Source organism: Nematostella vectensis, chromosome 13 (genome assembly GCF_932526225.1).
Source record: "Nematostella vectensis chromosome 13, jaNemVect1.1, whole genome shotgun sequence".
Lineage (NCBI taxonomy): Eukaryota > Metazoa > Cnidaria > Anthozoa > Actiniaria > Edwardsiidae > Nematostella > Nematostella vectensis.
This window is the reverse complement of record NC_064046.1, coordinates 6,627,654-6,740,218: the sequence shown is the minus strand read 5'-3', so window position 1 is coordinate 6,740,218 and position 112,565 is coordinate 6,627,654. Positions and strand designations below refer to the sequence as shown.

At 41.8% G+C, this 112,565-nt stretch overlaps 6 protein-coding genes and 1 long non-coding RNA gene across 9 annotated transcripts; 5 read left to right on the top strand and 2 right to left on the bottom strand.

The window, feature by feature from the left end:
- Positions 1–3,028: 3,028 nt before the first annotated feature.
- Positions 3,029–60,835, bottom strand: LOC5501758 (pachytene checkpoint protein 2 homolog). 2 transcript variants are annotated; one of them, XM_001622969.3, is made up of 17 exons: positions 60,590–60,825; positions 59,595–59,760; positions 52,429–52,549; positions 51,973–52,028; positions 51,791–51,831; positions 51,134–51,183; positions 42,116–42,188; positions 40,016–40,079; positions 31,188–31,274; positions 30,494–30,600; positions 30,195–30,263; positions 29,877–29,961; positions 17,416–17,456; positions 17,323–17,340; positions 16,976–17,029; positions 16,794–16,863; positions 3,029–3,868 (listed from the first exon to the last, which is right to left on the bottom strand). In XM_001622969.3, exons 1-17 carry the CDS (start codon positions 60,673–60,675, stop codon positions 3,770–3,772), a joined length of 1,287 nt encoding a protein of 428 aa, XP_001623019.2. In that variant the 5' UTR covers positions 60,676–60,825; the 3' UTR covers positions 3,029–3,769. The 2 variants fall into 2 exon arrangements, with proteins under 2 accessions (XP_001623019.2, XP_048576546.1); XM_048720589.1 differs by lacking the exons at positions 3,029–3,868; positions 16,794–16,863; positions 16,976–17,029; ... (6 more) ...; positions 40,016–40,079; positions 42,116–42,188 and adding exons at positions 44,095–46,323; positions 46,539–46,609 and having other exon boundaries at positions 60,590–60,835.
- On the bottom strand, positions 34,704–37,910 carry LOC125558965. The gene is made up of 2 exons (XM_048720588.1): positions 37,582–37,910; positions 34,704–37,206 (listed from the first exon to the last, which is right to left on the bottom strand). The coding sequence occupies exons 1-2, from the start codon at positions 37,645–37,647 to the stop codon at positions 34,798–34,800; spliced, it is 2,475 nt and encodes an 824-aa protein (XP_048576545.1). The 5' UTR covers positions 37,648–37,910; the 3' UTR covers positions 34,704–34,797.
- A 46-nt stretch (positions 60,836–60,881) lies between the features above and the next one.
- Positions 60,882–67,735, top strand: LOC5501757 (centrosomal protein of 76 kDa). Its single transcript, XM_032370064.2, has 11 exons — positions 60,882–61,261; positions 61,365–61,556; positions 61,883–62,157; positions 62,236–62,414; positions 62,547–62,715; positions 62,869–63,032; positions 63,389–63,512; positions 64,155–64,259; positions 64,459–64,566; positions 64,795–65,012; positions 65,287–67,735. The coding sequence occupies exons 1-11, from the start codon at positions 60,982–60,984 to the stop codon at positions 65,423–65,425; spliced, it is 1,953 nt and encodes a 650-aa protein (XP_032225955.2). The 5' UTR covers positions 60,882–60,981; the 3' UTR covers positions 65,426–67,735.
- Positions 67,736–78,820: 11,085 nt separating this feature from the next.
- LOC125559159 lies at positions 78,821–81,598 on the top strand. The gene is made up of 2 exons (XR_007306390.1): positions 78,821–78,885; positions 80,525–81,598. It is a non-coding gene; the product is annotated as an uncharacterized LOC125559159 (long non-coding RNA).
- A 3,143-nt stretch (positions 81,599–84,741) lies between these two features.
- LOC116608974 (endoglucanase A-like) lies at positions 84,742–89,494 on the top strand. The gene is made up of 3 exons (XM_048721116.1): positions 84,742–84,870; positions 85,499–85,735; positions 89,227–89,494. The coding sequence occupies exons 2-3, from the start codon at positions 85,503–85,505 to the stop codon at positions 89,396–89,398; spliced, it is 405 nt and encodes a 134-aa protein (XP_048577073.1). The 5' UTR covers positions 84,742–84,870; positions 85,499–85,502; the 3' UTR covers positions 89,399–89,494.
- A 6,021-nt stretch (positions 89,495–95,515) lies between these two features.
- On the top strand, positions 95,516–97,901 carry LOC116608968. Its single transcript, XM_032370063.2, has 3 exons — positions 95,516–95,653; positions 97,192–97,438; positions 97,617–97,901. Exons 1-3 carry the CDS (start codon positions 95,590–95,592, stop codon positions 97,792–97,794), a joined length of 489 nt encoding a protein of 162 aa, XP_032225954.2. The 5' UTR covers positions 95,516–95,589; the 3' UTR covers positions 97,795–97,901.
- A 1,060-nt stretch (positions 97,902–98,961) lies between these two features.
- Positions 98,962–107,134, top strand: LOC5501755. Of its 2 annotated transcripts, XM_048721079.1 has the most exons (8): positions 98,962–99,240; positions 101,603–101,671; positions 101,720–101,839; positions 102,397–102,476; positions 104,041–104,251; positions 104,409–104,618; positions 105,397–105,448; positions 105,756–107,134. In XM_048721079.1, the coding sequence occupies exons 1-8, from the start codon at positions 99,183–99,185 to the stop codon at positions 105,763–105,765; spliced, it is 810 nt and encodes a 269-aa protein (XP_048577036.1). In that variant the 5' UTR covers positions 98,962–99,182; the 3' UTR covers positions 105,766–107,134. The 2 variants fall into 2 exon arrangements, with proteins under 2 accessions (XP_048577036.1, XP_048577035.1); XM_048721078.1 differs by having other exon boundaries at positions 98,966–99,240; positions 101,603–101,839.
- Positions 107,135–112,565: the final 5,431 nt, after the last annotated feature.

Genomic DNA, 112,565 nt, shown 5'->3' with positions numbered 1-112,565 from the left:
CAAATAGGGCACTGGACGGTTTTATCCCTGTGGTAGGGTTCTTGGGTGGTGTCGTGCCACTGGCATCGAGGGCATCCGGTAATGCGGTATTCCTTGGCTTTGTCCCCTTGACATCTAGCGCAAGATATTTCCTTCTCCGTCATGTCTTCTTCGCCTTCTTTGTCACTTTATATCCGAATCTGTCTCCTTTGATTCACTTTGACTGACACCGCCCTCTTCCCTAGCGCTCTCTTCCTCGTCGTGGGCACCATCTTCACCACTTTCCGTCTGATTTTCCTCTAATGTCACGATAAAAGTCGTTTGTCAATTCCTAGCTCTGCTAGTCCCTGAAAAATAATTTCAGGCCTCTTGGTAGAGGGATATATTCGCTGTTGGTCAGGTTGCCATTATGATAAGAAACAGCTCTCGAGAGGAGTCTCAGTACGTCATAGACCCGGGGCTCTCTTCTTTATCATGGTCGCTTTCATCTCCACTAGACGAGTCGGACTCTAGGGTTCGTTTCATGTTGAACAACTTTTGATAATAAACGGTCTTTTCGCCAGCTACCTTTATTTATACCATCAGGAAAGCACGGGACCCACGGGAACAAGCAGTTCTTCTATAAACCCTCCGCCTTTTTGCGCCAAGACTTGTTTCTTCTCTTTGAAAGATAATGAGGGGTTAACCAGGTGATTCAGAGCCTTGCCGTGTCTTCTGATGTTATTCATCTCTTTATTATCCGAAGGGATGTAACCTTTCCCAACATTATGGGCTACTAGGACAAGAACATGTACTTGCCCGGGAGTAGCCGTGTCAAGTAAATACTGCCGCGGCCTGGTGCGGCGCACACGTACACAAAGCTTGTCGAAAGCCAAGATTGTTTTTCACGACTCGAGACATGGTCGTCGAATGGGAATGCGGAGGAAAAGCGAGGAGGAATGTATGAGGAGGAGGAGGGATGAGGAGGAGTGAGGGGAGGGAGGAAGGAGTGAGTGAGAAGGAGTGGGGAGGAGGAGGGACGAGGAGAAGTGAGGAGGACTCCTCCTCCTCACGAGGAGGAATGGGAGGAGAAGGGAGAACGATAATAAATGAGGAGAAGAAGGGAGGAGGATGATAAATGAGGAGAAGGATTAATGAGGTAGACAAGGGAGGAGGAGGATAAATGAGGAGAAGGATTAATGAGGTAGACAAGGGAGGAGGAGGATAAATGAGGAGAAGGATTAATGAGATAGACAAGGGAGGAGGAGGATAAATGAGGAGGAATGAGGAGGGGGAGGAATGAAAAGGAGGGAGGAGGAGAAGTGGGGATGAAGAGAAGTGAGATGTGAATGAGGAGGAGATATAATAAGGCCAAATCTGCGAGCCTCATTCATTTGATCGTAACTTTAGCATCCTAAAGATGTCGCACAAATGTTCTTGGTGCGGCAAGGAGTAGAGGGGCCTATTGAAAAAGCTTAACCAGCGTCGGTAAAGACTTCGATCGGCAAAAATTCCACTTCCCACAATTTAGGGGAGGGTTGAGATAAATACTTTAAGATAAATCATGCACACCGTGTTATGCGGATAAATTATTAAACCAATGCGTCAATAAAGCTTCCTTGGTATACACCAAACAAACTTTATTGACGAATTGGTTTACATATATACATACGACGGTATGTAAGAACCCCTAAGGACACTGTATGGTCTCGTTGGCAATTCCAAAAAAAGCCTTGTGTCTGTAACGCTCCCAAAAGCATCTATATAGTCTTTCCAAGATGAGTGTAGTGTTGAGCCCAATTCGCGTAAAACTTCAAGCGCCTTCTCCCACACATTGTTAGAGTCGACAAGCTCCTTCCCACTTCGTAATACTCGGACCACATAGTTTCACTCTCCATCACCACAAAGTCGTGCTGTTTTTGACTTGGATGACCTTTCTTACACCCGTTGCCGTTCTTTAAGCATAAATGCACGCAATGACTACAGCAATAGTTTGCGAAGACAAGTTCTGACTAATAATATCTCGTGCCTTAGATCTCTGAACCTTTTCAAATTCATCAACAAGTTTCACTCTTTTAGCTCCAAGCATCGGAGGGAAAGACGACAACTAGAACTACAATAACAAACTGTAGATTATAACAAGCGAAACTCGTACTTATAACGAATGCAGTCATAGAGCGTGACATAATCAAATTACTCCACCGCCATCCAAACGACCACCAAAAGACCGAGCATATACTACTGGCGCATCTTTTTCATCTACGAAAGTTACCTTTCTCGACTTAAAGCCACTAATTCGCACATTGTGGTCTCGATCCTATCTTCACGCAAAATTGAAAGATAACACTTCACAAAGAGACCGGTATCGCAACGCTTTTCTTTCTTTCACGTTGATAAGTAACGATATTCACGTTCGATATAAAAAAATATGCAAGGATTGTCAAGGTTTTTGATTTTCTGTTTGTCTCTGTCTTTCCTATGGGAAAGGAATCGATTTGAAAAAGACGAAAGATATAGCATAGCACGTCTAGCCATAATAGAAAGGCCAAAATCATGCGCACGCTCGTGATCCCACATGGAAGTCTTTTCTGACAAATCTAGCTTATATATGTTATACGGTCACTTTACATGTTGGACATCGTGGTCATAAAAGCGGCCCTTATATATTTATGTTTAAACTACAGTTTAGATCCATGTGGGATCTAAAGCTTCGACCGGCTAGTTTGATGCCAATCGTACGGATCACACATATGCGACCTTTGCTAGTAGACTCCATCGGGTTGCCATCTGTACTCGTAAGGATAGTTGGGCAATCCGACGGAGTCTCACTAGCAAAGGTCGCACGCGTGATCCCCACAATGATCCCACATGGATCTAAACTGTGGTGTGAACCACTTCTTACGAGTCGCCCTGCAGTTCATTGCCTATGAAGTTTAACCTAATAAGGACGAAGCTTCTGTCCATTGTTGCCGAACTGCACGGGTAATAGACTGTGCTAGCGTCCCGTCTTGGCCTGACTGGTGCCAATGTGTGTATGCTATGCACCTAGACTAAAAAAATGGATCAGATATATTACAAATTGGGTCAAGTTTATTACAAAATGGGCCGAGTTTATTACAAAGTGAGTCGGGTGTTATTACAAATCGTGTCAAGTTTTTTTTTACAAAATGGGTCACGGTTATTTCAAATTGTGTCGAGTTCAATACAATATGAGCCGTTTTTATTAAAAAAAAAAGAGCAGATTACAAATTGGGTCAAGTTTAATACAAAATTTAGGATGCCCAAATATGGGCACCAAAAGTGTAGGGTATTTGTTTTCTACAAGGCAATCCAATGTTTATCATATATCGAACCTTACAAAAAGGAATAAGCATTTTTTTAATTGCCTCATCATCTTAGTGCAAGTTATTATTCCCCTCGCCTTGCTTTTCATTTGGGAGCCAGTGCCGGCTGGTAAAAAAGTCGAATTCATTGCGTATATATATATACAACATTGCATTTTCTTTTCCGTGACGTCAACAGGGGACCGCGGAATTTCTTGTGACTCGTTGCTAATCTCCTCTCTTCTTTCTCCCTCGTTATCCAGGTTATTTGTCACCACTCCACTTAGGTTCTCTAGGTTACCCGTTCCTAATACCCCTAATGGCCAGGTTAATAGTCCCTAGTCTCCCTCCTTGTATGCGTCAATCGTTTCCAGCCCCCCTCGTTCTTCGGGTTAATTGTCCCTAGTCTCCCCTCCTTCTCCATGTTAATCGTTCCTAGTCTTCCACGTTCTCAAGGCCTCTCTCCCTATCGTCCAGGCTACACGTTCCTAGGAGCCGTCGTTTCCCAGGTTCTCACGCTCGTTGAACTGCTTTTCCACCGTTCGGTTAAGCGCTTCAAGAAACTGCTCCAAACTGGAGGCGCCGCTCTGTGGACATAAAGCAAGAGTGGGGTTAAAGATTGTCTTTCAGCCGCCGTATATTTTGTTTTGTCATCCTAGGAAAAGTGATAGGAAGCATGGAAAAGAGCCGCTTCTGTCAGCTGATTGGGGGAGCTGCCGCGATATTTTCGACTGAATTTAGCAAATGAAGTAAAAAAATTTTATTCAATATTTCTTCAAGTAATTTGTCTCCGATATTTGATCATTGATGGCAATCAAGGGGATATGGGAATATGAACAGTCTTGCTAAAGCGATCCCATAATCCTTTCTTAAATGATGCACATTGTATATCATTTTGAACAAATTTAAGATTACTGTGATAACAGCGTCACCACGTTATTGGATACTGTCAAGAAAGGGAAATATGGAAAAAATTATGTTTTAATGGTTTGACGCTATTTATCTTTAACCATATTTTAAAATGTGTTTACTTTCCTAAATTCTTAAAATAATGTAGCAAGCTAATCCGGCAATGAGCGGCCGGCGATAATACTAATGATAAAGAGCATACAAAGAAAAGAACGAGTGAATAAATAATAAATGAATAAATAAAAAGATAAACCAATGAACAAACACATTTATGTTATTTACCAGCTTGGAGGTCCGTATCGTGAAATACCGTGACCGAGGCCGAAGTTTAGATACGTCGTTCTAAACTCGAATTGATCTTTCGCTTCAAATCCTCCACAGACGATAAGATTCACTAAAGAAGTTCTCTTGAATGTGGGTACGTTAAGCTGGTTATGCAGGTAAATTCCTAGAGTGATTTGTCGTTTTTCTTCGTATGAAGAGACGATTTGATGTTTTGTCTATTCCAAATAAACTTCAAAATCATTATGACGGGAAATTGTTAAAACACAGATATTCTAGATAAAATGACAAATAAAATGGCGTTTTAGTTTGAAGGTCTATAACCTGGGAGTAAAAATCCAGTTTTCGATGGTCATTTTACAAATCAACTCACTACTTGAAGCTTTTGGAGGTGAGAGAGCCAATCAGAGCGCGCGATTAGATGGATACCTGACCCCGAAATAAATAAATGTGTTTTATGTTGGGCATTCGGAATTCGCGCCTTGCTCGTTCCCTAGAGGTTCACTCATGCCTATATATTTAGCTAATTACATATGTCTTTCACTTGACCACGTGAATTAGGATACTTTGTAGCGTTTTTCTAAATAAAATAAACAAAAACGCATCCCCAATTTGTGTTGAATATTGAACTCAGCGAATAAAATATTTCTAACTTTAATCCGAAATGTCTCCTGCCTTCCGAGATAGCGCAATCCTTTTTTTAGTCGCCTCTTGTAATAATAATAATAACAACAACAACAACAACAACAACAACAACAACAACAACAACAACAACAACAACAACAACAACAACAACAACAACAACAACAACAACAACAACAACAACAACAACAACAACAACAACAACAACAACAACAATAATAATAATAATAATAATTTATTAATTTATATTGCGCTTTTTTCATATAATGATCAAAAGCGCAATATTTCTCTTGTCAAAAAACCCTAGCGATCGTTGTTTTCAACTCTCGAAACATTTGAACAGTACTGTGTAACCATAGTTTTAAAAGCCCGAGCCCTTTCCGAACCTAGCTTCGTATTTAGGTTCTATATAAAATAGAGAGTTAAAAAACCCGCTCGATTCATTGTTAGAAAACCTGCCTAGTTACGGCCAATGTTGTGATGTTGGTATGAGACATTGATTGACAGCTCACTTTCTCTTTAAACTTATACCTCTCCGCTGACATACGCCCGGGCATGCGACAATTGCTGGGATCGGGGCTAATTTTGTCTAGGCGGGAAAAAGTAATGTTTTCCCGCTCAATAGCGAAAGATGTTAAATAACTGCCACACGAATTTGAATTTGTACCCGGAACAATAGAAAATTCTGCAAGTTCGATCAGATGTAACCAACAACCAAATGAAATGAGTCTATGTACTCAACAACCAAATGAAATGAGTCGGTGTACTCAACAACCAAATAAAATGATTCTAGTACTCAACAACCAAATGAAATGAGTCGATGTACTTAAACATCAAATGAAATGAGTCGATGTACTCAACAACCAAATGAAATGAGTCGATGTACTCAACAGCCAAATGAAATGAGTCGATGTACTCAACCACCACATGAAATGAGTCGATGTACTCAACAACCAAATGAAATGAGTCGATGTACTCAACCACCACATGAAATGAGTCGATGTACTCAACCACCACATGAAATGAGTCGATGTACTCAACAACCAAATGAAATGAGTCGATGTACTCAACAACCAAATAAAATGAGTCGAGGTACTCAACAACCAAATGAAATGAGTCGATGTACTTAACCACCACATGAAATGAGTCGATGTACTCAACAACCAAATGAAATGAGTCGATGTACTCAACAGCCAAATGAAATGAGTCGATGTACTCAACCACCACATGAAATGAGTCGATGTACTCAACCACCACATGAAATGAGTCGATGTACTCAACAACCAAATAAAATGAGTCGATGTACTCAACAACCACATGAAATGAGTCGATGTACTCAACCACCACATGAAATGAGTCGATGTACTCAACAACCAAATAAAATGAGTCGATGTACTCAACAACCAAATGAAATGGGTCGATGTACTCAACAACCAAATAAAATGAGTCGATGTACTCAACAACCAAATGAAATGAGTCGATGTACTTAACCACCACATGAAATGAGTCGATGTACTCAACAACCAAATGAAATGAGTCGATGTACTCAACCACCACATGAAATGAGTCGATGTACTCAATACCCCCCTTTGGGCACCTAGCTTAAAGGGATTAATTGCTCAAGCCAGCATATTGTATTTCAGTTATCTCTAGTCTTGATTGCTAGCACACGTTCACAGCTTCACTCTATAATTCTTTGTTCTTTTCAACGTTTATATATCAAGCTCATATTTTACTCCGTAGGGAAACATTGAAATCTTCGCTACAATGTCAAGATTTCTAGCTCTTTTGCTCGTGCTTTTAGCCGGGTTCGCCAACGCAGCGTTTGACCAAGGGGAAGAGAACCGGACTCTCGCCTTTCTCGAGAAATATAACCAAGTTGCTCCTAACGAAGCTTACAAATCAAGCGAGGCATCGTGGAACTACGCTACGAATCTCACTGTGGAGAACCTCAATAAGCGGACACAGGCTAGTCTGACGTACTCAGCGTTTTTAGAAGAGGCCCGGAAAGAAGCGAAGAAATTCGACTTAACCAAACTTTCAAATGATACCCGGCGGCAAATTAAGATGGTCACTGAGACAGCGAGTTCTTCCGACAAGGACGTCCAGAAAACATTGAACGACGTGGAGGGAAAAATGGACCAGATTTATGGCTCGGGGAAAGTGATCGATACCGACGGCAGCAAGCTTTCTCTTGACCCTCACTTGTACAAGATTCTTAGCAACTCTCGAGACTACGAGCGACTCAAGTTTGTATGGAAAGGCTGTAGAGATTATCAACGCGAGAAGTGCATTCATACCAAGGATCATTATGGTTACGTCCGAGGCGAACGTAAATGGATAAAACATATTTGTGCGGCTTGTTGGGTACAATTGAGAAAACAGGAATCGCATAGAGAGGATTCATCTGATTGTCCGCTTTCAGGGGAATCAAAAAACTGATAAACTTCGCCCTTGGTCAAGACATTGGGGGCGTTCCTTCCGTTACTGTTGCTTCATTTCCGGATACGTCGTTTTGTGCTTTGAATGCTGATGCTTGCTCCCAGCCGCTAAAGGCTGCAGTTCCTGACTGTCGTGGCTTTTCCACGGGCGCTGATTATATTCATGATGTGTGTTTTCCTCAGCCGGTGGAGGCTGGTGTTCTAGACTGTCGTGGTTTTTCCACGGCCTTTCCTCGTGACTCTCAGCAGGCGAATGATTTTTATTTGTACGCACGTGAGTTAGTTGCTGAATATATTCATGATGTGTGTTTTCCTCAGCCGGTGTTCTAGACTGTCGTGGTTTTTCCACGGCCTTTCCTCGTGACTCTCAGCAGGCGAATGATTTTTATTTGTACGCACGTGAGTTAGTTTTTCGTTCTGGTAGCCCGAGCTTTGTGGTTTCTCGCCTGCCCGTTCCAAGTTCCCAAAAGATCAATACTTGGAGGACTTTGTTGTATGATTATGACGACCAAATGATTTGTGATTTCCTGGAGTTTGGTTGGCCGGTGGGTTTCACTGGCGATACTGTTCCTATTTTTGATGCTCGCACTCACCGGGGTGCGCTCAATTTTGCGATTCAAGTTTCAGAGCATTTACAACGTGAAGTCTCGCTTGGTCGTGTCGCTGGGCCGTTTACGGATCCTCCCTTCGGGGGTGGAATTGTTACTTCACCGTTGAACACGGTTTCCAAGCGAGATTCTGAAGAACGTAGGGTAATTGTGGACTTGAGCTGGCCTAAGGGCGGTTCAGTAAATGAGGGTATTCCGTGTGATAGTTTTCTGGGAGATCCGTTCGTGACTTGTTATCCCACTATAGATGACATTGTGGAAGCGATCGTGCAGTTTGGCCCGGGTTGTTTTCTCTATAAGAGGGATCTGCGGCAGGCGTATAGGCAGTTTCCTGTGGATCCCGGCGATTACCGTTTACTTGGGTATTTTTGGAATGGATATTATTACTTTGACACTGTTTTAACTATGGGGTTACGCTCTGCTGCTCAGGCATGTCAGCGCGCCACCTCAGCGGTAGCTTGGATTCATCGACAGCAAGGAAAAGTTTTATTTAATTATTTGGATGATTTCATTGGGGTTTCTGAGGCTAGCTCTGCGACTTCCGATTTTGAGCAGTTGGGGACTCTTCTCTCCTCTCTGGGACTGATCGAATCTGTTTCCAAAGCTGGTCCGCCTTCATCGCTCATGCTGTGTTTGGGAGTGATGGTAGACACGAATTCATTTACGTTGTCAGTTAGTCCTGAGCGGCTAGCGGAGTTAGAGCTTCTCTTACATGATTGGAGGAACCGCAAAACTGCTCGCAAACGGGAGTTACAATCCCTAGTTGGCAAACTTGCGTTTGTTTCAAAGTGTGTTCGTCAGAGTCGGGTGTTTATCTCGCGCTTATTAAGTCTGCTACGAACAGTTCAATACAATCATCTTCACGTTAATTTAACCGCGGAATTTCGCAAGGATATTATTTGGTGGTGTCATTTCCTGCGGGAATACAACAATGGGTAAAACATATTTGTGCGGCTTGTTGGGTACAATCGAGAAAACAGGAATCGCATAGAGAGGATTCATCTGATTGTCCGCTTTCAGGGGAATCAAAAAACTGATAAACTTCGCCCTTGGTCAAGACATTGGGGGCGTTCCTTCCGTTACTGTTGCTTCATTTCCGGATATGTCGTTTTGTGCTTTGAATGCTGATGCTTGCTCCCAGCCGCTAAAGGCTGCAGTTCCTGACTGTCGTGGCTTTTCCACGGGCGCTGATTATATTCATGATGTGTGTTTTTCCTCAGCCGGTTGAGGCTGGTGTTCTAGACTGTCGTGGTTTTTCCACGGCCTTTCCTCGTGACTCTCAGCAGGCGAATGATGTTTATTTGTACGCACGTGAGTTAGTTGCTGATTATATTCATGATGTGTGTTTTCCTCAGCCGGTGGAGGCTGGTGTTCTAGACTGTCGTGGTTTTTCCACGGCCTTTCCTCGTGACTCTCAGCAGGCGAATGATTTTTATTTGTACGCACGTGAGTTAGTTTTTCGTTCTGGTCGCCCGAGCTTTGTGGTTTCTCGCCTGCCCGTTCCCAGTTCCCAAAGGATCAATACTTGGAGGACTTTGTTGTATGATTATGACGACCAAATGATTTGTGATTTCCTGGAGTTTGGTTGGCCGGTGGGTTTCACTGGCGATACTGTTCCTATTTTTGATGCTCGCACTCACCGGGGTGTCCTGACTGTCGTGGCTTTTCCACGGGCGCTGATTATATTCATGATGTGTGTTTTTCCTCAGCCGGTGGAGGCTGGTGTTCTAGACTGTCGTGGTTTTTCCACGGCCTTTCCTCGTGACTCTCAGCAGGCGAATGATTTTTATTTGTACGCACATGAGTTAGTTTTTCGTTCTGTTCGCCCGAACTTTGTGGTTTCTCGCCTGCCCGTTCCAAGTTCCCTTAAAGATATAGCGCAGGGACATATAGTAATTTAAAGACTCAGTTTAAGGCCTTTTTCTATTTTGCTTATATTTTGACTTGACTCCATTACCAGCAGACATAGATACGGTCTGTCTTTATGTACAGTTTTTAAGTCGTTCGATTGCACCACCTTCGATTCGTAATTATTTAAGTGGGGTCAAGTTATTACATCTTTTCGCCGGTTATGACTATGCATTTACTAAGGATTTTAGTTTATCCCTAGCCCTGCGGGGAGTTTCCCGTAGGATACCACATGTACCTCAGAGGGCTCCACCGATAACTCCTAGCCTTTTATTGCTAGTTGCGCGAACAGTAGATTTTCAACATGATGCTAACTCTTCTACATTGTATTGTGCATTTCTCCTTGCATTTTTCTTATGGCGCGTATAGCTAATATCGTACCGCTTTCTATTAAGGCATTTAATCCTACCCGCGATCTCACACGGGGTGATGTTTGGAATTGATACAGTTGTATGGTGATTGGGCTAGTGACTCTTACAAATTGTATTTAGAATTTAGTAATCAATCAAAATTGGCGCTTGCGTCCCAGCTACGTGCTTCCATTCAGGCCAGTAGTTAGGCCTTCTGCACTGTTTTGTTGTTTGGCCGGTGGTTTGGTGGCAGAGAGGTTTATTATTATTATTTTAGTTTTTCATTTATCAGTTTGTAGTGATTTTATAATAAACTTCTCTTATGCCAAACACAAAACAGTGTCAGTGGTTTATGTTGGGTTGAGGAATTCCACAACATGAAATGAGTCGATGTACTCAACAATCAAATGAAATGGGTCGATGTACTCAACCACCACATGAAATGAGTCGATGTACTCACACACTGGATAGGGAGAATCAAAAACTCAAAAGCACATCAATGCTACTACATTAGTCCAAAGCTCATCAATGCTACATTAGTCCAAAGCTCATCAATGCTACATTAGATAGCTTGTGATACAAACACTACTTTGTTATTTACAGTTCTAAAATGAACATGTTCTTTAGCAGGTTTTTTTTTTTTGCAATGTCATTGCACACCCATAATGTGAATAAAGGTGGGCAATTAAACTTCTGAGAGGAGGCATGTTTTGTTATACTGGTCATGCTTTACCATGGACTATTTTGGTCAGAAAGCTGGCAAACATTGGTTTAGCTACTATTGATGTAGGAGCAGTGGGGCCTGTTTTTTTTAAAGCATTTGCTGATCAGGGTTTAAAAACCCACATCCAGGACTTTATATTGAAAGTTTAAGCAGTCATGTCTGGCAGAATTATATTGAACAAATGTCAAAACCTACAACGTAGTGTGACAACATTATCACCCAAGCCATCGTTAACTCGTTTGACTGTGTTATTCATATCACAGACTCTACTGAAGGTTCAAAGGCAACTATAGTAACACCCGTCACAGAGTCGCCAAATGTAATTAGACGAACTTCCTTTCTAGGCTATATCAATGGAATACATTTTGTTACTACTGAGCAAAACAACACAAATGTCACAAATGTATTAATGTGAGAATGCTTAGGAGAGAATCTAGAAAATCTAGAGAATCTAGAAAAAACACAGATCATGTGAAAATGCTCAGGCTACAGCAGAGAGGTTAGCAAAGGAAAGCGAAGCTAAAAGAAAGTATTGTTCAAAGACAATGACACAACAACAAAAACTAGCACAACAGGAGATATTAACATGAATAATACAACCCATAACAAACTTCCAACTCAAGAAAGATATTTGTCAGAATTTGATTCATTATTAAATGGCATGAGCAGCTCTGGACAAAGTCAAATATGCATAACATTCATCAGTCTCTACAATACAGTATCAATCAAGTACAGTTTCCAAGGAGGCATGGCCAATAAAAGGTGCGTAAGGTTACGGAACAGTTTCGCGACATGGTCACGGAAAAAAATGATTACGCGCGAACAATTTATCCAAACTATACAAACGAGGTATCAAATTAATCATTACAAAATGAAGAATACCTATGTTTGTTATTTATTGCCTTAAAGAAAACTTTTTTTAATAAATGGCAGTAAAACCTAAAACGATATAGGTGTCTTTGGAAGAATTTAGGTGCCATACACCGTGAGTGAAAACTGCCGCCAAATGTCTTATTTCAATCAGCACATGCTTGTTAACAATAGTGTGTCTTCGATTTTTGATATCTAGTTTCATTTAAAAGTAATTATATTTCAAAATTACAGTATGCAAATTTCAGCCATATCCGGCCATCAGATTCCGATAACTTTCGATGGATTTAGAATTTTAATGGCTGTACACACACTTTTGTTAGCGAGGTATTGTTCTATCGACCTGCCAAATTTTATGCAATTCCGAGCAATCTATATGGTAGATAAATTCAAAAGTTTAGCGTGTTTTGGTCGAGTTTTTGTTTGGCCGTAATGCGCTTCGAAAGATTCCTTGATGCTTAATCCCTTTTCCGGATTATAACACTTCACACCTAATCGGGACACGCACGTTAGCCAATAGGGTTCGGCCACTGCTGTGTTGCGTTTCCGAAGAAAACAAACGCTTATAGATAGATAGATGATAGATAGATAGATAGTTTATTGTACCACTTGCAGATTAATCTGAAATACGGGTGTCTGCGCACACGGAATATAAATACTAACTTACATAAAATACAAATAATTACATGACTTGGAGTAATTCCACAAATTTAACAGTGACAAAGTCACAAAGGGCGGGTACGATCTTTCTATCTGCTCTTAAATTATATTGGTGTAGTGGCTTTGTGGTTCTCGACGAGGCAATCTGGTGTAATGGATTGCCCCTACGTAAGCTTCTCATGAACTCTTTGCAGAGTCCGGCTCTCCTCTCCTTTAGAGATCTAATGCCGGCCTTCATCAGGCAATCGGAGTATGGTACCCCGGGAAAGATGATCTTAAGTGCTCGTTGTTGAATCCTCTCAATAGCATTAGAGAGAAATTCAGTGAGGTTAGAATATACTGGGGCACCATACTCTAAGATTGAGCGAATAAGGGTGCAGTATACCGCGACAATGTCTCTTACATGCACACCTGATCTTTTCAGTATTCTAATCGCGTACATTCTTTTATTCGCTTTCTTAATGACGTAATCGATGTGGCTGGTCCACTTTAAATCGTCGGATATATTAATACCGAGTAAAAAACGATTTGACGCATTCCACCGCCATGGACCCGATAACCACAGGCTGCCACACACAACTACGATACTTTAGAAAGTCTACATCCATGGTCTTACACTTAAATGGATTAAGTTTCATATTATTAATAACTGCATATTGATTGATGTCGTCTATGAAATTAAGTAGGGATGGAGAATTCCTTGGTAAGACTTCGAGCACCGTCAAATCATCTACGTATTTATCAAGTGTTACACGCGCTTTCGACAAAAGCAACAAACTAGGAAATCGTAGACATTGGCAAAGAAAAACGCCAAACACGCGGGAAGAAGGGAGAAGCAAAGGATCTCAATCCGGAGGAAACGAAAACTGAAACCTCCTAAATTAAATGGCTGCTATTGGGTCAGTGTAGATCTTCACAGGACAAAATCAGCCCGTTTGAATAGTGCGTTATCGTCTTATTTGTGTTTTGTGTAGATTCAATGGAGAGAAATTCTTATAGTATCTACGTAATCTACGTGCGAGCGTTGAAAACGGACAAAAACGAGGAAAACCTACGCGTATGATAAGATATTACCAGAACTGCCACTGGGCTTATACATCGGCTTTTCTACCTTCCCAAGGATTTTTTTTTGCGAGGCATGTCTTTTCTTTGTTATATATACTAAAAATACTAAAAATGATCGAAAATTGTAGAACAGAGTAATCGAAGTGTGAGGGCGAGCGCCGATGAAACAAATCACAACACTCGTGGCGCGTTGCTCGGTAACGGGCAAATTCGAGTCTAATGATAACAGGATTAAAAGATTATAACGCAAAATGTGTCATGCTTATAATTCTCCTAAAAACGTTTTTCGCTTATATTTTCTAAAATAAAATCGCTACCGTAAATATTATTCCAGAATATGGTAGTATTTAATGTAGGGACTCAGTTAATGTAAAAATCGTATTTTCGGTATTTCTGTCCACACGAAACTGTTCCGTAACCTTAAGACATTCGTACATCTGTGCACGATGTACAAGAGATAAGGAAACTCCGAAAAAAATTTCTTTTGAAAACTCAATGATTCCTACTCCAATTCCAGATGAATTACAGGGCTTGACTGAAATTGGGGAAATGCTTATTGCAGTGCATGGGAAGTGTATATAAAGCCAGGTGGTCAAAGAGGATACTCTGGTCACTGTATTACCTAAAAAAGTCACTGTATTACCTCAAAACATTAAAGAACTTGCAACTTAGTGAAGGTCAAAGGGAAGAACAAAAAATTCAAGGATGTAAACATACAAAAGCAGAAATGTAAAAATGCTTTGTTGTAGTTAATGCAAAACAACCATCATTATAAAAATGTTACTATTAATAATAATGCATTAATTTGTTTGCTAGAAAATGGTATTCCAAGTGATATCTTGACAGTTGAATCTGACAATGAACTCTCAATGCAAGACATAACTCCAGATGTAGGGCCCCCATCTGACAACCCAGAACAGGATGTTGTGTACAATAAATCAACAGAAACCAGTAGCTTTTTACCTGTTGGCCAAAAACACCAGCATGAAATTGATGCAATAAAATATCAAATCTCTGCAAATGAGCCTTTAAACTGGCCATCTCACAATGAAGCACTCAATGAGTATATTACACCATTTCTTGCTACAAAAAGACGTTTCTCGTGGAGAGCCTGTCTGCCGAAAAGAGGAGTGTTCTCCTTTTGATCATAGTGTAGAATATGATCGAATTCAGATCCCGAGAAGTTGGAATTAATGATGAAAGTGTGGCGCCCGGACGATAGCTCTTCCGAATTCTCTATGAGTTAAGGCAATGGAAAGTGGTCGACTTCGTAAGTGAAATATATAATGTTTTTAGCAAAACCCCCGGACAGTGTATTCTTAGTATATTAATGGCATTTCTGTTTGCCCTGTGTTTTATTTGGGAAGATTTTCGGCTGTTATTTCAGTAAGGTAAATAGGCTGGTAAAATCATCTCTTGTACTTTCGACATTAGCGTAAGATACCACACGAGCAAAATTTACCAGTACACGAATTTTCGGTGCCTCTAATTGATGAATCTAGGAGAAACATGCAAAGAGGAGACGTGCCAATAGATAAGCAACTAGATGGGATAATGCACCGCAAAATTGCTTAGAATTGAGAGGTCATGGAGTCAATTTTTTGATACGAGTTGCTGTCTGTGTGGCACAAGCTACGTTATAATGCAAGGTGAGGTTGTTTTTTATATATTACAATCATACCATTTGAATAGGGGTATTCGAAGAGAATAACTGGTACTTGCCTCGCCATACTTTCAAGAACACAAATTTAGTTGAATTAGGTAGGAATAGTGTATTTATTATCTGACTAATCAATGAATGAAGTCACTCAGTTTTTAACTTATGACCATAAGTTTAATACAGCACCGGTGAAACTTAACCTTGAGTTTATTATCTGACTATATAAATACCTAAAATGCCAAATGCGTTCCTAAAAATTCGGCAGATTGCATGTTTCAAACACGTAATTTCATAAATTTTCTGTTGGGCATGCCCCTATACCCCCTCCCCCCCTTGATTGGTCCGTGACCATTTGGAATCAGTCAACTTTAGGCCTGGATCCATCCCTGCTTCTTTGAAGCAAGGTCAAATTTGTTGTGCTTATTCATTACTTGTTGTTTATGCCAATCGTGATAAGTATGACATAACACCTGAACTTATCAACATGAACTTCTTACAGTTTGCAACTAAATACAAAGTTGTTAAGAAATTAACAAAGCAGCCTGAGAATGTTATACCAAGGATTTTCCCCATTCTAAGGGTGATAATTTCCCTTTATACTGTAAATATATATTGCTAAGGTATAAGCCCTGGAAAGGAACTCAGAATGATGCATGGGGTGATAAAGAGCCCACAGCTGAAAATATTGTTCAGAAATGGCAAGAATTTCTTGAAACTCAATAAGCGGTACAAAATGTTCCAGATCGGTTTGATAAACTCCAGTTAGTTATTCAAAGCAAACAAGATCCTTAATGGTAGGTCTTTCATTCACCGAATACAAACAAACATTTTCCTACGGGAAAGCCATTTTCCTACGGGAAAGCAGAGGCATTTCTTATCTGTTGAGACTTTCATTTATGGCTTGTTATGTATAAATGGTTTATTCACGCCTGGTTCTTCAACTTACCATCACGGGAATTGTTATTTGACCCCAATTTCTGACTCAACCAAGCTGTATTTCCCGCGCAATCTTAATACTATGGTTTTTAGTTAATGCAACTAGTTAATTTCCGGACAGTAACAAAAATGACAAGGACGAAACAGCTATCCATGGTTGCCAAACTGCACGGGTAATCTGCTGATAAGACTGAGCATTTCTGTGTATAGCAAGTGTTCCTTCATTGGCCCGACTGGTGCTGATTTCTGCATAGCGTTTCTCATTACAGGATTAGCTTGTTTGGTAAGGTGGCACAAAGTCTGCTTAAGACTTATATAGTGTTGTTTACAGACAAAGTGTTGAATAGGCACCTGTAATATCACGCCGTTAAAAAAAGTTAAGAGCTTTTCTGATTGATCAGTAAAAAGCCATACGCTCTGATTGGTCAATTAGTTCCATCACCATTGATCGACTTACCTCGACGTAAAGCGCATGCGCAAGGAATGGTAGCTTTCTGAGGGTGCGGCCGCTCAGACCATGACTTTTACTGAGATCATAAAACAGATGAAATAAAGTTTTTAATGAGAACTAGCAAAAGGGAAAGATAGACGGAAAAACGGTCGGGGAGAGACAGATAAACATATAGACCCAATGCATACCTGGCGATCTCCCTTAACTGCAGGCTCACATTTGTTGCATCATTCCGCACAAACCTGGAACACATTCCAAACAAAACCATTATACTTGTTTGTTTTTTACTACGAGTACCTATCAAGCGGCTACCCTCTGGACCGTGCTAACTGATGTATACAGCACTACCTCTATTGAGCGGCCACTTCTAAGTATACATTACCAAATGGTAAAGAGAACGACGAATATCCCCACATTTATTTATCGTGTTCGATTTGTTTTTAGTCTCACACGAATCGGACCCTGAGACTATAAAGGTGCTATCAAAGAAGTAGCCAAGGGTGAAGAAAATAAGATGTTCTGTGTGTGCGCTTACCGTAAAACTTCCAGGCCTCTGAAAGACAGAAAGCTCAAGTTAGATGCTGTAGCGCATTCATTGAGACAGAGAAAAGGGGAATTTACAGTTTACCTTAAGTCAATTATCTGCTGCGTCGGGGTTATGATCCCAGTCTGTTGAACAAGAATCAACCATCATCAGTATCATCATCATCTGCAGTATCATCAGCATCTGCAATATCGTCATCTCTAATAACGTCATAATCATCATCATTATCATCATATCCAATATCATCATTATCATCATCATCATCTGCAATATCGTCATCATCATCATCATCTGCAATATCGTCATCATCATCATCATCTGCAATATCGTCATCATCATAATCATCATCTGCAATATCGTCATCATCATCATCATCATCTGCAATATCGTCGTCATCATCATCATCATCATCATCATCATCATCATCATCATCATCATCATCATCATCATCATCATCATCATCATCATCATCATCTGCAATATCGTCATCATCATCATCATCATCACATCATCATCATGATGTTCGATTTATCAACAAGCCATAACTCCCCCCTGGAAACCGGGGGGATCTCAAATTTTGACAAAAGTTAGCTCTGGCCTTACAAAACCATGGTACCAAGTTTCATTGATTTTGAACACTCTCATATGAGAATATTGATGATGTTGACCCTATGGGAAGTGTATACCTTAACTAGACTTGACTTTTTTGTAAAAAAGCAAACTTTCGAAAAAAGAACCCTTGATTTATGGTTGAAGATGTAAAGCTATAGCAACCTAGTTTGGAGGGTGGTTATAACGTGCAAAGATCTCTGTGTGTTGTGAAGCACAATTGTTGAGGTGCGCATGCGCAGGAGATAGCATTTCGCTATTCAAGTCGATTTATCAACACACAAAAAATGTTATTTTTTTACAAGAAAAACTTGTTCTTTATGGACGATTTTATCCTTAAGAATAAAGAATGAACCACACTACCAGATACCGTTCAAATTAGATCAGTATCGTCTTTAGTTTTTTAGATGATTTTCGTGGATCACATCAAATTTAACCAATAAACTTAGTTACGTTACAAGGTGTGTATCAGTGCTAGGTCTTTAAGTTAAGTTACAAGGTGTGTATCAGTGCTAGGTCTTTAAGTTAAGTTACAAGGTGTGTATCAGTGCTAGGTCTTTAAGTTAAGTTACAAGGTGTGTATCAGTGCTAGGTCTTTAAGTTAAGTTACAAGGTGTGTATCAGTGCTAGGTCTTTAAGTTAAGTTACAAGGTGTGTATCAGTGCTAGGTCTTTAAGTTAAGTTACAAGGTGTGTATCAGTGCTAGGTCTTTAAAGGTAACTCCCCGACCTGACACCTAACCTCAATTTAAAACATTTTGGGTTTTTAACAACTAAAACATTATTAGCTGAAAATTGTGACTTTGTAACTATTCAATATCCGTTTTACAACACCATCAATACGTGACCGAATTCTTTGACAACTATAACTGTGAAGTAAAAAGATATGTGACTAGGGACGGCCTGTTAAGAGTATGAAGGTCTTGGGACAGGACGGTACATAACACATCCATACATGCATACACACTTTTTTACAATTCATTCGCTTGAATGTTAAAAAATAATTCAGCATCTAGATATATAATCTGTAAGGATAATAAGTTTCTAAAAAATGGGAACACCTTGACTAGTCATAATACGGGAAAGTTATTCGTTACCAACCATGACCTGCACTCTAACAGTGATTAATCTGCTCTCGAGTAAGGCGTGTAATTTCAAAATGTAGGCTCTACTACAACTAAGTTTCAGATACGCTTTGATAACCAAAATAGTAAAATAGTTAACCACAAGAAAAGATCAGTGGCCGAGGCCAATGACCTGGTGTACAGTAAACTTCAACTCGAATGGACACAGGTGTCATTGGGGAACTAGCGGACTTGACGCACAACCCCTGTGTACGCGCCTGATTAATCAATCTATATTTGTCCCGTGTGGCTGAAACAGAGTTTTGTTGCGGCTTTTAGAATGTATCCGTGCTAGGGGCTCAAAGAATCGTAGAAAAAATATCGGGAAAGATCTTTCTTTCAGATAAATGTTATTATGGTGTACTGAGGCGTTGGATTAATTGCGCCTTCTATGTATTTGGGTGTGTAGTCTGAGAATAATATTTTGACCAACATTGCAGCTCTTTATGTGCCTGATATGCCCGCGATAACAATCACGGATAATTTTTATCGTCAACGAATTGCTGGAAGATCTTTATTTAAACTTTTAATATCCTGCTATAACCTATAACACAACCGACCTTCCCTGCTTTTTAAAATGCAACGAGGTGTTGACGTTGACTGGTGTAGCGCTGGGTAATTCTTGGTTTGCATGTGACGTCACATCATTAGCATAACCACCCGGCGGCCATGTTGGAGGTCTAAACACATTTCGCGGCGCTAGTGCAAACGCTCGAAAGTTTGATAAAAAACTAATCAAAAACAAACAAAAGGGCCGTTTTGTTATACTGTTGTTATAGCTGTACAAAAATATTACCCATATGTATATCCACTTGATGAAAAAGGATTTTAGAATGATTAAATAATCGAGAAAAATGTCAGGAATGAGTAGTTAGTCGAGGGGAACCAAACTAACAACCAGACACCAAAACAGATTGGTTTTCTGCGATCATTTCATCAACTGTAAGTTATTTCATCTCTTTTTTAAAGTTTAAATTTTTCTGTGGCTTTTTCCGTATTTTCCTTTGTTCAGCAAACATGTTTTTTGGACGGAAAAAGTAATTTTTGTAACTAAGCTTATATTTCACAAAATCTTAGATGCCTTTTCTTTCTCTTTTAGGATGCTGTTATACCTCCAATATTATAGGCGAGGAGAAAAATGCGAATATGTCCTATGATACTATGGCCTTTAGTAAACAACAAATTTGTTTTAGAAAAACACAAATTGTTCATGAGTTGTACCCTTGACACATTGCAATAACTCAGACTTCTAAAAGCTTCTTTCAAGGTTTATTTCACCCATTGCTTACTCTTGATCTGATTGTATGAAGGTATCATTAGTATCTAAGAGGTGGCAAAAATAAGCTATGTAATGCAAGGCAAATGTTTAATCTAAGAGCTTGAATCAATTAGTAATTTATTTTAAAATTGTTGAGTTCCATAGCAATTAATATCCAGGAAAATAATCCCCAATTGATGGTATTTTGTTTGCTTTTTGTGGTAGACGACTTTCAGTTGCCATGATCACTATACCAATCCTGGTTAACACTAGTTAGTTTGTGATATAAAAAAAGCACAACAAACTGTTCTGTATTTTTTTTTTATAAGTTCCGTAATCCTAAGGCACTCTTGGAATGTGCATTGGTGGATCCAAGGGATGGGGGACATGCCCCACACCCCTTTCATAACATCCTGATGTGTGGGATGCTTACAACACTGTTCCTTTGTTCTATTTGTTTTTATCTGAGAAGATGGCTGGTGTAGAACAAATATTTTTTGCCTGCTATTGCTCTACTAAATACCATTTGTACCTCTTGAGGTCATTTTCACAAACTATTTGTTAATGAATAACATCACAATATTTAGAAAAACAAAAAAAAGGAATGCACTTAATTTTCTGAAGAAACTGATTTTTATCACATCTACATTTGTTTTGCACTTTATGATCTGGTTTGCACAAACTATTTGCAATTTAAAGTAGAAAAACAAATGCACTGGGTAGGAAAATGTGATGTAGCTCTCTCTCAGCTCCAATTAATGATTCCTATGTGGTTATGATACATGCCCATAGACTCTCAGAGAAATGCTTATTAAGTACTGCAGTTCCCTCACTTTACTAATAAAAGCCAACAGGGGTATTTGACACAGAAGATAAATTGCAGTCCCACGCCCCCCCCCCCCCCAAAAAAAAAAGAATAAAATAAATAACAAATCAGCTGTGTGCTTGTGCGGACATCAACTTCAAAATCCCTATATTTAAGAAAAGCATAGAAAATTTGTTTATTGACAAGAAAATGATAAATAGAGTCGCCGTTTGTGATTTGCGATAATGTAGCTAGTTCAATAAATACTGTAACCACACTATACCAAGTTAACTAATCATTGTGCTGGTTATGATTTTAAACTTCGAAATATAAGATTAACATCAATGATTACAAATTTGTTTACAATTTCCATTTCCCATTCATGATAGATCAATGTTAAGGGATTTTTATTTTGATAAGAATTAACAGGTTTAAATTTAGCCATTATAATTATCAGAACCAAAGTATGGCAGGTAAATACACTATTTAACCTACAACACACTCTTTGATTTTATACATAAAAATGTGTAATCTATACAACTAAAGCAGGGCTGTTCTTATTTATGAAGTGTTTTAACTGAACTGTTATTAGAGATGTTCTTAGTTTTGCTTTTACAAATTGCTATGATGATTCTTGAAATAATGTAGACAAAGTAGACAATGTAGACAAAGTGTACTGTAAGCTTATATAAAAACATAAGTAAATGATACCAATAAAGTATTAATAAGAGTTACACAGATGAATAATCACAATGAAATTATACATCTAAATATCAAAGTAAGCTAGAAGTGCATTACATCCATATTTATCAGAGGTAAGTAAATTACTTCAACTGCCAAAAACTATCCTGTTTACCCATTTATCCAGAAACTTGAAAACAAAGTAAATGAAAACTTAACCAGCCATATGCATCTACTAAAGCCAAAAGAACAATATCTCAAGTAAGCCTTTAACTTCTGCGTGTCTCGGCGATAAAGAAGTCATCTAAACCTACATGCTTTTTCAAAGATGTTTACAAACGATCCCGATCGCCCAACAGGAATGTCCGGTAGCACGTAGTTCACAGGAAAACAAAGGAAACGTATCTTGCAAATCAGAAACTTTGGTACATATGGGTGAGGAACAAAAAGTGCTTCTTTCCTTTATGGCTCTCTCATCACTTGGACCCATTTTCTCCTGATAATAGACGGAAAAAGATACACATCGCTGCGGTTGGTGGTGGTGCGGCCGCCATATTATTTTTTTGTTAGACCTCCATCCACAGGAAACCCGGTCAAATTAGCTAATTTGCATACGATAAGGTCACATGTTTGCAAAAAGAGCGTTAAAAATATATATACGGACAGAAGCGTTTTGAGGCTCTTGCCTCTTTATCGTTGTCTAGTGCCAAACGTATCTGTCATATCTACCTTTCTAACCCTCTTTACATTTCCCCGGTATATCGTTATAGTTACTGACAAGCCTCTGGACCCAGGGTTTCTTTAAAATCAAACTACGGGCTCACGAAGACAACAAAACCTTTGACTCGTGACAATAGAGTAAGTTGTTGTCTACACAGCTAGAGATGGGATTTTTAAACTTATTTAAAAATACTATATATAAAGTTAGCTATCGAAGACGAATTTTGATAGTGCTTTTACTGACAGAGCAGTTAAATTATATTTTATAGTGATCAAGAATGATTCAAATAAACAGTCTTTTGTTTTGCGTGTTTTATTGGCTTGTATGCTTTGTGTAACCAAAAATTGTTAATCGAATGTTTAGCCTTGGTCTTAAGTCTTGTGGTCAGCATATAAATGCTTATTGTATCAGTTTCTTATTTCAGAAAGATTTATTATCGTTACCACATGAAGGTTTTACTACTTTTCTTCTCTAACAATTAAGTCGAATTATCAACAATTCAGTTATCAACAGTCGAAGTCTAATATAACACTATAGTTGATGTAAATATGTTTTGGGCCCGACTCGAGCTCATTTTAGCCCGAGCGCACTATTATTATAACTATTATTATAACTTTGGCGAGCATTAAGCGCTAAAACAAAAACAAAAATAAGATCGGAAAACGCGGATGACTCGCGTGATATTTATTCATTCGTTGTTATAACATAATTAATAAATACAGCTTCAATTAACTTTACAAACGTTGCTAAATGTACACGTGTTTAAGGTTCTTTTTGTAAACGAAACAACTGTTTCAAAATATAGAAAGTTTAATGGGATGTCACTTGTAGGAATTAAAATTTATTGTGCAATTGGAAAAATGACAATCTGGCATGACAGCCTGTGCAGAAGTTATTTGTTTCGGTCGAGGATGAAAAACTTACATCCACTTCCCCGCCTGCCCTAGATAAACTGACTTGTTTGCAATCATTACTGTTTTCCATCTCAATGGTTTCACTAGAAGCAAAAGGCACTCGGTGAGAGCGTCCTTCTTGTCTTTTGTTTTGACTTGAGCATAGAAACGGCGCAAAATGCCTCCAAGATCCGAGGAGCTGATACTGTGAAAATTACATTCAACACTTCGCTTCGTGCACCACTCGGTGAACTTTTTCATCGCCCAGGATGTTTGTTTTTTAGTATTTTTGGGAACAGAATCTTCTTCCATTTTTAAGCTCCTCATCGAGCTGAGAAGATTGTGAGTCGTGTTCAGCCATGTTTCCCTGTTTGTTTTTTGGTAGTTGTCAAAACACAACCAAACACGGCAAACGATGCGACGAGCGGTTTGAATGAATTGCGGGAATTCCTGTTTCCTTCTGATTGGCTCACTGCAATTTCCTCGCCCTCTCATTGGCTTAGAACAGCGGGCTTTAATATATTAGAGCCCGCCAAAACCTTCATTAGAGCACGTATAATACGCCACAATGCTCGCCAAAGTTATAATAATTATCAACCATCAAAGTCGAATTATCAACTGTCAAGGTCGAATTATCAACGGTCAAGTCGAATTATCAACAGTTAAGTCAATTTATCAACATCGAAGTCTAATTATCAACATCGAGGTCAAATTATCAACATAAGCAAGTTATATCAACATTAGCAGTCATCATCATCATCATCATCTGCAGTATCATCATAATAATCACCATCATCATCTGCATTATCATCATCCAGCCAATAAAATAATGATTTTTTTTCTCTGAACGGAGATGAAGACGTCTTGATTCTTCAAATCAATCTTTAATCAACAGTGGCGCCTTTTACACAAAAGCAGTTGAAGCAGGTCGAAAACACAGGTGAGGATCTCATGTATCGAGCTGCTTATATACATGTCACGGAATGTTGTAGAAGTAAACATTGTATCACCCGGATTTGTAACAATCAACATGATATGTTACAACAACCGGATTTGTAACAACAATCAACCAGATATGTAACAACAACCGGATTTGTAAAAAAAACCAACCGGATATGTAACAAAAATCACCCGGATTTGTAACAACCTAAGAATTTCTTTAAATCGTTTGAATACAAGCACCATTGATAACAAAGGTCAAACATTTCAAGTCTTCGTTGGTTCTTAGGTAAGTCGGGGGGGACTCTCGTGACGACGTCATCAAAATACCGTTTGGTGCATATCTTTTAGCAGATACATTGTTAGAAGGTCAAACTTGGTTGTCCTTTCCATGGAGACAAGGGGGGTGTACTGGCGAAGTTATGTGTCGTGACGTAATCGATGACGTCATCAAAACAAAAATACCTATATCATCTCAGTAAAACAATCCTAAGAGACCAAACTTGGTGGACGTGTCCGTGGTGGTAAGGGGTGTGTACTGGCAAAGTCGTGGGAAACCAAACTTGGTTGATGTGTCCAAGGTGGCAAGGGGGAACAGGGTGACTTATTGCAGGAGCATACGCTTGGACTGGCCACTTGTAACACGTGCTCAAAATAACACGCCATTGTTGTTCGTAATTCACTATTGTCCGGGAATCACTGAAGCACTTCTGTATACATTACAAATCTTGCTCTCAAAATGATATTTTTTCCTAAATAGCTTTATTTCTCAATGAATTTTACACCGATTGCAACCAAATTTACGGGGAAATGTCAAGAGCTGCAAATTTAATACGTGAGAATGTTTTTAACATAAATACTAGATATATTTTTAGGCACTGCCTAAAGCGGAGCCCCACATATCACTTATTGTTCGTATCTATAAAGTACAACTATTGTCAGTTAGATATGCAAAAGCTGTTATACAGTTTGTGAACCTGCCACAAGTGTGATGGATTAATAGTTTATTTCAAAATTATTTCATTGCGAGAAAAGGCCAAATTGCACAAATAATATCGAGTAAATTTAACACAAAATAGTTAAGAACGCCCCTACTGGTCATTTTCTTATAATTTTTTGGAATTGGGGGGAGGGCACATGCCCCAGTACCCCAAAACCGCTACGGCCTTGTGATAATATACATGCACAAATTTCTCGATTCTGATTGGCTGAGAGCAGTGCAGTTTAGATGTAATTCAGTGCAAAAACATTTAACCAAGTGCAATTACATCGACATTATTTTTGTATGTAGGTCTATAAGCGGCAAAGAGATTTATCAGCGAGGGAAAGGCTATAATAAATCCGGCGGTTCGATGAAAGAACGCTTTGTCGAAGAAAAAAATCAATAAATTTAGCTGATATAAACCTTACTTGTGTGAAATAAGATACAAAAAGCTTTATTTAAGGTGTCTAAAACTTTACCAAAAGTATAAGGAGAAAATTTCAACCGTGAAAAGTCTTTGACAATCAATTTCAATTTCAATCAATAAAAAAATCGAGCGCGTTGATTGAAGAAAATTGCAATAAAATCAATTTTAAATAATTTCATGTCATCAATTTATTTATCTCACACGATAACAGGATTGCCTCTGATATTTACGTAGTATGTCAAAATCAAATAAGAAATAGGGAACAAAACAGGCAAATTCAGTTGTACGAATTGTTTTGACAATCTCTACAGCGAACAGAACGAACAAGTTTTCTGCTGATGATAAAGCATTTGTATTTACCTGAAAAACACTTCTCCATGCCAGATTCAGGCGAGTCCATATTTATTAACCTATGCTACTTTATCGACAAGTCCTTCTAAAAGTTATAGCCAAATTCGTTGTTGCGCGACCTGCCAGCATCCAAAATTCTTTTATTCGTTGAGTCAATCAAACCAGACAAACCGCACCCAAAGCTTTTGTCTGACTACGCGCTATTCCCAAACTATAGACATGGATTTTGGATTCGCCGAGGTCGCACAACAACGAATTTGGCTGTAAGTCATCGTCTTTCGGTTTCCCATTCAGCATTGAAAACAACAATTTATAGTTCTGTACCAGATGCCAGGGTTTCTTGAATACTTTCGCATTTTAAGTTCGCCCTCCTTTTCGCAAATCGCTCCGTTTTCTATGTTCGTATTTGTGTTTTATAAGATTATAAGCTTAAGCTTTGGCTTTTTATCGCATGTTTGTTTCGCAAATGATGACGGACGAAGGAATTGATTTTTTCCCAAGTACGCGCGCGTTCCCAATTTCGCGCCATTCAATTTTCGACCACAGGTAACCCATCGTGACCACAGGAATTTATCGTATAGCTATACCACTTTTCTATGACTATGGGGCTTCGCAGGGGCGCCGCTATGACAGTTTAAATCAAATTGCTTAAATTTGTAATATGGCCATTTCAAAGAACATTATATATTTTCTCTAAAATCTGCTAGATATCCAATTTTGTTATATATGCTTTTTAAAAATGTATACAGTATACATATCAGTGTCTATGATACAAGGGAAGAACCTGTTGTTCACGCTCTCTGTATTGCGCAAACCAAATAAACTTCCTGTGATTTTATTTATTGCAAACACATCAAAATTCATTTCAATACTTTCGAAATCAATTCCTACAAATTCCGATCTCTGGTTAATTCACTATCCAAATACTTAAACTTACGGAACAGTTTTGTGTGGGCAGAAATACCGAAAATACGATTTTTACATTAACTGAGTACATTAAATACTACCATATTCTGGAATAATATTTACGGTAGCGATTTTATTTTAGAAAATATAAGCGAAAAACGTTTTTAGGAGAATTATAAGCATGACACATTTTGCGTTATAATCTTTTAATCATTAGACCCGAATTTGCCCGTTACCGAGCAACGCTCCACGAGTGTTGTGATTTGTTTCATCGGCGCTCGCGCTCACACTTCGGTTACTCTGTTCTACAATTTTCGATCATTTTAGTATTTTTAGTACATATAACAAAGAAAAAACATGCCTCGCAAAAAAAATCCTTGGGATGGTAGAAAAGCCGATGTATAATCCCAGTGGCAGTTCTGGTAATATCTTATCATACGCGTAGGTTTTCCTCGTTTTTGTCCGTTTTCAACGCTCGCACGTAGATAATTACGTAGATACTATAAGAATTTCTCTCCATTGAATCTACACAAAACACAAATAAGACGATAACGCACTATTCAAACGGGCTGATTTTGTCCTGTGAAGATCTACACTGACCCAATAGCAGCCATTTAATTTAGGAGGTTTCAGTTTTCGTTTCCTCCGGATTGAGATCCTTTGCTTCTCCCTTCTTCCCGCGTGTTCGGCGTTTTTCTTTGCCAATGTCTACGATTTCCTAGTTTGTTGCTTTTGTCAAAAGCGCATTTAACACTTGATAAGCGTTTGTTTTCTTCGGAAACGCAACACAGCAGTGGTCGAACCCTATTGGCTAACGTGCGTGTCCCGATTAGGTGTGAAGTGTTATAATCCGGAAAAGGGATTAAGCATCAAGGAATCTTTAGAAGCGCATTACGGCAAAACAAAAACTCGACCAAAACACGCTAAACTTTTGAATTTATCTACCATATAGATTGCTCGGAATTGCATAAAATTTGGCAGGTCGGTAGAACAATACCTCGCTAACAAAAGTTTGTGTACAGCCATTAAAATTCTAAATCCATCGAAAGTTATCGGAATCTGATGGCCGGATATGGCTGAAATTTGCATACGGTAACTTTGAAATATAATTACTTATAAATGAAACTAGATATCAAAAATCGAAGACACTATTGTTAACAAGCATGTGCTGATTGAAATAACACATTTGGCTGCAGTTTTCACTCACGGGGTATGGTAGCTAAATTCTTCCAAAGACACCTATATCGTTTTAGGTTTTACTGTCATTTATTAAAAAAGTTTTCTTTAAAGCAATAAATAACAAACAAAGGTAGATTCTTCATTTTGTAATGATTAATTTGATACCTCGTTTGTATAGTTTGGATAAATTGTTCGCGCGTAATCATTTTTTTCCCGGGACCATGTCGCGAAACTGTTCCGTAACCTTAAAGAAGATTTGTTTTTCAGTCACGAATGTTATTACCCAAATGTCATAATGTACAATACAGTATGCGTAATACTGAGCCCTGAAACTCTAAGTGGTATTAAAATTGTGCTTATTTCGTCGTATTCCCAAATTTTCAAAAAAATTAATCATGCTACCCATCTAAGCTAATGTTTATGGAACACACCTAGAGTTGGGATAGTGTGATACAAAGCCTGCATATTTTAGTAATTCGTTTTCAATAATTGTCATTTTTTGCAATTTCACAAATTTGTGACTAATTCACCGAAGTCTAGCTCCGCGAATCTAAGTTTGATTTCAACAGTTTAAGGAGATCCGATACAGTTTTCCAAATTCCCAACCATCCTGTCAATCACAACTCGCATCTTCAGCTACAGGGATCGGATAATAAAACTATTTGGCCATGCCATGTAGCTGGGGATGAACTTGATGAATATGTAACATTTGTTTAAATTGTTGTTTCTATGGCGACGGAACGGTGAACCCGTTGAATTCACTATTCGCGAAGTGCTGTTCGCTACCGGGATATTTTTAACAAGTAAGCTATAGGATATTATTCTTCAAATAAATCTTTAATCAGCAGTGGTGCCTTTTTCACAAGAGCAGTTGGACCAGGTCAAAAACACAAGTGAGGATCTCAGCGGTCGAGCTGCTTATATAGACATGTCACAGAATGTTCTAGAAGTAAACATTACATCATTGTTCCTAAAATAGATCGATTACGACTGAGGTAATTTACAAATATAGTATATGAATAATACATGATTTTATTCTGGGGATATCTAGACTATACTAAATCATGCTGAGTCATCACGAGTCACTGTTATTAGTCCGTATCGTATAGTTCTGGAAAGTTCGCAAAGAATGATTTTCCAACATAATACACCACGAACTCCTACCACCGCCATCGCAGCATAGAACTTAACCCATGGAGAAACTCAAAATACTGGGTCATTAAGAACACGTCAGAGTTCTATGAAATTGTATACACATATGCACTCGAGAACCCATGTGTCGTAGTCCGCGGTGGTTTATGGGTATAATCCAGCGTATAAACGGCTGGATCCTTGTATCTGAAATCTATGTGAACGTCCATAAAAACACGAAGAATGCTACAGCTTGGATTTGTATTTTATTTACGCTTCTTTGCTTATTTACTTGATACCCATGAAGCACTGCGGGTTACGATACACATTCTCCGAGTGCAACCTTATTTGAAATAGGTGTATAATAGTTGCGTTGACCTATACAACCGTAGAGGTTTACACCACAACATTTTCAATTTGACCCATTACTTCGTCCACAATGGCATCAGATCATTAAAGCATGAATTGAATATAGTATAGATGGATTTACCCTCAGTCGTTCATTGATGCATGAATGCTAGATAGTCTATATAGACTTACCCGCATCAATTCATTGATGCATGAATGGTAGATAGTGTAGATGGCGTTTACCGACGGGGGACCAATGTATTGCTTGATGTCTGCTCTGGGATTGGAATAAGAGGGTGTGAGCACACAATAAACTCATGGTCAGAAAAACAACGACAGTTAAATTCTAATAACTCAAACCTCAGGTATACTTTAACTAAAATTGATTTTCTATATAGATTTGCATCATAAACTTATAAAGTGAGCTAGGATGATTTCCTGAAGAAAGGGGGTTCGCCTCCGCCCTCACCACTAGCTACACCCCTGTTTTAAGGAAGTAGTTTATCATACCTGTCAACGAAGGCTAGATCGATCGCGCCCGTCACATTAGATGTAGTCAGAATGATCACGTTTGGGTGTCTGTTGGATAAAAAACATTTCACAATCATTTCTATAATTATAGTGCAAATATTACCCGAGAACATCTATATACCATCACTTTTCTCAACAAAACCATGAACATCGATGTATGGAACGTTTTTTTCTCCTACAAATAATACGCCAAATATGAAGACAGTCCAATGTAAAACAAGACATTTCAAGTTTCCGCAACTTGGATGATCATCGTTTATTTACGAGTCGACTCGCACCTCTTGATTTGGTCGATCTGGGTGAGAAGGGCATTGACTACTCGTATGGCGTCTGATGGCTCCTGGCCCTGCATGGCGGCTTTACGTGCTGCTGTAAGACTCTCGACCTGAGGCACACATGAGAACGGTTACACAGGTAGATAGTATGATTAAACCAAAGGAACAAAATGTTTCATTTTAGGTTTTTTTTCGACCTTATATTTGAATATAATTATATTAACTAGTTTGATCTTTTTCCCGGTCTTGTACCCCCTGGGTATTTCCGCACCCGAACCCCGGTAAGAAGGGGTTACAAGCTTCACTCATTTACTAGCGAACTTGGAGTGAACAAGTGAAGCTTGGAACCTATACTCAGGTTACGGTCTTGACGCTTGAAGCTTTGCTTTTTTTAGAAAATGACAGTACTTTGTCTACTTTCCTTAGAGGGAAAATTCCTGACATACTCAATAAAACGTTCGGCAATTGAACGTCAATCGTTCGATTGAGGCGCGGTTGGTTCGGCAATCAAACAGATAATCACCCATGCGCAGCTAAAGGTCTTCAACTCCCAAAGTTTCTCATATCATAAAAAACAAACAAATTATTTCTTTTTGTCTTTTTATAATCCCATATAAAGTGCTACAGTATACAGAAGTGCTACAGTATACAGATGAGAGAATAATTCCAGAAACAAGTGACAACATCCAGTTCTCACCTCATCAATAAGTACGCAGACAAGCGCTTCTTTGTCATCGATCAGCTCTTGGATTTTTTGAAACATCTTCATTACCAGCTTACCACTCTATAGAAATCACATCCATTATCAAATTATCAAATAGATAAAATGATTTGTAAGTAAAGTATAATCAAATAAAGTGTGAAAGCGTAGAAATTTTGAGGTTTAAAAGCGAGCTACGGCCGCGCGCGGAGTCCCATAGGTATAGAAATATGGTATAGCTATGCGACTTGGTTTTTGTGGTCATCGCGCGGGTACCCTGTGGTGTCAATCCATCCATCCAGTCAATCATGCAACTCCCAGGCCCCACTCGGTCTCACGCTTTTACATGTTTTTTTTACCGTCTCACTCACAAAGTTCGTATGTTCACAGAAAAAAAGGCAGCTAGAAAATAATATTCAATGAAAAAATATACGAATTCAAATGGGCTGATTGTGGTCGAGGGAACCGTTTTGTCAGAAGAAACTGAGAAGCCTGCGTACGAACCGAAAGTAAAATCTACCCTCACGTGTTCCGGGAGTGAATGCCTCCCGTCGAGTTCTTCTTCAATTGTAGCAGCTGAGGACTATAAAGATGCTCTACATTACTATTCTCCTCAAGATGTCACGAAGCAAAATCAAAACAGAAAGGTCATGTTATTTCATTATTATTTAACAAGATAATACCTCATCGGCAACATGAAAACACAAGTTTGTTCCGCACGATAATTTGAATTCAATGTAAGAGATCGTATAAATTAAATCAGCAGTTTCCGTTATATTTTCTTATATTTGTCAAGTTTTTAGCTTCAAAATTAATGTGAAAGTTGTCACCAAAACAAAACGTTTTTTGGCCGTAGCTTCACATTGTAAACACAACTTTTGATTTTGCCGCTTGTCATTGATTTATCACCCACTTCCACCGTGATTTTGATTGGCTAAGAAAGATAATCTTTTTGATTGGCTAAGAAAGATAATCTTTTACGCTGATTGGTTGCAAGCAGTTTATTGGCTTCTATGTCTGTGTGAATCGTGAAAAACTTCTCAAAAGTCTTCCTTTTTTAAAAAAAAAGCCTTATATTGCTAAGGTAAGGAGGAGTTTAGCGGCTAAAAATGCTCAGTTGTATTGGATAAATGATGTACTGTTTGGCATAATCCATTGAGAACTATATCCAGCTATTTACATTTTCTTTCTCCCTAGTTTTCATCTCATTTTCAAGATACTAAAAAGTGTTTCTATCACTTCTCTATAAAAAATCCTAATTGAGATTTACTGTCTGTTTTCCTTTGGTACCTATTAACTAGTTTTTGTTTTGTTGTCTCTTTTATACCAAGCTGTTATCATATAAAAAGTGCTTGCCACAATATAGTGCTTGCCACAAAAAGTACATGACACAATATAGCTGGTATAGCTATGAAATGCAAGGATATCTTTATAGCTGGTGTAGATATGAAATGACAAGGATCTTTTTCTTCTCGGGTGAATAAAGCAAGGAATTAACCCAGATTCATTATGTAGGCTGGCTGAAAGCATATGTAAATAAATGTTTTTCATATTCTTTTATTGTTTAGTATAATTATATTCAATCAACCCGCATTCCTTTCCTATAGCCAACATAATATGCTCTTGCGGTGTTGATGGTTCCCTAAAATGTGAATGAATGAAAGCCTTAACTGTCAACAAAATTATTGACAGACAGACAGACAGATTAGTTTATGGGTATCGTCTAAAGACTTTTACATTAGTGTAAATCCAATAAATTTAACATTATAAGCCATTCAAATTCTCAAAAATACATGTAGAAAATAGAGAAGATACAACCTTATTTTATTATATTTTCCCAAATTTTGCAGAAATCCCTGCTATATTAGCTCTAGGATTTATTATTAGAAAAAAACATTCATATTGTGTAGTTCCAGATAATATCCATACCTCCCTATTGAGGGGGCGGAGGTATGACCCCCACCCCTCTGGAATTCCCAACCCCCTGGAAAAAAGTTAATACAGTAACTGTTAAGAAAAAAGGCCATTTTACCCCCCTCCCCTCTGGAAATTCCTGGGCGTTTTAACCCAGGCCTGTACCCATGGGGGTGCAGGGGGTGCGAACGTAACCCCCACAACGGCCACTTTTGCTTCTCAATTGACGTACTATTTGTAAACAAAACTAAAAATCATAAGCTAGATCACTCTGGTATGTAGCAGATACTGCAAAGGCATTTTAAAAAAAACTTTTTTGTTCTTTCGGAGTTGGTTAGATTTTCAAGATTTTCACCGGGAAAACTCGCTCCCTCCCACTTAATTATTTAATTATTTATTAATAATTAAAAGGTTTTTTTTTGTAAATTGTTCTATGGATTTGTTCAATGGCTTGGCCCTATTCATGGCCGATTAGCTTTTACTTATTCATGAGCATGGTTCAAGAGAGTTACTTATATGTAGTAATGACAGGGGAGAGGGGTTGGAATATGGTATTTCAAAATATATGGATGTTTGATGATTCTATGATAAGATAAGATATTGCCGTTTTCAATGACGTCATCGTTGACGTCATGCTGAGTTGACATATCGTTGCACCCCCTTGACACCTACATGGCATCTGCCAAGATAGACCGCTTTATGATTTTCCATAATGAGATATGAATATTGCCGTTTTTAGTGACGTCATCGATGACGTCATGCCCAGGTGACATATCTTTGCACCCCCCTTGACACCTACATGACTTCGGCCAAGTTAGACCGCCTTGTCATGCTCAGTTGACATATCCTTGCACCCCCCTTGACACCTAAATGACATCTGCCAAGTTAGACTGCCTTATGACATTTAGTGACGTCATTGATGACGTAATGATGCTCAGTTGACATATCGTTGCACCACCCTTGATAACTACATGACTACCAAGTTAGACTGCCTTATGATGATGTTTCTATAACGAGATATGAGTATTGCCGTTTTCGTGACGTCATCGATAACTTTATGCTCAGTTGACATATCGTTGCACCCCCCTTGACACCAACATGACATCTGCCAAGTTTGGTTGTCTAATGTTGTTTCTATGAGTCGAAATTATAAGTTATAATATTTATGTTAATAGATTTATGGTTAACGTGGTTTATAACATTTATGGGCGACGTGTTCTTACATTTATGGTTGACTGTTTATTACATTTATCGGCGATGTGTTATTACATTTATGGTTGTTATAACATTTATGGGTGACTGTTATTACATTTATGGGTTATACAAACCGCACGTTTCCTTATCATTACAAAACCAAAACTCGGTCTCGGTGTTAAAAAGCGAAAAAACAAAAAAAGCCGTCGCGTGAAGAAAACTGGCAAGAAAAACTGATGAATTACACATCAAGAAATTCACCCGACGGCATATTATAGTTAATTATATAAATAAGATATGGTGTTCTGATTTCAGGGTTCCCACTAATCTGAAAAAGTAAAATTCCCTGACTTTTCCCTGACTTTTCCCTGACCATAACCCATTTTTCAATGACCATGCAGTATGTCTTATGAATACTTTTAATGAATAATCTATAATTTCAATAACAGCAACAAAGCAATAGTGTCTCAAGATTGTGAGATTTTGACTTAACGTCTTTTCAAAAGGATTTCAGCTTCTTCTGTAGAAGATCAATATTTTGTTCTTCCTTCTCTATTTCCTTCCTCTTTTCTTTTGATTTTACCCGCAAGGCGTTCGACTTTGCAAGAATGCTAAAGTCTCCCTTCATTTCTGCATTAGTAGCAAGGTCATCGGCTTCTTTCAGAAGAGCAGTAGCTGTAGTTTCAAGCTTTTGTTTTTTCTTTTTTGCTTGCTTGATGTCTTCTTCGACTTTTCTTTTCAAGCTTTCTTTATGGGTTTTTGCCTCAATTGATTTCTTCTCTGCTAAAGATTGTCTGTATCTGTTACTAGCATATTTACAAGATGTAAGCAGCTCAGTTGTGATAGAATCTTCAATTGGACATTCCAGACTTTTGACACCACTGTGAGCTCTGCGAAATCCAACAAGCGTGTCTTGGTGCATATTGTTGCTCACGATATCCTTGTTATCAGAGAATCCTCTTTCAACACAGGATTGACCATGGGACAAGATAAGCAGCATCTTTACTGTTTGCCAAAGGTCTGCATACTGTGGTTTCTGGTGAAAGTACTCTGCTAGGAAGACATCAAGTGCTTTGTCTGATGACTGGTAGGACTTGAAGTCCTCCTTACTGTATCTCTCCACATCAGCAAGGAATGCCTTGTACTGCTGTAGAGCAATATCACAACAATGGGTAGATTTCATTTTATGCGATATCAGTTGCTGAAGGACATTGGAGAATCTGGTTGTTGCTGCTTCAGGGTTTGATGCCATGTAAATAGGATTTAAAGACACCAGATTCCTAGCCATCTTGTACTTTAGAGGAGATCTGTCCATTACCTTGCTAGATAATTGTTTCAGAAATTCAAGGCAATTATTCTGGAATTCCAGGATTTGTAGAGGTGTGGCTTGCTTAGTACTTTCCATCTTATGCACTGACATCTTCGCAGCAAAACCTACATCTACCTTCCTTGGTGGTAGAAGATTGTCAGACTTGCTAACATCAATGTTAGCAAGCTTAGCACATGTTGTTGCCTCTTGAAGCACAGACTTCTTAACAAACTTGGAAAGGATTGCTTCAAGTATGGTTTGTACATCTTGTGTAAGAAAGGGGACCATGGGCTGATCGGTTTGGAATTTCTTCAAAAAAGGCCCAAGAATGCGTGCGATACTAATAAAGAACTCAAGTTTGGCAACAATGAGTGGATCTTGTACAAATGCCTGTAGATTTTTGAAAGATTGGCTTGTAGGAATTTTGCTCTTTGGTAGCTTTGACACCTCGTCAACATATTTCTTGATATTTGGCCAGATAGCCACTGCTCGTTCTGCCACTGGCAAATCTTCCAGCCACCTTGTTCCACAAAATCGTAGTGGCCACATGGAACTTCCAGAAATGGCTTCATAATCTTCTCTTTTTGCTGGTGAGTCTGAAAAAGTGTACCAGAGAGACCTCAGAAGTTTATCAAGACGCCAGCCTGTGGCTGTAGCTCCATATTTAAAAGCCCCATGTACCACATGTAACCCACAGGCACCAATATTAATGAGCTTTGGAAGATCTGGATCAGTTTGTTCTCTATCTTCTAACAGGTCTTCAAGAAATTTCCAGTTAACATTAGGACCATCCATCGATACCTGCACAAGGTTTGCAGGATTCAGCTTTTGTAGACCTAGCTTGAAACTTTGAAGTAAATCTGCAGCTCTTGTGTGACCAAGAAACTGGGAATCAATGTATCTTGATACAACTTTATTCTTCTGAACATCCCAAAAGCGCACAATCAAATCCATCTGTTCTTTCTGGATCACTTTATTCAGCGATTCATCAAATGAGATAACATACATTGTTCCTTGCTCTTGAAGTCTTTTCATTAATTCATCATGAAAAAATGGGGCAATGCCAAAACAAATCAAGTATGAACACTTTGTTGCTCCACATTGGAACTGTTTGGCAATTACACTGTCTGGAAACATATTGGAAAATAGCTTGTCAGTGCCTGCACTACTATTACAGGAATAGTGAGACATGAGGACTTTTATAGCCCACAGCACCTCTGCTTTTAGAGTTTCATCTTTGGTAACATACTTTTTAATTGTGCCTTTAGATGAATCAGATGAACTGGCAACTTGAGAAAGATCGACGGGAGGAGGTGGTACAGTCATTGTCCTTTCTGCTGCTGAAGAATTTTGTTCGGATTCTTGCTTTTGCACAGTGACAAAAGAGTTCAAAGAAACTTGTTGTGTCGATGGAGCAACTCTCCTAAGATGTTTTTTGCCTTTAGCATGACTTATCAGTGCTTGTTTTCCCATATTTCCAAGCTCAAATGTAACAGAGCACATTTTACACCTTGCTTTAGTTGATTCCTGAGCTTGTGCAACCCAAGGAAATAGTGGGTCTTGAAGCCATAGATTATTAAATACAGTTCGCTTACTCATCTACAAACCAATACAAAAGTTATAAAAAATAAGTGTTACGACTGTAAATAATTTTGTATAAAGTCATGCTGCAATTAAATGCAATGAGAATGGACAAAAAAAATGTATATCTAACTAAGTTCAGGCGTGGTTTCCTCTTTTTCAAAATGCAAATCAGGATAAACAAAAATAATTTTTAAAGCTTAAGACTAAGACTGAACAGTTACGAAAAAATTCGCTGCATACAAAAATATATTGAATTAAATGTCGTTAGTTTACCGATTTTGTCATTAAATGATCAATAAATTGTTACATTATGCATCCCCCCACTCTATCACTGCTAAGGTTATGAAATAATGCCCTTAAAATAGCTAAAATACTTAATTCCAGCCCTACCTCCACGTGCTTTCCAATACTGCAACAAGATGGCCGACATAATTCAGACCCAGTCCTCCACTTCATTTTCCTCCACAGGAAAACCACATAGGATAATTCGTTTATACTGATGTATTGCGATTTTTGAAACTTTTAATTAACAGTGAGGTTGCTTGATTATCGCCAACACAATTCATAATAATGATTTTTGAAAAATAAGAATTATTCCCTGACTTTTCCCTGACTTTTTGAGAATTATCAAATTTCCCTGACTTAAATCATAATTCCCTGACAATTCCCTGACCTTGAAAAAAAATCGAATTTCACTGACTTTTCCCTGACTGTGGGAACCCTGGATTTAGTTGAGATGCAACAGTTTAGCAAAAGGAATAAAGGGTTCCGTTATCTACTCATGGTTTTAGACGTATTTAGTAAATATTATTGGATCATACCTCTAAAAGATAAAAAAGGTGGGACTGTAGCTGAAGCATTCAAAACAATATTCAAGGAAGGAAGAAAACCAGAGTATCTATGGGTCGATAAGGTAAAGAATTCTATAACAAACACTGAAAGACCTGTTGGAGAAAAATGGCATAAAAATGTATTCAACTGAAAACGAAGAAAAGAGTAGTGTTTTTGAACGATGGAATAGAACAGTTAAAACTAAAATGTGGAGACAGTTTACTGTTCAAGGTAGCACACAATATTTACAAATGCTACCTAAGATTCTAAAGCAGTACAACAACACCAAACACTCGAGCATTAAGACGACGCCTGAAGAAGCTTGCAAAAAGAAGAATGAAGGTTTAGTATATTTCAATTTATACGGTTAGAATCAAAAAGCCCAAACTGTCGCGATCTCGTACCAGTATTGTATTGTATTGTATTGTATTCAATTTATACGGTGATATAGAAACATCAAAACACAAATCTCAATTTAAAATAGGTGATAAGGTTAGTTGAGTAAATATAAACGATATGTTTTCGAAAAGGGTTATACACCGAATTGGAAGTCTTTACAGTGTATTTTTAATATACACAAACTACTTAAAATCAACTTACTTACCGAAAGCATATGAGCAATAAGACGACAGACTATAAACCAGAGGAAAAGCCAACCAACGACCTAGAGACCATATACAAGGAGACCGAGTCTGAATTGTCAGATTTTTCAGACAGTGATAAAAGCGACTCCGACTACAAACCAAGCGAATGAGAGCACGACTCACTTGAGTACGACTCCCAATAGTCCAAACGCACCGAAAGTAATTCCGTTCCTAGAGTACGGCTTGACAACGTACAAGGATCCTAAAGGCTTGTCTCATTCTGACCTACTGTAAGAAGGCCACTCTACAACCACGATGATCCCGACTCCGAACTCCACGGACTAGACGGCATCAACAGCGGTATCAACCGAGACTACGACACATCAGGCGTAAGAAGCACAAAGAACGCACTACTCACATCAATTGAGTACAGTGACGGGAGCAAAAAGACAGTCGAGAACATAACAACTCAATCATCGAAAACATATATAATTCGCAAGAAATGAGTTCCATCATATAGTTTCCATAAAATAAAAAATATATAGTTTCCAAGAAATGAATTCTGCGCGGTGATCATTATTTAGTGCCAACGTATGGTGCCATGGAGCGGTGACCAAGACTTTCACACCCTACGAGGCGAAATAGCCTCGCATCCTGAGGTGTCGTCGACGCCGTGACTCTGTTTTTGGAGTGAGGCTTCGCCTCTTAGGGTGCGAAAGTCTGGCTACCAACACATTGAAAAAACATATAGTTTCCATAAAATGAAAAACATAAATTTTCCAAGAAATGAATTCCATCATATAGTTTCCATAAAATTAAAAAACATATAGTCTCCATAAAATGAATTCCATCATATAGTTTCCATAACATTAAAAACATACAGTCTACATAAAATGAATTCCATCATATAGTTTCCATAACATTAAAAACATACAGTCTCCATAAAATGAATTCCATCAAACGACAGTAGTATAGCAGTTGGCTTGGTTCGAGCTCGCTTTCGTGAAAGTGAGCTGGAACCGCCAACTACTATACTACTAAACGTTGTTACAAATCCGGGTGATTTTTGTTACAAATCCGGTTGACCAGTTGATTTTTGTTACAAATCCGGCTGTTGTTACATATCTGGTTGATTGTTGTTACAAATCCGGTTGTTGTTACATATCCCGTTGATTGTTACATATCCAGGTGATACCATTACCTACACCAAAAAGGAGAAAAAGGCTCCTTCTTCCTTTCCACTCCTCCCCCTTACTTTAGGAGTCTTATATGAGGTTACTTTATTTTGAGGGCTCTGAAGTATATTGTTAGACTTTATTGGCTAATACTATGAGGCCTTCTAAAGATTTTTTATTTTTGAAAATTATATGGGAACACTTCCTTACAGCAAGATTTCAGGTAAAACTTACCTCAGAAAACCATTTTGAGAATAGGCTATGGCTGTTTATCTCGATCAACTGACCATAACTATATCTGAAAGCAAACATATAGTCTCCATAAAATGAATTCCATCATATAGTTTCCATAACATTAAAAACATACAGTCTCCATAAAATGAATTCCATCATATAGTTTCCATAAAATTAAAAAACATATAGTCTCCATAAAATGAATTCCATCATATAGTTTCCATAACATTAAAAACATACAGTCTCCATAAAATGAATTCCATCACACGACAGTAATATAGCAGTTGGCTTGGTTCGAGCTCACTTTCGTGAAAGTGAGCTGGAACCGCCAACTACTATACTACTAAACGTTGTTAAAAACATAGTCTCCATAAAATGAATTCCATCACACGACAGTAGTATAGCAGTTGGCCATCTATACCATCTATACCATCCCATATTAAGGATACTAAACATTTTCTTAATATAGTGAGAGATATGGGAACTTTACCTCAGGGGGCTATCTTAGTCACAGCAGATGTGGTTTGGCTTTACCCCCACATACCCCATGATGTGGGGTTGGAGGCTCTTAAAGCCGCTTTGGACAAACGTGGTAAGTTAACAGGTAATTATATTCCTACTAAGGACCTTGTGGACTTAGCTCGCATTGTCCTGGAGAGTAGTAACTTAGTATTTAATAAGAAGCATTATTTACAGGTATTAGGTACGGCTATAGGTACTAGAATGGCACCATCATATGCTAATCTTTTTATGGCTAAAGTGGAAAAGGAAATCATAGACTCTTCTCCAGTTAAGCCTTATTCATGGCGTAGGTATATCGATGACATTTTCATGATCTGGACTGAAGGTGAGGACGCTCTGAGAGAGTTTATGGCTCACATGAACTCTATACATAGAACTATAAAATTTACTTTTGAGTGGTCTACTAGTCAGGTAAATTTTTTGGATGTTTCACTTACTCTTAGGGATGGGTTTATCTCTACAGATCTGTATAGTAAGCCTACTGATAAGCATCAAAAAATTTTTCATACGTCCTGTCATCCGTCTGCTTGTAAGAAAGGCATTCCTTTTGGGCAGGCACTACGTATTCGTAGGATATGTTCGGAAGACTCTTCTTTCGAAAAGAGGGTATTAGAGTTACAAGGTTATTTAGTTGATAGGGGTTATGACAGCAGGTTTGTGGGGAGGGAAGTTGACCGAGTTAGACGTATTCCTAGGGACGACACATTAAAAGACAGGCGTAAAGGTAAGAATGATCGTGTACCTTTTGTAGTCACTTTTCATCCAGCTTTACCTAATTTACCTGGTATTCTTCGTAATTTACAGCCAGTTCTAGAATCTTCTAGTAAATGTAGGGGTGCTATTGGTAAGGTACCTATGGTGGCTTATAGGAAACCTAGGAGTTTAAAGGATATGTTGGTGCACTCCTCTCTTAAAGAGGATAGTACTCAGGTTAGAGGTTGTGGTAAGTGTGGCGGTAAAAGGTGTAGGGTGTGTAACTTTCTTAAGACAGGGCGGGAGTTTCGCAGTGCAGTTACTAATAAGAAATATGTCATTAATTTTGACTTGGACTGTAACTCAGATTTTGTTGTTTAACTAATTACTTGCTCTTTGTGTAGCAAGCAATACGTAGGGTCTACTAAAAATAGTTTTAAGAAGCGTTTTAATAATCATAAAATTAGGTTAAATAACCACCCTAGTTTACCGGTTAGTGAAAGAGTTAAGGATGACCTTATCTATCAAAATTTTCATTGCGACAATCATTTAGGTCTTAATAATGTTATGGTACAACTTATAGAGAAGTGTAACTCTAGAGGCTCAGCTTAGGGAAAGGGAAGACCAGTGGGCTTATCGGCTTAAGTCTATCTACCCGCGGGGTCTTAATAATGATGACTTTTATGTAGTAGGAACCCACGTAGAGATGTGTAAATTCTTTTTATCCATAGCGCTCGCTATTCTAGAAAATGCGCATTTTTGTCAGTTTGACATGATTGATTAACATTCTTTAAGGGAGTCTGTGATAGTGAGAGTAGACTAGGTTCCAGTTTGACTGATTATAACAGCACAAAATACTTGTACATAATAATTGGTATACTGTACCTGTCAGACAGACGCACACAAAGCTTCTGTGCGAGAGCCTTGCACAAAGACGTTTTGCCAGTTCCTGGAGGACCTGTCAATCAAATGTTCAAACAGTTTATAAGCGTTACCATACTGTATATAGGGGTAATTCCATGGTATTTGGAATGTCACAGAGGGGACAATTTAGAAGAAAAAAATCAATTATATATATTTTTGTGGGTATCAACAAAATGGGTAAAGCATGTGTACAGATAAGTCAGCCTCTAAGTATTGTACGATAGATAGTAGCAGATTTTTCTCTCATTAGATATTAGATTAGAACATTTTTTTCAAGCGTCATAGAGGGGACCAGAAAAATCACAAAAACCCTGAGACTAATTTTTCAACCCCATTCCCTGTGAATGCAGCAAAGGAATAAAGAATATGACAGCACCAGATCAACCAATCAACTGTAAAACTGTATAGAGATATTAGGTTTTGCCAACTTGTGTATTTGTGGGGGAATCATTTTTGAATAGGTGTTGATGTCACAGAGGGGACGTCAAAGAGGGGACAATTTGTCTGCTACAGAAACCATTAAAAAACAGCCAATTTTTAGCAAATTTTCATTTTTAATCACGACAAGGAAGCTAATCTTTAAGACCACAGGCGGCCCAAGTTCATTTTAAGTACAATCTATCTACTGTTTTGATGGGGATATGCAGTAGTTTTACAGTGTTTATATGGGTTCGTATAAGCGTCATCGATAAACTTGCTAAATTGTGAAAACAGCGTAAAATAAAAGTATTAGTCTTAACTGAACTTGTGCTGTTGTTATTTCTCGATTTGGAAGCCTAGAAGTTGGAACGAAGTGACTCCCTCTTACCTCTGGTATTTCTAATATACTTTGGCGTGAATCATCGCCATCCTTCGTCACAATTTTCAATTGGTCAAAGTATGTTTTACATTGTTTTATCCAATGCCTCACTGTATAGTATAAGTAATCACTGACCTAAAAAATCACTATACTGTTCGTACTCCTAAAAGTCTCACTCCCTAAAAATACAATAACTGACATTCCAAAAGGGTCTTTACAAAGCAACTGCGCCTTTCTGTTTGATCGCCCTAAATCACGGAAGTGTAATTTCTATCATTTCTGGCAGCTACAGGTGCTACATAACAGGCGAAGCCTTTCGATGTAGGGCTTTTTCAGCCGTCGTTTTTTTATGTCGGATATGTCGACCTCCAATTGTTCACATATATTCCGAAGCATTGCAAGTTTGAAAGCTTGGACTTAGAGGCCATTTCACAAATGTTGTATACGTTGCAGACAATTGGGTGCTTCAGTGCAAACTCTTGCTCCACTAGGCTGGTCAGTCGGTCCATCAATTCCTCCTTGCTGACGGCGTTCTCGACTTCATTACCAGCTACATCGTACTTTTCCAACTCTTTGTCAATTTCGCATTCTTGGGTGTCGGCTCGCAGGGTCTTTTTTGATGATAGACGTGAGAAATAACCTGCAATTTGGGTCAGATACTCTTCACCATTGAACAATTTATTTCCATTGAGATCCCTGGCAGAGAACATCGCTTTGGCTACCACTGAGGGATCAAGTTTAATTTCTGTCTTATCTCCAAGGACGAACTGATCGGTCAGATGTGCGGTTTGCTTTGACGTTAAACTTGCTCGTTAAGATGCTGTCTTCAAAGCCCAACCCATAGACACCTGTGGATGTCTTTCACCGGTAATCGGCACGTCACACAAGGCATCTTCTCGAAAAGCAGGGACACTCTCCGCTGCTGAGCCCAGTTTCTCGGAATAGATAATGGCGGCCTTATCAATGAGTGTTTACTTTTCTGGCCGGCGCTGATGGCGATCGCAATCTAGATGGCGCTATAATGAAGAGTGCCACATAAACACGCGGACACAGCCTTCTTCTGGGCAGGTGAAGAGTGCGTCATTGGTTCGCCCTTCATGCTCTTCACCATTAGCATTAATCCGAGATGTTCCTTTTTTTCTTGCTGTTGGTTGGTCCCGAGCGACAGCCCTAAAAACCTGGCGGTGGTGTTCTGCATCAGCTGGAAGCTTAGGCAATTCTTGTGACAGAACCAAGTTTCTCATAGGAAAGACTTTCCCTCGACCAATACCAAAAGCCCTTCCTGTGCGAATTCCACCTTCCTCATACTTGACATTGGAAATTTGCCGCACACCGTCTATTTTCACAGCAGGCACCTTTTCATAGGACGGCGGCCCCGAAACACACAGCGAGGTACCAGTACCCCTCCAGATGATAGCATTGCCTCGTTCATTTGCTCGGCGTTTTCTATATCATGTCCCGAATTATGGTGAATGTGCATATGTGATTTTATAGTCGCAGCTTTCCTGTCACAAAAGCCCTTTCCCCCTTGAGGGTCCGAGAAATCAAGGCGTCTTACAGACACTCCATGAGCATCACCCAGTACTTTGGCATATGCAATCGTGCCACCGCAGTGATAGCAGCCTGCAATATCCTGGCGATAGAAAACAGACTGTAGCTCAGGCATCACCTCCTTCAGCTGCGATAGAATATCCGACATAATGGCTAAGACTGCGTAGCTGTCTTGAGTACATGACCTGAAGACGTGAGCTAATGTCAGAAGCTCCAGAGAACCGTCTTCTCTTCTTCTTGTTGCAACTGTTATGTGCCATGGAATGCCCTTTTTCGCAAACCAGTCAATTTGGCTTTCCCTGTACTTTCTAGGTAAATACTTCATGGCCCAGTCTTGTTCCAGCAGCACTGATCTTTCATCGAGATTTTCCAAAACTTGGAGACGTGCTTCATACTGATTTATCGATCTCAGCATGTGGGCTTTCCATGCTAAGATGTTTGCCTTGGCTTGGTTCACTTTGAAAACGATTTCATCTGCGTCGTCTCCTAGAGATACAATCCCAACGCTGTTTTCAATTTCAAAGATAACATCGCGCAGTTGGTCACATCGCTCCCAGATTCCATGATGATAGTGGTCGCACACAGACTTGAAGTCAGGGTCACAAGGATCACTAAGGGCGAACTTTCTGCAATGGTCAGCAACCACAGACTCCTGGGATACATGAACCTTGAAGAATAATGTTGAACAGAAATCAACTTCTTGTACCAATCAGTCAGTCAGTCAGTCAATCAATTAATATACAATCAATCAATAAAAAAATATACAATCAATCAAGCAAGCAAGCATTCAAACAAACAGACAAACAAACAATTATAGTCGGTTTTAAGATAGCGTTTAGCTGTCTTCAGCCTCTCCTGTTGGTGCTTTGCCCAATGAAGGCCCATTCCACTGTCATCTAATGTAGTCTCTCAGCCACGTTGTGGAGATCATCAAACGCCTCCGAGCCACTCAAGCTGATGTAGTCCAAGCCTTGAAGAGACTTTCGTGTTGATGCGGAACAAACGTTGAGAACTTGGAGCAGGACGCTGCGACTCAGAGCGGGAAACCCAGATTCTTTGCAGTAGGCATGGTACTGCTGAACTATTCTTTCGGGGATGATCATCCGGATGACATTAGGAACCTTGATCTGTTCATTTGTTGACAACTTTATGCATTTTTCAACAAAGGGTAAATCCTGGATGATATGTCGGCTCAAAATATATCCTACAAAATGTTCTACTTTGTCGGTTGATATGACGGTTCGCCTTCTGGGATAGAGAGATTGGACTGGTTGACCCCTTCCATAGATATAGAGTGCCGTCTTGCTTCCGCGAAGCATCGCTGGGAAAGGTCAGGTATCCAGCTTCTAAGCTGCTTGAGGCTCAGCTTGTCAGCCATTATGGAGAGTACTTGACGCCGTACCTCCCATCCACTAGCAGCGTTGTAGCACTTGGCTAGGTTACCCATGAGGGTGTCATCTATAGTATCAGTGTCTCTGGGGTTGCCATACCGTTTTTCCATTGATGGTGACACAAAGTTCCACAGCGAACCTGGATCGTTCGGAACGAGCTGTTCAATGATAGCAGCCATCCCCTCTTTGGCCTTTATTTCGTAGTATCTCTTCGTTCTATCGCTTGCGGCTTCCCATGGCGTAGCGCATTGCAAACAAGTTGGGCTTAGATCACGTGAGTGTAAGAATTCATTCATCTTATCCAGAGGCTTCTGTGGGGTTTCACAAGTCTTGTAAAGGCTTACATCTGGTGTCTCTGGGTTGCCTAGTCCACTCTGAGACAGTGCAGGTGTACTGAAGGCTAAAGGCTGATGCAGTCTCTGTGTTATCTAGAAAATGAGAACAGTGCATTACCACTTTAGTTAGTTTCCTTTACATACAACAAAATACAGTTCTATTTATTGTGTGATTCCATACTTCCACTCTGAAGGAATTTTCCAGGAATACCCCCTTTAAACAAAATAGCCGAAAACAACTTTTTTGTTATGCTAACCCCCAAATTTTCCGTTTACCTTTTTTTAAATACACATACGAGATAACCTACCGGTCGCTCGACTTCCTCGTCGCTCGCAATTTCTTTAAGTATCAGGTCACCTCTACAACTTCTGCATATAGCTAAAAGACAAACATAAATAGCGTAAAAAATTGATATTTCAAATGAATAAATTGGATCCCCTCAACCATAATTTTCCAGTGGTTACATTGGCTGGGCGTCTCCAGGGGGGACCCCTCAACCATAATTTCCCAGTACTTACATTGGCTGGCCTCTTCGGGTGGGGAGGGGGGGGGGTGCTATCCTACGGGAAGACAACTCTTTCTTCCCTTGCTCGATAATTTTTCAGGACCAGATTTGTTACTCTATTACTTTTTTGATGTCGCTGTCTGTTTTAGCTATGCTTTGCTTCTTCAAATTGATTTTTCTAGCTATTTTAGCTTGCTCCAACTTTTGAGTGAGTTTTGGTGTTATCGACTCGTGAGATACCAAAATGTTAGTCCCTGAAGAGTACAAGTGAAAAACTGATACATATATAAACACTCACTCACCAGAACCCACTGGAACAAATCTTCCAGTCACGCGTACGATTTCCTTCGAAATGCTTTTGCTCACATCGCGATCTCCAGAGGGCAATTTCCCGCGCGTCATATTATGTGCAGCGAGAGGAGCTGGTACACGGCATTTATGTGAGCCTCGACGCCACCCAATTCCGAGAGTTGACCGGTGGCACGGGCATACATCCATCTCCTGAATATTTTTTGGAGTCGCAAAAATTACAGCCAAGATAAGCTCCACCTCGGTTTCTAATTCGCCAAAGGCGTAAGCGCGCAAATGCTCGTCAACACTGCGGGAACATGATGTCAGGGGTTGCGTTGCGATCTCTCGGATCAGCCCCAAAGCGACCACCAACAAGCTTTTGGAATGTGCATCTGAGCTCCATTTTGTTCACAAGCTCTCGGAATATAATATTATTTCTGAAACTGTTACCGGTCTGGGTGGTCTGGGACGAGCCTTTGCAACCTCTTTTTTGGGGCAGTGTCGGGTAGAAAGGGGTTGGGATGCATTTATAAGACATCGTCATCTTAATTATAATTTGATTATGTTTTATTCATGTTCACTTACTTATGAGTAATTTTTGACATGACTCATCAAAAGATACTTTGCTGTTATGTTTCTATATCACGTGCGTGACTCGAATAGTTGTGTATTTCAGAGCGTTGTGTGACTCCGACACGAGCAGCTGCGAGGGGGTGTCATTAAAACTGGCCTCCTTTATCGCGTTTTGTCTCTAATCGAATTCTATGGATTTGATTGAAGAAAATTCAGCTCCCAACTGAAATAATTTGACAAAAAAAAAAACAAACGAATATGGCACAAATGTAATGAAGATTCTGGCGACGCAAATAAATCAACTGATCAAGCGACATGTCAAACGCCGAAACGAGCCGTCCGTTAAGGACGGATATTCTCTCTTTAAGTCGTTTCAGATGTAATCTAGGTATAAGGTATATCGAGTAAATGAATAACTATATTTATTTGAGTTGTTGTCATTCCATCTGTAGCGTAACTAGCAATGAGTTGATTTGAGTTGGTGCTATTTTTAGTCGCAAATACCAAAATTGAAAGCGTCTCGGGAAACAAGTAACAAAACTATTGCCCATAAAATATCATGCCCAGAATCAAGTACATTATTTCTTTTTTACATATGAGAATCTTGGAACGAATTGATTTTATACCACATGGAATAATATATTGTTGAAAAATTGTACCAAAACGCTCCTTGAAAATTACTATCATTTTTATTGTCTCCGAGCAAGCTTAAAAAGCTAGTTCAGCCGGAATTTTTACAACCCTGATATAAATTAACAATCAGAAATTGCATTTCTGGTATTGATTTGTAGAAATCCGCAGTTGCGCTTTCGTTAGAGGCGCCTTTGCCAGACCAAAATAGCCAATTTTCATGCCTCTGCAGACCTCATACAAACTTTTCTTAATTTCATCCGTTTACATTACTTTTTCAAAAAACAAACTATATCACAATTACTAACTCACATTAGGGTATTAATCGGCAGGGGTCTCGTTTAGATTTTTTTTCTTTCATGTACCAGTGTTTACAACCCGGCCGCAAATATTCGCTCTTAATAGTTACACAAAAAGGATGGTGCAAAAAGAGCAATTCAATAGTAAAAACTAGGTACAAAATAATTTTAATAAGTTAGCCTCTAAGTGAAGGTTGAACTCAAAGCTTTTTCTTCAAGCCTGCATTACTGCAGAAAAACCCAAATGCACAGCTTCAATGTGTGCAACAAAATGAGTGACATACATACTTACTGGAACATCTTCTTTGCCTTATGTTTGTTTTGCCTTTTTACAAAAAGGTGTAATTCCTCGGGATCACTGTGCACTGGGATTGTGAATGGGCAGTTACCCTTCAGGTGAACAGGAGCATAAAGGATGCAGCTAGTGTGTACAACAGCAAGCATCTATTCTTGGCCAGTGAAAGAATGCGGCGCCAATGCTACAAAGTCTTACTAATTTCTCTCACCAGCCTTCGATAGTAGAAGTGACAGATGTAGTCAACTGCCACACAGTCTCCCACTTTGAGCCTTACAGTAGAAACTGAGCTTACCCTCTTTAGGTGGAGATCATGGATGACGCACATCCACTAGGCTAGCATCTAGCACAAGAGGGCATGAAAGAGAAAGTGACCTGGCAGACATACAAGTATGTCATACTCCACATATGACATACTCCACAGTCATATGTAGTTGTTTGTTGGGGTATCTCATCTTTGCTGATGACATAGAAATGCCATGTGGTTGCGCAAAGAGTAGTATTAGAAACTGATTGTAAGGCTAGCCACATTTTAGAAAGAGCTTTTTTATGGGTAGGCTTAGCATAGACCCCAGCCAGGCTCTCAAGAACAATGATTGCCTGCATCTTGGGAAGAACACACAAGAGAAACCAGTAGGATGCATTTACGGCACTCAATACTACAGACTGTCTTCAAAACAGCATTTTCACAAGTGATTGGACTTTTCCCTGTGAGCTTAGCCAAGCCTTGGAGGAGAAGGTCTATGTTCTCATGGTATTTGCATATACAGACTTCCTGATCAATTAAGGATAAAGGGATTACTTCTTTAGTCCTAAGCTCTGCGAACTTTGATTTTCTTACTTCAACTTTACCCCTTTCCTTTGAGAACTTGTGCGTTTCACCGAAAGAGATTTCTTTTTGGAGGTGTTCTCTTTTGCCATCTGGAAGCTTGAAAGAGACAAAATCTTTCTTCCCTGGTATCATCCGGCTAATATCATCTCTTCAATAGAACTCCTCAATCTGTCACCTCTTTATCGGTAAGGGCATCACTGCGCATCTTACAGCTGGTATTAAGTTTTGGTTGTTTAAATTTTATTCCACATACATCTACCACAGCATTTCTTTTGCCTGGCAATAACTCTTGGACCATCTTGGAAATGATTGAAACTTTTCGTTTAGGACATTTTTGGCAAATGCTTTTTTGCCCAGATCACTGCCTTTTTAATTCACTGAAACTTTGATTCTCAATTTCTTTGTTCTGATAGGATCTTTCCTTTTCTCTCTGCAGCCTTTTCTTTTCTCTTTCCTTGGCTATTAGGATCTTTATATTAGTAAGTAAAATAAATGAAGAGATAACAAATATGTCAATGTTTGATAACTGAGCAAGAAAAAAACAAAATTTTAAAATATTTATCACATCAAGTGTCCCCTCCATGACAAAAATGTCCTCTCCGTGACATAAACTTTTGAAATAATATCTTAATAGAAAAAGACATTTGCAAACAAATTTTACAATTTCTGAATTTGTTATGTTGTCCTACACCTCAGTAGTTTTTACAAAACTGAGCAGTTACAATAGTTTTTCTGTAAATTATCAAAACATTTAACATTGATTTGTCACGGAGGGGACAAACCAATTTTGGACAAAATGCTGCTACAGTACCTTTCACTATGCATTATTACATTATTACATTGACTCTAAAAAAACACTTTATGTCCTTACAGTCAATATCAGATTTGCTTTTAGAGGCTGGACTATTTTGGCTGAAAACTGTCCCCTCCGTGACACAAAAAATGCTTACATGGTACATTTATGATAATTTAGGATATGTGATTATGCATAAAGTACCAAAAAGTGCAAAATAGAGACATTTAGTCTTTATTCAACTCAGTAAGCTAGATTAAATTATTCTTTAAGCCATTTCACTTCTTAGCATTTTATGTCCCAAATACTGTGGAATTACCCATAGAGTGATATTACCATATCTGGGGTTGCCAAACCTATTTATCAAAATGCTCTTTATTTGAATGACAATACAAACAAATAACAGCCCACCAGTATTCACCCTGGTGAGAGAAAGATTCATGGAAATGACGTAACAAACTACAAACTGGCGAGAAGGAAAATTGCAAGGGCTTCAAAAGTGTAGGTTAGAGAGTGCAGTTAGTGGGAATCCAACATTTGCATGCATTTTTATTTGGAACAGTACATGGAAAGAGTAGTGTTCATTCAAGGTTTCAGCCCTTTGGGTAGGGCGGTCGAATACCTTTGTGAATAAAACAAAATATTTTTTATTAATTTTCAGGGCTGTAAATACTGTATACCTACCATGTAGCAGTATGACTCTATTCCATGTTATGATATTTGCATTAACACCTCTGTGAAAATTTAAAAGAAGCCAGAGAGATTTTAATTGTCTGAATAAAGGTGTACAATCCTACTCATTGCTCAGCACTGACTACATACATATCAAATTCTATGGATACAACTCATGTGTGTTCCTGTTTCATTTTGAATATTGAAATATATAACTCTCAGGAAATAGATTAGAGATAAATCATAGATTATTTTATGTATTACCAATAGAAAAGAGCCTTTTCTTGTGTACTGTAGGGTGGATTTAATTTCACATGTAGATTTAGTTTGCTAGCAATGAAATTTAGACCAGCAGTAAAAGATTCATTCAGATCCTGTGTCTAAACACAATGCAGTATCATGGCCACCAACAACATAGACTTCTACAAAAGTTAGCCAACAGCATGCAAGAGTCACAGTGTATAAATGCTTAAACTTTAAACTGTTAAGTACATCATGTTCCGATGTGCTGGCGAAGTTCATGTCCTTTAGATTGTGTTTCTAAAATCCTCATCGGTTTTAATTGGGTTACTGCACAAATCTGACAATCTAGAATAACCACCTGGACACGATTACTGCAGTAGCAGTATCACACTGGCTTGCACTGTAAAAAATGAATGAGGAACCTACCTGTCTGAAAACAGCAGTGTTGTGGTTGCATAGTTTATAAGCTGTTGAAAAAAAATACACATCTTCAATGCATGCCCATTGTGGGAAAAAGCAAAATAGGTTAGTCTAGCTGATAACATGTGAAGCTATAAATTGAGTAAAAAATACTTATATATTGTATGATGATTATTAGATTAACATACCTGGGCTTTGACATCTGTGTCAAACACCAAGCTATCCCATATTCCTTCAAATTCAGCTAAGAGGTAAAACAACATCTGTTACTTTGACATAATCAGATCTTGTTGTAAGTTTGCATCAGTAAATAAGACAAACAGATGAAAACAGACAGACAGGAAAGCAGACTGTTAGACAGTCTGACAGCTGGACAGACAGTCAGACAGACAAGAAAACACAAACTATGGATGGACAGGGAGACATTAAGACAGACAGGTAAATGGACAGCCAGTCAGACAGATGGTCAGTCAGACAGATAGGAAACAGACAGACGGTCAGTCAGATGGACAGAAGACAGACATACAGACAGACAGCTAAACAGACAGTAAGACAACAGCCAGGCAGACAAGTAAACAGACAGTAAGGCAGACAGAAAAAAAGACAGACCGAACAGGGAGACGACAGACAGGAAGACAGATTACCTGCTGGTAAAAGCCAGTGATTGGCTGCTGTGATTTCATCCTCTAACTCTTCACTAGCTGGACCATCATCGTGTAGTTGGAAGACATGGATTGCCAGTTTACAGGACTGGAGATCTATTGCCTGGTAACGAATTAAAGATACGCATGTGTTATAATGTGGTACACCATAGGAGGTTTTTATCTTGGCTCAAAGTATGACTGGTGATTTCAAGTATTTTTCTTAGCTTTGCTATAAAGTACAATAAATGTACCAAAATAAGTAAACAATGCACTATACAAACAATAATGGAGCAGTTCTTCTTTACAGACGTTACATTTGGAACACATTTTTCAATTTTCATCATGTCATATCTTCATTGCATTTAAGTGTTTAAATTATACTTGTGCTTTTTTTGTAAAGGCTTAATCAACCTTATAGATGCCTATGTTAAGAAAATAAGTAAAGCTATATTTTCTTATTTTTAAATTGTAGTTTTGTTAGCGTTACAGACTTTACATCAGAAAAACTGCTTTTTTCAAAAACTTTTTTTTAATTGAAAACTCTGTGAATCTAATAACATGTTGATGTTATCTTTGTAATAAATCTTATGTTAGATGTTAGATGCTTTCTATGTAAGGGTGACTTTCAAGAATGCACCCATAGTTTTTGAACTATTAAGGTTCATATATAAACGTTCTGTTACAGACGTTACATGTTTTGTTACAGATGTTACACGTGTGAAAATGTAAATCTGTAATTAACTATTTTGACAATATTATTGCATTTTATATATTGTTTAGCGACTTTCTCTTTTAGCTACTGGTGAATTTTTCTGTTTTTATCTATAGATGCAGCTAAATATAATTGTTTTTAAAAAAACCTCAGGGAGCCCAATAAGGCAATTTCCATGCAGTTGATAAAACCAAACTATTTGCATATGTTATAGTAAATTTTAGTTCAAAAATAAGTATCAATCCTCTCTTATTTATCAAATAAAAATTCAAAGAATTTTTTCTTTTTCTGATTTTATTATAAATTTTCAGCCTAAACATCAAGAATTGTTTTCTAATAACATATTTTTTTTGCATAGTTATCTCTTGACGAAGTTAATCACTTGTTTTGGCTTTTGCATCTCACAACCAGTTTCATAAGAAGTGGCCAAATCACTTAACAATTTCTTTTATTTTCTTTTATGGAAGTAATAATGCATAAATGTATCAAATAATACATAGTAATTTTGTGAACTGGTTTCACAGCATAAATTTTGCAATATGTCCTTGACAGATAATTTGGAGAGATTGGAGTGATGTATCAAACAATAAATATTAAATATTAAGTGTTTTTCTTGCTCAACAAAAGGCATTAAGTCTGTAATGCAACAAGATGTAACGTCTGTAACGCACCAGTCTGATTCTGGTTCCTTATCAGCAGTTCCTTTTTCGTCTGTTTCCTTATTCGCTCAGTTCCTTATTAAAATCCGTGGGGTACTTACATAACTTTTAATTCAAGTTGAAACAGTATTTAGGCATTACACTTTACCCAGAACAAGCATTTTCGTCGGATAGTTCTGGTTGCATTCACGTGCTGTGCTGCTGAGCTGTGAACATGAGACTATCTGCTACAAAAGGTCAAATTACGCAATGCAATCGCTTTCACAAATGAGTCTAGGAAAAGAGAGGAAATCTACCTCACATCTAATTAATGTATTTGTACATTGGGTATCCATTCAAAAGGCATTAGTATGTTTAGAAGAGAAATATTCAGCTTTACTTGACTACGTGTGTCGTATGAATTTGACCTTGCTAACAAAACCACAATTTGACAGATACTGCTTGTTGTCAATTCACATCTTAGCTACTTAGATAAGGCGAATAAGGAAATGGTATTTCATAACGCCTGACTTCTTTTTTACTAATTATTCGTATAAGGAATAGACTAAAAAAAGGTTGTTAGTGTTTTTTCAACATCTCCTGAAAAAGGTATTTCATAATGCCTGATTTCGTTTTAACGACTTATCCTAATAAGGAATAGACTAAAAAAAAGGGTTCTTTAGTATTTTCTAAACATTTCTCGAATAAGAAAATGGTATTTCACAACAACGCCTGATTTCATTTTTTCCACTTATCCCGAATGGGTCATTCCATATGAACTCAACCAGAGGTCCCCAGGTCACTGACTCAGATTTTGCTCAAATTTATTTTGGTAATACCTCTATATGTATAAGGAACACATGCAAAATTTTAGGGTCCAACTCTAAAGGGTGTCCGAGATATGGCCTTCCCAAAATTGAGGGCAACGCCCCCATTTTACCCTCGTGAGGGGCAAATGTCAGTTTATACGAATTTCAGAGCTCAATATCTTCAAAACTAACTACAGGACAGGGCTGAAAATTACTACTCTGACTAATTCTGGTCCAGGCTTTCAGAATATGCCATCAGAATTCAACTCCTCTCTTTTTCTAGTTTTTGGCCTATTAATTATGGTTCTTTGCATAGGCGGAAATTAAAAATCCAACTTTCAGGGGTCCCCCATAAGACAAAAGTGTTGAAAAAAGTTATAACTGTGCTAGATTCCTTCAATTGGGGTGCATGTCTATCTGTACTATGAGTATGGACTATCTAGAAGGCATAATATAGGAGTTAGGGAACCCAGAAAAGGCTTCCGCCTGAAAAATAACACTTTTTTACCAATTTTCAGATGGAGGGTTCACCATGTGGGCAAATACCCATGGTAATGAAATTTGTTCTACATGACTGCACATATCTGGGCTCTATTTGTTCAAAATTTCAACTTGTTTTCTCATCTCCTTCATTGTTTAGTCATGTTGGCAAATATAGGCGTTTTTTTAAGAAAACGCACTATTCCGATCATTCAGAGATTAAAGTTGTCAGAGCAGATCAATTCAACACTCTTTTTAGTTGGAAATCTTCCTGATATCATCTGATGTTGCAATGTTTCCTTTGGAATACAGGATTTGGCAAAATTGGGCATTGCATCATGCCCCCTGGGTATTGCATCATCTTCCACTGGTATTGCATTGTGGGTATTGCATCATCTATCACCGGTATTGCATTGCTGGCATTGCTTCATCTCTGGTTAAGACAAAAACAGCTAATCACTTCTCATTAATTGAAAGCTTCTGCATGGCTTCTGAAAGGTGTAAAATTGGGGTTTCTTTGAATGAAGAATGTGACAAGCATGTTTACTGCAGAAAGTCTGGTCGAATTTCAGTTGGTGATCTGGAAGAAGTGGATAGGCAGCTTTTGAACTGGCGGAGTGGCATTTCACTCTCTGAAGATGACCAGATGTGTTTCCATCATGAAAAGTTGTATTTGTCACGATATGAGGCAGAGGTTTTGCACAGACCCATTTTCTCTTCATAAGAAACATATTACAAGTAAGTAAGGTTGCCTAGTTTCATTTTTCTGCCGAGAACAGCCATTTATTTGGTCATGTTTTGTTGGTTTCTCTCATGCAATGTAGTTCACAGTCCTTTTATAGAATCCCTACGAACTGTTGACAAAGAAATGGCTACAAAGTTCAAGTTGAAACCAGGAGAGAAACTTTGCTCAAATTGTTATGACCGATGTTGTGAACAGCACGATGACAGCCAAACCAGTTCAAGTGACAGCGACTTCCATTCCCCAGAATTTGATCGAAAATCGTTGAACCAGAGAGTTGGTCGCGGAAAAAGATTGTCGATACCTTTGGTGTAACTGATCATATGGTATGGAGATCACGGCAACTTAGACGAGAAAAGGGTATTCTTGCTGATCCTGACCCGAAGAAGGGTGGAAGAGCACTCCCTTCTGATGTTTTAGAACATATTGTCAAATTCTATGAGTCAGAGGAATATCCACGCATATGCCCTGGAAAAAAGGAATTTGTTTCTGTTAATGAGAATAACGTGAAGGTCCATAGGCAGAAACAGCTATTGCTTGTAAATCTGCATGAACTGTATGTGGAGTACAAGAAAAAGTACCCTGCAGATAAAGTAGGATTTTCGAAGTTTTGTGATTTGCATCCAAAATGCTGTGTTCCTGTTACTGCCTCGGGAATGCACTCTGTTTGTGTCTGTGAGCAACACCAAAATGCGAAACTTATTGCAGCGGCTATTCCAGGCAGTCATGACTACAAAGACTTGCTTGGGAAAATAGTATGTTCCGTGAGCAGCCGTCAATGTATGTTGCACCTATGTGAATCATGCCCTGGGAAGGTAGCAATACTTGTCTGACATATTTTCAACAAATGACTTTGACTCTAATGATACAGTAACATACAAACAATGGGCACATGTGGACAGAACATCCATGTTATGTCTTACCTCCACTGTAACTGACTTTATTCAAACTACATGCAGTTCATTTGATTCTCTCAGATCGCACCATTTCATAGATTTGAAAGAAGAGGAAGCCATAGTAATGTTAGATTTCGCTGAGAACTACAGCTTCGTAATACAGGACGAAGTACAAGGGTTTCATTGGAACAATGCCAAGGCAACCCTTCATCCCTTCATGATCTACTCCAAACTGGCAGGGGACCTTCAGTGTTCTTCCATGTGTGTAATATCAGACTGTCTGAAACATGAAACCACAACTGTGCATGCCTTCATCTCGACCATAGTGTCTTACATTAAAGCTGAACTGCCATTTATCCAACAACTCCTATACTTTAGTGATGGTGCAGCGAGCCAATACAAAAACTTTAAGAACTTTTCAAACCTCTGCCACCATGAAGAAGATTATGGGCTCAAGGCAGTGTGGCATTTTTTTGCCACTTCACATGGCAAAAGTCCATGTGATGGAATTGGTGGCACCATTAAACGTTTGGTGGCAAGAGCCAGTCTTCAGGCAGCAACAGATACTAACTGCTTCACAAATGTATGACTGGTTAAGTAGGAATATACCAGGAGTGAAGTTTTTTTTGTATCAGCTGCTGATGTGGTAGATAATGAAAGGAGCTTCGACTTGCCAGCACGATATGACAAAGTAGTGAAAGTAACTGGCACAAGGTCCCACCACTGCTTTATTCCGATTTCCCGAACAGAACTGCAAATGAAACGGATATCGGCCGATGACCATTTCACTGTTGTAGGTAGAGACCAGCTGGTGTCAGAGCTGGATACTACAGAGTTGCAGCCAGGGAAATATGTTGCATCCATGTATGATAAGGAGTGGTACATTGGTTGTATAGTGGAGCGTTCAGACGACAATGATGATGTATTCGTAAACTTTATGCAGCACTCTAAAACAGGACTTTTGTCTTGGCCTGCTTCTGTTCGCAAGAATGCTTGCTGGGTACCAGTCCAGAACATAGTATGCTTGGTCTCTGCACCTGAGCTCCAAGGACCGAGTGCATGGTTTTATAGGCTTGCTGCTGAAGATGCTGCCATTATTCAGAAGAAGCTGCCATTATTTGCATGAACTCTTTGATTTGAATAAGCCCTCTGTACTAGTACATGTAATTCACTGTTTGACATTCTCTATGCATATTCAATTGATGATAGACTGTATCATCTACATGTACATATATGGCTTCTCTAATAGGCCAATATGGTGCGTTTTCGTAAAAAACACCTATATTTGCCAACATGACAAAACAATGAAGGAGATGAGAAAACAAGTTGAAATTTTGAACAAATAGAGCCCAGATATGTGCAGTCATATAGAACAAATTTCATTACCATGGGTATTTGCCCACATGGCGAACATGCCATCAGAAATTTGGTAAAAAAATGTTGTTTTTCAGGCGGAAGCCTTTTCCGGGTTTCCTAACTCCTATATTATGCCTTCTAGATAGTCCATACTCATAGTACAGATAGACATGCACCCCAATTGAAGGAATCTAGCACAGTTATAACTTTTATCAACACTTTGGTCTCATGGGGGACCCCTGAAAGTTGGATTTTTGATTTCCGCCTATGCAAAGAACCATAATTGATAGGCCAAAAACTAGAAAAAGAGAGGAGATGGAGCAATTCTGATGGCATATTCTGAAAGCCTGGACCAGAATTAGTCAGAGTAGTAATTTTCAGCCCTGTCCCTGTAGTTAGTTTTGAAGATATTGAGCTCTTAAATTCGTATAAACTGACGTTTGCCCCTCACGAGGGTAAAATGGCGGCGTAGCCCTCAATTTTGGGAAGGCCATATCTCAGAGAGCCTTTAGAGTTGGACCCTAAAATTTTGCATGTGTTCCTTATACATAATATATAACCAAAATATATTTGAGCAAAATCGGAGTCGGTGACGTGTAAAGATTTTTTCACTTTGGTTGAGTTCATATGGAATGACCCGAATAAGGAATGGACTATAAAGAGGGTTGTTAAAGTGTTTTTTTTTTTCAACATCTTTACTACGACATTCGGATTAGAAATAGACTATAAAGAGGGTTGTTAGTGTTTGCACAACATTTCTCGAAAAAGAAAATGGGATTTTAAAGCATCCGATCTTGTTATTACCATTTATCCGAATAAGGAATAGACTAAAAAAGAGGGTTCTTTAGTATTTTCTAAACATTTCTTGAATAAGGAAATGGTATTTCATAACGCCCGATTTCTTTTTAAATATTTATCTGAATAAGGAATCTACTCTAAAGAGGATAGTTAGTATTTTCTCACAATATGTTTGGAAAAGTTTATTCACGCTTTACTTGACTACGTACGCGTGTCGTATGAATTTGACCTTGCTAACAAAACCACAATTTGACAGATAGTGCTACTTAGAAAAGGCTCTGACAAAACAAATAGATTAGTGCAGAGACACGAATAGGGAACTGTTTCTTATTCAAGTTAGTTTTCATGAATAAGAAAATGGAATCTCCCAACGTCCGATTTCGTTTTACGACTAAAAAGAAGATTGACAGTGTTTTTTCAACATCTCTTGAAAAAGTAAATCATGAATAGAATCATGGTTTATGATTGTAATGTTGAGTGTTATAAAAAGAATTCCCTATAGTGGTTGTGAGGCTTTTTTTCCCAAGTCAATAAACCTTTGGCAGTCTAGTTGTTTGGTGCCCCCCCTCCCCTCTAAATGTGCATCAGGAAAAAAATGTTGATTTCATAAACTCTAGGCATAAAAAAGTACAAATGTGAAAAAAAATATTCAGAAATGTTAGTTTTGAAATTTCCATTTTTTTGGTTTCTCATGTGGAATTGCTAAATAGATTTGACTTGTTCCACACACGATACCTTTCTCTCTACCAGCACAAGATCTGTGTCGCAGATGGAAATAGATTTGATATGTTCGTTCAGGAACTCATTCTCAAAGTGGTTGAAGGTTGTATCACCATAAGCAGTGCCGATACATATCAGGAATTGCTTGACATAATCCTTCAAGGTGTTGGGCAAGGCAGTGCTGTGATGACAAAACCATTATGTTAACCATTCATCATTATCATAACATGAACAGCAATGCCGGGGGAAGGGGGGGCACTGTGAGGATAATGGGAGGCAGTGTCCCTTTTCCTCAGTCAATATTTCTGGCCTGTTCAATCAATAAGCAATCGATATGGAAAAACCAATTGATCTGACTAACAAAATCAATTGAATCCTTTAATTAATTGGTATTGATTGGATTGATAGATAATAATTGATACTCCCACCATTCTTTTCTAATAGGGGACTTGCGCTATGAGATCCCATGACCTTTTAAGTGGCAAATTCAAGCCAAAATAAACACAGAAATAAATGTGCCTGTCATGCCAGAGAACAATGAAAAAATAAATTTTTCAAATGAAAACAAACCCTTTTTGAAAAAAAGACTAGTTTGTCACCTAAAAAGTCATTGTGTTTTTTAGCGCAAGTCCCCTATTATTCATATTGTTAAACATCGATCTCTTCTTACTCAATCTTAATCAAAAGGAGCAACTACAAAATGAAGGGCCCAATGGGACTCGATTTCTACAAAACGATCCAATAAATACAATAATAAATCAAATACATAAGTTACGTTTGAATTGGGCCCTCAGAACTGTAGTCTTACTCACTTACTAAAATTGATTTTATCGATATAAATCGTTTTTAACGTGGATTATAGGGTTCTATCGATTGAAAAGACCTGGCTATATTTGTCTTTTGCCGTCGTGTATGCTTTCAATTGTTTGTATCGTGAAAGTCTTGACTTGATAATCTATTGCGGCTAATTAAGTATTGTATTGTAGCAGGGTTTTTCCTAGTATCGGTACCTGCAAGGTTGCTGGCAGACTTCGACGTGAAAAGTTGGTACATCAGACGGCGGAAGAGCCTCGCAAAGCTTACTGACCTCATCCATGACACCAATACAAAATTCAGTTAACTAATACACCTGGTACATCGTTAGAATAACAATATAATAGCCGCTCTCGCAAAAAAAAAAAAATCACATTTTCTAGATGTGATTTCAAATTTTTTGCGCCAAATATGAGTGAGCCCGTAAGAAATCAGCGGTACAGCGTATAAGTCATGAGCAGTAAAGCTTGTCCTAGTCTTCCCGGTAATGATTGGCTGAGAAATACCGGGTACAACTAATTTTCCGCCATTTTTGAAAATGTTTGTTTTGGAAAGAGTGCGGTAGCTAGCGACGATTTATTTTATAAATATGTCTTTGCCGCCGGAAAAGATACAAGAGCTTAAACAGATTATACATAACCACATGTCTCATGCAAGCGTTCATTCTCGTATCAAAGGCTGCGTCGAGGAGTCGTTTGTTGGGGACGATCGGGAAATAGATGAAGCAAGCTTGCTAAATGCATTGAAGGAGAAGGGGATCGTTGATGAAGTCATGCGATCGCTGAGATTTGAGGGTCTAGAAAGGGAAAAAAGGAAAGCTAAACTGGGGGGTGAAAAGAGGGAAGTAGAGAAGGAAGAAGCAATTAGAGGTACATTGATCGACATGCTACTGTAATAATGGAATTTCTTACTCCCCACCCCCTCCCCCCTCCTCACAACATTAAAAAGGGAAGCCACATTTTGTCATTGCAGTTGGGGTGGACCCCACCAGAAGGTACCTTTATATGCAGGTGCTTGGAGGCAAGGCCTTCTTAGAGCACCTACAGGATCCGGAACCTCTCCCTGGCAGGGTCACCTCTACTTTCACGCTTCATGTTCACTTTAGAGGACAAAGATTCAGGTCATGCCCTGTACCATGTGCATGTGAACCGGACCTTACTGAAGGTAAGTGTGAACCGGATCTTACTGAAGGTTAGTGGGGCCAGATCTTCCTGAAAGTGTCAATAGTGTGAACTGGATTTTAGACTGGAGCCTGACCTATAAGGTTATATTATGTGGAATTCTCTCTGGGGCCAAGGGCAAGAATATTCTTTTCTTGCATGACTTTCTTGCTTCAAAAGACAAACATTTCTAATGTTGGGCGATCATTCTCTGAGTAGGGCAATCCTACTCAACTATGATAGGGGTAACAGTACTTTGGGGCCATCATTCTGCAATTTGTTGTGGTGATGACTGTACAAGTTGTAATTCCTTCCTTATGTGCTAATTAGGCTTCCTCCTGGAGCTTCAACATGACAAGAGCAAGATGGCAGATGCCGCCACACTCCTGTCACATTCTGACACCATTCACATTGTCCTTATCAAGACAGACACTGCCGGCGACACCACTCTCCTCGGCTCACATTACCTAGAATGGCGTAACATACTTTTCAACCCAACTGGTCGGATGACCTGTTCTGTGGAGATAAATGGTGTTGGAGCAGAAGCTAAAGTTCCAGTGGGGATACTTGATGTAAAGTTTGAAATGATTCCAAGGTTTAGCAAGGTATAGCAGTGCAGAAAACCAGAAAGAATGCTTGTAACCCACCCTTACAGTAAATATTTGATGTTGCTGTTTGCTTAGATCCTTACAGAAGAAGTGATTAAAGCCCAGATCAACTTGGAACACAACAGGGTTGCAGAGCGTGAGAGGCTTTTTCTGGTGTATGCTAAGCAGTGGTGGCGTGAATTTCTACAGATCCGCCCCTCCCATTCTAAAAGACTTGTCAAGATATTTGCACAAGATGAATGTGCTACTAACAGGCATGTGATGTTGTGTTTTGATAAATAATTCACAAAGATATGATTTTAAACAATTTGATTTCTTCTTGTCATAATCAAATATGCCTACACTTGCCTACATTATTCAACTTGTAATTAAGTGTATATCCACAGGCCTGTATGCTCCTTTGTCCACCCTCTGCGCACGGGAAGACTCCTTGACACCCCTCGACAGGCTGCTAGGTTTGTCAGTCTGCTGGGTTATGAGCGTACACCCAGTGTGGGTGGCGGGAAAGCAGAGATGTGGAGCAGCCTCCACGCCCTTCTGTGCAAAAGAAAAGGGGTAAAATTAACTGTATGCAATATTTTTTTTATTAAATGGCCACCCTTCAAGTTGAGACTGGTTATAGCTTGTTTTAACACTTGGTTATAGATGTTCGAGGCTCTGGGACAAGAGGGTAACGTGACTGTAATTCACTGGTTCTCACCTTTTTAGGATTGTGAGGACCACGCCACCCTTCTGTGTAGTTTGCTGCTTGGGTTTGGCCTCAATGCATATGTGTGTGGGGGGACCAAGAGCAAGGGTGTTGCACACACGTGGGTGGTCACCATCAGTCCTGAAGGAGAGGCCACCTTTTGGGAAAGCCTCACTGCTCACAGGTAAAAGAAATTGAGTAATGAAAACAATGAAAGTTCAGTGTTTTAAGCTATTAAAAGGCATGCCTTATTATTTTAGCTGAATATTGAAATTCCTTGTACTGGCTGCAATTTATCTTTGACGTCTATATTTTTGTTACTTACATTGTGATGTTTTCTGTGTGTTTTATACAGACAGATACATACGAAAGTGACTTGTATGTTTTAAACAACAAAATAGCAAGTACAACTTCCTCCCCAGGATCTTCTTGTGTAATTTCAAATATGGCACTGGGTCTACAGTATAGCTGACCACCATTGAAAATTATTTAGGCTTGCGCAGATAATGTCAGGCTTATCCAATATCTGTTGATTATTAGATATGTTCACCGCCCTATTAACCCTGATGACCCTCCACTGGATAAACAGCAAGCACGCCCTGTGCACCCATATCACACTGTGGGATGTGTGTTCAACCATCAGGAGTTCTATGCAAACAGCCAGGTAAGATGGACCACATTTTATATTTTTGAGTGAGAGCGCATCTCCTCAAGCTGCATTACACTTACCTAGAAAGGTAGAGCGCAATAGAAACACTGGCGAAGCAATTCCTGCCAGTGACCATACTAGAGTTGTGTTTACCCTGAACAACAATAGTTATGATGATTGTAGGGCTAGCATGGACTCGAATACAATTGAACCATGGTTTTAAACATCTAAATTTATTTTCCATATAATTCACCGGAGTGTGAGAGTTAACGTTCAAAATATGTTACTGTATGAGAAATCTGAATTAGTTACATAAAAGACTCTAAGTAATATCATTTCAAACATTCTTACCCAGTGGTGTGTTGTAGTTTCTCGTGAGTTGTCTGACTAGTACTATAATAAATTTGCATTATGACGTAATACTTGATGTTTTAATTACACAAATGTCACTCAACGTTACAATGATAATGGTCCCTGTTGTGGCACATCTATATAGTTGCTCTTTGTCCTCTGAGTTCTGATAAAGATAGCTAGACTGTATTACTGGGAACAATTGTTTTGTTCAACCTCAACATTTTTTTCACATTTCCTCAGACCATGCAAGGCCCTTAAAACAGCCCTTTATGCTTACATGTATTTATTGCCATTTCCTCTCAGCCGACGGATGTTGTGGAGGTTTGTCAATTTGAGCTCCACAATGAAGCGCTGTGGAAAGCAATGAGCGAAGATGCCCTGAAATCCATATGTGGCACTAAAATACTGGTAGGAAAACAACATTCCTGACATTGATAATGAGGATGTAAATATATGGGGGGGCCTGGTTGGTAAAATTGGCCCTGTGCCTTAACCAATGGGCTCTTGGTCTTAGCTTTCCTTTTATTTGTATATGTAATTACAAACGCTTACACATTTTTTCAGAGGATGTATCATACAAAATACCTGATGCTTTTTGTTCGCACAGCCTCCGATGCCCCCTCTTCCACCTCTGTTTCCACCAACCATAGACTCAGCGCTCATAAGTAATGATATGGAGCACGAGCTGAGGAGCTTGGTCGGCGATCACAGAAAGGTATTACCCTCACTACCTGTCTGTACCCTTTTCCCCTTACTCCCCTTACCCCCCACCCCACCAAACTTTAGTAATGACATTGGGCACAAGCTAAGAATCTTAGTCGCTGATCCCAGATAGGATAGCTCTCACTTTCACAAGAAAAAAACCTTCCTAACTCTTGAACTTTGCTTACTGGAGACCTAAAGAGCAAGTCAAGCTCACGTTTTACTTTACCTCTGCCTAAAGGACCTAGGACTGAGCACATCTTGGGATGATGAGTTGTGCCACATCCTCTCCCCTGCCCTCGCCTCTTACGAGCTCGAGCATTCCACTGGTGTGTCTGTAGGCAATGAGGAGTTCCAGCATGCTATCAGGCGTGCTATCCCTGACGGCCACACCTTCAAGGGTTTCCCAATACAGTTTGTACACCGTAATGCGCGAAGAGCCTTTGCAACCTGCCTCAGGTAAATCCTTAGAATAACCCAGGTAAACACTTAGATACCCCAGGTAAGCCCACAGGGTACCCAAGGCAAATCCTTAGAATACCCCCGGTTAACCCTCAAAATATCCAGGTAAAATCTTGGAATTCCCCAGTTTAACTCTCAGAATACCCCAGGTAAACCGTTGAGTACCTTTGTGTGCCCACTTTTTGAAACTCTCGTCCTGATGCCTATTATGTATAAAGCACAGAGCTCTATATCCTTGATAATTAGATATGTTTTGTAATAATTGTTACAGATCACCCATATGCGAAGAAATCATCAGCTGTCGAGGCGATAACGTGAGACTTGCGGTGCGCGTGCGCGTGTTCACATACCCCGAGAACGCATGCGCAACATGGATCATGTTCGCCGTCAAGTACAAGTCTGTGTTATAACGCATGCACAGAGTAGAGAACCAAAGTCTGTGTTTCAGAAATGCGATCGGCGGTGATAAATCCAGTGTTATTACGCATTTGCATTCAATATAATGTAGTCCATCACCTAAGAGCCCAAAATTGGGTCCGAGTACTCGTTTTACGAGAACAAGCTTGCTTAGGCTCAATTAAAAGCTTGTTTATTCAGGTTTTCAAAAACATCTTGGCGGCCATGTGGAATGGTAGCTTTCGTGTAGAAAATCGAGTTTAAAGTGACCTTGGTCAATGTCGCACCCGCCGCCATTTGCAGAATGCTTTTCTACACAGCAAAAAAAGCGTTCTGTCTGATACATTTCAGCCGTTTTCAATCAACAACACTGTAATAGCAATTTGTTGCCACTTTTCTGCAAGGATGAGTTTCAATAGTTATATTCAGACAGTGTTTTATCACATACTAAAATTTCAGCAAACTTGAAATTTCGCGCACGTTGCAAAATCATTATGGCGAGAAATTGTCATAACACAGGGAGTTTGAAGACGATTTTCTTTAAAGACAACTAATCTAAAAGAAATAACATAAAAGAAAGGATGTTTTTATGTGAAGGTCGGTAAAATCGGCGTAAAAAGCAATTTTCCATGGTCATTTTACAAATTGACAAATCTTATAAATCGATTATTTCGAGTTTGGAGTTGGGCACTCGTGGCTTGTAAATCCAGAAAGGGTTGCTTCTTTCACTTCTGCAGCATAAGTTTTTCTTCTCGTACAAATATTTAAAAAAGCCATATAAATAACTTATTAACCTCGCGCTCGGTTAATAAGTAGTATTTATTCTTTAGCCGCGGGGTTACCGTGAGAAGGGATATTTTAGACAAGACGGTGAGAATGGGCGTGTCGCAATCGCAATACAAGAACTTTCTGCGAGAATAGTGTTAAACAAGTAAATTGTGTATTTGTTTACCTCGTAAACATTAAGTAAACAAATCAGTAACTTTTTGAGCTCGAGTGAGACTCAACTTAGTTTGTTAAGCTTTCGTCATATTTTATTGAAGTATCGCAAAACACCATTTGTCCATATGATACCTATGACTGCGCATCCCCCATCCTCGGGAACCCAGGGCTTCGCGGTTCTGCCACCTCGCTTTCGCGCCTCGTTACGCTGACCGCGACGCCCTGGGTTCTCGAGGATGCGCACCTGTCCTCAGCCAATCCTGGGTACGCGCCTGTAAGCGATAACCTTGTGAACGAATTTAAACTGAGCTCATGAGAAAGATAGATGTAATCGAATTATAAATCCCTCTGGACTTCATGTTAGTTGTGAGGGTGTCCATCTCTCACCGGTGCTGGAACTACGAGTTACCGGGGGGAACTTTCTCGTCGCTGAAAGAAGACAGATCTTACAGGACGATGAACCCGGCCTGTGCAATCAACAAACACTAGCTAAACGCCCATGCAGGCGCGCCTTGTCGGAAGAGGTGGTAACAAGACACATACCACAATACCATACGGTGGAAGAAGAGTAGGGTCAGTGCAATACATAGATCTCACCTCCTACGCGAATAGGGTAAATGGAATCAAAATACAGGTGAGAACAGGTGTCTGTACGTTACCATAGAGATCCAGATTGCTGGAAAATACCAGGTGTATATCCAAGATTTGCAGGGGGAGGGTGCGCAGTCTTAGGTATCATATGGAATATTACAGTATTTGCGCGAAAATTAATTATAAAGAAATTACAATTTTTTTGGCAGCCAAGATGGGCAGAGCGTTCGCGCGCACCCTGCACAAGGGAGAGGCTTGTAGGGATACGAGTCAAAGGCTTGTAAGTAACGAGGGAGAGGCTTTTAGGGATATGAGGGAGAGGCTTCTAGGGATACGAGGTAGATGCTTGTAGGAATGTGAGGGAGAGGCTTGTAGGAATACCTAGAAGAGGCTTGTAGGGATACGAGGGGGAGGCTTGTAGGAATACGAGGGAATGGCTTATACGGATACGAGGGAGAGGCTTGTAAGGATACGAGGGAGATGCTTGTAGGGATACGAGGGAGATGCTTGTAGGGATACGAGGGAGAGGCTTGTAGGGATACGAGGGAGAGGCTTGTAGGGATACGATGGAATGGCTTGTAGGGATACGAGGAAGACGCTTGTAGAGATACGAGGTAGAGGCAGGAGAGCATCGCGACGAATTTTCTATGCTCGCACATAACAAACTTCGCTTGTGGTCCGTACACCAGAATGTGGGGACGGTACCGGGTTTACTTGGTCGCTGTTACAAACGCTACTTTACACAAGTAATTTTAAGATGATCACAAGAAGATTACATGATGTTTACGAGATGAATGCAAGATCACTTGGGGTATCGTACCGTTTCCCTTTTGTATGCTCTCTAATGACGGAAAGCCTAAACAAGAGACCTTCACGGGGGGGAATTGGGGATTTCATAGACACCGAAACGCGTTTCGCGTAGATTAATGATTAGCAATTATCAATCTACGTCGGGACCACTTTGCGTAGATAAATAATTAGCAATTATCAATCTACGTCGGGACCACTTCGCGTAGATAAATAATTAGCAATGGCTAGCAATCATTAATCTACGGCGGGACTGGGGCCTTTCGTAGAAACGAGTGGGAACCTTACAATTATATATCCTGTCTGCTCATAGCAGGTTCATGTTGTTGAGGAAGTGCGGGCATCAATTGTATATGTGCATATATATATATATATATATATATATATATATATATATATATATATATATGCACATGTGCATAGCATTCGAAGGATGAAGCGCGGAAAAGATTACTGCGGGTGGCTAAAGGTCGTCCATGCAAACACGTGCAGCCAGAGGTGCATGGACACCTACTGCCTACTGCAAGGTGCACCTCCAAAGGCTCCGTAAGGGCAGCCCCCTCCCCGTGCCGTGCAGGATCTGCGGCATAGGGACGCAGTCGGAGACGCGGTTGTGTCGCCCCTGCGGAGCGAATCGTGTAGGGCAGAGGATGCGCGGCACCGAGAGGCGCGCTCGGGAACGGTTCGCACTCGTCCTGTCTGATATCGCAGCCCGCGATACGGGCAATTAGAGACTGGGTGGCACAAGGCATACCCAAACACTCGCCCCGCCGGCTGCGATGCGGGCAGTTAGAGACTGGGTGGCACAGGGCATACCCAAACACTCGTCCTGTCTGGCACCGCAGCCCGCGATACGGGCAATTAGAGACTGGGTGGCACAAGGCATACCCAAACATGGACGCCTACATAGAGGAGGTTCTCAATAGCATGCCTGACAAAGAGGCGCCTGCCGTACTAGCAGGGCTGGTCCAGAACATCCTGGACGAGGACATTCCCGACGATGTCAAACACAAGCTGCTTAAGCCGCTCGTACCGGCGAAAGCGTGGACAGAGAAAGTCTGGCGCGAGTTCGACCCTTTGCTGGAGCAAAAGGGCCCAGAGGGCTTAGACCCCGAGAAGTACTATTCTTTCTTCGTCGGCGGCGCCCATCTTCGGTTCCCAAGCGTGGATGCCACTCTTCGGGGCCAAGACATAAGCGCCGGTGTTTACCAGGAGATACGAGACCTTGGTGGAGCAGGTGTCATTGCTCTATAGCCGGTTATGCGGGGGCCTTATATTAATGACGATGGGTCGGTGTGGTGGGTCTCGCACGAGAGTCTCTGCGGGAAAACGCAGTGTTGCCACCGGTGCTTGAGATGGTAGACCCCGATTGGCGTTACAGACTCTTTACGGTCGTTGGTAAGGCCCCCGCAGAGCCATTGGTGCCAATTACAGAGGAGGAAGGGCGCTCGGAGCACAAGATTGGTGGGTCATTAGTCAAAAGAGGGGGCCAAATCGCAGTCGGCGCCCTGGAAGGCATCGATGCGGGTATTTGGGAGAAAGGACGAGAGTACCTCGTCTACGTGAGATACGAGCTTCGCCCTTTACTCATTATAGCTCATTATAGCGCGAATCATCGATACGCTATAGACGACAGGCAAAAGGGTCGCACAAAGTACACGGGATCGCACAACGTTCTGACGGTAGACCACGTACTCGGCATGATTGCTGACGCGGGAAAGAAGTGCACGGTCTGTGGCACTCAGCTTCTGCTTCAAGGGTACACCAAGAGCCATCCCCAATGCTTCAGTACGACCGGCTGGACGACAGTCAGGGTCACTACAAGTGGAATGTCAGACTCACGTGCCTTAGCTGCAATAAAAGGCACAAGCGCTGATCACGCTAGCGTCACGCTACGCAACTGCGAACGCGTGAAGCCGTGCTTAGAGTACGCCGTGTAATACAACACTGGCTGTCCGGGCTCCATGACCCTCTTTAGTATTGGGTATGCCTTGCTTGTCCACCACGGGTCCGTCGCTCGCCGTCGGCCCTTGTCCTGAAGGTCTGAGTCTTGTCCTGAGCCCTTGGGAAGTTTGGCATGCAGAGCGGTCACTCCCTGGAAGCCACCTCTGGCGTAGTATATAGGACGAAGGAACGCATCGAGTCCTTCGTCGGACATGCGCTTCGCCGCCATTACGTGTCGGCAATAATGTATCGCGATACATTGCAACAGGTGTATCAGTCTCCAACAGGCGTTTGCCGTCTGCTCGGGTAGTGCCGAGGCGGTCTTTCTGAGGTCGGTAGGCCCTCGGAGAACGGCATTAGCGAACCTCTTAGCGCACTCCCTGTCTGCGCGCCACAGCTCGAGGCTTCGGTTAGCAATGTCACCAAAGCTACGACACCTTCGGTGTCACCCACCCATCGACCGCACTTTCGGTATCACTCGCTGGTCTGCAATCATCTTATACGTATACGCGCAGTATGGAAAAAAGGCCGCCTAGACGCAGCGCTGGAACGGCAGCTGCATCACAGCAAGCGGCTAGCTGTGTAGCCGATGGCAAGAGCGCCGGCGCCAATGTACGCCAACTCGGCGTTTTTCTGCGTTTTGCTGGGGGTGTAGTAGTCGGACAGCTCAGGAGCCCGCATCGACTCCAGGGATTGTTTTGGCCGGGTCTGGTTGTAGAGTTTGAGCGCGTAGTCAGTGTCGGTGAAGTTTTGCTTTGCGAGGGCCCCTCTCTCGCGACTTTGAGCTTGCCAATCGAGGATTTTCTGTCGCAGCTGTTGGTAGCGTCCATAGTCTTGTTGGTATTTCTCTAGGGCCTTGTCGTGCCTCTCCTTCTCAGCTAAGGCGGGGCTCTCATCGTTCGACAGGAACTTTGCGAGGTAGTTGCCACCAACGAATGCAGTCGCGTTTAGGACGGCGCCACCAACCAAAATCGCGATGGAGGCCATCGAGTAGTGTGTGATGCTGTAGTAGTGTGTGATGAAGCGACAGCACCTGCAACGGCGGCAGTCATTTTTGCGTAGTTCATGGCGTTCGCGGAGGGGTCTTTGGTGAAGTCTTCGCGCAAGACCTTGCGCCCAACCCAGCCGATACCGGCGACGAGGCCGGTTATGCTGCGACGTCGGTGATGGTCTTTGTAATCTTGCTTTGCTGCGCCGTCAACATTGCGATGCATGGACGTGCGGATATGGGTGGGGCCCTTGTGTTTAAATGTCTGCTTACTCCATGGCTAACAGTCGAGATTTGCACTGTCCGGGAGCACGAAGCGCTGTCGCCGGAACGGCAAGCGGTCGATCCTTGGTCTGCTGTGCGGCCGCCAGCGGCGGCCTTGCGGGTGGAGTCACGTCGTCGGCCACTACAAGTGGATCGGTAGCTCGCTGGTTAACAGCTGGTGTACGAGTAAACGCGGCAGCTAGCTCCCGCCTACGTGTGTAGAGGCCGATCAATGACACTAGAAGACCAGCGACCCCGATAACCGAGCTAGCCGACCAAGAAGCGCGCAAGCCCTCGCGTCCCTGCGGCTCGCTACCGACCGGCGACCCAACGTGTTGCACGACACGAAGTGTCTCTTTTTTCGCTCTGTTAAGTCGGTTCCACTCTGCCAAGCCCCTTCCAGCTTTGACTCGCCCAGGGTGTTTAGGTCGGGTCGCGGGTGGTTCGGGGCTCGTGATTCTCTCCGCCAACGCCGAAGGCGTACGTGCAGGTTAATGAGCAGCTTGTTTGTCAGGTTCCGCGAGATGCTGGGCACTAGTACTTCCTTGAGGTTCCTCCATTTGTGATGCAACTACTTGGTTGCTGAAGAAGTGGCAAGCTTTCAAATGAACGTCAATACGAGGTAGCAGTCGCAGACTCGCCACTGTGCGTTTGCGGGCAAACCACTGGTGAGTCCGCGACTGCTACCTCGTGTTGACACCGCGCGTCAGCGCTTGCCGTTCCGGCGGTGTTCACATGACGTGTTACGTGTAACGCCCCGACGGCTAAAGCCATCAAACGACCGCAGCGTATAGACAGGCTTCCGCACAAAGTGCGGAGCTCGTTGTTGATGATGTAGTCGGACACTAGGTCATTGTGAAGATCGACCACACTGTCTATCGGCAGCGCCATGCCTACTAGCTTGGTCGTAAGCTTCAGAAAGCTGTCTGCCAGGGCGTCTGTAGTCCGGCTGGCTAGAGCGTTCTCGTATCGCTTCTCGTTCTTCCTCACCTCCTCGGCGCTCATGCGTTTGCCGTCGTCGTGAGTCAGGGCCTTGCCTACCATTCTCTCGACTTCCCCGAGGCTACGAGAATCGCGAGTTTCTCCCTCGCGTCTGCTACCTCAGTTTGCTTACCTCCGGTTGCCGTTCCGGCAGGATGCGTCGAGCAGTCCAACGACTCGACGGCCGGGAGGCCGGCGGCGCCCCCCTCAAGAAGACTCTCAAAGTATTCGTCGCTCATCATGCACCCCCCTACCGTGGCTAAGGTGCAACACGTGTGATCAATGCGTTATGCCCTAGGGCATACGTGGGCGGTGGTTTACTGCGCTTACCGTTCAACTAGGGCGATGGTATAAGGGTGACGCAAGCAAAACTCTAACTTCGAGAACTTTTTCGTCTTGAGGGCCTTCATGTACTCTTTCATCTTCTCTTCTGAGAGCTCCGCGCCGTAGTCATGCAGGATAGCTTTCATGTCCGCCTTGCTCGGGGTATAGAAGACCACCAAGGCCGCGATGTTGTCACGGAACGACTTAGTGATGCTGGTCAGCTGCTGCGTGATCACCCACACGCTGATACCCACGTGGCGCGCGCTGAACGCCAAGTTGACGAGCTGGTCAGAGCGCCTCTTTACGTCTTTCGAGGCCGCACAGTCGTCGAGTATTAGTCGAGTATTAGCGTATTAGTGCCTTCGAAGAGAGCGGAGACAAACCTCAGCAGTATGTCGATCTGACCCGCCTCGTGTGTGATGACAAACAGACGATTGTCGCCCTCGCCGAAGCCGTCGTACGTTTTGTTGTAGACAAAGGTAGGGCACATGAGTACGATGTAGTCAACCTTGCCCCGGAAAGGGCCGCGCAGCCGGTCCACTATGAATCGGGTCTTCCCGCATGACGTCGGGCCCACGATGAGAGCGTTAAATGGGATGTTTATCGGGTCCATACCGCGCTGCCGCAGCGCTTCGCGCACTTCGTGTCTGTGCTCAGTATTGTATGGACTCTAGCTGTCCTTTCATAAAGCTTTCGGCCACCACAAACACGTGACAGTTTACGGTACCCGTGCCGCTTGCCGTGCGTTTTATCTCGAGGTGCACACCGTCGCGGGTATTGACCAATCGGAGACCACCCCCATGGATTGCACTGTCGTCCGTCGTTCGAAGGTCGATCCACAGAGCAAACTTGTTATCGCCATAGAACGACTCGGGGCCGATTGCCGGGGCGGCAGGCGCTCCGCTGTGCCCCCCCCCCCCCCCCCGCCGGGGAGGGGCGGACGAACCGCCTTTCCGCCTCCCTCCAGAAATCCGTGGGGCGCAGCCCCTGGCTGAAGACCTTGTTTGGCATGCCGTCGATTGTAACGCGAACGCTCTTGATGTCGGGGTACACGAACTTCTCAGAGTCGCGAGCCCCTGCCGTGTATGGCTCCACAAAGAGGAGCAACAGACCACTCATAGACCTTCGCGGCAGGTTGACACTCTCGTTGATTATGCTGTCCGTCCCTTTGCTAATCACGAAGGTCTTGTGAAGGTTCACTTGCTCGTAGAAGAACGTTGTGCCTTTTTGGTAGGCGGCGGCTGCAGACCGGGCGAGGTTGTCGTCCCTCAGGCTTTCGTATTCCAGCTCTAGATTTTTGATGCCATAGGATAATTTGGTAGCATCGCTTCCGACTACTACCTGGTCAACCGTTGCGAGCGTGATCTCCAAGAGCAGCGCCTCGGAGAGCGCCCTTGGGTACAGTACGCCGTGGTCCGTCAGCAGAGAATGGTCTAGTGGGACGGTGTACTTCGCCCCGTGGGCGGCGTTTAGAGCGTTCTCCTTGGCGTTACTAGTCGCTTTATCGCCAGCCTTGGAGCGAAGCTTGCGCATGTTTTCTGACTGTATGCCCTGCTCCAGGCGGTCCTCTCTCTCGACCTTGGACAGGTAAAGCTCCTCATACGTCTTAAAGACATCGTAGCGGTTGGTGTCCTGGAGCGTTTCTCCTGCAAACGTGATTTTCAGGCGGCTCACGAGATTTCGGCCGACGTTGTTCACGACGGTATTATTTGCTTGGCCTGAGATGGAGAGATCGAAACCGACCCTCAAGGAGCCAGGCACGAGCGTGACGCCTTCCGATAGCTTTGGGACCGCCACATATAGCGTCTCGCCTGGGGAGGCTGTCGACGGGTTGAGAGTGACCCGGTGAACAGTTCTCTCGGCTTTCAACCCCAGAGGAGTTCTGGGTGTTCGTTGGGGGTCAAGTTTATCGCTGACTGACATCCCTATTACGTATATTATATATGGTATACGTATATGTACATAAAGTACAAAGCCGCGTGGCTATGGTGCGGACTGTTAGACATGTCTAATATAGCATAGCACGAGTTATGCGCACGCATCATGGGTGATGTTGACGTTGACATTGACGATACCTTGCCGGGTGCGTCCGCCGATCGCGGAGCGGGGGACGACGAGACGACGCCCCTTATCCCGTTTGACCCCGACGATGGGGAGTCGATCCCAATGACAAGCACGTCATCGCGTATGCATGCTGCGCATAGCATGGCTACGCGAAGCGCAACACAAACGACCGCCGAAACCTCGTTCACCACAGAGGGTGCAGCGACAAGACTCGGTCTCCAGTCCCTCAGGGAGGAATACCCAGACCTTAACGAGAATCTGATACGGTTCCAGTCAGACCGGAGGGGAAAGACGCTAATACAGCTTCGCAACCTCGGCAAAGAAGGTTGGACTAAACCAAGACAGCTGTTCAATGAGGACGGGGGCGTTCGACAGGACGTTGCAAAGCTGAAAGGCTTCAAGCTGGCGATGGGGTCCGTGGCAGAGATAGGTCATCCAGGAGAGCACAGAACGAGTCCAAGAGCTGCAAGGGGTGGTAGCCACAGACAGGGAGACCATCGACGACCCTAACACGTCAGAGAGTCGCCGCCAAGAGGCCCATGAGCGCAACGAAGAGAGGCTGTCCGAGATTGACGAACTAGAACGCGAAAACCGAGAGCTCGAGAACCAAAAGCCGCTAAGAGAGCGCATCATAGACATCTTCACAAAGTACGGCTTTACCGTCACCGCTATCGGGTTGGCAGTAGCGACGACGATCGCGGCCAGAGGGGTCGGTAACGGGCTTAAGGCTATCGGGAAAAAGCTAGGCGAGCTTCTCCCTGGGCTAGTAGGCAGCATCGCGAAATTTGTGTTTAAGGCTGCAGGAGAAGCGGTGAAATTCCTTGGCGAAAATGCGTGGCTGCTCATTCTAGCCGTAGCCGCGTTCTTGGTTCGCCGAATGCAAAGCAATCATCGGAACAAGTAATACGCCGCGGCCACCTCGAGTGCCGACGAGTGCCGCCTTGAGGGCGGTGTGGTCACCTTTTTCGCCCGGCCCGGGTGCGCTTGCCGTTCCGGCGGCAGTCATGCTATGCGCAGCATGCATACGTGGAGAGGGGGCAGGCGCCGCGCCCTCTGCGTGCACTTTCGCAGGGGCGGAAGCCTTGCTTCGCACCTCGCGGTCGATCCCTGGATCGGTCACGTGTTGCACCCTAGGATGCCCACCGGCCATGTTATGAGGACCGACTGGCTTTGTCTCGGTGTTGATCGCGTTTGCGCCGAGCGTCATGGAGTCTGTGGCTTTCCGCAGCTTATTGTTGTAGCCCACGACGCTTTGCGTGTTTATTACCAGATCGCTCGGCATCAGCCACACTCCTGGTGCAACCGCAAGACTCAGTCTCACCTTGGCCTCCTGCACGGCTAACTGGTACCTTTGCACGCTTTGAGCGATGTCGTTTTCTATGATCGCGTCTTCAAGCAGCTTCGTGAACTCCGCCTGCGCCTCCATGGCCGGCCCACCGGCCCCCGCGATAGAGGAACGGACGTTTACCTGCGCGCCAAGCACTGTGTAGACGAACGCCTCGACCGAGCGATCGATTCTTCCTAGCCCTGCTTTCGTCAGCCCCTCACCTTTTGGAGGCGCAAACCAGCTACATTGCACGCCCCCGTGGTCGTCGTTGCGTATGTAACCCACCTGCTTCCCACTATTGTACGTCCCACCTTCGTCGCTAAACAGATTGAGGTGGCTCGGGTACTCGTCCGCCGCCGTGTCGTCGCCACGGATCACGTGCACGTTGCGATACCCCTCCCCCGGGTAGAACACAAACACATCGCCTAGCCCGTGGTTCCGCCCGCCTTTCTATCGGAAGTCCGGCTTACGCGGCAAACCGAACTCTATACATAGACGCTCGAAAGCGGCCTTCTTGTAGGGGTTACCTTTTTGCGTGAACGGGCTGTCGCCAGGCAGGGGGGCGCCGAGCTCGTAGAGTATCCTCCGTGTGGTAAAGTAGGCGTGAAACCTTAGAAATCCCCTGATGACAGAGGGGAGCGTGGCGAAAGCGGATGCGCACCAGACCGCAAAGTTGAGTTGCTGTAGCCAGTACCCATAGGAAGGCTCCGATAGCCACCGGCAAGACTCCTTGGCGGACTTGTGCGTGACTACTGTCTCTTTGAATACGTCTCGGACCCTAGTCGTGAATGATTTGTCCTCAGCCACGTGTATCTCTAGCTGCGTGAGTAGTGGGGTGATGTCTGAGGCCGTGCTCTCCACGGGGGTCGCGGGCACGGCGTAGAGCAGCTTTTGCGCGAGGGTCAGAGACCTAGGGAAACCGGGTTTTGCGCGTTTGACTTGTTCGGCTATAGCGTGTTCGATATGTTCGGCTATAGAGGCTCCCGCCGCAGTTGCCGCCTTCTTCGTCTCTTCCACCTCCGTTCGGGGAACCGCCTCCTCGTTCAGCATCCGCCAGTCTTCCCAATCCATGCTCAGCCCTATTAAACACGAAGACGGGCTATGTTCAACACAATGGTGGTCCTAAATACTGTGCTCACCAAAGGCGAACAGACGCTCTTCTTCGAGCGGCCGATAAGGCGCCCACGCTTCGTGGCGCTCCGGCAGTGCTCGCTGTTTATAACAGCTGGTATAACCTCGAGCGGGAGCATCAGATAACGACTATAGCCTCCCTCCCGACCATCGCTACTCTGCCAGCCGGGCATCACACGGCCGAGTCCATCGTGGAAACGATCAACCGCGCTGAAAGCGAGATTCTGACCTCGAAGCTGGATCCCCTCACCGGGAAGATCGCGCTCATGCCAAATGGCGTTGCGTTCCTGAATGCCGAGCTTTGCGCACTATTTGGCCTAGAGGCTAAAGACGATCAGTTGGGGGAGCGGGGCCTCGCACTGCCCTTGGGGGGGGGGGCCACTTAAGGTGGCTTTGCCGAAAATAGAGGCCCTCTACATCTGCTGCGATATCGTAGACCGCGCGCAATGCCTCTCCTTAGGCGAGCCTTCAAACGTTCTCGCTTGCCTAGAAACCCGCGGGAGGCCGCACGAGAAAGTCGTCTATGGACCCGACATCCCCGTTTGTGCCGCAGCATCTTCCTCTGAGTTTGTCTCGAGTATCCAAATATGGATCAGGGATGACCGCGGTAGACGGGTGGACTTTAATTGCAAGCCTGTTCGCCTCGTATTAGAGCTAACCTAGGTCCGACATAACAAGCATGGCAAACAGCGACGTTAGCAGCGGTGCCATATACCCCTCGCTTCCCAGCGTCTGCCCCCCGGGGGGTACGCACACGACGCCTACCGCTCCGGCAAGCATCGGCGGCGACGTGCAAAGCTTCCGACTCCAGAAAATATGTGACACTCGGCTTTTTGGTTTGGATCGGGTATTCGTACCAAGACGTAGTTGGTTGGTCATATACAAACCCGGAGAATAAAGCGGGTAGACTTGGGGGAAAGTTAGGGGAAAAGCGGCGGTGATGGTGGGAGTAAAAAGGGGGAAAAAACTAGGGAGACGATTTGTATATGAAGCGTGTTTCGAATGATAAGGCCCTTATCACCCGCCCCTACACGCTCGTTAGTAATGCCTGTAGTGAAGCGTGGTGCATGCAATGGCCAAACCTGTGTAGCGCCTGTCTCCGGCTGAGTGCATGGCTTGGTCTGAAAAGTAAAAGGTAGCGCGCCGGGGAATGAGGTAAAGAGAAAAAAGTGGATAGAGGCTAAGATAGGAGGGGGAAGTGTGTAGTGGACAAAATGGTGCATGTGATGGTCCTGGCTAGCGGCTGTATGTGGTGGACTAAATGATAAATAAGTATGGGAACTTATGCATGTAGCAGGAAGGAGAGAGAATACGGGTGTCGTGATGTGGTGGGTAGTATATAGGATGTGTGGAAAGGAGGGTGTACATACCCGAGATGTGTATTGGCGGAGCTTAGATTGGTGTCTTGGAGGTATTCCGTATGCAGCGAAGTGAGGGGTTATGAGGGGATTGCGCTCGTGGTTATACGAGTATTAGATGAAAATAGATATCGTTGTTTCCGGTTCCGGGTATTGTACATCCGGGTATTTATTAACTAGGTTGCGGTTTGGTTTACAAAATAGGCAAAATATGGAGGATGAATACAATGAATGGCTATTTTATTGTACGGGAATATTTTGGAAGTGTTCTGTGCCAGATAGGATGACGGGGTGACATACGCTGAGAGGATAGAGTGTTGGTGAGGAGTCAGGTGAGGATATTCAGGGCAGTAGCGTGTGTTACGTAGGAGTCTCGTGCAAGTTTTCCTACGGTCATTGTTGAGGCCGGTATGTCTATATCTGGAGATGGTGGCTTGTTGTCGATGGAATAGAAGGACTGTTTTTATTGGTGTGGATATGATGTGTGGTACAGGGGACTCGTAGAATTCCTTTTCGGTTTGGATCGGGTATTCGTACCAAGACGTAGGGGCCTAAAGTGGTGTGGTAGTGAGGTGGGTGTGATCATATGGTATGGTGATGTTGGAGGGTGATGGTGAAGGATGGCTAGTAAGGTAGTGTAGAGTGGAGATGGTAGTAATGTAATTACGGTGAAGAGGTGGATAGGTTCGACTAGTAGGTGGTGGAGGGTGGTGAAGAGATAAAGTGGGACTATAGAATAGGTTGTGGTAGTGTGTGGTGGGTAGGTGAAAAAGCAAAAAAAAATAATAATGAGGTGTGGTATGGAGATGGCTAATGGCTGTGTTGGTGGGAAAAAATTTGGTACGGTGTATAGGTAAGAGTGGTGGTGAGGGAGATGTGTGTATAGTGGGGAGGGGGCTGTATGTAGGTGTTTGTAGGGGGAGGAAATTGGTTGTGGGGTAGTGTCTGGTGTAGGGTGTGGCTGGTTGTGGGTTGGTTGATATAGTTGTTGGATGCTATGGTGTGTATGTAGTAGGCTATGTGTGGAGGGGTAGATGTGTGTGTGGTGGGAGGGGGGTTGGACTGTATGTAGGATGTGGTGTTGGAGGGAGCGCTGGTTGTAGGACTAGTGGCTGCTGTAGGGTGTGGTTGGTTTGGTTGTTGTAGGGTGAGTAGTGTTGTGGCCATGAGGGGGGGGGGAAGGGGTGTGTGGTTTTGGTGTTGGCAGGGGTCTGGCTTGTGTAGGGTGTGTTAGGTGTGTATATTTTAGGTGAGAGTGTAGGAAAGTGTGAGGGGTGAGGAAGTGTATGTGTAGGTGTGTGGGGCTTAGGTGGGTGTTGGTGTTGTGTTGGGGTTTGGGATAATCGTGGTGGGTTGTATGATGACGTGGTATGGGTGAAGTGGGTATGGGGCTGTTTGTGGGATGAGGGGGTGCTTGTTGTGGGGTGGGTGGGTGGTTGGGTGCGGGTGATGTGGGTAGGGGGGTACTTGGGTGGTAAGCTAGGTTTGAGGGGGGGGAGAAAGGGGGTTGTGACATGTATAGAGCTGGGTGGTAGTAGTGGGTAGGTATGTTGTGTGGTAAGGATAGAGTAAGATTTAATTTGTGAGAGGGATGTGGGTATGTATGTGTTTGTACTATGTGTAGGAGGGAAGGTGGTTGTAGGCGGGGTGGTTGTGTGTTTTTTGGGCGTGTGGTGTTAGGGGAGTGGGGTAGTGTGGGGGTCTGTATGCCTAGGGGTGGTGGTAGTGGCATGTTGGGGTGTAGTTGAGGTGTGTAGGTGGGGTAAGGGGTGTGGGGTGCAGGGGAGGAGTGTGCTAGTGGTGTGGGGAGGGTGTGGGTAGTAGGGCGCGTTTAGTGGTAGATGTGGGGAGGAGGGCTGGGCGGTGAGGTGTGGTGGGAGTGGGTGCGGTGGGGGTGTGGGTAGTGGAGGGTTTGGGGGGTGAGGTGTGGGAGTAGGTGGGGAGTGTGGCGGTGTGGTGGAGTGGGTCGGGCGTGGAGGTGTGGGAGGGGGTACGTCTTGGGATCACAGATTGTGATACAGCACTTTCCCCGTATGGTACATAACTTTTTGGTTTGGATCGGGTATTCGTACCAAGACGTAGGGGCCTAACGTGGTGTGGTAGTGGGGTGGGTGTAATCATATGGTATGGTGATGTTGGAGGGTGATGGTGAGGGATGGCTAGTAAGGTAATGTAGAGTGGAGATGGTAGTAATGTAATTACGGCGGAAAGGTGGATAGGTTAGACTAGTAGGTGGTGGAGGGTGGTGAAAAGATAAAGTGGGACTTTAGAATAGGTTGTGGTAGTGTGGTGGGTAAGTGAAATAATAATAATAATAATATTAGGGCCTGGTAGGGAGATAGCTAATGGCTGTGTTGGTGAGGAAAAAATTGGTACGGTGTATAGGTGAGAGTGGTGGTGAGGGGGATGTGGAGTAGATAAGGCTTATAATTTAGCGTGATGGGTCTGTGTGTGTTAAAATGGTAGTGGTGCGGAGGTCGATTTCGGATTTGTAAGGTTATGGTTAAAATGTGGGTGATAATATATCGTTATGAGAGAGTGAGTGAGTGGTATTGTAGTATATAGGAAGGCGGTGATAGAAGATGAAGATGGTGATAGGTTGAGATGAGTAGGTGGAGATGTGGTTGTGTAGCGAATGGTGAAACTTAGTTTATGTTCGTGAAGTTGCAGTGTGAAGGCAGGGGAAGGGGTGATAGGGTTATCAGGTTATGTTCGGGTGGTTAAGATTATGGATTAGGACGACGGGTTAAGGTTGTTATAAGAGATGGTGTTGATAATAAAACGACATGAGAGTTATGAATAAAGGGTTTTTTTTTTGTTTAGTGGAGAAGGTAGTTAGTAAATATGGTATTATGTGGAGATTGAAACAGTTAAAATCGGTAGCTTGTGGCGAGTGTTGTGTAGCGGATGCGAAGAGGTGATGGCGGCATTAGTGAAATCTGATGAAGGAGGATAATGTGAGTGTGAACGGAATGATAAGCAGGGATATTGTGAGAGACTGTGTAGTGCTTTTGAGAAAGTGTGTTGTGTGTAGGGTAGGAAAGTAATATGTAGGATAAGAGAAAGAAAAGTGTTTAGATTGTAGAGAGGAAATGGTGAGCGGTAATGGAGAGGGTGAGGTATGTGTGGAGGTATGTATCTAATGAAGTGTGTAAATGGTATGATTGACAGGCGAAATTAAATGATAATAGAGTTTGAATAAGTGTTGCGAAAACGCCGAGAAAAAATAAAAAATACTGTAGCGGTGAAAGGGAGTATTGCGGACAATGGAAAATGATGCTAGTAAAACGGCGAGAAGAAGATGAAGTAGGGGCGCGGGAGGCGGCAAAGGGAGCGCGGTGAGAGTGGAGATGACGCTGAAACGTTAACAAGACAGGAAGATGAAGCGATAATCGGTGGTAAGAGATAAGGGGAAAAGGCAAAGGCATTAAGAAAACAACCGGCATGTATATGCAAAATAAACATAGCAAAATAAACCAATAAGACAAAAGTGTGTAGGTCATTTCAAAGAGCTCTGCGAAATGTAGAACTAAAGGCATATAACGCCAACCAAGACTTCTCATCAGGGGGCGAGGTCTATTGGTTGGTCATATACGAACCCGGAGAATAAAGCGGGTAGACTTAGGGGAAAGTTAGGGGAAAAGCGGCGGTGATGGTGGGGGTAAAAAGGGGGAAAAAACTAGGGAGACGATTCGTATATGAAGCGTGTTTCGAATGATAAGGCCCTTATCACCGAGATAACGAGATAACGCATCATCGACAGGTGCGGAAAAAGTATAAGCGCGCCCTTGCCGTTACCCATGCTGTGTCTGTGGCATCCGGCATCGCTGCAGGGGCGCTTTCCAGCGCCGGGGTGGGAGTCTCTTTGAGTGGGATAGGGGTTCTGATCGGCGGTCCGCTGGCAGGGGTCGCTAGGCTGGTCGGTGTCGTGGGCGTGGGCGCGGTGGTAGCCTCTAGGGGTCTTACGAGCAAGGTGGCTAAACACGAAGACACGATGGTTTTAGCGGAGAGTAAGAAAAACTCGATCAGCGAGCTGGTCTCTGAGGCTCTGCAAGACGGGCATATCTCAGACGAAGAGTTTCGGCCAATACTTCAGGGACAAGAGAGATACTACGCGCTCAAGGCCGCTTTCATAGCTCGACACGGCCTCGCATCGCGTGAGAAAAAAAGCAAGAAGGGGCCCTCCCTGGAAACACGCGAAAAGATGAAAAAGAGGCTGCGAGAAATTCGAGGAGTTCGGGAGCGAGGTGTTCGAGTAAAGCTCAGGTTTAAACGCCACGCCAGCGGCTTTGAATTTACGGCCGAAAAACGGTTATTCCGCGCTCAGGAGGTTGGCGGCCCAATCCACGTTCCTCGTTTTCACGGCCCTCAGGTCCTAGCACAAGGCGCTGTCGTCCCCGACATAGATTAATGATTGCTAACCATCGCTAATTACCCATCTAAGCGGAGTGTGTTTTGCGTAGATTTACTTCTGCTAAGTATCCATCTACGCGAAGTGGTCCCGGCGTAGATTAATAACCAGCAATTATTAATCTACGCGAAACGAGTTTCAGTGTCACTGAAAGTCCCCAGCCTGGAATGGGGCTGGGGGGTCGGAGGGGGGATTCGCGCCTCCCAAGCCTAAGACGGGGCTGGGAGGCCCGGAGGGGCGATTCGCGCCTCCCACTCGTTTCACTGAAAGTCCCTAATCCCCCCCGTTGTCAAATGAATATTAATTTTTAGGGGTGATGTTTACCGGAAATGTGATTTATAGTGTCAGAGTCATGTGTCGGAGCCGCAAAATGTTTAGAGTGTGATGGAAGGTCGAAATTTTGGTTGATATGAGCAAAGCTGTGCTATGTTTATGCTGTATTCCTTTCAGTAGCAATTAAAAGGTGTGTATTTGTTTTGGACTCTGTTTATAGGTTTAACGCCGGGCAATGTAATAAATATAAGTAATAAAATATTTTTAAGTCACGTTGTTTAGAAATCGAGTCGCTGTTAACCCTTAATTATACTTCAAGAATTGCAAATATTTCTTCTGCTTTCCCTTTGTCCGTTACCGCAATTCCTTGGGGTTGATTTCGGGGACTCCTCGGTATCGTTTCGGGTCCGGATCATTTCGGGTCTTGTAAAGACCTACATAATGATTATACGATTATTGTTGACTTCGGAGGTAACGCACTTAATGCTTGCCGAGCTAGTGGGCATGACAACCTGATAACACTTCATGCGTGACCAGAATGATTGACAACATTCCAATCATTTTTGCACTTACTTCCTTAATACCAATTCTGGCTATACCAGAATTTCACTAGACCTAGACGATACCTATAGTTACCTGCTCCCGAAGTCAGAGCTAACTTTCTACCGGTGGTTGATGAATATGGAACGAGCATAGGTGCTTGATTTACGATTCACAAATATCTTGAAAACAATATGGACCCGTCTACCATTGGGGGAGGGGCCAATTCCCGTTGACTCATAACTAAACAAAACGCATCATCAACTCCCGGCATAAGTTGGCGGTAAATTGACTAAAATGCTAAAGTTATAAAAATAGCAAAACCAATCACCTAGTGTTAATTTCCCGCTTGGCGAGTAATAGCGCATCGCGACTCCAAGCAATAATTTCTCGCGTAGAAAGTAGTAGCGTAGCCCCGACACCCTGCGATATTTTCCCGCGTGACATTACACTTAAAAAAAATTATAAAGCTAGATAAGGATAGAGAACACTTCTCGGCCTTAATGGAATGTTTGTATAAGCGTCCGCTCACAACGCGAGTCTTCCTCTAACGAGCAAAATGGCGGCCGGGTATGAGGTAGACCATGGTAAACTGAAACTCAATTTTCTACACGAAAGTCACCATTCCACATGGCCGCCAAAATATTTTTGAAAACCTGAATAAACTTTCAGTTGAGCCTAAGCCCGCTTGTTCTCGTAAAATGAGAACTCGGATCGGTCTAGGTGATGGACTAATAGAGGGGAGTGCCGTGCCTCCCACATGCATTGAATCCGTGGTGTAATTTGAAGTGTTATCAAAGTTGATTCCACACAAGTGTTACAACAGACATGGTATTGAAAATTTTAACATGACGAATGCGTAGTCATTGTACGTGGAACCGCCCGATTCGTGTTTAAAAAGCCTGGCGGCTAGTGACTGTCAGGAAATTCAGAATATATTTCGCGCTAAGCAAAAAGAGCCCGAATGACAAAGCAAAGTAGTTCTTGTTTTGTGTAATTTCTCAAATTTGGAACGTTTAACGTGGTTTTGAATTAGCCCAGTACCTGTGTTCAGACTGAGCTAGACGTTCTTCGAAGTTCTTAAAAGACAAAAATTTCGGTTGGAACAGTCTGAACGAATTGTAAATATATATATATTTTTAAACAGAGGTGTCACTTTGAGAATTTCGTTCGTCAGGTCTGATCATATTATGTAAGTATGCTATACGGCTCTTGGGCTCAAGCGCCGCCTAGCGTGAAACGGCTAGGACGGAACATATGTTCAGCTGTGCTTACCTTGCAGTGTCACGTGAGGTCTTAGTGCTTATTGGGCATTACCTTGTGAAACACGTGGCCAGCTGTACTTACTTTGTATTTACACATGCAAACGAATATACGCAAAGATGTAATTAAACCCGGCTCTATGTAACTAGCTGCAACAGCGGTACACTGAAAACACATCTCGTGCGAAGTACACCTATTCTGTATCACTTGCACCGCGAAATTGGACACAACCATATTTACAATTTAGGAAGGTAGGTACGAAATTTCTTATCTCCTACCGACTCCCTCTGAATTTGAACCCATTCCCAAAAGTTCCTTACTCGCATCGCATTTAAGTCCCTCTCCTTATATCAGGATTCATCCATTTACCCCTGAACCGGCCTATACTGCCTTGTATTTCTCCCTCAAACCATAACTTCTTTCTTTATCATGAACTTTAACCCATTCATCCCTGATCTGGCCTATACCGCCTTTCTAAATCCTGGTCCTAAAACCTGTTTTCTCGATGGCTTATACCTCCAGTATTGCTTTGCTTCTTTTTTATTCCCCGAGTCTTTTACTCAAAAGATTTGAATGTCTATTTTTTCTTAACGTCACAAAACAGCAATTGTTTCAGCTTAAACTTTCGTTTAATATCTTAGTTTGTTCATTTTCTTTATCCTGATCTTTGACGCATTCTCTGCAGCACTGGAATTGCATTATACTCCTGATTTATTTCTTCTTTCTAATTCCTTAACTTCGCTCACTTAACTTCGAAAACATCCGTGTCTGAAACGGTACTGCGACCGAGTACCAGCATGAATGCTGACGATTCATACTGATTTTTTCAGCCATCCAGATCCACTTCGTTTTCTATTGATATTGTTTTTTAACTCCTAGAAAAATGAAGTGGCTTTATTTAGTCCTCCTCGGTATCGTCTTAGTGCCGCTGGTTATTAGTAAAGGGGACGTAGAAATAAGAATCTTGAGCGACTGGAATACTGGCTTTGAGGGCTCCCTGTTGTACAAAGTGACCGAGGAAGTGGATGGAGGCTGGGAAATAACTCTCAGCTTTGATCAACCGCTGAGAAAACTCGAGATCTGGGAAGCTAAAATCAAGTCGACATCTGAAGACAAGTATTTGAATAATGCTTAACGCTAGATATTAAATAACCGGTCCCTTATCTTTCCACACTTTTAAACTCGGGAATGCGAAGCATGTACGAGTTATTGTGGGGACTCCGATGTCACTCCATCATTGGATCACTAATCCGTAAACTTTTTATGGTCTTTCTGTGCTTTTGCAACACAGCAATCCTTAGGTCATCCTGTAAAACTTCCGGTGTTGATCAGGCATCGGCCTGTGACCGCTACAGTCATTTGTTTTTATAGCCGTAAAATATATATAAGCTAGTATTTTCAGAAAAGTCTTCCATGTGGGTTGAGCGAACGCATGCGCCTTTGTCACCAACGTCAATCGACCTTTAGTACTTGCCGATTCGCGTCTCTGGGTTTTCGCGTTGTTTGTTTGAATTTGTGCTGGGGGAGCGACTAGTAAAACTGCGACTTTTAAGTCCGAGAAACACAAGGTAAAGGATCTGTTATCTGGATCTCTGATCGCAGGGTAATAAGAAAAAAGCCTCTGTTCGAAGGACAAAATAGAAGAGGATAGATTTCCACAAATTACTTTTTCACAAATTTTCCCAATCAACTAAACTAAATATGAAACAAAACTCGTACAAACATATGGCACCCACCTCTTCATCGAATAACGATTTTGCGCTTTTCTAGAATGTTAATAGCATATAAAACACATTGTATGACAGTAGCGTGATCAATTATTGCGGGTTTTATTTTGTTTCCGGAAAGAATATGCTGAAATTTGACATGCTAGCAAAAAGCTTTTCGATCATTACGATACCAATAGTAACAAGATCTTGCGAGCAAGATTTTAGTCGGGCTATTGTCTGAACATAGACTAGTGAAGACAGCTAATGTCTGACTTATTACTCTGAACACCAACCGTCATGACGTGTAATTAAAAACAAGATGCTTGGGAGGCGTTTAGCGGGGTGAAGTCTGTAAAAGATGGAGTGTTTAGAACCTTATAAATAATTTCCATGATAAACAAATGCATCTAGGGTTTGTGAATTCCAGTAACAACAGAAAAGCAAATGGAATAAAAAGAAATGCACAGCAGCATCTTACAATACAAAAAATGTTTTCAAACCTCAAGATTTCAGCTCTTATTATCATTTTATTGATGATAGGAAACTCCATGTCCATGCATTGATTGGTTAATATAATTAGTATTGGCAGATGCTTCAATTTGCATTACACCCTTAAGCTAAATATGTAGTATGAATTATTATAGAGAGCTCTGAAATAGTTTATAAAATCATTAAACGATAATACCTCTAACAATACACAAGATCCTAGAGAACTGGCCATACCAAACAAATCTCTGGAATGAGAATCAAATGTTTTAAATCTTCCATTGGCAGTACAATAAACAGCCACAGTATTTGAACAAACAGTCAAAATGAAAGACCTGTATTTTTCTCTAATAATGTTTGTAAAACATTATCAAAAGACACAGAATAGTCAAAACCTTCTGTCACCATACCATGTATACTGCCAGTGTAGCTTGGACTGTATTGAAGCTGATAGTTAATGTCAAACATTGTGATTGATTTCAGGCACTTCTGTCAACATCAAATATGATATTGTCTTGACAAAGCTGATAAACTGGTATACAATTCATTACCAAAGTTCATGATATTGACCAAATACAGTGAGGTAGAATTGATTATTATGATCTTATATATGAGGGCACACAAAGACATGGCCCATTTCTGTCAACCTCGCTACCTCGATACAGTAAATGAATCAGAAGCATCAAGATAGCTGAATACAGTAAAAGTATGGATATTTTCAAGAAAATGAGGCTTGAGAAAAGGTTCAAAATCTTGAGACACCCGCCTAATGCGTGAGAGTTTACAGCTATAATAGATACACACTGGCGACTACATTTGATCCATATAATGCTACATTTCCTTCACTATATGATGCAATTGTTGTTTTAGTGGAATCAATAACAGGGCCAGGATAGTTTCTACAAAGATTAAACTTGCATCAATTCTCTCTGTGAGTGACATTTTTAAATAATATGGCTGCCGCTGAATTGATAATCACACCCACATTGGCTTCATCGACTTTCCATTTTACTTTATTATTCTTACTCTGCCTCTGTTTATATGAATATACCTTACTTTAAAATATGCTGACCAGACGTCGTGCTCACAAATCCTTCGTGATAGAATGAATATTTCTTCGTAATACCGGTAGTCATAAATTCGAGATGACTTTGCTAAATTTTTCACGATATTTTTTCGAACAAGTCTTCTTATGTATCTGCTTTAATGAAAAGCACGTGCAAGCTGTTTCTTTGGAATCCCACTTGGTTCTCTGCTTCGTCTTCTTACAACGAGAGAGCGATGGTTACCAAACAAAACAAACTTTGCGTATCGAGATCTAGTTCCATGATCGTGAATTAAAGATAACTGTGCAGCTTTTTCTAATATATCACAGTCATTTGATGCATCCAAGAAAGCTGGAAAGTAGCGATAAAACAAAAACACCAAAACTAAAAGACACGCTCGATAGATAATGGCGGATCTAGAAAGTTGGAAGCGTATGACGCACGTGGCTTCGGGCTTTGCCAAATAAGGATATTGTTGCGCAATTTTTCAATTTTGTGGCGGAGGAAAAAACGGAAAAAAACTAAATCTCAAGTCGGCCTACCACAGGTAGCCCGACTAATAAAATTAATTTTACTTACTGGTCTGCTCGGTAATGGCACGTTAGTCTAGCAGTGCGAACATTGGTCTATGACCGCAGCTTCCCGGGTTCGATTCCCACTGAGGGCGCTAATTCTTTTTTTTATTATTATTATTATGATAATAATTAATTATACTGTTCTTGGTGTGTCATGACATTGAAAGAAAAAAAAAAGGTATAAGGACATTTTTATGTACTCTCAGCATCTTGGATGTGTTTATACTTTGTTCACTATCCTGTATATCTTTTATGCACACAAGAACATAACTAGGAAAATACATTTGAATTCACGAGTTTGCTCAGAGAGCCTTTGATTTGTTATTACAAGCTGTCTCGGAATAAGCGAAAATGTATTTTATAATCCCGTGAACATTGACTTAAGATCACCTTTTTTTAATAACCAATTTTAAAGAAACAAGGCTCTTAATACAGCTTATGGCCGGCAGGGCGCCTCGCTCCTCGGGATTACTGGGAAATTTCAATATAACGGCTAGAATGGCTTTCATGAAAACTTGAATCGCCAAAATCCGCTTTACAATATAGCTGATAGTAGAAGATCGAGAAAAACTAACTATTACTCGTTAAGACACCAGCAGACGCATAGGTTTAATGCCACACTAAACGTTTTTCTAAATTTGTCACTGTTAAATATTTGTATTGTTTGAATTAGTAAATGTTGCGCTTAACCTGTAATTCAGCTCTCACGCTGCTAAAAGTTAAATAAACATATCTACTATCTCTATCTAAGTGGCTAAGACAGTAACATTTTCTTGCTTTTTCTCCGACAGGAAAACTTTCGTTATCAGTAATTTTGGCTGGAATACTCATCTCAACGAAGGAAGCGTTCTGGAGATGCCGTTTAATGGTGTGAAAGGCGCGAATGGTGGAAGACCGCACGTGACTGCCACGTTCCACGCAAGAGGTGACGAGGAAAGCGGAGACGGTGATTTCATGCTCTAGACATGTGATTGCATTGCCATGGGTGTGCCCTAGGGTATCCCGATGTTACCCCTTTTTAGGCGCAAAATATATTGATTAAAGGATAAAGTATCAAAAGTGGTTATTTTTAAAACTATTTTTTTACTCCCGATAACTCAATCCCTACCCTGGTCCCAGAGCCTCGAGCGTCTCTCTATTTAGTGGCCAGCGAGGCTGTGGCCACTAAATGGAGAGACGCACGAGGCTCTGGAACCAGAGTACTCAAACCCTCGGAGGGTTAAAATTGTTTGCTGAATGCCTTTCTGAAAATAAAGTTGTTTAGCTTATGAAGCAAACTGAAGGGCTAATGTTTGAAACTTCAGTGAAACAACTGTTTCAGAGAGTCGTTTAACACAAAACAATGACCGCTTGTTGATCTAATTCCCTGTTTCTACAAAGCATTGACATTTAAGGGAAAGGGTAGCGTGAAAAATGAATTTTCTCATAAAAAATCGAACTTCAGTGTTTCTACATGTTTGAAATGGAGGTTAAAAATGACAAAAACGCACAACCTGCTACAGCGGGTTGGCTCCTAACCGGTTGGTCAACCAGCTACAGCGGCTTGGGGACCATGGTATACTATAGGAACTTGAAGGTTCTCAACCCGCTGTAACGGGTTGACGCACAACCTGCTACAGCGGGTTGGCTCCTAACCGGTTGGTCAACCCGCTACAGCGGCTTGGGGACCATAGTATACTATAGGAACTTGAAGGTTCTCAACCCGCTCTAACGGGTTGACACTCATCCCGCTACAGCGGGTTGGCTTCTAACCGATTGGTCAACCCGCTACAGCGGCTTGGGGACCATAGTGTACTATAGGAACTTGAAGGTTCTCAACCCGCAGTAACGGCTTGACGAACAACCTGCTACAGCGGGTTGGCTTCTAACCGGTTGGTCAACCCGCTACAGCGGTTATAGTGTACCATAGTATACTATAGGAACTTGAAGGTTCTCAACCCGCTGTAACGGGTTGACACTCAACCTGCTACAGCGGGTTGGCTTCTAACCGGTTGGTCAACCCGCTACAGCGGCTATAGTATACCATAGTATACTATAGGAACTTGAAGGTTCTCAACCCGCTGTAACGGGTTGACACTCAACCTGCTACAGCGGGTTGGCTTCTAACCGGTTGGTCAACCCGCTATAGCGGCTTATGGACCATAGTATACTATAGGAATTTGAAGGTTCTCAACCCGCTGTAACGGGTTGACACTCATCCCGCTTCAGCGGGTTGGCTCCTAACCGGTTGGTCAACCCGCTAAAGCGGCTTGGGGACCATAGTATACTATAGGAACTTGAAGGTTCTCAACTCGCTGTAACGGGTTGACGCACAACCTGCTACAGCGGGTTGGCTTCTAACCGGTTGGTCAACCCGCTACAGCGGCTTGGGGACCATAGTATACTATAGGAGCTTGAAGGTTCTCAACCCGCTGTAACGGGTTGACACTCATCCCGCTACAGCGGGTTGGCTTCTAACCGGTTGGTCAACCCGCTACAGCGGCTTGGGGACCATAGTATACTATAGGAGCTTGAAGGTTCTCAACCCGCTGTAACGGGTTGACGCTCAACCTGCTACAGCGGGTTGGCTTCTAACCGGTTGGTCAACCCGCTACAGCGGCTTGGGGACCATAGTATACTATAGGAGCTTGAAGGTTCTAAACCCGCTGTAACGGCTTGACGCACAACCTGCTACAGCGGGTTGGCTTCTAACCGGTTGGTCAACCCGCTACAGCGGCTTGGGGACCATAGTATACTATAGGAGCTTGAAGGTTCTCAACCCGCTGTAACGGGTTGACACTCATCCCGCTTCAGCGGGTTGGCTCCTAACCGGTTGGTCAACCCGCTAAAGCGGCTTGGGGACCATAGTATACTATAGGAACTTGAAGGTTCTCAACTCGCTGTAACGGGTTGACGCACAACCTGCTACAGCGGGTTGGCTTCTAACCGGTTGGTCAACCCGCTACAGCGGCTTGGGGACCATAGTATACTATAGGAGCTTGAAGGTTCTCAACCCGCTGTAACGGGTTGACACTCATCCCGCTTCAGCGGGTTGGCTCCTAACCGGTTGGTCAACCCGCTAAAGCGGCTTGGGGACCATAGTATACTATAGGAACTTGAAGGTTCTCAACTCGCTGTAACGGGTTGACGCACAACCTGCTACAGCGGGTTGGCTTCTAACCGGTTGGTCAACCCGCTACAGCGGCTTGGGGACCATAGTATACTATAGGAGCTTGAAGGTTCTCAACCCGCTGTAACGGGTTGACACTCATCCCGCTACAGCGGGTTGGCTTCTAACCGGTTGGTCAACCCGCTACAGCGGCTTGGGGACCATAGTATACTATAGGAGCTTGAAGGTTCTCAACCCGCTGTAACGGGTTGACGCTCAACCTGCTACAGCGGGTTGGCTTCTAACCGGTTGGTCAACCCGCTACAGCGGCTTGGGGACCATAGTATACTATAGGAGCTTGAAGGTTCTAAACCCGCTGTAACGGCTTGACGCACAACCTGCTACAGCGGGTTGGCTTCTAACCGGTTGGTCAACCCGCTACAGCGGCTTGGGGACCATAGTATACTATAGGAGCTTGAAGGTTCTCAACCCGCTGTAACGGGTTGACACTCATCCCGCTACAGCGGGTTGGTTTCTAACCGGTTGGTCAACCCGCTACAGCGGCTTGGGGACCATAGTATACTATAGGAGCTTGAAGGTTCTAAACCCGCTGTAACGGCTTGACGCACAACCTGCTACAGCGGGTTGGCTTCTAACCGGTTGGTCAACCCGCTACAGCGGCTTGGGGACCATAGTATACTATAGGAGCTTGAAGGTTCTCAACCCGCTGTAACGGGTTGACACTCATCCCGCTACAGCGGGTTGGCTTCTAACCGGTTGGTCAACCCGCTACAGCGGCTTGGGGACCATAGTATACTATAGGAGCTTGAAGGTTCTAAACCCGCTGTAACGGGTTGACACTCATCCCGCTACAGCGGGTTGGCTTCTAACCGGTTGGTCAACCCGCTACAGCGGCTTGGGGACCATAGTATACTATAGGAACTTGAAGGTTCTCAACCCGCTGTAACGGGTTGACACTCAACCTGCTACAGCGGGTTGGCTTCTAACCGGTTGGTCAACCCGCTACAGCGGCTTGGGGACCATAATATACTATAGGAACTTGAAGGTTCTCAACCCGCTGTAACGGGTTGACGCTCAACCTGCTACAGCGGGTTGGCTTCTAACCGGTTGGTCAACCCGCTATAGCGGCTTGGGGACCATAGTATACTATAGGAACTTGAAGGTTCTCAACCCGCTGTAACGGGTTGACGCTCAACCTGCTACAGCGGGTTGGCTTCTAACCGGTTGGTCAACCCGTTACAGCGGCTTGGGGACCATAGTATACTATAGGAGCTTGAAGGTTCTAAACCCGCTGTAACGGGTTGACGCTCAACCTGCTACAGCGGGTTGGCTTCTAACCGGTTGGTCAACCCGCTACAGCGGCTTTGGGACCATAGTATACTATAGGAACTTGAAGGTTCTCAACCCGCTGTAACGGGTTGACGCTCAACCTGCTACAGCGGGTTGGCTTCTAACCGGTTGGTCAACCCGCTACAGCGGCTTGGGGACCATAGTATACTATAGGAGCTTGAAGGTTCTCAACCCGCTGTAATGGGTTGACACTCATCCCGCTACAGCGGGTTGGCTTCTAACCGGTTGGTCAACCCACTACAGCGGCTTGGGGACCATAGTATACTATAGGAACTTGAAGGTTCTCAACCCGCTGTAACGGGTTGACACTCAACCTGCTACAGCGGGTTGACACTAGTATATATATAGGAACTTGAAGGTTCTCAACCCGCAGTAACGGCTTGACGCACAACCTGCTACAGCGGGTTGGCTTCTAACCGGTTGGTCAACCCGCTACAGCGGCTATAGTGTACCATAGTATACTATAGGAACTTGAAGGTTCTCAACCCGCTGTAACGGGTTGACACTCAACCTGCTACAGCGGGTTGGCTTCTAACCGGTTGGTCAACCCGCTACAGCGGCTATAGTATACCATAGTATACTATAGGAACTTGAAGGTTCTCAACCCGCTGTAACGGGTTGACACTCAACCTGCTACAGCGGGTTGGCTTCTAACCGGTTGGTCAACCCGCTATAGCGGCTTCTGGACCATAGTATACTATAGGAACTTGAAGGTTCTCAACCCGCTGTAACGGGTTGACACTCATCCCGCTACAGCGGGTTGGCTCCTAACCGGTTGGTCAACCCGCTAAAGCGGCTTGGGGACCATAGTATACTATAGGAACTTGAAGGTTCTCAACTCGCTGTAACGGGTTGACGCACAACCTGCTACAGCGGGTTGGCTTCTAACCGGTTGGTCAACCCGCTACAGCGGCTTGGGGACCATAGTATACTATAGGAGCTTGAAGGTTCTCAACCCGCTGTAACGAGTTGACACTCATCCCGCTACAGCGGGTTGGCTTCTAACCGGTTGGTCAATCCGCTACAGCTGCTTGGGGACCATAGTATACTATAGGAGCTTGAAGGTTCTAAACCCGCTGTAACGGCTTGACGCACAACCTGCTACAGCGGGTTGGCTTCTAACCGGTTGGTCAACCCGCTACAGCGGCTTGGGGACCATAGTATACTATAGGAGCTTGAAGGTTCTCAACCCGCTGTAACGGGTTGACACTCATCCCGCTACAGCGGGTTGGCTTCTAACCGGTTGGTCAACCCGCTACAGCGGCTTGGGGACCATAGTATACTATAGGAACTTGAAGGTTCTCAACCCGCTGTAACGGGTTGACACTCAACCTGCTACAGCGGGTTGGCTTCTAACCGGTTGGTCAACCCGCTATAGCGGCTTGGGGACCATAGTATACTATAGGAACTTGAAGGTTCTCAACCCGCTGTAACGGGTTGACGCTCAACCTGCTACAGCGGGTTGGCTTCTAACCGGTTGGTCAACCCGTTACAGCGGCTTGGGGACCATAGTATACTATAGGAGCTTGAAGGTTCTCAACCCGCTGTAACGGGTTGACGCTCAACCTTCCTTTTCTGCAGGTGGGCTCATCCTAGACCCCACGGCATGCTTCCTCGTGGTTTATAATTACAAGCACAGGAACCCCGTAAAATATGCCAGGGACTAGATTTCTGTAATGGCAGGGGATTTAAAGAAGGCGAATCACGCCGCCTTTTTATACTCCCACACAATATTGACTGAATCCATTTACATAGGCTAACTCAAGCAAGAAAACTGAGAACTTTAACACCACAAAAATGGCAAAAAAAGCAAGCCGCTGTAGCGGGTTGACCAACCGGTTAGAAGCCAACCCGCTGTAGCAGGTTGAGTGTCAACCCGTTACAGCGGGTTGAGAACTTTCAAGCTCCTATAGTATACTATGGTCCCCAAGCCGCTGTAGCGGGTTAACCAACCGGCTAGAAGCCAACCCGCTGTAGCAGGGTTCCCTTACGTCAGTCTCTCACCACAGGAACCCCCATTTGAACGCCAGGAACTTGGTTGAGTAAACAACTAGAACAACAAAAACGTTACAATGGTACACACCGACTTGGGCATGCAAACGATCACGCCAAAAGAAGATGTTATTTGGCTAACCCAGGCGCGTACCCCCTATGAAGTGCAGGGTTCGCGCGAACACCCCTCCCCCATACCCTTCTGCACTGCCGAAAAAAGGGCAATTTGTAGGATCGTAAGATATTATACTTTTCCTATATGATATCATTCCCCCCCCCCCCCCCCCCTGCAAATCCTGCCTTTGCTCTTGAACCGGACAAAACATCAATGTAATATTCACAACGCTAAAATCCATCTCGTCTCGATTGAAAACATGGACTGGTGATTTAAATTTGGCCTAGCTGAATAAGTAACAATACCAATATCGTTAAAACCAGCACATCCCTCAGTTCAATGCTCATTTTATCAGCCTATCCTGACATCTAAAACCTGTCCGAGTTCATGTTAAGCCTGGTGGTAAGTATTTGGCTAGCTGGAGAAGCAACAATTACTAATAACACTGAAGTCAGCTCAGTTAGTCTATTGCTCAGTATGTTAAAACTTACCTTGACGTCTAAAGCCTGTCCGACTTGAAGATCTGTAATTAGTATTTGGCTAGCTGGACCATTTGCCCGCTACTCCGAACAAATAAAAGATTTGCGTATGAGTTTAACTCGCTTCATCGCCACAGTTCACCCTACCAGTTTAAAGACTTCGCGAAGCAAAGGTAAGGCATTGGCTTAGTAAAAGAACTCAATTTCGACGGAGAATGTGAAAGTTCTGCATATACCAACGCCTAGTAATAAAACAATGGTGCTAACACGATTCAAGGGCATACAGCTCCTTACCGAAACAGGTTAAAATTGCATATTTCGTCGCTTGAATGTGTTCTGATGCCTAAAATATTTATTTCAAAAGAAGCTGGGAAAAAATTATCTGTTCCTTTTTCCCAGGGGAGACCATTCCTTTTTTGTGAACTTTAGAAGCACACTAGCATACACACATTGGCACCAGTCGGGCCAAGACGGGACGCTAGCACAGTCTATTACCCGTGCAGTTCGGCAACCATGGACAGCTGTTTCGTCCTTATTAGGACTCGTCAGCATGGCATAGCCGGTTTGCCTCAGTTAAACTTCATCGGCAAAATAAACTGCAGGGCGACTTCGACTCGAACGAAGTGCTTTAAACCACAGCTTAGATCCATGTGGGATCTAGAGCTGCGACCGGGCTAGCGTGATGCCAATTGTGCGGATCACGCATGCGACCTTTGCTAGTCTAAAACTCCGTCGGATAGCCAAATTATCCTTGCGAGTATGTATACATAAATGTGACGAGTCCTAACAAGGACGAAACAGCTGTCCATGGTTGCCGAACTGCACGGGTAATAGACTGTGCTAGCCAATGTGTGTATGCTAGTGTGCTTTTAAAGTCCACATTCCTTTTTTCCCAGCCAACATTGGTTAGGCATTTTTCCCCCAGCCTGCAGCGGTGGTTAAGCATTTAAAATTGCCCGTATGGGCGATTTTTCTCCCAGCAAACGAGGGGTATAACATCTTCCTAGCCAGCAAAAAAAAAAAAACGGGCTGCGGAACTGATATTTTGTGAAACAGATCTGTTTTGTGCCCTTGACAATTTAAAAGTACGAGAAAGTATCAATTACCATCGGCTGATTTGGATAAGTTATTTCGATGATGTTGATTGCATTTGGTAAAAGAAGTTTTAATGTGCGTTTTTAGACAATTTATCTTATTGAACCAGGGCCGTAGCAGGAGGTGTCACCCCAATGTTTTCAAAAATTATAATGAAATGACCAAAAGGGGCGTGGCTATGCCCCCAATATTTTCTTACATTTTTGTATTATGCCTCCCACCCCCAATTTTACGTGGCCTGCTACGGCTCTGTGGACATAAAATGTGTGTCTGACAATTGCTCTTTTAATGCCATCATTCTCGAAAAACTAGAATATTTTCCCCGTGACGCGTTGTTGTATTGGCCATTCTAACGTTGCGAGATGGACTGGGTCGAGTTGATAAGCGAACAGCATGCTTAGACGATTTTAGTGGACACAACTCAACATGTCGTAAACTGGTAGGTTTTGGCAATTCCTCTCGTCTTCGTTAGTTAGATTCACGACAACAACTTTGGCAACGTTCGTCGCCATGTTAAATTGCGTCCTCGAAAATTTTCCAGCATGCTGTTCGCTTATCAACTCGAAATCCCCACGCAACCTAAGAATGGCCAATTGAAATAAGACTCTTCATTCAGGTTGTAAAATAAAAATGAAGTGGCTCCTTCCAGTGCTCATGACCGCGGTCATGATACCGCTGATAGCAAGTAATGTAAAAGTGGACATCAAAATTTTGGGCAATTGGAAGACTGGCTTTAATGGCTACCTGCGGTACAATGTGACCAAGGACGTCAAGGAGGGCTGGGAAATCACTATAGTCTTCAGCAACCCTGTGGGAAAACTTGAGATTTGGGACGCAGAGATCGAGTCAGTTTCCGGAGATAGGTAGGTTGATCCTAGCCGTCCATCTGTCAGTCTGCCCCACTATTTGTCTGTCTATCTGAACTTCTGTCTGTCCGAAGTCCGTCTGTCTTGTCTGTCTTTCTCAATGCCGTGTATCTGTCTGTCCGTCCGTCCGTTCGCATGTTTGTCTATAAAAATTATATTAAACTTTATTTTCTAGAACAACGTTTGTAGTGGAAGAAAAGGACTACAATGAATATCTGCGAAAAGGTCGCCTATTAAAGATGGCGTTCAACGGACGCAAGGACAAGCGCTTCCCAGACAAACCTGACGTTTCCGCTACGTTCCAGGCAAAACCAGAAGAGGAGGAGAGTGGAGACGACGAATTCAGAGTCTGAAGCATTAATATAATTTTGCAGGGACGCTGTGCTGTACTCCCATGACAAAGTACGCAAACAGATGTACTTGATGATGAAAGGCATAATAAAAGACGCAATGCAATGCCCTTTGCTGTTGCAATTGTTAGACGCAGCTTAACACTAAGTAGGCATTGTAAAGGGACCCCGATTGTCCCCTTAAAATCAGAAGGGCTTCGCACCTTAGGCAAATGCCAAGTGAGGGGAAGAGGAGTCAAGATGACCTCTCTAGGAGGCAAAAATGTGGATGCTCTTATCTATCCTTGTTCCCAGGCGGCGCGCGGTCTCTTCTCCCTTTTACCAGTCCCTTGCGCTTGCTAAGCAGTTTCCTGCGGAGTTGTTTTTATCTTTGTCACACAATGCTCAAGCGTATAGCGTGACAGAGAACAGAGAGAATGAGTAATTTACTTATACATAGGCTAGCATCTTATTTTTCAAGAATGATTTGATTTTGTAATAGGCAGTGCGTGTTGTATGACATGCTTTCAGGCATTTGCAAGGAAGAATGCTGTTTTGGGAAACGTTGAAATTAAAGTGTTAGTCAACCCGATGAACAAATATGGGTCAATATTTTGAACCTGTTTCTAAGTAAACTGAGTAAAAGATTTGGCAGAATGTTTGCTTTAGAAAATGAGTAATGGATAAGCGAACCAATCACGATGGAGTAGTAATTGGCACAGAAAGAGCGAACATGATAAATGGAATAGCACCTTTTCAACAGTGACTTACCGCTTTTTAAAAGACAGATGGCACAGGTCATTTCAAGTGAAAAAAAAACTTAAAATAAAGTAGATTTTGCGACAAGAAAACTGAGCGAAAATTTATTTCGATCATTTTCGATTGCGAAGTTTATATTGTGCAGTGTTACATCAATGAAGGCATCTAATTTTCTATATTGATATCACTCCGTTTATGAAATGCAAAAAATATTTGACGATTGGTGGTGAGATGACATTTCATTTTTATTGCCATAGTAAAGAGATAGGGACAGGATTCTCAAATAATGTCTGAGGCTGCTGAAAATGATCAGTGATATAATATCCCTCCGATAATCCTTAAATTTCTAGTTAATATTATTGCACATTAATTACGTAACAGCATAGAACATTTAATTCCAAAGACGGTGTTAGCAGTCCTGGCTCAATAGTATAATTAAAATTGTCGCCGAAACCTTAAAACCTGAATACCGAGCTGTATGCTAATCTCTGGGTACATAGTGACCGTATTTTTGATGTTAGAAACACAACAAATAGAAAACTGCCTCCGTAGCAGGTCAGCGAACCTTTCAGCTCACTCGTGTCTGCGTCAAGTCTCCAAGCCGAACCAAGATAGTGAAAAACTCTCAGTTTTGCCGCCTTTATTTTTAAAAGATGTCTCTCACAAGTTGTCTTATCGTCTTGCTTCTGATATTTCAAGCAAGTTCTCCAAGTGAGTGATTTAGTTGTCTTTAAAACTAGATATCAAAAGAGAGGGGGTCAAAAGGGCTTTTTCTAAACTCCTTATCTTCTTTAATTAACGTCGGATGAATGCGATTTGATCATAGTTAACGATAAAACCCTGACCTGAGGGATATAAAGGTCTAGCCTTTTGATAATTTCCTACATTTTGAATAAGAAATTTCGGGTGAAGTTTTGATCTGATTCTTCTCAGAAGGAAAGAGGCATTAGAAAAGACGGTTTATGTAAAAGTACAGTACGCTAATTTTTGCGTTTTTTTATTGCAACTGATTCTTGATTATCAAACAAAACCCTCGAGCTTTTTTCATTCAGACCAATGGATAGCAAACGTTTTTGTGTTTTTGCTTACACATATATTTTATAACTAAACTGACAATTAAAAAGAAACCGCCTTCATCACGCGAAGGTTTGAAGCAGCAATAATAAATTAAATGTATAGTATTCTTTTATCTTATTTTTTTAGAAGAGCAGTATCGAGAGAACGATACTGACAGCTTCAAACTCTCTCAGTCATTTTGCTAAGCAAACATTAGAAAGAAAAACATAGGCGTAAACAGGGAAACGAAACGGTTTTGCATAATTTTAGTGGTAAACTGGTTCAATTCATTTCATATAATCATTTTAATCGAATAGCTTATATTTCAAAGCCTTGTTCTTTTTAGACCTCAAGTAAAAAATCAATTACACCCTTTCCCTTGAAAGGGTTGAGGTTTTAGTAAAAGTAAACGAACAAAATTGAAGATCTAGGCAGGCTTTTGAAACTTCTTTTGAAATGCAAAATAACACTACACTCTTTTTTATACAACCTTTGTTAATAAGAACGTCCAGCCTGAGATTTCAACGAATTCTAAAAACATGGCACAGCCTCAACTGAAAATCAGACGTTCTTAAAAAAAGAGTACATTATAAACATGTACAATATTATTAACGACTCTATTTTCGGGGGGAAAATACTGGTTTACAGATCAGTGTACCCGGTACTCATTTGCCATTAATTCTAAGAGCCATTTATAATTCTGTCTTTATCTCCCGCTACTTTTTCTACTTTTGCAACATGTTTTGTGCTTTTTTTCGGATTCAGTCAGATTCTGCGCATGCTTGGAGACCCAGTGATCTAGTGGGTGACCTGCACTAACTGATCAAGTGACCGTTTGGGTGGCAAAATCAAGGCAAAATAAACACAGAATTGGCTTCGCACGCCACGCCAGAGAACGACGAATAATAAAATCTTTAAATGAAAATAAGCCCTTTCTGACAAAGAAACCTGGCTATCGTAAGCGTTGAATAAGTAGCTTTCTGTTGTTGTTATTTTGCCGCCAGGAGTTTAAACTGTCCTCGACTCACGGTTACCCTGAGTCACCATTTAACGGAGCCGGTGCAGGCCGCAGGAGCGAAGCTACATAGATACAGAAATATGGTGTAACAGGGTACTCGTTTTTATGGCTGTCACGCGGGCACCCTGTGTGTAACTCGCCCGTGTCATCAGCACAATAGGCAATAGCTTCGCAAAAAGTCTCCTTGATATAATAACAGCATGCGCTTTTTTTTATTACCCGAGAATGGTAAATGATAAAACCTCGACATTCTGCAAAAAATGACTTGTATTTACACTTTTTCGCGCGCTTTCGTTTGACTTTCGCTCGCAGCAAGCAAGGGGGATTTATTTTGCAATATTTCATCTTAGCAAAGTGATTCAGAAAGACTAAGGATAAGAATCAATCATTTATATATCAAATTTACCTTCACATAATCGACTATTATCGCTTTTTTCTTCCCCTTTTTTTTCTTCCTCTTTTTTTATTCTTCTTCTTTATCTTTTTTTGCTTCTTCTTTTTCTTTTTCTTCTTTTCTTTCTTTACCCCACCCCACCTCTTCTTGTGACGATTCTTATTGGGGTTACGGTGAGGTGCCAATAAAAAGGGGGGTTGTTGTGGTTCGACGTCGAACAAACCCTCAACTGCCCAAAGTGACCTTTTTGCATCAACAAAATATTTATTCTTGAAACCCCCCTCCCACCCTCCATCAAAAGCAGCCTATACGTTTCTGTGATATGTGTTATTGAACTAAAGCTTCTTTCTTTGATGTTATTTCCAAAGCAAAAAAATTCCCGATACCGTTCGATGTGTGCCAATGACATGATCATGGAGTCTTCTAGAGCTCTGTAGTTCATCCGTGGGGTAGCGCACATTTACTTAGTTTACTGTATGTTAGAACCGAAACAGTGACAAAGATACCCTAAAATACCGTTAAATTCTTGTAAAAAATGAAGGTAATCTTTAGTTATATACTTAAAAATGACCCACAGCCATTGACCTGTGTATCATTGACAACAGGCGCACAAACTTCCACGACCGTGACTCCTTCTGCAACTACGACAGCTCCTGCCACAACTACAGACGGTGTCCCTGCCACAACTACAGACGGTGTCCCTGCCACAACTACAGACGGTGTCCCTGCCACAACTACGGCCGGGAGTGCAACTGGATCAATCAGCCCGACCCCCGCTGCCTCGGCTACTGCTTCACCTGCCGCCACAGCCACGGTAGCACCGATGCCATCTTCAGCACCAGGTAAGCTTTTAAAGAATCCCACTTAGACATCAGAAGGAAATTTTTAACATGAAAGCAGCAATTAGTGCGGCGACGGTAGATAACAATAGAAACTATTCGAGAATTGAAAGTCCCTAGGTAAAAAGCACTTTGACTGATACAATCCAACGGGTTTCTCCAAACCATGACGAGGAACTTCAAGCTCCAGGATCTACTGTAGCCATCAAAGTTTGCACTTTACATTTGCCAATCAATTGTTTGTTTCTGACAATAAAAGTCTAGGTACTTTGATTGAAACTAGTTTGGATCATGCTCCAAGCGCGAGTAAGTGTTTTTTTTTTTCGGTCGCGCCGTTCTAGCGGTCGCTGTCGCTTTTTAAAAACCCTATAAAGTAGAACCTAAAAAGGAGAGTCGCTGCTCCATTAAGTGAAAAACGCTCGACGTCACGGCGTCTGAGTAAGACCTCACTAACTCGAACTCTGGAAAAGGCAAGAATCCACGGGATAAGAAAGAAAAATGATTTTTATTTATAATTATTATTATTATTCTCACTATATTATTTTCATTTCTCTTCCCAGCCGACCCGAATACCTACCTGATGATAAAAGCTACTATTGGCAACTGTTCTGACTCTACTAAGCAGAGCTTAAAAGAGGCGGTAAGCAATCTCTGCAGCTTGACGGATTAACAAATGGGGGGGGGGGGGGCTACTCTAAAATCTGATGAGAGTGTCCATGATATTATATATTCTGTGCTTAGTCTCTGCGATCCTTCGCACAGAAAATGTTTATATTGTATATTCTACATAAACAACACACAAGGTGTGAGGAGTGACGCGTACCAGTTTATTGGAGACGATATTACAAGTATAGATGTAATGTAAAATATACAAACATGTTCATGTATCAACTAGCAGAAGACTGGGGAAAAACAACCCCGGAAAAAACGACGCGTCATGCAAACTGGTAAGGTAAAGTGAAAGACGAATGTAATTAAGCTAAATATATAGGCATAAGTGAACCTCTAGGGAACGCGCAGGCCGTCAATTCCGAATGCCCAACATAAACACATTTGTCAATGGTTAGGGTTAGAGTTAGGACAATATATAATATCATATATAACGTACCTACCCCGCGACTGAAGTACCAACCGCTGACCGATCTTTTTAGAGGACGCAGCGCAATACAGAAAATCTGTACCCCGTGTAAGACAAATAATGTGTGTAGAAGACCCTACCTTATTTTTAAAGGAAAACAGTATACCTTAACCGCGACGGCAACCGAGATAGGATTTTTAACGACTCAAAAGAAAAACAACAGCAATTGTATAAGTGCTTGGTTTTTTGCGCATGTTAGATGTCGACATGGTGGATAAAAAATGCGAGAAGAAAATGCTAAAATTTGCACAAAATTAACTAAAACAAAGTCGATCTCCTGGAATATTGTATAATTTGGGGAAGTCTTTTGCGAGATTTCGCTGAATATTGAAAACAGCAATAAGCTCCCGGGGGGAGGGGGGACTCCAATAAAAACAGACTGGGTGATCGTCGGCAAAATCAATTTTTACCCTAGGGTTAGCACTTTGGGTGTGGTCAAGGCTTACCCCTAAGAGATAGTAGGATTGGAAAAAAACCCGTAAACACCCCCTAAGGAATAGCAGCTGGTCGAATCCTATACCCTGAGAGGTAACAGAACCGGAAAAATCCTTAACAACCCCTAAGGGACGAGAAATGTTATACCCTAAAAGATAGGACAATCACCCCGTCTACTTTTCTGGAGAACCCCCCCCCCCCCCCCATCCCCCGGTAAAAAGCTGTTCTTATGTGATAGGGCTACTTGGTCGAAATGTTATACTCTGAAAACTGTTATACACCCCGTCTACTTTTCTGGAGAATCCCCCCCCCCCTTCCCCCTTCCCCCGGTAAAAAGCTGTTCTTATGTGATAGGGCTATTTGGTCGAAATGTTATACTCTGAAAACTGTTATACACCCCGTCTACTTTTTTGGAGAATCCCCTCCCCCTTCCCCCGGTAAAAAGCTGTTCTTATGTGATAGGGCTACTTGGTCGTAATGTTATACTCTGAAAACTGTTATACACCCCGTCTACTTTTCTGGAGAATCCCCCCCCGGAAATAAGCTTTTATGATGTGTTTAGGTCACACATAAATATTTTTCCGGTTACAGACTGTCATTCTGCTTATTCATATCTAATCCTTATCCACAGTTTCAGACGTTGTTCCAAAACATAAGCTACGGGCCGAATAACGTGACTGTCAAGCTGACAGAGAAAGACGGCAAATGTATGATGAACGCTACCCTTCGCTTCGGCCGTGAAATCAAATACCCAATTTACAAACAAGCGTACGATGAGCTCGTCAAAGGGGAATTTGCGGGGGTTTCGTTTGAAAAAGCAACGCTTGAGATAGATGTTAAAGGTAGGTTAATACATTTTAACAAGAAGGCAAATCACGCTGCCATTCTATGCCCCCGCTCAATGGCGAGTCACACAAAGCATCCATTTTCATCGGCAAGAACACTCTCAAACTCGTAGTAAACAAATTTCAAATTCACGTTTTCCACTTTATTTTTCAGCCCCTGGCGCCACTGTAACAGAGTGGAAGGTTTCCAAGGCAACATGTGAAGGCAAGTGCTGTGGTAAGGCTGCAACAGGCGCTGCCTTGGAGCATACAAGGACTTGTACACCCAATGATAAGTGCACTTATGTACCCGTCAAGATAGATATGATGGTAGATAAGTGTGACACCACCGTGTGCAAGGATTACTGTAGCAGCGGCACACCAGGTAAGGAGCATTAAAGGAGATGTGTCAAGATTTCCCGTGGGCCACGGATCAAGTTCTTAGCGATTCCTTTCAATCCCCTCAGCAGTCTAGTCCCTTTCCGGTTTCCTCGGGATTCCTTTGGTTGATTATGTGACGACAAACTAAACCACAGGAATCCAGAACAGGCAGGGAGTAGGGTGTCCTCTCTGCTTTATTTATCGTTGTCTTTGCATTGTGGGTATGGAGCATTATAAACGCAATTAACTATTCAATAGCCACTTTGCCACGGATTTGGTTACAAGAATCAGCATCTGAATGAGAATGATTAGAATAGAAAAAGCGCGCGTTCGTTTATCCCGCGTTCCCATTCCCGAATGGAATGAAGGCCATCCACCCATTCTGCTACCTGTAGCAGAATGACTCGAATGCCATTCTGAACATTCTGAACATACCAACTATTCCCATTCCAGAATGATAGGAAAAAACGCGCCCTAAGTATGCGAAGAGTCTTTATACCATGCGACGCGCGCTACCGTGTCCACCTTTAGAGTTTGGTGAAGAAGGCCTATCAAGATGCGAGAAACGAAGTGCACCTGAAATCACTTCACTGGCCCATCAGCCTGCTGCGCAGCCGTCCTTCGTGTCTTTTTTGAATCCCTCCCTAGAGATTCAAGCGCAGAGGACAAGCCCTTAAAGAAATGTTTCTTTGTGTCTTGATAACTTGATAACTATATATATTAAAAACATTAGAATGATACGCTTTGGTGATAATGATTCATTTTGCTTTATCTTCATTTAGATTGCATCAATATTTCCATCGTGCTTCTGTTCGCAAGTCTGCTGGCTAATAAGTAAGTCTATGATTAGCACATCAATGTCTCTGTCGATCGCCATTTCCGATAAATAGAAATAAAAGCAGTAAATACCACAAAGTGCTATATTACTATCGATCTGTCGATATAATCGACAGAAAAGCGGGAGCTGTGCCAACGTGGATATTGTTGTATAAAGTTTCGTCCATTTTCACTTTTTCTCGATTTTAGTTTCACGAACGTAAATGTCTTTCCTTTTTATTCGTAAAGGGTGGAAAGTTTTAACCCTCACAGTTTTAGGGAGATTACTTAATCTCAGACGGTAACCGAACTATTTGCCTTACAGGTTCATATGATGACCAAGAGCTGTTCTTGTACAAAGGATAATACTTCAAAATTAGAATCATGTTAGACAAGAAGCAATAGAAATAGTATTTGTATCGGTTCTTTTATTTGTTTCTACTTTAATACTATTTATTAGTGTGTTGTAATCTTACAAAAACAGGGATCAGAAGGGATAAAAAGGGGGCCCGAAGCAATAGTTTCAAGAAAGGGGGGCCGGATTCATTGTTTTTCCGTAGATTTCCTTATATTCCTTTCCTTATATTTCTCGGCCCACCCCCTAGATCCGTCCCTGAAAAATATCAACTTTATGTAACTTACTTGGTGGACACTTGTGTTGTACATTATATAACATGGCTTAGAACTTAGAATGGTTACTTCTAGCTCACGCTTATGTCAGGAGGGGAGTCAACAGGGAGCCTTATAACCTACTGTCTAGGCAACTGTAAGGTCCTTATGGCAGGTAAGACACCAGATTTAAAGGCCGGCAGGTCAGAAGTTTGAACAACATCGCGCAGAATGGATATTGTTCCCCGGACATTCTCGCCGCGAGGTAATAATCAGATGCGATGTAAACATAACTACCATGCTCTAGTGAGCCCGCCGCTCAATTAAGATTGACGGTTGCTGATTGGCTATTTCGGCCCCGTAAGCTGTCAATCAACACCGCTCAGGGACTTGAACGAAACCCCAAAGCACTAACAGTTCAACAATAGGCATTGAAATTGGGGGAAATTAGAACAGAAATTGAAAACGAAGCAAAATAACAATGTTGTTTACTTTTGAAATTAATATGGACAAGCGTTGTTGCAATCAAAAACAACCATATTGATGTTTGATATCTTTTTACACACAACAAATGGGTTTACGGTCAACTCGCCACCAGTTCTTTTGGGAGTCAGATGGTATACTAGAATGCTCTAGGACCTAGGAACAAGCGCATTTTGTTCTTTGGAGGAACCTTGACCTTCGTGAAGGGGCCGCAACGAACGCTGGGTCGCTGAGCATAGAAACTGGCAGAATGTGGAATACTTTTAATAGTGACATTACTGGCTAAACGTTATTGTGCAATGTGAAAAAATATTTGGTTAATTGCTAACCGTGTTCCGTGTAATACTATCAGGTGATTAAAATTCGTTCTGTCACGTGAAATAATCGTATAAATGTCTAAACGATTGGTTAGAGAGTGTCACGTGAAACACCATAAACTGTTGTCATGATCGGTTAAAGGTTGTCTTGTGCGACCTTTATCTTGTGAGAACATTTTTTTTTCTAAATGGTCACGTAATTTAAAGGCAAAGTTCTACTTAGTCTGATTTTTTCTTTTAGTTTTGTTTATCTTAATCATTGTAAGTATCTAATAAACGTTAGAGAACGTCAAAAGGATGAGAGGGGGGTACATTGGCCATACCGGAAATGCTCGTTATAGCGCCTACCTCCCAAACGCCCAACTTCGAATTCGCGCCCTCCCCCCCCCCCCCCCAAAAAAAAAAAAAAAAAAAAAAAAAGAAAAATAAGGATGACCGAAAGCAAGGCTTTTAGTAAATTTCAGTCTTTATTTAGTGCTTTCCCTTTTTTAAAGAACAATGAGAGACGCGTACTGGACGATTTGTTGTTGAGAAGTTGTTCGTGTTTAGTTTTTTTTTTCTGACCGATGTTTTACTTTCAATTATCTTTTCAAATATAATACTTGAGAAATGAAGACATGACCATATATGAAGGATCTAGGCAGATAAAGAAAAGGACCGCTAACCACTATGGCATGAATGATATCGCGGTCGATAAAAGCAGGGGCGTAAGAAACTGTGTTTGTTAGGCGAAATTTTGAAAATAAACCACAAATTTTGGCTAAAATGTGCCTGGTTTGCAACGCGCTCTCCTTGTTTGATTAGAAAACCCGGTCAAGTTCGTTACGTAATCCCACCGTTACGTAATCCCACCTACTACCGTGCTTCTTTTCGCACATGTTAGCCAAAATTAGAGGGAAATTCTTAGTTTATTATCAAAATTTCGTCTAACAAACACCGTTCCTACCGCCCCTGCAAAAACTCTAATTTTCGTATCTTTCCAGTAATATATAGCCTCCACTCATTCAAGGTCATTCGGAAATATTTTGTTCTCGATATTGGGAGTCCTATGTGGCGCGTGAAGACCGAAGTGCACTGGACTCGGCCTTCGAGCGCGCCAAAAGATTCCCAAAATTCAAAAACAATACATTTCAGAATAACCGCGAATGAGTACCGGCTAACAGGCCTGTCATATCGTGTATCGTAAAATATATTTAGCATTTATATTGCGCTGTTATCATCTTCGCACTAAGCACTTCAGTCTCCTGTTAGCTCCCTTACCTTGAATAAGTCAATAAAGAAGATAATAAAGAAACCCGCAATGCCTCTGCCAGGAACCGAAACCTCCGTAGCAGAAGCCCACACGCCGAGGCGCTAACACACTAGAAAGCCGGAGATTCTTGATTCAAATCCAACATAACATCAGAAAAATGGATTTTACAACATATACATTTCCTATCACGCAATATACGCAATATGATGGATTTTAGTCAACAATTTGTCAAGACGCCCTTGCTTACAAAACATACAAATGACTTAAATTTATATCGGAACAATCTTTATAATCGAATGCGTGGATCCTCGTTGAATTTTAGAGCAATAAAAGAGGTCGTAAATGCAGATTACCGACATCTAACATATACTTTCAAGGCGCTTTTTTTAAACTGGTTATATTTCAAAGAAGTTTCAACTGATCAACAACAAATGAATTCCCTTTAAGTGCTATTAGGTGCAATCTGTTTCAATCTTATCCTAAGCGTTTTTTTTTATCACAATTACGCTCCTCCTGACCAAGTGAGCATTTCGATTGTTATTGGGGTTGGTATGCGTATATTAGCGATATTGGGGAATTTCCATATATAACGTTGTGGTTTTCGTGTATTTTGCCTGCTTTAAAAGTCCTTTGATAGTCAACTTGAATAAAATATTGAACGTTCGTTGACACAGGATTTGCGTGGGCATACACTTTAGTTTGGCTAGAAAAAGAAAACATAGTAATTAAATGCGTCGCTTTTTATTTATTTCGGCTGAGGCCCTTGGGCTGGACTTCAAGGCCATATATTTCAGAGAAATCCATGCTTCATACTTTTTTGATATAGGGTTTGTTTCCTGACTGTGACTGGACATCCTTCTAGATACAACATACCCTTTTGGCTAATCAAAGTGTGAAACGGATCTTTGAGCCACAAATCAACAAAAAGAAAAAAGTCCACTTTAGTCAAACTTTATTTAAACCGACAAAAGGACATATCCTATTGCACTAGTTATTCTTTATTAAAAGAATACAGGAACTGTGCATAACATTTGCAAACGGACAGGTGCGAAGTGTTTGCTTTGGGAATATGTAGACACTGGGAACGAGCCTTCAGGTTTAAAATGAAAACGCACAATAAATTCTATATACACTTGTTCATTTTATTTTTCATGGTGTGCTAACGCATATATTATTCATACGACAAAATACATCACCAATCAGGCACGTTTTAAAACCGCTTATTTAAGACGCGTAACAGTTGTCGATTATCGGCCGCCTCATCGATTTCAGCACATACGCCGTTTCGTCTCTCCTTGTGGTAAATTTCTTCATTTGAGAGAGATACTCCGAGTCTGCGGGCAGCTCTCCTGAATTTTAACAGAGGTCTAGAAATAGCTATTTCTTCCTTCCTTAGATGTTTACTTTCATCAGATATTTCATTCTGTTCCGAAGGAAGCAATGTGCGTAAGTTGGGCACTGAGTCAGAAATTCTCGCAGTCTTTTCTAGGCCAGTCCCCTCTTGTGCATCTAATAATCCATTTTGCTGGCCCTTCATTTCCTCGTCTTTCTCAGTTACCGGGTCACTAGTTTGCGAACAGATTGATTTTCTTAGACTTTTCCCATTCATGGCAGTTACAACTAAGTTCGGCATATCAGCAGTGTGATGGTTTTTCGGAGGATTACCCGTTGTAATATTTCTATCCCGTTCTTGGTTTGCGCCAAAAGTCTTAATTTCAGTCTCGACTCCAAAAGATCTTGTTATTGTTTTTCTACGCAGCAAACGCCATTGCGTCGATATGCCCGTTGCCCCTCCAAATATATCCGTCCTGGAAACGTCTCTCTGCTTTCCAAAATTATAACTATATCGATAAATATCATCACTTCTTGACGGGCTCGCGGTTGTAAAATCTCCTACCCCAAACGAAAGTTTCCTTTCTCTTCTGTCCATAACTATCAAGTAAACTCAGGCACTGGGTTGCCTGTTTTTCAATACCTAACCCTGCGGCGACCGGGAATAACCACTTTTAGAAGAACGGAAACGAAAATTTGATTTCAAGAAGACTCGGTAATGTAGTCTGTAGCTTAAACTCGTGCTTTGTCTACGGCTACAGAGTTCCGCATAAGTCGTATAAATAAAACATTTGCATCCGAATCAACTCCTTTGAACGCCTCTGAATCGAGACAGCAAAGAGATACCATTGTACAATAAGTTGAACGTGCTTTGGTCATTTAGTTTCCATGGTACTGACAGGGTGCATAAGATCGCAAATCATTAAGTTTAAAGAGATGATGAAAAGAGATGAATGAAAACAAAAAACACGAGAAAACTTTAAATGGTACAGAAAACGTCAAAACTCGAGAGATCATCAATATCATTTTTTTAACCAATATCATTAATCCTATCAAATAAAAAAACATTCAAAATGGCACATGAAGAACTTCGAAAACGGAAAAATGAAAATAAAATAATTAGTAGCAAGAGGGGAAAGCTAATTTTATCAAAGAAATCCCCATGAATCCTTCAATGCCTAATGAAGCGTTTTTCTCAGTTTCCTAATCTCGGGTAATTCCAATATTCCACTTCAGCGGGCGTAAACACGGATACCATCCACTAAAACATTAGACTTGGACTCAAAATGCTGGTTAACCTGATAATCCAAAAGACGGCGTTAATAAAATAACTAGTGGCTGCAAAGGAAGGCATTCATATTGAGGTGGCAAAGAGTCCATCTAGAAAAAGTGTTTCAGAAATACCTGATAATCCGAAAGACTACGTTAAGAAAAACAAATAAAATAACTAGTGGCTGCAAAGGAAAGTATCCGAGAAACGTAATTCCTCTATTTTTCCCTATTTATTGGGAACGTGAATTGAGGAGGTTTGCAAAGCAGGGTTTTCTAGGGTCTAGCTAGTTCTCTCGCATCGCGTCTATTTATTAGGAGCAGGGAACTTGCACCTGATTGTGATTTTTAAAAATCTTAAGACAATTATACAGGATAAACAAAAATAACCATACAGGTTTATTAAATAATATTTGATCTATTCAATAAATACAATATTATGACATGCTCATCTAACATGGAAACATATTTCATTCACTTAGATTTCCCATATAGGCTGTACGTTTATTCAAACTTGAGAACAGTCCAGTTTCGAACTCTATTATGCCCGCTTGACAAACTTACTAAGGATGCATTATACGGTGCAAACATCGTTTGTAGCGATAATTCCTTGGGAATTGGAATAAAACAACGCAAAAACTTGTGAATATTTCATGATCTCAATGCTAGTTGCGAACAGTGTGCCTGAAACCGAAGACTGTTTTACGGGTCCTAAGAGCTTATGCTTAAATAGATTATCTGAATATGATGATGATGTCACGAAAAGATAGCTCATTTCTGCCCATTAGACGTGACTGAAGTTAACGCTAAGAAATTACTATTTAGATGGAAATTAATCAAAGCTTGACCAACAATGACCGGTATTTCTAATCCTTTTTTTGGTGAACTTCAAAAATTGTGTCTCTGACAAGGATTGACAAGGATTCCTTAATTACACCTTAAGTGAACCAAGGTAGGAGCAATGTGGGGGGTTTGGGTTTATTTCTCAATTAGTCCAGAACTCAGCAACTCAGCATTAAGGACTCGCTGCTTGAGGCCCCTTTTGTTTGGCCAGGCGACACTCCAACACCCACAGCACATAATACTCGATTAACGTTAAACGCGTTATTACCGCGGATTGAACAACTTACTTGACCACCACAGAAATAACAGAGTTCAAACAACTAAAACACTTTTGTTCTTTGAACCCTACAACTGGTTTCGAAAAAATCAGCTCGTTTTTGTGTGGGCTACCTTTGGTAGTCCCACATATTGCTATTGAATGCGTGTAAGTAAGTAAAGTGAGTGCGATGTGAGTAACAATAGAAGTCCAAATATAGTCAGCGAATCCTGTATCCGATTTCGTATCGATTAGTTTATGGCCCGATGTCACGTCGTTCCAGCACAAGCTTCATTGTCAATGATTCTGGTTTTCAGTTATAATGATCCCAAAACCAGGGACCGCGGAGCGTATTTTGAAGTTTCCTTGCGATAAACCGCTGTATTTTCAATGATAAACAATAACAAAGGAGTGGGTGATTGAGATTCTTTAATGATAAATTATCAGTGCCATAGCAAGCCTTGAAATATTGGGGGGGGGGGTGGTCGATACTAAGACATTAAGAAAATTTGGGGGCACGGCCACGCCCCTACTGGTCATTTCTTATACTAAATAAAATGCTGTGCACTTTCTCGATTGTTCGACTTATGTTAGGGTTGGCACTTTTCCACGAATTGTTTACCACCAATTACCAAAGGTATGCGGACTCTGGGAACAAGATTGCCATTAATGTTGCATTCTGATCGGCTAAGTTCCAAACAATTTGGAAATAACGTAATACTGTAAAATGTTAACACTGTACTTGCGCCAATTTCTAGAAAGTTTCTCTCTTGT

Excerpts from the sequence above, each read along its gene's own strand:
- LOC125558965 (XM_048720588.1), bottom strand. The coding sequence starts at position 37,647 with ATGAAGTGGAGGACTGGGTCTGAATTATGTCGGCCATCTTGTTGCAGT. Across the intron at positions 37,207-37,581 it reads GTATTGGAAAGCACGTGGAG|ATGAGTAAGCGAACTGTATT; the intron begins GTAGGGCTGGAA and ends ATTGGTTTGTAG.
- LOC5501758 (XM_001622969.3), bottom strand. The coding sequence starts at position 60,675 with ATGGATGAGGTCAGTAAGCTTTGCGAGGCTCTTCCGCCGTCTGATGTA. Across the intron at positions 30,264-30,493 it reads CAGATCGACCAAATCAAGAG|ACACCCAAACGTGATCATTC; the intron begins GTGCGAGTCGAC and ends TTTATCCAACAG. Across the intron at positions 17,457-29,876 it reads GCATCAATGAATTGATGCGG|ACTGGGATCATAACCCCGAC; the intron begins GTAAGTCTATAT and ends CTTGTTCAACAG.
- LOC5501757 (XM_032370064.2), top strand. The coding sequence starts at position 60,982 with ATGTCTTTGCCGCCGGAAAAGATACAAGAGCTTAAACAGATTATACAT. Across the intron at positions 62,158-62,235 it reads TGATTCCAAGGTTTAGCAAG|ATCCTTACAGAAGAAGTGAT; the intron begins GTATAGCAGTGC and ends CTGTTTGCTTAG. Across the intron at positions 62,415-62,546 it reads GATGAATGTGCTACTAACAG|GCCTGTATGCTCCTTTGTCC; the intron begins GCATGTGATGTT and ends GTATATCCACAG.
- LOC116608974 (XM_048721116.1), top strand. The coding sequence starts at position 85,503 with ATGAAGTGGCTTTATTTAGTCCTCCTCGGTATCGTCTTAGTGCCGCTG. Across the intron at positions 85,736-89,226 it reads AAGTCGACATCTGAAGACAA|GAAAACTTTCGTTATCAGTA; the intron begins GTATTTGAATAA and ends TTTCTCCGACAG.
- LOC116608968 (XM_032370063.2), top strand. The coding sequence starts at position 95,590 with ATGAGTTTAACTCGCTTCATCGCCACAGTTCACCCTACCAGTTTAAAG. Across the intron at positions 95,654-97,191 it reads AAAGACTTCGCGAAGCAAAG|GTTGTAAAATAAAAATGAAG; the intron begins GTAAGGCATTGG and ends CTCTTCATTCAG. Across the intron at positions 97,439-97,616 it reads GAGTCAGTTTCCGGAGATAG|AACAACGTTTGTAGTGGAAG; the intron begins GTAGGTTGATCC and ends TTTATTTTCTAG.
- LOC5501755 (XM_048721078.1), top strand. The coding sequence starts at position 99,183 with ATGTCTCTCACAAGTTGTCTTATCGTCTTGCTTCTGATATTTCAAGCA. Across the intron at positions 101,840-102,396 it reads GATGCCATCTTCAGCACCAG|CCGACCCGAATACCTACCTG; the intron begins GTAAGCTTTTAA and ends TTCTCTTCCCAG. Across the intron at positions 104,619-105,396 it reads CTGTAGCAGCGGCACACCAG|ATTGCATCAATATTTCCATC; the intron begins GTAAGGAGCATT and ends ATCTTCATTTAG.